The sequence below is a fragment of the Xyrauchen texanus genome, chromosome 11 (genome assembly GCF_025860055.1).
Source record: "Xyrauchen texanus isolate HMW12.3.18 chromosome 11, RBS_HiC_50CHRs, whole genome shotgun sequence".
In the NCBI taxonomy this organism is placed as follows: Eukaryota; Metazoa; Chordata; class Actinopteri; order Cypriniformes; family Catostomidae; genus Xyrauchen; species Xyrauchen texanus.
In genome coordinates this window covers 45,705,595-45,808,094 of record NC_068286.1, presented here as the reverse complement: position 1 = coordinate 45,808,094, position 102,500 = coordinate 45,705,595, and the positions used below count along the sequence as shown (strand labels likewise).

At 41.2% G+C, this 102,500-nt stretch overlaps 4 protein-coding genes across 6 annotated transcripts; 2 read left to right on the top strand and 2 right to left on the bottom strand.

The window, feature by feature from the left end:
* The first annotated feature begins 6,106 nt into the window (after positions 1-6,106).
* Positions 6,107-30,802, top strand: LOC127651365 (uncharacterized). The gene is made up of 8 exons (XM_052137137.1): positions 6,107-6,254; positions 11,148-11,213; positions 11,347-11,426; positions 11,707-11,839; positions 15,082-15,297; positions 18,304-18,376; positions 23,281-27,635; positions 28,822-30,802. Exons 1-8 carry the CDS (start codon positions 6,107-6,109, stop codon positions 28,833-28,835), a joined length of 5,085 nt encoding a protein of 1,694 aa, XP_051993097.1. The 3' UTR covers positions 28,836-30,802.
* Positions 30,803-30,807: 5 nt separating this feature from the next.
* Positions 30,808-48,230, bottom strand: ncapg (non-SMC condensin I complex, subunit G). 2 transcript variants are annotated; one of them, XM_052138125.1, is made up of 22 exons: positions 48,162-48,230; positions 47,181-47,298; positions 46,880-47,095; positions 44,003-44,231; positions 43,730-43,875; positions 42,014-42,098; positions 41,734-41,929; positions 41,082-41,231; positions 37,453-37,593; positions 37,187-37,310; positions 36,312-36,401; positions 36,043-36,228; positions 34,590-34,700; positions 34,279-34,398; positions 33,964-34,194; positions 33,263-33,444; positions 33,007-33,169; positions 32,723-32,893; positions 31,808-31,934; positions 31,641-31,679; positions 31,460-31,526; positions 30,808-31,320 (listed from the first exon to the last, which is right to left on the bottom strand). In XM_052138125.1, the coding sequence occupies exons 2-22, from the start codon at positions 47,286-47,288 to the stop codon at positions 31,194-31,196; spliced, it is 3,009 nt and encodes a 1,002-aa protein (XP_051994085.1). In that variant the 5' UTR covers positions 47,289-47,298; positions 48,162-48,230; the 3' UTR covers positions 30,808-31,193. The 2 variants fall into 2 exon arrangements, with proteins under 2 accessions (XP_051994085.1, XP_051994084.1); XM_052138124.1 differs by having other exon boundaries at positions 30,809-31,320; positions 47,181-47,295; positions 48,162-48,208.
* Positions 48,231-51,374: 3,144 nt separating this feature from the next.
* LOC127652067 (protein FAM184B-like) lies at positions 51,375-78,674 on the top strand. The gene is made up of 19 exons (XM_052138121.1): positions 51,375-51,855; positions 58,717-58,896; positions 59,580-60,230; positions 62,930-63,065; positions 63,293-63,444; positions 66,460-66,732; positions 68,523-68,618; positions 69,692-69,871; positions 70,180-70,286; positions 71,744-71,861; positions 71,964-72,146; positions 72,573-72,789; positions 73,906-74,036; positions 74,227-74,393; positions 74,798-74,950; positions 75,112-75,220; positions 75,309-75,413; positions 76,597-76,853; positions 78,124-78,674. The coding sequence occupies exons 1-19, from the start codon at positions 51,721-51,723 to the stop codon at positions 78,212-78,214; spliced, it is 3,441 nt and encodes a 1,146-aa protein (XP_051994081.1). The 5' UTR covers positions 51,375-51,720; the 3' UTR covers positions 78,215-78,674.
* Positions 78,675-78,823: 149 nt separating this feature from the next.
* On the bottom strand, positions 78,824-96,643 carry haspin (histone H3 associated protein kinase). 2 transcript variants are annotated; one of them, XM_052138132.1, is made up of 18 exons: positions 96,510-96,643; positions 95,762-95,935; positions 95,531-95,635; positions 94,450-94,623; positions 94,269-94,371; positions 92,998-93,553; positions 90,651-91,413; positions 89,370-89,544; positions 87,802-87,962; positions 87,294-87,479; positions 87,087-87,172; positions 86,926-86,988; positions 83,597-83,688; positions 83,441-83,520; positions 83,225-83,313; positions 81,330-81,472; positions 79,130-79,232; positions 78,824-79,030 (listed from the first exon to the last, which is right to left on the bottom strand). In XM_052138132.1, exons 6-18 carry the CDS (start codon positions 93,126-93,128, stop codon positions 78,826-78,828), a joined length of 2,277 nt encoding a protein of 758 aa, XP_051994092.1. In that variant the 5' UTR covers positions 93,129-93,553; positions 94,269-94,371; positions 94,450-94,623; positions 95,531-95,635; positions 95,762-95,935; positions 96,510-96,643; the 3' UTR covers positions 78,824-78,825. The 2 variants fall into 2 exon arrangements, with proteins under 2 accessions (XP_051994092.1, XP_051994091.1); XM_052138131.1 differs by having other exon boundaries at positions 94,450-94,620.
* Positions 96,644-102,500: the final 5,857 nt, after the last annotated feature.

The following is a 102,500-nucleotide window of genomic DNA, read 5'->3' as shown; positions in this document are numbered from 1 at the left end:
TGCCCCTTACGATACTTTGATTCCCCGGCTTTTGACCCTACGCTTCCCTCGACAACTCTTCACTGGATTTGCCCTTTGTACTTTTGCCTGCACTGCTTTCTATTAATAAAGCAGTTTCATCCGACATTGTGACTGTCTCATCTTGTGTGTGTGTGTGTGTGTGTGTGTGTGTGTGTGCGGGTTATACATTTGAAGTTTATCTTTGAGGCTGTAATTCAAAATGTTGTCAGTTGAGGGCGCTACTGTGACACTGTTGAATTTGACAGCCAGTGGAACAAACAATGCTGCTCTATTGCTCAGTTTTGGTCTCAAAATTAACTTTGGAGGGGGGTTTTGGAATAAGGGGGCGTGGCTAATTCAACGGCTCAGTCACGTGGAAGCATTAGAACGTTAAAATAGCTTACAGCACCGTTAAATCTGAAATGTAAATGTTAATTCTAGATCAAAATAAAAAAAATTATCAAAGCGTCCCGTTATCGTCAAAATCAGTTTAGAATGTTGCATAAAATAACAATACATTTATTCATTTGGCAGACACTTTTATCCAAAGCGACTTACAGTGCACTTATTACAGAGACAATCCCCCCAGAGCAACCTGGAGTTAAGTCAAGGACACAATGGTGGTGACTGTGGAGGACTGTGGGATTCGAACCAGTGTCTTTCTGATTACCAGATTACCAGTTATGTGCTTAGACCACTACACCATAGTGCACCACTCCATAGTGTTTCAAGCATATTTGGCAAACAATGGTTTTACTCAAATCAGGGCAACTTGTGACACATGAATATTAATAATTGCACGCAATACAAGGGGTCTTTATTTGGTTTCTCATCACGGTTAGGGAATAATAAACAGGTCAGGTATTACAACACAAAGGGTAGAGGTCAAAATGACCCCTATTGTGTTCAATGTTTGTCTTTTTTTTTTTTTTTATTCATTCTATTTATATCTTTATCCTCCATAATTTAATAATTAGCTCATACACAACTGTTTTAATATTTAATGAATGTTTATTTGTTGACTTTTAATGTACCTACAAAATGTAAAAAATAAAAAGATTAAATTCTGAATTATTTTAATTATTGCAAAGGGGTCATTTTGACCCCTTTTACGAAGACGGAGTTAGTGATAAAAAAAAAAAATGTAAAATTAAAAAATTACATCGCTGAGGCTCACAAACAAAAATTCTGAGGATAATATGGAAAATCAAGGAATAAAAATAAATAAATAAATAAAAAATATATACATATATATATATATATATATATATATATATATATATATATATATATATATATATATATATATATATATATATGTATATTCCAAGCATCATGTCCTATTGGGGGTCAATTTGACCCCCTTTAATCATTTTAAGGTTAACGGTCATTTTGAGTGTTGAGGAAATTGTGTTAAGAGTCGAATCAGAACAGAACAAGAGAGAATCCTCCCACTGAATCCTCAGGTAAGATTGTGTCCCATGACTGTATTAATCAATAACGGTTTTAAATTATTCCTCTAATCTTTGAGTATGAAATCCCCCTTTGTCTCGTCTTTTTTCATACCCCACCTTTTTCTTTTCTTGAACGCAGTAAGGAGTGATTGTAATGCCAACCCCTTTGATGTTTTTCCCCAATAACCTTGAAGTAACACGCACACTTAGGAGACTTTTTAATTGCTGCAGCTGTGGTTACCAAGGTGATAACGTGAGGCACTGGAGATCAAAAGAATTCGTCCAGAGGGAGAATCTATGTTTTTGTCCGTGAAGATATCACACAAATCATGTCTCTATGCTCTATGTCAACACACATATGAGCTATTATGGCTCTCTCTTACTCACACACACTTCTTATCTCCTCTCTTTTTTCTCTGGCTTTCCCTCTTTTGACTATCCCTCCTTTTATAACCTAAAGTGTATGGCTGTGAAATTGCACTATGAAATGTCTTTCCTGTACACTGGCTGTGTCATGACCCACACTTTGTGCCTGAAGTCTGATCTTTACACTTACACAATGAAATATGTGCGATTTCCAATGTAACGCTTAAAGCCTGTAGGGCTGAAACCACATTTATGGACAATGCAATGTGATGTTTAGATAGAAACAACCATTTCACAACAATAAATGTGCCTGCCAGTGGAACAAAGAATTTGTCCGTACCTCCCACCATGCACCCACACAGACCTTTAACCACAGTAGCTGTGGAGGAGGGGCACTGTTGCCACCAAGTTAAGAGCTAGTTTGCATCAGGAACTCGTATGATTCATTTTAAAGATATGTAAGTACAGCGCAGTTCTAGCGGGATGACTCGCTGCTGTACATCATCGCAACATTAGTTGGGTAATTTCCAGCCAATCGCATGTAAGCCATTGCTTTATAAGTCTGCTCACAATCTATCACATTGATGTTTCAGTGTGCTAACACGGCACCCTCCTCCACCCCACCACCACCAGTTGAGTCCCGTCCTGCACAGGGGTAGGCTCCTCGCCCCTGCCTCCTATCTCCAGCAGGATTTGACAGTTCAGAGTACAACTTCGACTGCCAGACGGGGCCTATGCCAAAGAAAGAGACATTACTTTTCGGTTTTATATTCATCAAATAAATGTCATCTTAAATTTCACTCAAGTCTGCGAGTCTTCCTGATAGAAAGTATGTTATTACAAAGAGTGCACAGCTTGTGCTGTAAAAAGACCAAAACCCTGTTTACACCTGATATTAGCAGAATATCTATATGTCAATAGCAGACTAGCTTGATTCAAACGAGCCCTAACGCAACATAATATGATGAGTAGAGCTTGAAATATTTCTCAGAGTGTACATAGAAAGTTGCACAACAGGGCACTCAACACAATGTGTGTGTGTGTGTGTGTGTGTGTCTTTGGGTGTGTGTTTGTGTGTGTGTGTGTGTATTTGTGTGTCTGTGTCTTTGTGTGTGTGTTTGTGTGTCTTTTTGTGTATGTGTATTTGCGTGTGTGTGTGTGTATGTGTGTGTGTCTTTGTGTGTGTTTGTATGTGTGTTTGTGTGTGTGTGTATGTGTGCTTGTGTGTGTGTTTGAATGTGTGTTTGTGTGTGTGTGTGTATGTGTGTGTGTGTATGTGTATTTGTGTGTCTGTCTGTGTTTGTATGTGTGTGTGTGTGTGTGTGTATGTGTGCTTGTGTGTGTGTTTGAATGTGTGTTTGTGTGTGTGTATGTGTGTGTGTGTATGTGTATTTGTGTGTCTGTCTGTGTTTGTATGTGTGTTTGTGTGTGTGTGTGTATGTGTGCTTGTGTGTGTGTTTGAATGTGTGTTTGTGTGTGTGTATGTGTGTGTGTGTGTATGTGTATTTGTGTGTCTGTCTGTGTTTGTATGTGTGTGTGTATGTGTGTATTTGTGTGTGTGTATTTGTGTGTGTGTGTGTCTTTGCGTGTTTGTGTCTTTTTGTGTGTATGTGTATTTGTGTGTGTGTGTATGTGTGTCTTGTGTGTGTGTGTCTTTGTATGTGTGTTTGTGTGTATGTGTCACATGTGTATGTGCGCACACGCATGTCCGAGGACTTTTTGTGTGCAAACACACATCCACAAATGTGAATGTTCTCTTTTAGTACATTTCATTGCAAATTGACCATTTGTGTTACTGTCACTTTAAAGAGTACTTTTCAATTTAAACTATTCATGGACACTTCTTAAATGTATGTGAGTACCGGTAGTCATTTACAACAAGCTGTTATAATCAATGGGCTAAGCTCAAAATCATGAGAGACCTGCGACAATATATTTCTAATACTAAATAATACAAATGTTTAAAAGGAAAAAAACCTCTTCCACTCTATATATATATATATATATATAAGATATTTGCTACATTTAATTTCCTTGTTGATTTTCTCTGAGCTTATTCAAATCTTCAGAGACCTGAGGAGTTACCATGGCAAATATTAACTAAAGCAAAAAAAGACACCAGAGAGAGACAGAGAGAGAGAGAGAAATAGCGAGAGAGAGAGAGTTACCATTAATTTGCATATGCAGATAAGCAAATTAATGAAACCTTAGTACAGTAAAAACCTACTGTATACTTCTATCGGTTGAAACATGAAAAAATATGAGAATGTGACTGTAAGGGGGTTTAGATGGCGAGAACTGGCTTAAGAATATAAATAATATTTAATTAAATAAAAAGACACACACAAACACACACAGGGCAGCTGCCTGTAATTCTCTCTCTCTCTAACAGTCGTCCACGGTCGCCCTTATCGCTCGCGCGCCCCATCAGGGTGATTGGGAACCGGGCGTGTGCTGTGCCAGCTCGGCCCCGCCCCCCTCCGCTCTACAGTGACATATATTAGAGGCAGACTGCTGCCATGAGATGAACAAAATATAAATAACATGACTTGAAAATCATGTTAATCAATGCTTTGATGTATGACCTCACTGTAAATTGTATTCCCAAACCAAACATGCTCTATGCATGTGCATGTGTCCGTGTAAGGCCGTGCCTGGCATGGATGCCCAACTGGGCATTAACTCCATCTGTTCCCTCTTTCTGAACAGTTGGACTTCACTTGTAAGAAAGTGGCACAAGCATACGTGTGTGTGTGTGTGTGTGTGTGTGTGTGTGTGTGTGTGTGTGTGTGTGTGTGTGTGTGTGTGTGTGAGAGTGTGTATATGTGTCACACTTGTGTAGAAGGGGAACGGGCACGCGTTTGTTTGGTGTTAGTGTGCTGAAATGCCAACGGTCGAACACATATAATAAGTATGTCAAACAGTTTTTTACACTTACATAAGAGATGGTTTACGAGCCCATTGTAAATGTCTTATCAACAGTGTGATCATTCAGGTGAGGTTGGCATGACGTTTTTAATTTAAGGCCAGTACACGAGTTCTCTAGAATCTAGATGACAGACCGTTTTGGGTAAGTCACAACTACTAATTAATTACTAACTACTAATTTCATCTTCTACAGAGTAAGTAGATTACTGTACTAATTACTCTGTTTGAAAAGCAATTGCATTTCTTATTACTAATTACTTTTTAAAACCATTATAAACCTTGACCAGATGAAAAATACACGGATACACATGAAATTGTTATTTTGATTCAAATAAATCATGTAAAATCAAATAAACTATTCAAGAACTGGCCAAAGAATTTAAGGAGGCATGCTGAGTGATTTCAGTCAGGTCACCTAAGCAACCAAATTGGCGCGGTTGCTAGGGAGGGTAGAGTCACATGGGGTAACCTCCTTGTGGTCACTATAATGTGGTTCTCGCTCTCGGTGGGGTGAGTGGTGAGTTGTGCGTGGATGCTGTGCAGAATAGCATGAAGCCTCCACATGCGCTACGTCTCCACGGTAACGCACTCAACAAGTCACGTGATAAGATGCCCAGATTGAAGGTCTCAGGCAACTGAGAATCGTCCTCCGGCACCCGGATTGAGGCGAGCCACTATGCCACCACAAGGATTTAGAGAGCATTGGGATTTGGGCATTCTAAATTAAGGAGAAGAAAAAATAGTAAACATTTTATATTATAAATTTTAACATTCACTATTGTTTTATATAGAATTGTTCTGTCTAAACACAGGGTTGGGAGGGTTACTTTTGAAATGTATTCCACTACATGTTACAGAATACATGCTGTAAAATAACATTTGTAACGTATTACATTAGATTACTGTAATTACTGTAAGTAACTGTAATTGAATTACTGAAAAATGTATAGAAATCCCTTACTTTACATTTTTCTTCAATGAAAAAGTTATTGAATTACAGTAATTAATTACTTAGTAATGCATTACACCCAACACTGCAGACAATTTACTCAAGTGTAAATTAAAATTCAATGTCTAAATTTTTTAATATCGAAAAATACCAAGTAGAAAATTTTATAATAATAAACAAATTATAATAAATAAATACATATTTTTTGTTCCTATTCAAACAATACTCACTATTTATCCAACAACTTTACTAATATATATATATATATATATATATATATATATATATATATATATATATATATATATATATATATATATATATATAATGGGGTGGGGGTTGTTTTTATGGCTAAGCTCCGCCCCTAGCCTGTTCTGGCACGTGTCAATCAATCTGAACCGGGACGTTGATGACGCACTGTGACGTCACAGCCAGAGCCGGGGGGAAGGTGGACGGACAGAATGGCGACTCAGTGCCGGATCTCCAAGTGCACGGCAGAAAAAAAGGATTCCGGCGGGAACTCGACTCATGGCGGCACAAACTCATCCACTGTGTCGGTAAGATGAAAGCACCGTTTGTTCGAATAGCTCAGCGCGAGGACGTATTGCACTCGGGTGCACCATTCGCTCCGTCTCGCGCTCGGTTTCTGGTTTTGCCCGGGTCTCGCGGAGTTGCTAAGCGAGCGTGTCACGTTCATTACCGGAGCCGTCGTCCGCGCTAGTCCTAGATAGCTTTTGTAGCTAACAGAACAAAAACGGCTCCATTTTCTTTGTCCCGACTTCTTGATTCCTCGATTACAGAGTTAGCGTTGCACTCATTGACCTAATACTGAGGTACAGATGACCGTGTGATTCTATAATAACAATAATGATAACCGCTTTTGAATATATGACGTAAAATATGCGGGTAGTTGAATATATACCGCTTAACTTAAGCGGTGTTGACACTTTTGTTGGACCGAGTTAAGGTAGTCTTCACATAATTAATGTTTACTCCATAAACGGATCACTAAATTACCGTAACATTACATGACGCTGTTGACATGTAATGTATTGCTTTTAATACGATAAGCTCGTGTACTTTTGTGTTTTCTTTTTATTTGGCCATTATGTAAATGTAGCTGAAGTGAAGGGCGCCAGTCAGTCATACATTTTTATCATGGCATAATGACCACAAGCATCTGCAGTCTGTATTTTTTGTTTTTGTTTGAGCGGATTAGTAATATATATTATAATATATTGCATGTAATAATATACACTGACCAGCCATAACATTAAAACCACTGACAGGTGACGTGAATAACATTTATTATCCAGTTACAGTGGCACCTGTCAAGGGGTGGGATATATTAGGTAGCAAGTGTTCTTGAATTTCATGTGTTGGAAGCAGAAAAAATTGATAAGCGTAAGGATCTGAGTAACTCTGATTGCGATGGCTAAATGACTGGGTCAGAGCATCTCCAAAATGGCAGGTCTTGTGGGGTGTTCCTGGTATGCAGTGGTTAGTACCTACCAAAAGTGGTCTAGGGAAGGACAACCAGTGACTCGGCGACAGGGTCATGGGCTCACAAGGCTCATTGATGCGCGTGGGGAGCGAAGGCTAGCCCGTCTGGTCCGATCCCAAAGAAGAGCTACTGTAGCACAAATAGCTGAAAGACGTAACTCTGGCCATGATAGAAAGGTGTCAGAACACACAGTGCGTCGCAGCTTGCTGCGTATGTGGCTGCACAGCCGCAGACCGGTCGGAGTGCCCATGATGACCCCTGTCCACTGCCGAAAGTGCCTACAATGGGCACGTAAGCACCAGAACTGGACCATGGAGGAATGGAAGAAGGTGGCCTGGTCTGATGTGGATGGCCGGGTGCATGTGCATTGTTAACCTGGGGAAGAGATGGCAGCAGGATGCACTATGGGAAGAAGGCAGGCCGGCGTAGGCAGTGGGATGTTCTGGGCAATGTTATGATGGGAAACCTTGGGTCCTGGCATTCATGTGGATGTTACTTTGACACATACCACCTACCTAGAAATTGTTGCAGACCACGTGCACCCCTTCATGGCAACGGTATTCCCTAATGGCAGTGGCCTCTTTCAGCAGGATAATGTGCCCTGCCACACTGCACACATTGTTCAGGAATGGTTTGAGGAACATGACAAAGAGTCCATGGTGTTGACTTGGCCTCAGAATTCCCCAGATCTCAATCCTATTGAGCATTTATGGGATGTGCTGGGCCAACAAGTCTGATCCATGGAGGCCCCACCTAGCAATGTACAGGACTTAAAGACCTGCTGCTAACGTCTTGGTGCCAGATACCAGAGGACATCTTCAGGGGTCTTGTGGAGTCAATGCCTCAATGGGTCAGAGCTGTTTTGGCGGCACAAGTGGGACCTACACAATATTAGGCAGGTGGTTTTAATGTTGTGGCTGATCGGTGTAAATCATAAGACAGTGTGTGGTTACAAATGATCCATTATACAAATTAAGAGAAACAAAACAGACATAATCTTTTGTAAATTGTCTTTATAGACCTGAAAATACATCATAGGCCTACCAACAAAATCATCAACAACAATGTTTAGCAGCAATAACTGGGGCCAAGCCCAAAATTGGCAGCAAGTGTCACACACTAAGCAAACCCCAAAGAATGCACAAGACGAAAATGACGTATATTCTGTATGATTCACAAGTCGCCCCAAGCAGGGCTCGAACCAGAACCCTTCTGATCTGCAGTGCACAAATGGCCTAAACAGTGACCAAAGATAGATAAGTTAATATTACAAAAGAATTGATGATAAAATGTTGTTACAGCTCAGTGGTGTTGCAATTATGCGGTCAAGTATGGCCTATGTTGTAGTAAGCCCAATGTGAAGACCCAAAGGTGAACAGACGTACAATTTTAAAAGCTATACTTAGATTCGAACACTTAACCTTCCAGGTTTTAGTCCAGATAATTACACCTTGCACCACTCAATTGACAACCCATCAATGGCAAAAAGACATGCCAGTGTTAGAGTCAACAAACGTCTTTGTTAGTTATCTTTTAAACTAAAGGTTGTGTGGTCTCCAAACTGCTCAGGTACCCACACGATATGATGTCAATGATGCATAACCAATTTTATTTAAATTCTGACAAAGTATTCAAAAGACTCATCAATTTATAATTTAAAAATGAAGGACAGGCAATATGGACAATAGGGTTGGGCGATGTCCCCTAAATTGGCAGTTGACGATGTTGACAGTAAAACATCGCGATGGACGATGATATCGTGGGCGGGGGGGCGTGGCGGGATTATATAATTTCATATAATTTTCAAAAATTATATTTAAATTTATTATTTTGTTATTTTACTAACCCAACTAATGACTCGTCGGCGCTTTATCAGTAGGTTGCACGACACGTGAAGCATTTTTTTTTTTAGCTTTCACTTCAGAAGAGTTGTGCACTTTTTATTTTAATATATCTCTTTACATAAATACTATTTTCCACTTAAAAACTATAATTTCGTTATTTTACTCACTGATGAGCAAAAGGTCGAGGCAGAAATGACCATGTACCTGCAGGAAATGGCCATTGATGGGGAAGAGGACCCGCTGACTTGGTGGAAAAGCGAACGACAAAAGGTTTCCGTTCATGGCAAGATTAGCACGGAAATATCTGCATATGTGCTACCAGTATCCATCAGAGCGGTCTTCAGCACAGCTGGTAGTGTAGTTACTCCAATCCGCAGCTTATTAAAACCAGATAAAGTGAATATGTTGGTATTTCTGGCCAGAAACATCGAAATTTAAACATGGTCTATGGTGAAAGATATTAGACTTCTTACGCATTTTTCGCCATCCGCTATGGAGCTATTCGATTTTGCATATAATTTTTTAAACGCTCATTTGTGTAGTTCAGATGACCACTTTACAATATTTCAATAACATAATTTATTTTGTAGCCTGTGCTGAAGTTAATTGTGCTGCTAATTAAAAGTGAAATGTTAATGCCGAGTTTCGGTCTGAGTGTTGTTCCCGTTTTCTTGTTCTTTATTTGTTGTTCTTCTATGTTTTAGCTTCAGCATTTGTGTGTTATTCATATTCACCTTGTTTCTATCATTTGATTTCACATTATGGATTTATGGCCAAGGAAATATTTCTTTAAAAGTATTAACCAGACAAAAGTTATTTGACGTTCGCTGGTCTGGGTTTATCTTAAACTGCCGCTTCAGTGTATACAAGTGCTATGTGACAATGAGCAAGATTTTCTGAGACACTACAACTACTAATAATTTATTAATAAAGGCTATTTTCTTGTAGCCTACAACATAAAATATTTTAATCTAAATGTACAGTGTAAGACATGTAAAAAAAGACAAGAAGCTAACAATGTCAAGATCAATATTTGTGTAGCCTGCCTGACACGGTATTTTCACAGACTAACACGTCACGTCTCTGGCATATACTACAGTATTTAAAATAGCATATATGCATTAGTTATATTCTCAATTTAATTTACAGAGCAATCCCTGCAACGTTTTTTGGTTAACTATAGAAGAGACTAGGATTAGTGAGTCACACTAGCAAGACTCGCAAAAGGGGGCGTGGCATCACGATGGTGGCTCTACATCGTGATGTTGGTCAGCCATCGTCCATCGGCACAACCCTAATGGACAATGACGGAAAAATTGGTATATTCGAAATCCTCACAGGCCCAAGGAATCCATAGACACCAACCTCATTTATACTAAGAAATGGTTTAAAATGTATGGGCAAAAAAAGCAATTTTTGAGATTTCTTGACCAATAGATTGCACTGTCACCAAACTTGGCATGTACCCTCCGAGCATGGTCCTAATGAAGCATGCAGAGTTTTATTTTGAAAGACCAAAGTGTTGCAGGGATACAGGCTTGCTTCCTGTTTCACGCTGACATTTTTAACTTCGAGTGGTCACTTTTCAACAAAGGCGGAAATCAACATTTTTGTCATTTTTGTGCGGCTCGGTCTGAAGTATATCTGAACAATGTTTTTGGGTGAACCAGAGTAAGTTTGAAGAACGTGACAAGAAAAAAAACGATAAACATCATAATCCAAGATGGTGCCCGAGAGTTTTCATTTAAGTGGTCCATTACAATCAACATGAAAGAAACATTTGCATGGGTGTATAATTTTTCTAGGCCAAACGGTTCAAAAGATTTGCACAAAAGAAAAGTGAATATTTGAACTGGTGGTGGCGCTATAGAGTTTGTACCAGAGACCCCACATTTTGTCAGGGGGCTGTTCAGACCAAATCCTGTCAGTGTGCCAAATGTAATTATTTTATAATGAACACTTCATAGGGCTGCCATAGACTGTCAATGGGGAGGTAGAAGAAAACTAACAGATAAGCTCTTCTGTATTTTGCCCCAGTGCTAGTCGTCGAGGGCATGTTTACTCTTTGGGATTTCTTTCTAATATGTTGTGTATTGTTACAGGGTTTGAAAGTATATTGGAGGGAATATATGGACCAAGACTGCTGCAGGATCTCAATATATTTGATGGTGAGGTTTTATGTTGTGTATTTATTGGATCATTTTTTTCTTTGCTTTGTGTAAGAAAATGAGTCCTTTTCAACTTCATGTTAAGCTTCATCTTTGATTGACACTAATCGTGATTCATCTGATTCTCCCCCAGATTGTGAACCAGAGGCTGTAGATGATTGGTCCATGGATGCAAACTGCTCCTTTTGCAACCTGCAGCTGGAGAACCTGAATGTAAGTCATCCTACAAAAGCCACAAAAGATATGTGTTAGCTGGTGAGAAAAAGCTGGCTTTGACAGTTGCATAGGATGAATAATTCTGTGTGTTTAGCAGCTGTTGTTCTGGTTATTTTTTAATTCAAGCTTTCATCTTCATAAGGTTTGGTTAAAAAAATAGTCATAAGCACATGCAGTATAATCATAACTGAATGCACCTCAAGCCTGTGAGGCTATAATCAACCATTTGTGCTGAATGTGGCAGGTGTCCGAACAGTCCTCTCTTTTTGTGACACAGGACCATCCTCCCGCTGTGATCGTGCCTGGGTCGCCACCCCCTGCTGAAACCCCCCCACCTCAGGGCCAGTCCACCTCTGATAAATTCCAGTGCCAAGCAGACAGATTCCTCCATGCTATATTTCACAAAAAGGGTGAGCAATATTACCGTACTCCAGGTTTTCATTCCAAGATTGAAATGAATATTTGTCTGCCTAAATGACACCCAAATTCACTCCTGTACAATAGGCGGTGCTGAACTACAAACACATCATGCAAACAAGCTAGTTTAAAGATTCTGTCTAATGTTAGCAATGAATAGTAATTTACAGCTCAGGAAAAACTAAGAGACCACAGCAAAGGGATACGTTTCTCTGGAACTGGAAGGTAATTGGATTTTTACTTCCAGAACCAGACTGTTGCGCTCTTATTGCGATGATTTACAAGTGATAACCATAGCAACACTTCAATGTCTAGCGCCTGTGGTTAAAAGAACAATATGCATTAATAAAAATGGAAAACAAAAAGATTTAAAAATAACAGTAAAGCCTGGGGACTGGGTATCTCACTACCACTCCTGGAGTCGTGAGTTTGAATTCAGGGCGTGCTGAGTGACTCAAGCCAGGTCTCCTAAGCAACCAAATTGGCCCGGTTGCTAGGGAGGGGAGAGTCACATGGGGTAACCTCCTCGTGGTCACTATAATGTGTGGTTCTCGCTCTCAGGGGGGCGCATTGTGAGTTGTGCGTGGATGCCGCCGAGAATAGCGTGAAGCCTCCATACGTGCTACGTCTCCGTGGTAACGCGCTCAAGCCATGTGATAAGATGCGCGGATTGACTGTCTCGGAGGCAACTGAGATTCGTCCTCCGCAAGACGGATTGACAATTGAGTCACTACTCCACCATTAGGACTTGGAGCACATTGGGAATAGACCGAAGCTACCAATGGGATTAGGGTAACACACATATACAAACTGAGTCGATCACATTTTTATAATATCACGTTAGAATTCAGAAGAACAAGTGGTCAAAGTACTGGAAGTACAGACTCAATTCTGTAAATGTATAATATACAATTATAACTCTCTAACTCATATATATATATATATATATATATATATATACACAGTGAGGAAAATAAGTATTTGAACACCCTGCTATTTTGCAAGTTCTCCCACTTAGAAATCATGGAGGGGTCTGAAATTGTCATCGTAGGTGCATGTCCACTGTGAGAGACATAATCTAAAAAAAAATCCAGAAATCACAATGTATGATTTTTTAACTATTTATTTGTATGATACAGCTGCAAATAAGTATTTGAACACCTGTCTATCAGCTAGAATTCTGACCCTCAAAGACCTGTTAGTCTGCCTTTAAAATGTCCACCTCCACTCCATTTATTATCCTAAATTAGATGCACCTGTTTGAGGTCGTTAGCTGCATAAAGACACCTGTCCACCCCATACAATCAGTAAGAATCCAACTACTAACATGGCCAAGACCAAAGAGCTGTCCAAAGACACTAGAGACAAAATTGTACACCTCCACAAGGCTGGAAAGGGCTACGGGAAATTGCCAAGCAGCTTGGTGAAAAAAGGTCCACTGTTGGAGCAATCATTAGAAAATGGAAGAAGCTAAACATGACTGTCAATCTCCCTCGGACTGGGGCTCCATGCAAGATCTCACCTCATGGGGTCTCAATGATCCTAAGAAAGGTGAGAAATCAGCCCAGAACTACACGGGAGGAGCTGGTCAATGACCTGAAAAGAGCTGGGACCACCGCTTCCAGGGTTACTGTTGGTAATACACTAAGACGCCATGGTTTGAAATCATGCATGGCACGGAAGGTTCCCCTGCTTAAACCAGCACATGTCAAGGCCCGCCTTAAGTTTGCCAATGACCATTTGGATGATCCAGAGGAGCCATGGGAGAAAGTCATGTGGTCAGATGAGACCAAAATAGAACTTTTTGGTCATAATTCCACTGACCGTGTTTGGAGGAAGAAGAATGATGAGTACCATCCCAAGAACACCATCCCTACTGTGAAGCATGGGGGTGGTAGCATCATGCTTTGGGGGTGTTTTTCTGCACATGGGACAGGGCTGACTGCACTGTATTAAGGAGAGGATGACCGGGGCCATGTATGGCGAGATTTTGGGGAACAACATCCTTCCCTCAGTTAGAGCATTGAAGATGGGTCGAGGCTGGGTCTTCCAACATGACAATGACCGAAGCACACAGCCAGGATAACCAAGGAGTGGCTCTGTAAGAAGCATATCAAGGTTCTGGCGTGGCCTAGCCAGTCTCCAGACCTAAACCCAATAGAGAATCTTTGGAAGGAGCTCAAACTCCGTGTTTCTCAGCTGACAGCCCAGAAACCTGACTGATCTAGAGAAGATCTGTGTGGAGGAGTGGGCCAAAATCCCTCCTGCAGTGTGTGCAAACCTGGTGAAAAACTACAGGAAACGTTTGACCTCTGTAATTGCAAACAAAGGCTACTGTACCAAATATTAACATTGATTTTCTCAGGTGTTCAAATACTTATTTGCAGCTGTATCATACAAATAAATAGTTAAAAAATCATACATTGTGATTTCTGGATTTGTTTTTTTAGATTATGTCTCTCACAGTGGACATGCACCTACGATGACAATTTCAGACCCCTCCATGATTTCTAAGTGGGAGAACTTGCAAAATAGCAGGGTGTTCAAATACTTATTTTCCTCACTGTATAAACTCTTAATACCTAAAATTGAACTAATATATACAATTTCAAAGTGTGTTTAAGGCTGTTTTTCTCCAAACCTCCCATTGCTTAACCCAAACTTACTTGGTTACGGGCCAGCTTGCTTGAATTTACATTTCGAACTAGGAGGAATAATGGCGAATTTGCAGATATGTTCGAGCCATTTCACGCCTGAATTGCTGAGGCTTCGCATTTTCTTTCCGCCAATAAAAGTTGATCCTTGTCTTGTTGGTTTGTAAGACTCCAATAAGAACCGAATACAAATAGAGAAGAACTGAAAAAAATATAAAGTATTGCCTTATGATATAACATGGTTTTTGCTTTACCCAGTGCTGCACATTTTTATTGTTTTATTTAACACACTTAAATGAACTCATCTGCTGATTAGTGGACCATTTCATTTACCTGAGCTGGATGTGTAAAATCCAAAATGTGTAGTGCTTGGGAAGGCTTCAGGAATGGTTTGAAAATCCCTGTATTGTCTCATAAAGCTTATTGTCTTTAATTCCATTTGGACGTTGCATGCAATAAATTATTCAGCTGAAAATCTATTCTTGCTACACAGTATTTTCTGTTTAAAGACAAATGTGAGGTGAAATAATGCACCTTTACATAAGGAAAATCTTCAACTAGTGCTGTGTTCAATTTCCCAGAGTTCCCTCAGAGCTGCGATTCAAGTATACCATTGGTGGCGCAGGACTTGATGCGCAAGATGATTCGGCGGTTTGCCTTGGATTATGCATGTAAAAGTCAGTCTCACGAGGGACTGAATGGCCTGAGTGACAACTCTAACCTTCTCCCTCAAGAAACGGATCCTGATGGGCCCCTGGACCTCACTATCAGCCGAGCTTCACAGGCCCTGCAGCAAGGTTAGTACCATAAATATTTTTTATTTAAATGGAATTCACATCTGTTTGCACTTCAGGAGATCAGCACACCGTCATGTACGAATAGATTCTGTGGTAGGGAGTTTGTAATTGCCATATTATGTCATTGATTCTTGAGATACGGGACAAAACAGGCTACAGAACTGAAAAAATAAAATGTATGAAGACATTTTTGATAAATCCGTTCAATGTGCTCAGAGGTATTCATTAAGTTTGAGCACAATGTCCTGACTTAATCACTCAATATGGGTCAACACCACCAGATACCTAAAATGAAAAATTTTACTGAACAGTCAGTTCTTGAATTTCATGTGTTGGAAGCAAGAAAAATGGGCAAGCGTAAGGATCTGAGTGACTCTGATTGTGATGGCTAGACAACAGGGTCAGAGTATCTCCAAAATGGCAGGTCTTGTGGGGGGTCTTCCCGGTATGCTGTGGTTAGTACCTACCGAAAGTGGTCTAAGGAAGGACAACTGGTGAACCTGGGACATGGGTGCACAAGGCTCATTGATGTGCATGGGGAGCGAAGGCTAGCCCTTCTGATCCGATCCTACATAAGAGCTACTGTAGCACAAATAGCTGAAAGACGTAACGCTGGCCATGATAGAAAGGTGTCAGAACACAGTGCATCACAGCTTGCTGCGCAGCCGCAGACCGGTAAGAGTGCCCATGATGACCCCTGTCCACCGCCGAAAGTGCCTACAATGGGGACATGAGCATAAGAACTGGACCATGGAGGAATGGAAGAAGGTGGCCTGGTCTGATGTGGATGGCCGGGTGCATGTGCGTCGTTTACCTGGGGAAGAGATTGTGATGCTCGGCAATGTTCTGCCATATTAAAAATAAAAAGAAATTAAAATTTCTGTAATAAAAAAAATTACATTACAGGTCTAGTGAAAAGTTCTATGAAAGTCATCTTACCTAACCTTGCCTATAACAAAAATATGTTGTATCATTAGTTTTTAAGGAAAGTAAATGGTTTGCACTTATATAGCCCCTTTTTTAACCTTAGCGGTTACCAAAGGGCTTAACACTGTGTCCCAGTCACACACCAATGATGGCAGTGCTGCCATGCAAGGCGCTAGTCTGCCATTGGGAGCAACTTGGGGTTCAGTGTCTTGCCCATGGACAATTCGGCATGTGGAGTCATGTGGGCCAGGAATCGAACCGCCAACCCTGTGATTAGTGGCCGATCCGCTCTACCACCTGAGCCACAGCCGTTACTTTTGAAAAGTGCCATAATCATTTCTGTGAGCTCGCTTTCTAAAACACACAGTGTGTGTGTAAAGTGACAGTAAAGATGGTTAAGTGCTAGGTTTAAATGGTTCTCCTGAATTGTTTTGTTTGTTAATAATTAGGGCTGCACGATAGAAATGACCTTGTGTAATTATTAAGCCGCAAAGATATGCTATTTAATGCAATAAATAAATAGTGATTAAAAGTGGAGTGGTGGCATAGTGGGCTAAAGCACATAACTGATAATCAGAAGGTCACTGGTTTTCGATCCCCACAGTCACCACCATTGTGTCCTTGAGTAAGGCACTTAACTCCAGGTTGCTCCGGGGGGATTGTCCCTGTAATAAGTGCACTAAGTCGCTTTGGTTAAAAGCATCTGCCAAATGCATAAATGTAAATGTAAAAGTTTATTTGTGCTGCTGTGCCTAGTCTGTATTGTGTTAGTGCGTCATTACAGTGTTTTTAGAGCAATTCTGTGCTCCACAGCTCCATCTTGATCTACGAAGCCTTTATTATCATCTGCAGTGGCGGCATCTCTGTCTCCGCTGGGCACGCGTATCATAATAAAACATGGGTGATGTGTTGATGAGGTGTACTTAAAGCATCTTTATTAAAATGACTCCTGAGTAAACTGCATTAACAGTTGCACCTGTTGAGACTGCAAACATTTGCCCTTTCTTCCTCGCCCTTTCCTGCTTTCCTCACTCAGAGCGTGTTCCCCTCATTAAATCTCGAGTGGGAACGAGTGAAAGCAGAACTGAATTACCAACATTCAACAAAATGAAAAGGCAAGGAACCTAGATGTATCAAATAAATCGAGATACAATAATGTAATGCACTGTTAAAAATATAATTTAAAAAAAATCACTGTTGTCAGTCAATAAGAATATTGAATTGTGATTATTTGCATGATATTTCATTGTTAACCTCATATTTCAAAAGTGCTTAAAGTTGGCATGAAACGGAAGTTGCGACCAATTTTATTTCCTTATTGTGACGTATTTCCGAGTGAACCAGCTTATCAAACATGGAAACAGAATGTAGGACATGGACTTTTACCCATCGGTTGTTGATTGGATTGTGAAAAGTAGGCATTGCATAGCGGAATGGAGTCAGATGCGTGTTTGCAGTCGTCACAAATACACACCACTTATTTTTCCAGGTTTTCACATTATCTATCTTGCTGTGCCTTTAATTATGTCTTACTCTGGGTAGCTTAGCGAGTATTGACGCTGACTGCCAACCCTGAAGTCACAAGTTCAAATCCAGGGCGTGCTGAGTGACTCCAGCCAGGTCTCCTAAGCAACCAAATTGGCCCTGTTGCTAGGGAGGGTAGAGTCACATGGGGTAACCTCCTCGTGGTCGCTATAATTTGGTTCTTGCTCTCGGTGGGGCGTGTGGGGAGTTGTGCGTGGATGCCGCAGAGAATAGCATGAAGCCTCCACATGTGCTATGCCTCCGCAGTAACACGCTCATGTCACGTGATAGATGCGTGGATTGACGGTCTCTGAGGCAACTGAGATTCGTCCTCAGCCACCCCAATTGAGGCGAGTCACCACACCACCATGAGGACTTAGAGCTCATTGGAATTGGGAAGAAAAAAATAATAATTTCTGCATAGTGAAATAAGTGTTTATTTATCTAACATATTTAGAAAATGTAATTAAGATGATCTTATGCATTTGCACTTAAACTTGATTTAATCATCTATTTTTTATTATTATTATTATTTTTATGGATTTCTTTTCACAGTAGATGGAGTACTTGACCTCTCTAAGAAAAGCACATCTTCAGAAACGGCATCTACTCAACAAAATATTTCAGGGTGAGTACTTGATCTTTTCTAGTCCTGTTTACCAAGTTGTGTGTTTTACTCAAGAGAATTCTGGTACCAATATGGTAACACTTGTAACATTTTGATGGAGTAAAATTTCCAACATGCCTCTTTTATTTTTATCCTATTTGACCATTGTGTGTGTGAACAAAGCATAATCCTCAAATTTGATGCAATTTCTGATGTAGAATTCAGTGTTTGTTTTATTGCACTGCCAAAGGGGTTGACTCTTTTCTAACTTGTTGGAAGGTAACGTCACATTTGCCAACAGTCAGGGGCTTCACTTGTTACTTTGTGCCGCCTGTATTTATTTATTTTTTTATTTATCTATTCATTTATTGATGCAGTATTTTCACATGAGATATAAATAGGAGAAATACAAAATGCAGCTGCATTGCAAAGATACTGGAAGTACTTCCATAGACGCTTGTCTTTCACCACACGATTGACGAGAGACTGTCCTTCCAAGAAGTATCGTTTGCAACCTAAGGCCAAAAACAAACAGTGATTACACAATTGAGAACGAGTGATGTTACCAAAAGACAAGGCAGTAAAGGAGTGGACCCTGAGTGTGTCCTGTCATTTGGTCCGCTCACCCGTTCGTTTCTCATCCTCCCACCCACCTCCCCTTAGGAGACCAGTCAGAGAGGACTATTTGGATCGCAGCTCTGAGTTTGCAGAAGGTTTGCTATCTAAAGCCTTGAAAGATATTCAGTCTGGATCACTGGACATTCACAAAGCAGCCATTCTATACGGGATACCTCAAAAAACCTTACAGCTCCAGACAGAGGCCTTATCACCAGAGTGGAAGGCAGGAGGTCTACAGATCTTTGGAGAGAACGGTAGGGGCACAAACGCATTGTGGCCAACCAATGACACACGACTGGTCCTGCAGAAGGTAGCGGCCTGGGCTCGCACTCAGTCTGAGCAATCTGAAGTAGGAAAATGTAAATTTCTCTCACCAGAGCACACCGAGCTGAAGTTCCCAGCAGCGGTGGCCGCTTCGTCATACCTTCACCATTTAACCCTGCAGAGGATGGTCTCGCAGCTGCGGGAGCAGAACGACAGACCCCTTTCAAGTTCTGAGCCAGCCACACCTCCTCAGAGTCCTGCCATTGGTCCAGCTGTGCACATCCGAATCCCTCAGGTACGCCTTAGTGCTCAGCCCAAAGCCCAACTGGATCTGGCAGGCTTGGTGGATGCGGTGTTCCAGGCCAACAAAGCCTCCGACGGCTCTACTGCTCTCCACAAGCTGAAGACCATTCTCCCCAAACAGGGTTTGGCCGAAAGCCACTCTGGCCTGGAGTCACGTCTACTTCAGGGTGACCTGCCTCCACTGTGTCTAAACATAAAGAATGGGAGTGTCGGTGGGAGCGTCACTGGAAGTGTTGTTGACTGCAGTGACGATGACCATCGAGACAAGCAGCCACGGAAAAAACGGGGCCGTTATCGGCAATATGACCACGACATCCTGGAGGAGGCCATAGCCATGGTGATTGGTGGGAAGATGAGCGTGTCGAAAGCGCAGGGTGTTTATGGGATTCCACACAGCACCCTGGAGTACAAAGTGAAAGAGCGAACTGGCATGCTCAAAACCCCTCCAAAAAAGAAGCTCCGTCTGGCCGAAGCATCGAGTTCAGGATCTGGAAAGTCAGGGACAACAACCAATGCCTCAACTACAGCCTACAAAAACAGTCTTAACTGAAAACCAAAACCTCAACTATTTCCTAGAGATGGTTTTAACTAACACACATCGCCTAAACGACAGCCAACAAAAGGGTTTTTTTAAACATGCAGTCAGGGCCTAATGCAGACTTGGAAGATGCACTTGAATCATCAACTACAAGTTAAATGGTACATTTCATTAAATCACAAAACATGCCTTTTAAAAAGTCTATTCAGGGGTTTCACTGTGGTTAACTTTATGATTATATATTTAAGATATTGTAAAGCACTGTTGTTTTTTAAGTTAAGTACAGTTTTAAAACTAAGAAATATTCAGGTTTTGTTCATACATAAGCTAATCTCAGCTTAATGATTGTCGTATGCAGCTTTCACACTTAGTCTTTGTAGCAACTGGTCATTTCATTTCAAATCTATTCTCACAGTATTTTATACGGCGTCTATGTGGCAGCTTCGGGACCGTAAGCCTGAAATGCCTCATTTAACAAACTTATATGCAATGGGTAGGTTTGGAAACCAAGTTGGAAATGCAACATAATGCATGTTATAATGGTGCACGGGATAGAAAAAAAAAGCTTGATGCTAGTCTCAGTGAATGTGTTTTACAAGGAATTATAAAAGAATTCTGCTTTTTAATGTTGTTATTCACACTTAAAGGCGTCATTGCATTATCTCTGTGCCAGTTCAGGGTCATTTTGCCAGTCCACTACCCACTTCATGAACAAAAGCGGTTCAGAGTACGGCGCTGCGGAGTGTGGATCAGAATTTGTCCTCGTTCACTCCATGATGAAGTCATCATGGGAAGGAAAGGCAAAGCCTGATCCAGCTGCTACTCTGAATTGCTCTGTTTGTATGGCCAGGTTTTCGTAGTCTCGCTGCTCTTGCTTAATTGCGTTCTTTTCTGTCGTTCATGATTACTATAGCTTTTAATGACCTATTAAGAGTTCGGACCTGTTTTTGAACCGTTTCGGTAGCTCTTGTAGCTCAAGAGTAAGATTCGGTTGCACTTTACAAAAGATGCACACATACTTGTTTATAAGTTATCGTGTTTGATATTAGCTATGAAGAATATGGCCGTTTACTGCCCTCAAATGGCATCTTTTTATCATAGTTCTGATCTCTGATTCACAAGTATACCTGCAGTGCTTTGCAAAGTGTAGCTGAGCCATTATTTTGTGAATTTTGTGATTGAAGCTAAGGAAATATGACTAGTTCCAAATGCAATGTTAATTTTTGTGTTGTGAATGTTCTGTAAATGGTTTACTGCTTGCTCCTCAAAGTGAAATGTTCCCTCAAGAAGAAAAGAAAAATACCGATTTATTATATTTAACTGATTTAAAAGCATTTATCATAACCCTTCCTGAATGTTCTTCACAGCTCATAAATTCAACAAAACAGTGCCTGCTCTTACAGCTACTTCAAGGTTAGTGTACAGGCTAGTAGCAGTTTTACTCGGAAGAAACTATTTATGAAGCATTTATAGAATTTGCGTTGTGGATTTCCATGCCATTACTATGATTACCAATGTAACAAACTTTTCAGTTTTTCTCGGGGATAGATGCGTCACGGGCACGGCCTCACTTTTAACGTAAAGGGCCGTTATACAAGCGTATAGATACTTTAAATTATACAGATGTATTCTCAGTGCTGTGCTTTCAGATTTTCATTATGTGGGATCCCTTTGGGCTCCCTATGGGGAATATTGGTCCCCATCCATATCACATTGTAATCCTAATGTTAGTGTGTAGAAACAATGCCAAGGCAGTCTCCTGTATAATTCACATTTGAGTATTCTCAGGGTAACAACAATCCTATGACAATTGTAGAGCATGTTGGCGTTCGATCTGTTCTTTTATAATCAGATAAGGGCCCTTAGGAGACCGTTGAAGAGCCAAATATGGTTCATCCAAAGCCAGTTTCTAGACAACAGAAATTTGTTTTATCCTGCATTATGAGGACAGCGTGTGTTTTGGAGTGGTTATAGATCAGAAAGGCTAAATGTACAATTATTTAAATGAAATTTCTTTCCTTTGGAGACCATTTGTCTTGATGAGATGGATCACTAAATGGATTAAAATCACCAGTTTAGGCCTTTCAGAGTACATGTAATTTCATATTCATAACAGTTGCAGGATATGATTCATTTTGCAATCGGTTATTTATGCATATATTTGTTGCACTAAGATTGATTTTATACAATTCCCTCTAATTCTAATATCTAATTGTGTTTGTGTTATTTAATTTGATGTAATCAGACTATGAAGTTTAAATGTTGTGTTGGTTTTGTGTTGAAGCACTTGGTTGCTCTTGCACATTGATATGTGTGTTTTACTGCACTTGCATGCATAAGTGAGTTAATTGTCCTGTAATGTTCTTCAATGTGTTTATATTTATTCTTAATGACTTTTTGATCAACTTGAGATGGGGGAATACTAAAGCTGTTTCGTCCTTTAAACATTTATTTGTGTCTAAAATATTTATATTGCTGTGGTCTCTTTTTTAACATTTTAAAATGTTGGGGCTAATCAACATTGGATTAAGCATAAAATGAAATTTATGTACATTTAAGATGGAGTACTGAAGGCAAATTACTCTAGTGCTCTTTGTAACTGTCCTACATTCAGAAATATCTTTTTTCGACCCACCATCTATAACAAATCGATGTCTCTGGGAGTGAGCTATATTTACTTTTCAATAGCCTGTGTAATTTTAACGGTTTATAATTGGGTTTTGTCAAAAGACATGTTGATTGTCAGAAGACCAAATTAATTAGGTTTTATATAAATAAAATGATTAAATTGATATCCTGTATACAAAGTTTTCCTGAGTGTAAGCGTTACTACAATCGCCATCCTTTGCCTTCAAGTTATCAATAAAACGTCTGTGTACAGAAGTGTTTGTACTTTCTTTCCCCCTATTACATGCTTTCTTTAGAGAGGTGGATTTTTGCAATACCTGTTAAACGTTGTGTGTGTGTGTGTGTGTGTGTGTATATATATAAATGCATAACAATGCTGTGTTATTTGATGCCTTTATTAAATGAAAAGTGATCCTTTATATTCAGCTATGCAACGGTTTATAAAAGGAAACGTTTTCAGTAATTGAGTCAAGTTCACTGCGATTACACTAATTCAATATTTAAATTTCTGCTATCCGACACAATCAAGTGTACTACTGAATGAGTAATGATTTATCCCCATTTATCTATATAGTTCCTTAGGACCAAATGAGGAGGACCAGTCCAGACTGGGGAAGGAGGACGGTTCTAAAGCTCCAGAGGTCTGGACAGTCACTGTGTTGGAGAAAGTCATGTCTTCGCTTTGTTCCCGCCATAGAGTGCTGCTCTATCACATTTTAATGGACATGAAGGAAGACTACAACACCTCTGAATCTCTTCGGGATGCCCAGAGACGACAATTTAAGGCTGAACCCCTCTACTGCCATGCTGATAAAAAAATGCATAATGAAATCCAAACAGTTACATTAAGTGACTGCCCTGAAACTGCTGCCGTTTGTTGTAGAACAGCTTGTAGGGTTTCAACATGCGTGTTTGCTCCTATATGTGTGTGTCTGAAGAACATTCATGGGCACTCCTGCCAGAACATAGCCATGGCATGTGTTGGCTGTCCTAACTCTGTTTGTTGTACAAAAATATCCTTGTGCCAGCATCAGAATGATCATGCCTATATTGCTCATCCAAGAGGTGTCCCAGTCAACTCCAAAAACGTTTTTAACTCCCATATTGACGGTAAAAGAAGTCGTAGCCCCTCTCCACCACCACTCTCACCAAAGCCTGTGGACACAGAGTGCAAAATGGCCGCAAAGACAAGCATCTCCCACATTCAGGACTGCAAGGGCCTGAATATGGCACCTCCTCCACTCCTACCTCACAGAACAGAGTTTGAAGACACATCTTTGCACTCTGACATTCTACTTCGTTTGGGATCTACTGATGAACATTGCAAGAAGGTTGTGACATCTCAATCACAAGTAGAGATAGAGAATGACCACCAGTGTGGATCTTTAATAGGAGACCTAATGGATCGAGTCACTGAAAAGCTCAAGAGTATCCAACCATCAGAGAGGGAACAGTCTCTTTATACTCATGCCAATCAAATCTCCAAGACAAGTGATGACACCCATTTGACAGAGATTATAACAACTGTACTACACAATAGTAGTGACACAGATTACAACCTTAACAAGCTTTTACAACAGCACGTAGCCACAGAAAAGAAATCGCCTCAGACACGTTTCCGTAGGAGATTGGAAACTTTAGAGGCCATGAGCAAGTCACCTGACCTGCCATCATCACGAAGACAAAGCTTGCAAATCAAAAGAGATTTGGCCAGACTTAGTCCATCATATTGCAGGAGGAAGATGGGGTTTGAGAGAGATAAGTGTCCAAAAAATTTAAAACCTCACCCCACACACATTCTTGTTGATAAGTTTGAATGCAGTAGGCTGGAGAAAGTATCCAAGACAGTGGACACCAAGCTCCTAAAAGATTCCTGTGACAATCTGACAACTCCAGCACACAGTGATGAGACACAGCATATTCAAGAGAACCAAGAAACCCAACCCCAACATATTGGTCCTAAAGAACTACTGCCTCGTGATAAAAGGGCACGATCAAAAACGACTGGTCACTGGAAGCCAAAAGCAAAAACCCATGAAAAGAAAAGGCTAACTGTTCAAATGGGAAGGTCCAGACGAAATATTGTTCCTCCCCAGCGTTTCTCTTCTTATGTCACCGAACCACGAAAGATGTATTTTGCGGCCTGTTTTTCAGAAAGTATATTTATCAAGCATTCCCCTACGGGCAGCACCTCAACAGCACTGTCAGACGAAACTGTCAGTGAACAACCATTCATAATTGAAGATGAAAAACAAGACCGTGATGTTCCACAGAACAAGGCTTTTCCGAAAGATGACATTTCATCCAAAGAAGATCCACTATGTGAGAATGGCATTGATGGAAGGAATCACCATAAACGGAGTTCAAGAAAAAGGAAAACAAGCCAAAATTCCTCATTACCATCAAAAAGATCTAAACCTAATAGAACAAACAGTCTAGACACTGACTCTCACTGTCCTGCTGTATCTGTGTCTAACTCTACAACCACTGAGATTGTGAAACATGCTAAAAAGAGCCCGTCTGGATTGAAGTACAACAGTCCAATAAAGCTTATGTTTGTTTCCACTGTGAGAGGTGAAGATGGGGTAAAATATACACTCAAAGCAGCCGGCTCAAATTCACATGGAGAGATGTTTGATCCATGTGTAGAATCCTCCTGGGCAGGCAGTGCAGTAGATGAACATGTGCAGGATTCAGTCATTGATCCTGCTCCAGGGAAAACTGTTGAGCGTGGTGGGAACAAATGCACCTCACCAAAAGTGGTGGCTTCACTTGATGTATTATCGCCCAGTTGTTCAAACAGTGAAGGTGTGAACCAAGAAACTGTACCAACTGCACATCAAACAACACCAGTGAAAAGGCGTCCTGGGCGCCCCAAAAAATTAGGGCCACAAATTGAGAAGTCTGTGAAACGTCCCATTGGCAGACCTCCAAAACCAAAAATGATAGATTTAGGTGCTTCAAGAGGTAAAACTGTGTCCAATGTGGTGAATCCTAGAACAACAGAAATGTCTTGCAAGGATGATGGAAACAAAAATCTAAAGATTACCATAGTGTATGGAAGATCAAGAAGGACAAGGAGGGTAGTGTCTGAGGATTTGGGACATTTCCCAGCACACCAACCTGTTTATGAAGTATTTAATAGTGGCATGTGCAGTAAGACATGTTCTGGAATAACAAGCAGTGATGATGAAATGACCAAAGATCAGCTAAAGGATCTCAATTTGTTTATGCCTGCCAAAGATAGGAAATGCAAAGTCCGTTCCAGCAGCAACATCAAATGTCAAAGACCTAGTGACACGGCAGCATCAAGAAAACCAGGAAGACCTCCCAAGGTCAAGATTTCTGGGATATCTGTCACAGTCACCACAGAATCGCCAAGGCAAAGATACATACACATGAAAAGGGACGCAAAAGATTCACATCTGCGCCGAAGGACACATCTTGAACCTTCCAAAGAGCAGAAGATGATCCGTATTCCAACTGACATTCGCAAGGATGAAGTGGATGCACTGAAAGAACATTGTCAGAATCCTAGAAGGACACTTATACCAGTGAGACATTCTGTTAGAGAGCGGAAACCCTCCATTCATTTGCTCCACTCTGTTGCTACTGCCAGGTCCTGTGCACTGGTCCGTAGGTCACAAGCATTACTACTGAATAAGGCTAGATCGGAGGCCAGCCATCCTACCCAGAGCAGACATGAGGAGCCACCAAACAATGCACTTTCCACAAAGACCAAGAATGTCAGCTGCATGCAAGATATAGCACGTTTTTCTGCTGTGTCAGTAGACACAATTTTCTCATCTACTGAAGGTTTTCGGTGGTGGCCTACCTCAGCATCGCCCGAGATCTTGAATGAAGAATTAGCCAGGAGGATCAGGCTGATGTCCAATACTTGGGTATCGAATGTCCGAGAGGCCAACAAGTCACTGGAGATGAAAACCAGTCTTGAACCAAACGGTTCTGAGAGGAAGTCTGCCTCTGCCATCAAAATGCTCTTTGAGAAAAGCTGTAATATGGAGAAGCTCTGTAATTGGTTTATGCAGACCACAGAAACTCAGTCCCTTGCGATCGTAAAGAAGACGAGTGCAAGAAATCCCAAGGAGGTCTTTCACTACAACTCCAGCAGACCTAATTGCAAAGTGAATATTTGCCCAAGTCCACAGGCAGAGCGGCTCAGGAAACATGTCAAAAAATTTGCTAAAGTCGTCCCAAAGAGTCCATCAATGCACAAGCAAGCTCAAGAATTGCTGTCCATGGCAAAGAGGTCACACGTCAAGAGAAAGCTCTTCAACACATCACCATTTAAACTGGGGCATAATGTTGGGCAGCAGATGTCTAAGTCTAAAGGCACATGGGTTGCCTACAAAACAGCTTTGCTCAGAGTAAGGCTAAAGTTTAAAACCAGGCACAGGAAAGCATTAAGAGCCTTTTGTGGCCAGAGGAGAAGAAAGAATATAGAGTTGTTAAACGAAATGCCTAATTTGGTAGATAAAACCCCCACACCAGCCATGAAAGTGCAAAATGCGTTAAAGCTTTTAGTTAAAAGCCCAGGTGTAGTCAAAGCTTCCCAGAAGATTACAGAAGAAAAAAGTATCAGCTCCCAAGCTTGGAGTCCTGAGTCCCTGAAAGAGTGCAGGGTGTTTCTAAAAAAGATCAACTCCCCAAACACACAATCAACGACCGAGGAATGTAACATTTGCACAGTAAAGCTCTATGATGTCTCTCCGGAGCAAGAGGATACTGAGGGCATTATGATGGGGCGGACACTAAAATTTCCAGTACAGTTGCCCGTATCCCCAAAAAGCCAGAGCAAAAGAGGCAAATGGAAAAGTTGCAACACAAGAACATCTCCTCCAAAAATGCTCAGACAATCAAGGAGCAGCAGGGGTGTTCTGGGAGCGAGGTGGTGTGACTTTGTGTTCGGTAAGTTGTCTTAGTATTATTTCACTTGATTCTGTCTCTGTAGAGCATACATACATTGATATTAAAATTGAACAGTGAGTTTTTGTAACACTAGAATATGATTCCATTTGTGAACATTAGTTAATACATTAGGTAACATGAACAAAAAGCATTTATCTTTGTAAATGTTTGTTAATAAAAATACTATAGTTCATTGTTAGTTCCATAGACTGTAAAAAAGTCCCTTCGCTCTTTTCCATTGGTGAGAACTGAAGCCGCCAGTGTCCCGATATGGCGCTGACATCTTGGGACTTGAGTCTGCACAGTTGCGATTTCGGGACCAGACCTGCGCAGTAGTGAGCAGGAAGTAAAGCCGTGAAATCAAGGCCCCGCCCTCACTCTCGCTGAATCAATCGCAAGGACACGCCCCTGCACTTTTGACTTTTGACTTATGACAGTGTGAAATAATTAATTATAGAAATGTAGATATTAAATTTAAAGCTCCAATCTCCTCAGTCCTCCGAAGGTCCCGAAAAAAAGTCTGTTGGTGCTTCAGTGACTACTACTTATCAGAGAACCTGTCAATCACAGCTGTCAATCATGATGTCACAGCAGCGTTTTTATAGCATCAAATAACTAAAAACAAACTTATTTTGAAAACAAACACTTGAAATGACATCAACGTGATAGAAACGACAGTAAATGACAGAAACTATCTTTGGAAAAAAGATATGTGAAGTGTAATTTAATTGTTTAGTTGGTCTCACGTCCCGTTGAATAACATGGGGAGGCGGGGTTTATGACCTATACTAGGACCAGTCACCGGGGCGGCGATCGAGACGTTTTTGCTTCACTTTTGAGGGCTTGTGCGGCACACTTGGTTAGTTCACGTTAGTACCTAGTGCATTACCTCATGGTAACTAATAACATTTTTGATTAAAGAAAAATGTATTACTCAAGATTGTATTACCAAGATTAATAAATGGTAAAAAAATATATATTTTTCATGGTTAGTTCATGTTAACAAAGGGATCCATATTGTAACACGTTACCGGGGGGGTAGTATTGACAGTCTTTTTTTTTTCCCCCCAATGTTGGTTGGTGGTTTTATCAGGTAAAGGTTTAAATAGCACTGCATGTTTTGTTTATATAGTTTGCATTCCCTTCAAGAGCTCAAATGTCAATGTCTCCAATTTGTTGTTTACAGGATCTTTGAAATAATTTGGGACCAGTCTCCAAGACATACTCTTGAACTCAAATACAAGGTGCCTTTTAACAGTGGCCTGTCTGAGTATCACAAGCATTACGACACGGGACCTCAGCAAGCATCATGTAGTAAAGATTTGACACTTGTCATTATTTAGACACTCGTTGCTTTTGCACTATTTCAATCTACTTTGATCTTTTGTTTGTGAAATGATTTTTTTCCCTTTTAAAAGCTCCCTCACGTTATTCTTGGTGCAGATCAAGTGAAGGAAAGATTGTTGTGTGGCGTATCAAAGGTTACACGAGGACTATTCTGTGATATTGGAGTCTCATAGCAGAGCTCAACCGGAGTCATATAAGCCAAACATTTATAAATTCTTAAAGAAATGTTAATTTCAAACATTCATCTATATTTGACAGTATCTTGTAAAATAGCTCTTTAAATGGGTTCTTTGCAAGTACTTTTTCTTTTTGTTGGAAATGTCCCTTGATGAAAAAAATGCTTAAGCTAGTGTAAATGGGTTTGCTGGTCTCTTGGCTGTTTTTTTGGACGCTTTTCAGATGTTCAGGCTGAAAGACCAGCTTGAAACGGCAAACCACCGTATGCTTTTTTTTTCCTTTTTCTTGTGTAGGGTGTACTGGTTCTCTTATGTGCTATTATTAAGTCAGTAAAAACAACTCTATTCTGTTTACGGCCCATTCAGACTGTACTCAAAGCATTAAGAATTGATTTTTATTTGTGTGTGTGCATCTCTGTATCCAGTTAGTGTTCTCCTACCTTCTATGTGTGGAAACCTTGCTTTTCTTAAACTTCTGTGAATTTTGACTGTTTGCCAAATTAATTCATTTAAGCATTAATTTACAACCTGATTTTAGTATTTGCACTACCAAGCCCCAACTGTTACCCATTTTATTTTTACTGACAACCATTATGTATGTCACTGTGGTGCAATGTTTCAATGTCTCTGAAAGCCAGACATTTGTTTTGTATTTTATTAAAAGCTTTTAGGGTGATCTAGAGACAAATATGTTCCACTTATAATTTCTTGAATAGAAGATATTTTGTGCAAACCTTAATGTGTGATCTATTGCAGTATGACACCTACCTCCTGATATCTACTGGTAAGGCATGGTGCTCTCAGCCTAAACTGGTATTGATTACCCTAGTGGTGTAACTGTGTGGTTAGCCAGGTCAATCAACTAGGCCTCTACCAAGAGCATTTAAACTAGTTATACTGCCTGTGCATGTTTAGTTTGCTCCAATTTATTTATTTCAATACTGCATTGCTACCCTTTGTTTCCAACTGCTGTTGGTGTTATTAGTCTATGACCTTGTCCTTTCCCCCTTGTAACAAGACTGGTTTACGTCTGTGCAATAAAAAGCTTAGTTGGTTCTACACTTTTAAACAACCCCCGCGGTTCTCCTTACATGCTCTACTCTGAGAAATCTGGTTAATTTTGACATGTAGCCTGGATTTGTTTTTATATCAAACTGGTTACTACTTGATTTGATAAATTAGTGGATCATGATCAGCTTGAGGCATTTGTTCTTAACCTGCTGAATTATTTACTAGTTTTGCTCGTTTCGTTATGAAGGGTTCTTCTCTGCAGTACATTTACACATGCTTGTGCAGAAACCTTTTTATTGGCACTCACTGTGCCACAGCTGGTTAAACAACCATCTACAGTTTAAGAGCCCCAATTACCAACATTCTGGAGCTGCCCACTGGTTTCAATGTGGCAAGAGAATGTGCAGAAGTTAATTTGTGCATTATGTGTGTATACCTATGCTGGAGCTTGAAATGGACCTTTTGTATATTACCATGTTCGTTTATGCCATTTTGAGGCTTTGGCCACTGTCAAGTTGTTACCTGGTGCTATAGGTTGTATATAAACGTACAAGTTATATACACACACGACTCTTGTTTTTTTTATATATATATATATATATATATTCTTTTCAATGTCTCATCATTAGAACAATAAAAACTATTGCACATACATGATTTCATTTTTCTGTCAATAGTTTTATTCTGTGAAAAATTTTAGAAAAAGCATATTGAATAATAATAAAAGTTGTGACCATGTTAAAATGGTACCTTAAACTGGTTTCTCAGCCAATTTCCAAGTGTCAGCTGTTACGGACATGCACCAATGGTTCCAATATTTATTTGTGGTGCAAACCATTCATAACAGCAAATAATAAGAAACTGATGGGGGCAGGAATGAGTAGTTAGGCCTGATCCCTCATTTCTATATTTTTATTGAAATGCAAATGCATGTATTGCAAGCTACGACAGACAGTCAGTTCATGAATATGTTAAAGTGGTAAAATAACTTGCTGCTCTAAATTAAGAGTGCACAAAATCTGACCTATGAACCACCGGCCTCTTGGTTAATGAGGGCAGTGAGATCCTGCTTAGTTTTATCCAGAGCAGCCAGCTTAGCACGGCGACTTGGTCTCACTGATGTTGGGGCTTCAGGAACATTCTCTTCATCACTATGGAGACAACAGGTGTACAAAAACACATGCTAAAGGTTTGACAATCTACAACAGCACATGCATATTTGAGGTATTTAACACAAACGAAACTGCCATAATGTCACAAATCATTGATCAAGAGGTGGAGCAAGCGCACCTTTCATCAGAGGACTCTGCTTTACTGGCTTTCCTCCCATTCTTGGCAGTGGAAGCTTTTTTCTGGCCTGAAAAGACACATCAGACTGGAAACTTTACTACAAATAAATACAACAATTTTATCAAAACTCTACAGCAAGCAAAAATATTATTACAATTCAGTAAAATGGTATAAACTGTACCTCTTTTGGCACGTTTAGGTTTAGTCTCATCTTTGGTCTCTGAAAGGATGCATGGGAATGTTTATCAAACTACTTTCAGGTACAATCAGAGAGTATAAAATAAGGAAGTCCTTCCCACTCCGAGATGTGACTAGAGTGGTAAAGTACATATTTTTGTAAACTGGTACCTCCAATGTTATCATCCAGGGCGAGCAAGGTGGTGTCTTGGTGACTGGCCGATTTAGTAGAACGATCTCCGTTAAGCTGGTTACGAAGCTTCTCAATAACCCTTGTGCAGTACTTATCTTTCAGTTCCTGCATTACACAAGACAGACACCGTTAAACTTGGTCATTGCAGCGATTCTGGATTGTTACGTTCTTTGAAGAACATCTTGGAGTTGCAGTCTAACAACAGGTCCATAAGTTCAAATATGATCTTTAGCAGGCTTATTTAATCAGGATAAGATCTCCGCTTAAAGGAATATTCTGGGTTCAATGCAAGTAAAGATTAAATCAAGCATTTGTGGCATAAAGTTGATTACCACAAACATGAACTTCGACTCATCACTCGATATCTTTAAGGGGGATTTCACGCTGGTAGTTTAGTCCGAAACGGAGCATGGTTCGCATGAAAAGTTGGTTATGTAAAAGCTGATTTGCGGACCATGTCACTGAACCCCTGACTACCTGTAGATGGTGGTGTGAGCTCGGTTGCAGTGAAACTGTGGTGCAGTTTGTTTGAGTGAGAAAGCAACCTGTGCTCATATCCACACTTGTTCAAGAAAGAAAATGACTTGCACATGCATGTTGCAGATTTATGACATCATCAATAGCACAAAAACAATCACACAATTGCATCGTGAGTGACAGGGAAACTTTGTGGGACACAGAAGAGGCGAGGTGCCTTTTATATGTGGGTGAGTGAGCATACAACCAGCAGAGTACTCAAAAAAAGCTAGTTTGTCATCAGATATCATCACCTTCTCCTGGACATGTACAACTGCTAAATTACGGCATGCGACGCACAGAGGCGAAAGTGTCGTTCACTCAGGCGCGCATGGTTTCATTGTGATTACACAAGCATGACATGACTACAGTAGTACCTGTAAAATGTCTTTTAGTAGGAGCTGCAATTCACTGTTGGCAGGTCCTGGTTCAGTGTTAATCTCCAACCAGCTGAGGGTTTTACAGTAGAGACGCACTTCAGGAGCAGAGACGTCCCTCAAGATCTCATTACAAACACGTGCTGCCAGAGAGTCGTGTACGGACACACCCTGCCAGAGATATGTTTGATCATTTTTATGATCAACAGAGATGAAGGTAATTGTCTAGCAGTGTGTGTGATCAAAACCCCTTACTGTTATTTTTGTAATATGTACCATCATACCTGTATGGCAGGAGGTTGCACAAGTGCATTGGGTCGTGTAAGCTCAACGAAGAGTTCAGCCACGTTGGAGGTGTCCACCTCAGACAAAGGAGAGGTCACAGGAGCGTTGAACAGTGTTCTCATGGTTGGCAGAAAACTTTCCTCCACACACTCTTGATTAGCTCTAGATTATAAGCAAAAACGGCAGGATTACAGAAACAACAGTCTTCTGCGTAGCTTTTAGTTTAAATGAGGTAGGATATCCCTGTACAAATACCTGCTCCCTCGGGCATACATCTGTAAGAATACCCCGATGCAATGGCGTAGTCTTAGGTCATCCTCCGTTACAGGATTGTACCATAGCAGCACCAGGCGGGAGAGCAGCTTTGGACTTACGATCCTCCCACAGAACATCAGCTTGGCCAGACCCTCTGCTGTCTCTGTGCGGAGTTCACAGATCTGAAAGAGAGATTTTTTTTATTTGCATTCGATTAAGCATTTTTCCATTTAGAGGCTATATTACAGCACTGGCAATTTGCTGGCTCATGGAGATGCTAAAAAAGTTCTGACTTAATCCACTGTGTGAACAAAGTAGAAACTTAATGAAACTTAACTCAAAAATGTCTGAGGTTTGGAAGCCATGCATGAATATAGTGCAAACATTGTGCATTCAGCTCCAAACAGTGCTTTGCCCTTATTTTTATTTTTCAAACCAGCACAAGCCAACTATATCCCTGGTACAATGACATCAGTTTTAAATGGGATTTGTGTTGTTCTTGTGTGAATGGTAGCCATTACTCTTCAACCGACATATCGGCAAGGCCGATACATTTTCCCCATATAGGCGGTACTTTTGCAAGCCATGACAGCACAGAGAATCGCATGTTTTGGTGTTACCACAAGATAATACAACAATGTTACAGCAATTTATCAAGTGTCATGAGTGAAAGTGGCTATTGTAACAAGGACATGCAGTACCTCACTATCAAGGAAATCTGACAGCATCTTTAAAATGCTCTGCATGGGACTCTCCTCCTCATCCTTAACTATTTGGTTAGAATCTCCATCAGTGTTGTCTGGCGAGTCAGGTGGTTGGGAGGAAGGAACAGCAGGCTTGGCTTGCAGGATGTTGAGGCCGTTCAGCAGAAGCTGGTCAACAAGAGCTCGGAGAGCACTGATTCTGATTTTAGGCTCATCTAGCTGCGTGATCTACACACAAACAGAGAAGATAAATTCCCCTTCGAAACACCGTGAATTCAGTCTTCTTCTACGCAAGTTTGTGATATAAATTACCTGCAAGAGCAACACGAGGTGAGTGTTGGCGAGGTCTTTGCTGTGGAGAGCAGCAGTTCCCAAACAGATAATAGCCATGTTGCGTACAGCAGGGTTAGGGTTGGACACACTTGGTAATATCTATGGAAGAGAAGTCACCATAATAAAAGCAGCACAAGTCAAGTATTGTGTTGAGGGTCCACTAACCAAAGTTGTGTAAGCACAAGCACACATGCACAAGCTAGCATCTACATTAAGAGCATTTAGTGTATGTGTATGTCATTTGTGCTGTAACGTACTTAGAATTGAGAAAAAGTGTGTGTATATTGTACCAGTGACTCTATTAGAGCAGTCATTGTAGGGCAGATTCCTCTCTTGATGTTAATTTGCTTGAATAACTCAGCACACATCGTTAGACATTTCAAAAGAGTCTCTGGATCACTCTGGGAAAAACACACATACACACAGGATTACTTTTCAGCATAAGCCACATATACAACAGGTGCTATTAAAAAATATATATCACACACACAAGTTTAGAATAATAGTAAAATCACCACAACTATGGAATAATGGGAATTATGTTGTGCCCCAAATAAATTGAAATGGTGTTATATTTTAGTATCTACTACTATCTTCAAGTGGCCACACTTTCCTTAGATTTTGCAGACATGTACTCTTGACATTTTCTCAACCAACTTCTTCAGGTATCACCCTGGGATGCTTTTAAACAGTATTGAAGGAGTTCCCATCTATATGCTGGGAACTTATTGGCTGCTTTTCTTAATTATTTGGTCCAAGTCATCAATTTCAAAAATGTTTTAGTTTAATTAAATAAATTAATATGTTGGCACAATTATATTTTTGTCTACAAATCTAATTTCAAACATTTAAGCATATGCCTTCAGATCAAAAGATTTGTATGATCATGAGAAACATTTCAGGCATGTGACCCCAACGGTAGTGTATAGATCTATCTAGCATGCATGCACTTCAATAGTCTAATAATTGGGTTGTGGGCAGGACACCTGAATCTACACACAAGCGCAGGCATTTTCTTGTACATTTACTGTAGGTCTACACTTGTGCTTCTAATGATCAACAGATGTGTTTTTTTAATGGCCAATGCCGATATCCAGAGAGCAGTGTGGCCGAAACTAGTTAATAACAAAAACATAAAATACAAAAAAATAAATACTCTTATTTAGCACTATATTTAATATATTTGAATATGCCCAATTCTCACCACTTAGAAGGTCCTCGTGGTGGCGCAGTTACTCTCCTCAATCTGGGTGGCGGAGGACGAGTCTCAGTTGCCTCCGGTTCTGAGACCGTCAATCCGCGCATCTTATTACGTGGTTTGTTTTGCATGACACCGCAGAGACTCGCAGCATGTGGAGGCTCATGCTACCCTCCACAATCCACGAACAATTTACCACATGCCCCATAACAACCACGAGGAGGTTACCCCATGTGACTCTACCCTCCCTAGCAACCGGGCCAATTTGGTTGCTAAGGAGACCTGGCTTAAGTCAATCAGCACGCCCTGGATTCGAACGTGTGACTCCAGGTGTGGTAGTCAGTGTCAATACTCGCTGAGCTACCGAGGCCCCACTTTTAATTAGCACATTTAATGAGAAGCATATTATCCACGAATAAAGCACATAACACGAGATAAATGTCATTCATTTTGCTCCCCAAAAGTCCTGCATACATGCATGTGGGTGCACTGCACATACACGCACACGATTGATTTGTGTGATGGAGTGAGACTGAGGGGAATACCTTTTCCACATGCTGCTCCTTAATATTCTCTTTGGGCTGTGAGGCCTCCAGGGCGAGCTGGTTTTTTAACTCCTCCAGCTGAGAGATGGACTCCTTCAGCTCAGCTGCACGACTGAAGTCCTGACAGCTGATGCATTCTTCTAGATTCTGCTTCGCTTCCATTATCTGCACCCGCACCTCAGCCAGCTATAGACAGAGCAAACCCAAATTATTTTTTTTGCAATAAGTTGACACCTGTAAGCTCCTGTGGTTTATGAAATATCACTCACTCTGACTTGTTTCCTGCGTTTCTCATTATCATCCACAGGCTCAGCGATGGGCATAATTGGCTCTCTTACATCAGAGATTATTTCAGCAATCTGATAAGCAAATAGAAAACAATTAAACCAACAAAATGGAAGCAACTTGACTGTGGAAATCAGGGTATACACCATCTCAGGCCTAAAGTGATACAATGGTAATCTCAGGCTTTCATGTTTTTGTGAACAGGAATTTTTCTTGGTCTTTTGGAAAAAAATTATGTAAACATATAGTAATGCAAAGCTCCTTCCCCAGTCTATACAGATAAACTGGTTGTTTAAAAACCTGACATCAGTGAAGTAATGCATGTTTGCAACAACATGAAGGCGAGTAAATGACAGAATGTTTGCGAAATCGAAAAAAGAAAAACTAAATCTATATAAGATGGATTTTGTTAAAAACCTTGCCACGGGTGACAAGGGCAGAATAAAACTCAGTGGACTAGTATAAATGTATTTTCCCCAACATCAGGGAGGACTGATTTAATGCAATATATTTTCTAAACATTGACACCATTCTGACTGCCACTTGCTTTCGACATATGCATCGATTAAATGTTTCAGATCTGTAGAAAATAGAGAGCACATGTTGAATTCTGTAGATAATGCTTCTTTGGCAGCATTATCTGCTTGCTCATTTTCAGAGATTCAGCAGTGGCCAGGTAAGTTCATATTTTCAAGGCTACAGGTAGATTAAAATGTTCAGAATTACTGTTGGGTGATTTATTTAGATTCCTGCACTACAAGACATGATTTTGAGTCAGAAAGAATTTCATTTCTGGGTGAACAATCCCTTTAAGGTTATGGAAATCACCGAGGTGAACGAATTAAAAACATGGACTGACCACTTGAAGTTTCTGTGTCTCATCTCGTAAAATGCCAATCAGTTTCTCCACCAGTGGACCAATCAGAGAAGTGGGCGTGTTGGGCAGCACAAGAATATCTTGCAGCACTGCCACCATGCGCTTCCTGGAACAGACCATCATGAGATTAAAACTTAACAGTTAACAAGATTTTAAAGACCCTGAAGAACCCTCACTAATTGTATTTTGCAACCATGATATTCTTCTTGATTAATCAGCAAGATATCAAATGTATTGAGAACTTATACCTTCCACCTTCTTCGGAAGTGTCCAGACACCCTACTAGCAGAATCAATTGTTGGCCAACAAACTCCTGGGTCATCACCATCTCAAGCTGTGTCATATCAGCTCTCTGCTCCTCAGACAGCTGAGAAATGGTCTTCAGATAACTGAAACACAACACAAACGTTTCCTTGATAGCTAAAACGCCAAGAAACATTTGAGAGTGGCAACTAGAGTGGAAGGTTTACAGTACGCAGCACAAATTAAGCTCTTTCTCTTTACAAATATGTAATGTTTGGTGTTCATACTAATGAAACATGTCAATACTAAACAAGAAAAATGACTCTTAGCGAAATGATAAAAGGCCATGTTTAAAACAATTGAGTACACCCTCCTGCAAGTTATAAAATGTAACAAAATATTTTCTGGTTCTAGTTGAGGGACATTGATCAGCAGGTTATTCTTTTGAACAATCAGACACAAATATACATGATCAGTTAAAGTGTAAAAGTGTTGCTTGACCTATTAAATCACTCTCACTGATACAGCCAGGAAACACTTGTTTATTAATAAACAAGTAAAATGTCTCCTTTCTATATTTTACATTATTTATAATCATTACTTTTGCCGGTTCTTGCGACATCTTTTATGTGCGTTATTGGCAGCGCCACCCTTACATGTTAGCCTACATGAATGCGTGAACTGAACTCGTCACAGCTGGACTGCGTTATGATGTCAAGGTCATTTTTAATGTTCATAATTAGGCTAAAAATAGCCTGTTACCTTTATCTTACGTTAATCAGCACCTGGCCTGTCTAAAACCTTCTAGATTTCTAGCCATTCCACCACTTTTCTAACTGCCAACTAATTTCCCCAACTAATGGAAAGGATGGCCGGTTTGATAAGCTAACGTTAGCCTATGACACTATAAACATTTTTTACTCAAAGTCATCATCCTTTTATTTTTAAAATAATTATGTTTCTGGGGATAGGGAGTATTTGTGTTGTGAGACTGTGTTCGTTACCTGTTGCCCCTTGGTGACTGATGCCGACGTCTGTCTTGCAGATGGTGCAGAACGCATGATGAGGTAGCCTGGACATCTGCAGGCAAGGCCATCTCTCACGATAGCGGTCTAAAAATCTTTGTTTTCCAAACCTTTTTTTGTGGCGGTTCAGCCATGGCATGAAAGCCAATGGTATCTTATACGGCTAGTCTGGTTTGCATGAAGCACTGAATTCAATTGAGCGCGAAGCATGTGGATGGGAGGGGGTAGGTGGGCGGCGGGTTAACATGCAGCACTCTGATTGGCCGAAAGCTTTTCACTCCACTTAAACGCTGTGGCTCAGCGGCAGAATCAGCGTCATAGATTGCGTAGAAACTGAAATCAGCGAAATGCGAGAAGTAACAAAATGCGTACCTAGAGAGCAGCGAATCGTACAAGCGTACTTATGGGTCAAAATGCGTGCCGAGTACGAAAAATGCGTACATGTTGGCAGGTATGCTCTCAGACTCTATGCTGACAACAAATGAACCACATGGGGGAGAATTGACAAATATATCAACAATATAGTCTACCTAATATGGTTTTGTCAGGTGTTTAACGAAAAAATAAATAAATAAATGCATCATTCAGATGTTTTTCATGTAATAATTTATGGGCTGTCGGGCTGGCAAACTTTCGACGCACTCTTAGATTAAATGCAGACGATTAAGGACCCAATACTGTGCGAGTTAGGTCCGGGGTCTATCTGTAAATTATTTTTCATTGTTGCGTAAACATCGTCTTCCTACTTATGTACAAACGATTTCATGAAGACCAAAATTGTTTACATTTATCGATAACCCCCTCTCAAAAAAATTGCATTATAGCCTTAAAGAAAATGTTTGGTGAAGGAACCTAGAGAACTTTTTTTGCACAGAGTAGCAGCGGAGTCTTGCAGAAGAGCCGTAGCCGATGTGAAAGCCCAATCCGACCGCGCAGCACGTGCCCCGCTCACATCTCGCACAGAGGACATGTGTAACTGGTGTAAGACAAACTCAAGTGGAATGCATGGTTGTCTTCCACACAGGAAGTATCTGATGGAATTCAAAATGCATGGCACCACATGGGGAGGAGTACAGTGGGAAGTGCATGGTACCCACAGTGATGTACAATGTTGGTAAAGTTCTTAAATGGGGATTTATGAGTGCTGAAGGTGTGGGGGGAATTGCACTTCATCAATGGCATCATGAATTCACAGATGTTCTGCAAAATCTGAAAAGAGAAGTTGCCTCCTCTCCCCACTCTGGGCGGTTGGGCACTTTTTTACCATGACAATGACCCTAAAGATTATTCCAAAGCCACCCCTACATTTCTATGGGTAAACAAGATAGTAGGTCACCTAGGGGTGGGCAATATACCAGTATACATAAACAGGTAGAAATTTGGCAACCAGTATACATTTTGGATTATCGTCTTACCAACGCGTGGCAAGACATTTGCATCTCAATCTATTCACGTAATCATGTACTGCGCAAATTCAAATGGCATTCTTCTCACCACCTAAATATGCTTATCTCACACATGCAGCAGTGTTTCACGTGACCGTTACACGTGCCGTCTCTGAAGCATGAAATTGTGCGCGAGTCCAGCAGACTTCCAGATTGTGCTCCACAGACAAGCTTTGCTTTCACATATTCAAATATTGTCTACAGAGATTACTTAAATAATTAAGACCCTAATGAAGTGGGGCCTGGGTATCTCAGCGAGTATTGACACTGACTATCACACCTGGAGTCGCGAGTTCGAATCCAGGGCGTGCTGAGTGACTCTAGCCAGGTCTCCTTAGCAACCAAATTGGCCCGGTTGCTAGGGAGGGTAGTCACATGGGGTAACCTCCTTGTGGTCGTGATTAGGGGTTCTCGCTCTCAATGGGGCGTGGGAAGTTGTGCATGGATCGTGGAGAGTAGCACGAGTCTCCACATGCTGCGAGTCTCTGTGGTGTCATGCACAATGAGACGTGTGGATTGACGGTCTCAGAAGCGGAGCCAACTGAGATTCATTCTCCGCCACCGGATTGAGGCGAGTAACCATACCACCATGAGGACCTACTAAGTAGTGGGATTTTTTTTTTTTATTTGAGCACCTTTGGGGTGCAAGTGGAGCATCACTCCCCATTAAACATCAGAGTACTCAAGGAGGTAACACCCTAGAAGTGGAACAGGATAGACGTGTAAATACGTCATGAACTTGTACACTTGATGTCATGAAGGGTCAGAGCAGTATTTAAATATTACGGAGGACAATCTTAGTTTCTTTTTAAATGTATTCAAGGGTGTGCTCATTTTTGGCAAACATTTACTTTAACACAGCTGCCTAATTTAATTTTATTTTACAGATATTGATCATTTCTTTCGATTTTGTTATTAAGTATGTGTTTTATGCATTCCAATTTTGCCATCTTCCAAAGAATTGTAATAGTAATCATTCAGAAATAGAAATATATCTTTGGTTAGAAGGGGTGTACTCATTTATGATGCATATTGTAACTGAATTCGAAATACTGGAAAGCAAAGTTGTAGCACAACAGTGTGATTTAAACATGTTGTATGGGATGCAACTCAAATCGTGAGGGGGGAAAAAAAAAAGTGCAAGTGCAGCAAATACTCATTCACCTGTACAGATACTCCGCAAAGATGGCCGCCTCAGGTAGTAATTTCTCCAGTAATTCCTCTCCCTCATCTCCTTTACTCTTGACGAACTCACACAGTGCTCTCCAGTATAACATATTCTCACATGTTAAGGAGCCCACAGGAATTAGCTTCCTGTATAATGAAACACATTTATGAAATGAAACTGATGCTTATACTTGAGACATATTTCTGTCTGTTAACTGGAATTAGTGATTGGCACATCAAAAGTTCTTTGCATAAATGTTCTGTGCTGATTATGGATTTCAGAATAGATTTAAATGGTCAAAAGGTGTTTAATGTAGAGATAACTACACTCAGGTCGCACAAAGATGTTCAAATTAGGCAAAACATTAGAATTTTAAATAATTTTATCACCACTAAACAGGTCATTGCACATTTTGTCAAATATTTGTTTCCACAAGGTCCACTTACAACTAATTTTTGTACCACCAACACTTACCTGAAAAGTTCCTCCAATCTAAAATTCCTCATATGAGACGCTATTAACAATTATTTCAAAATTATTTGGTCAAGATGCAGTTGTAATAGCTGCAGAGCTTCAACCCAAGTGTATACCTCACAAAGCTTAAGACTAAACTCTGCTTGTTCCTGTACATGGATTCAAATGACTGACCTCTCATCCAGCCTGGCACCATTCTGCAGGACCTCATCAGGGCTTGTTGCCATAGAGAAGATGGCATGTAGGGTGGTCACTGCAGTCTCAGAACAGTTTTCCACATCTAGTCTGTGCAGCAACTGCAACACATCTCCCTGGAGCAAGCGAAGCCAAGCAGGCAGCAAATGGGTCTTAACGACCTCCTTCACAGAGTCTAAGAGAGATGAACAATTAACTTTTATACATGTGGACAACTAAATACCTGGACAGTCTGGTTAACAATGCTGCATTCCCTTACCTGCTGAGTCATTGAGGCCTTCATGCAGTAGACTGACTCTCTGAGCAATGGACAGAGCTCTGATATGCACTTTCTCTGCAAGAACCTAGGTCAAAAATGGGCACTCATGTCAGAGTATATACGGTATAAACACACATTAGATTTAAAGGGATAATTCACCTTAAAACAATCCTTCTCTCCTAATTTATTTATCATTATCTTTTTTCTGCGGAACACAAACAAATATATTTTTAAGGATGTTTGAGATGTCCATACAATGCAAGTCAATGTGATCCAAAACTTTCAAGCGCCATAAAAGTATCTTAAAATGAATTCATGCTACTACAGTTTAATCCATGTTTTCTGAAATTATAAGATTGCTATGGGTGTGACAGAGCAACATTTTAAAGGGATAGTTCACCCAAAAATAAAAATTCTCATGATTTACTAAGAATATTTCAGCTCTGTAGATCCATACAATGGCAAGTGAATGGGTGACAACATTTTTAGGATCCAAAATCCACATAAAGGCATCATAAATGCAATCCAGAAGACTCCAGAGGTTAGATCCGTGTGTTCCGATATACTGTGATAGGTGTGGGTGAGAGACAGATCATTAATAAAGTCTTTTTAATTTAAAGTTTTTTTTTGTTTTTTTTAATAAATTGTCCTTGCCCAATTGGTGGCAATATGCATAAAGAAGTAAATTACCAAAATCACAAGAAGGAGAAAGGAAAAAAAAAGACTTAAATATTGATCTGTTACACACACACACACACACACACACACACACACACACACACACTGAAGTTATGGATTTAACAACCAGATTCATCTAGAGTACTTTTATGTTGCCCTTATGTGGATTTTAGAGCTTCAAAATGTTGGCACCCATTCACTTGCATTATGAGGACCTACAGAGCTGAGACATTCTTCTCAAAATCTTCATTTGTTTTCTGCAGAAGAAAGAAAATCATACACATCTGGGATGGCATGAGGGTGAGTAAATGAGAGAATTTTCATTATTGGGTGAACTACCCCTTTAAGTCATTATTCACTATAAATCTAGACATCAGCGGTCTCCTTGGTTTTTATGAAAGTATCTCTCACTTGATAAACACTGGAAAATTAAAATGCAACACATTCTCGATGAATGATGATAATGGGTTTGATGACCTGGAAACTGCTTGCAGCGTCAATGCATCAAAGTTTTGAAGCATGCACAGTGTTCAAACTGTGCTGAATGTCAAGATTTATAGCAAATAAGGACTTGAATTTGGGTCTGTCTCTCAAAGTGATCGCATTTCTTCAGAAGATCCAGGATAAACCACTCGAGTGGTCTGGAGCACTTTTACGCTGCCTTTATGTCCTTTTTGGAGCCCACTGTCTGGCTACAGACAAAAACACACACACGATTTAGGCCCCATTACAGTACAGAGACTGCACTTATCAGAGTTACAAATGACTTGCTCTTATCATCTTATCGAGGGTGCATTTCACTTCTAGTGCTTTTAGATCTTATTGCATCCTTTTAGATTATCTTTGTTTTACACAGAAGAAAGAGGTCAAATTGTTTGAGACAGCATAAGGGTGCATAAATGATGAGAAAGTTGAAAGTACAAAAAAAACAACAAAAAAAACAAAGCCCATACGATTAAATATGAAGCCCACTTCCAATTTCTACACATTCACTGCAGGGTAAACATGTATAAACATGTTGTTGCTAGACAATTTTACCTGATAGGCAAGTTTCCGGACTTTCTCTTTGACATCCTTGGTGCGCTTGTAGATTTTAGAGAGTGTAGTGGCCGAGGGAGCGATACAGGACAGCACAGCACGACGAACCTCAGGATTGGAGTCATTTTCCAGAAGCAGAACATACGCTACATGCACACAAATCCATTTGAATTATTATTCAATGGGTCAATCTCTAATGTGTTTACAGTAAATGCGAGTTGGGACTTTGGTACCAATGGAGAGCATTTGTGCAATTATGAGCATTTTAAGTACCTTTGATAGTCGGACAGTCAGGGTTACTGGGGTCCTGCAGTCGGGCCATGGCCAAAGCTGCCTGTATCCTGACATTAGGGTATTTGTCTGTGACTCTGACAAGCATGGCCTCATGGATCCGGTCGCACAGATCATCATCTATCTGAGCGTTCTCACTCAGACTGCCAAGAAGCTTATTCACCAGCTGACATACACGAAACCGCACTGCATGGCTGTTTGCACTGTGAGACTGAGGGGGAGAACAAGATGGTGAAGATGGATTAGAAATATAATGTAAAGGAAATATCCAGAGGACAATGAAACTTAAACGGCACGATTCCAAAATCAGTTTAATGATAATTTCAGTCATTTCAAACACTTTATTTGCATGCACATTTTGATATTTCAAATAAAAGGAATCTTCAATACAAGTTAACCTCAATCGACAGCATTTGTGGCATAATATTGATTACCAGACACATTGACTCCTGACAAAAATCTTGGGTCCAGTTAGTCACTTACAATGGAAGTCAATGTGGCCAATCTGCAAATGTTAAAATACTCACTTTTTCAAAAGTATAGTCACAAGACAAAGGATAGGCATGTAAAGATGATTTTAGTGTGATAGAATTACTAACCAACCTTTTCTGTGGAAAGTTATAACTTCATTACCATGATGATGTAATGTCAACAGACCATAAAACTACTGTAAAAATGACTTTTCAGCTCAAATAAAACACACATTTTGTCTTCAGAATGAATGCAATTGCTTGTATAAAATCATAAGCGTCACATTTCGGTGTTTAAACTAGAGCAATGATCAGGAAAATTGAGGCAGACTGGTCTGCGATTTCTTTTATCACCAAGATCGGCCGTTACCGATTTGTTTTGCCACACTTTTGCAAGTTATACTGGGTTATATTTTTATGCCCCACACAGTTAAATTATGGTAACACTTTGCTAGTTGCAACATATACTATTACATTTTTAAATTCATTGGTTATGAACCACCAAGGAACAATTGTAATTTTATTAACTAACATTATAATTAATAAAGGCTGTAAAAATATATTGTTCATTGTTTGTTCATGATACCCAATGCATTAACTAATGGACCGTTTTTATAAAATTACCAAAGTGACATAAAAATTGCTTTAATTGTGAATCGCTAATATTTATTTGTTTTGAAAGCGTAATTAATAGTTCTGTTGTCAATGTCAAAAGGTCATTGTGAAACATTGGCAACCAGTAAAACCATGAGAGCATCAAACATACAGCAGAGATATTTTCGAAAATAAGAAGAAAAAAAAATATATCCATTACAAGCTCTACATTTACATTTATGCATTTGGCAGACGCTTTTATCCAAAGGGACTTACAGAGCACTTATTACAGGGACAATCCCCCTGGAGCAACCTGGAGTTAAGTGCCTTACTCAAGGACACAATGGTGGTGGCTGTGGGGTTCGAACCAGCAACCTTCTGATTACCATTTATGTGCTTAGACCACTACACCACCACTCCAGGCGTTATGCTTCAAATGTAATAGATGGGATTAGTGGTAATGTGACCAAAATGTATCCGAATTAAATTGGGATCCTCACAGAACAGCGCTGAGATGAGTGACTGATCAGATATCGAGAGTGCGCATGTTTGATTGACACTACGGGTGAGCACATTGAAGTGCTCATGATTGCTCAAACGGTCTCTTTCGCTCAACACAATGGCTGATTGTCAGGACAGAAAATATAAATACAGTCTTCTCTAACACTCTTCATAGTGTCATCCCCCTTTGATTAAAGAAAATTCAAGAAAAAAAAGACATGCTCTCCAGCACAATAGCAATGACTACATGAATGTATTTACTGATAAAATGGAAATAATCAAAAATAAAATGTGAATTATACAATCATGGTTAAGGAATGTCAATCTGAATGCTTCAGTGGAAACCAATTGTACTCAACATCTGCAACGGTGGATTTGATGCGCGCTGGAGCTTACGTGAGCAGCCGTAATCAAATTTGCAATTGTCATGACAATCACAGCAAGAGTTAAGAAATGTCCTTCTGGCAACATTGTCAAAAATGCAGCATTCGGGTAAGTGATACTTTGACTCTCGCAATTGACACATGTAAGCTGTAAACGCACATTTTCGTGGTATATTATAGGACAGGCATAAGCCAGGAGAAGTCTTCTCGTGGCCACGGCATGATTATACAGTTGAATGCAACGTGGAATGATCGCTGACTTTTGTACATCCGAACTGCTTAGTTTTAAAGTTGCCCGTAACTACTACTCTAGGATCAGTTTCCATCCGAACTGCTCCGTGTTAAAGAATTTAACGTTCAACATTCGGTTGAGTGAAACGCAATTGATTCATGTGTTAATACACTGCATTAAAAAATAAAAAATAAAGGGCAGAGGGATTAGAAGACTAGCCTTCCACTGGCCACAATGATGGCCTGTAATGTCTCTACATTTCTCTTGTATTTATATTGAATGCACAGCAGAAGAGTGGCGGTGAGAAAAAAGTAACGCAAAAGTTTTACCTTTTAATTAGTTACTTAGAGTACTGCAATATTTTAACAAGTTACATTTAAAAGTAATGTTACCCAACACTGCTTATAAAAGCCGTTTTATTCTACATGGCTGCAATGTTATAATAATATGACCAGCCGAATACAATCTTAATCTCAGTAATAGTCCTCTTATTGGACACTTGCATTCATTGTTAAAATAATCATGGCTGACTGTGAATATTAAATCTGAAACTGAAAACAACAGATTTAAAACGATGCTGCAAGATGTCAGTATAAGTCCAAGATGACACAAAGACAACAGTTACTGAGTGCACCTTTAAATCTGAAAACTTGGATGGAAACATAGCTAATGGCACTACCTCCAACAGAAAGCTGAACAGGAAGTTCAAGAACTCGTTGTCATCGTCTTCCTCCTCTTCCTCCTCTTCTGCCTCATTTACAGGCATTTCAAAACTAGCAGCAAACTTTGTGACAAAATCAATGACGTTTTCCACTGCTGGCTCTCGGGTGTAAATGATCATGGCATACTTCAGGCAGCGGATGAACTCCTCATGGAATTCAGTCTTGTCCTCCAACTACACACAGGTTTAAAATGTTCTGAATGTGCTGAAAAATGTACAAACTATATAAAAATAGCTCTAATTGATACTTCTGATGTACCTTATTATAGCCGTTCCTCAAACTGGCCACAAGTTTGGCCTTGTTGTTATGAGCTTTCTGTGCACGACGGAAAGCTTCTTCAATCTCCAGATCAGTGTCTCCAGTCATGTTGATGCTGCTGACACACACACACACACACACACACACACACACACACACACACACACACACACAGAGACACACACACACAGAGACAGAGACACACACACACACACACAGAGACACACACACACACACACACACACACACACACACAGAGACACACACACACAGAGACACACACACACACACACACACACACACAGAGACACACACACACACAGAGACACACACACACACACACACACACACACACACACACACACAGAGACAGACACACAGACACACACACACACAGAGACAGACACACAGAGAGACAGACACACAGAGAGACAGACACACAGAGACAGACACACACACACACACACACACACACACACACACACGAGAGAGAGAGAGAGAGAGAGACACAGAGAGACAGACACACACACACACACACACACACACACACACACACACACACACACGAGAGAGAGAGAGAGAGAGAGAGAGACACAGACACACATTTAGTATTCTGGATTGAAACTGCAGATTAGCATCAATGAGTAACGTTAGAGTTTGGCTTTAAATAGCACACGGTCGGTGTTAAAATATTAGACAGACACACACACAGACGTGTTTTCCAAATGTATAATGTTAAATCAACATGACTAAATCGTTACCTAATGTTTCCTCGCACATTTAGTGATCTAAATAAAAGAGTTATTCAATGAACGATCCCGACAGAAGCAACAACCTCAAAAATACACGATGAAATAACTCCTGATATTATAACTTTAAATAGTTTACATTTACCAAAACGGTATCTAATCTAGTGTTTTCACGTAATATTAAAATATCTGACTAAGACGTTTTGATAAAAGCATGAAATTTGTGTCGTACCTGCAGGAAGTCGGATTTTGAACTGTGAACAACGGCGAAAGCGCCAATTTTTGAATAGCGCTCTCGCGAGAGATACCAGAGACTAATTATTATCAAAGACGGGCCACTTCTATTCAAATGAATGGGGGAAACTGAGCCCAACCTAGAACGGAAGTCCCGCCTTATCAGTAAAAGAGCCAATCACCTTTTAGAAACAGACTTCGCCTGTCAATCAACTCGAGAACGCGCATGCGTATACTATATACAAGCAGGGTAAATCGCGTTTTCTAGCATAATCTGAGGTAAAAGAGCAGAATTTATGATTCCAGTGTTGAAATATTTTATTGCTGATTTGAAATACGTTCTTTGATCGTAATCTTGACCAATCGTTTTTGAGATTTCGGTCTCTCCCCATTCAAGTAAATAGGAGCTGCACTGCCATGACTGGAAATAGCCTCCCGTTCCAAAGATGGCCGACAGTGAACTAACTGACTTTGGAGATGCGGCACTTCTACAAGGTAACCCCCGCTTGCCGAAAGTCTCGCGAGAGCCGCGTTCGACGTTCACGCACTCACATAGTGTTTATTTGGATTCCCACAGAAACCATACACCTACATATACCCCATACACATAACCCTAACCTTAACCCTAAATCTAACTTTAGTAACAGCGAATGAGACTCTCGCGAGATTTGGTCTGCCAGGGCGTTACCTTCAACACACAGCGGCACCTCGTCACTGGTTGTGTTATCGCCCTAATGTTTTTGGAGCTGAAAGGGGTTAAGAAAGAAAGCTGCAGTTAAATCACAGGACCTTGTTGCCTCTCTTATGTATCTGCTTGCACAACAGTTAGTTTAGCTTTATTAATTTCAAAGATCTGGACCTGACATATAAGCAAATGCCTCCATAAAATGATTTAATAGCCTTATCCTCTAATCACAAACAGCTGTGACTGGTTCGTGTCCAGTGCTAACAAATGGAACAGATATGGCTTATTTTGTTCTGTGGATGCAGCATTACTGATCTACCATACTGTTCGGCTGACTTATTGATCAGTTACTCTCAGGCCCATACCCTACTGAAGCCTTGAAAGGAAGGTGAAAAAAAAAAACTTCACTTGGTCAATTTTTTGATTAATGTAGAATGTGTGTAAGGGCAGCCGGAGGAGTTTCTGGTGCCCCCCTAGGGTAAGATGGTGCCCCCTAGGGAGTCGGTGCCCTACGCAGACTGCATAATATGTGTATAGGGAGCGGCAGTACTGGTGGTTTTCCTAGAAGGAGGTGGGGTTACCCCAAAAGGGGGCGACACCACATATGGTTAGGGTTAGGTAAGGGGCTCCCTATTATTGCTGGCGATTTGGAGCTCCTGCCACTTTTTGGAGCAATGCCTGCTGCTATTCCCATCTCTAGTTTTCAGTTATCAATGCCAGTGTAGAAATTAATTATTCACAGTCAGTCATCATTAATTCAATTAATGTATGTAAGTGTCCAATAACAGAGCAGTCACTGAGATTTATGCCACATTCTAAGTCGGAGGTGGGAATACCAGAGTTGAAACTTCCTGTTTCCGACCTTAAATGCATAGTTCACCCAAAAATGAAAATTCTCTCATCATATACTCACCCTCATGCCATCCCAGATGTGTGTGACTTTCTTTCTTTTGCATAACACAAATGAAGATTTTTAGAAGAACATTTCAGCTCTGTGGGTCCATACAATGCAAGTACCAACATTTTCAAACACCAAAATCCATATAAAGGGTGCATTAAAGTAATCCATTTGACTCCAATGTTTATATCCATGTCTTCAGACACAATATGAAATATGTGGGTTATAAATCAATGTTGGTCACATGTGCACACCACAATATGGCGCCATAACCCAACAAAAACATTTCGGGTTTTGGAATATGGGAGTAAACTAATGAAATATATAAGACAGAAAACGCATCATCGCAGTCTGTGAAAAAGGTCTATATTAGCAAAAACATACAAGTCATGAACAGAAAATGCTCACGTTCTTGTATGTTCATACATTTCGTGCAGTGAAAATAGTAAAGAATTTGTTTTTATGTTTCGCAAAACCCAGCTCCCCGTTATGTTTGTTGGTCGCTGCCATCTCGGAAATAACATCAAGTGATCCTTATCGCTGAGGTCAGTTGATCGAACCTGACTACGTGGATAGTTCCAGTCATTATTTTCTTTTATCCCCTTGTCTCCCAATTTGTAATGCCAATTCCCACTACTTAGTAGGTCCTCGTGGTGGCATGCTCAATCCAGGTGGCGGAGAATGAATCTCAGTTGCCTCCACTTCTGAGACCATCAATCCGTGCATCTTATCACGTGACTCACTGTGCATGACACCGTGGAGACTCACAGCATGTGGAGGCTCATGCTACTCTCTGCGATCCATGCACAACTCACCACACGCCCCATTGAGAGTAAGAACCACTAATCGTGACCACAAGGATGTTACTCCATGTTTCTCTACCCTCCCTAGCAACCGGGCCAATTTGGTTGCTTAGGGACCCTGGCTGGAGTCACTCAGCACGCCCTGGATTCGAACTTGCGACTCTAGGGTTGGTAATCAGCATCAGCTGTAGCGGTTCTAGCTTGTTTGGCGCCCTGGGCGAAACCCGCTTCAACACGCCCCCAAAGTAGTTGGGGGCTGCTCGTGCCACCCACCCGCAAGATGTCACCCATGCCTAAGTCCGCTACTGAGCATCAGTACTCGCTAAACTACCCAGGCCCCCCTCAGTCATTATTTTCAAGATTCATAGTTCAGTGTTGTCTGGAACGCACCAGAAGTGAGTAAAATTTGGGTGGTCATGTGATCCTAACATGGCAGCCCCCATGAGAGGACCTGCTCCATGTAGAATAAAACAGCTTTTATAAGGTTACAGGTCTGACTGAACTCTTCATCTCATGTGACTGGTCATGATTTTACTTATGTTTCAAAATAACTTTATTTTTTTATGAGTAAAAAATGACTGAGGGCACCTTTAAATGACTTTGCCGAATAGGCTAATAGGAATATATGTTTTCCACCTTTGCTTACCTGGCACTGGGGGGGCAATTACATTTTCCAGAGCCTGCAGATTTGGTATTTGCTTTGAGAATGGTTCATAACGTAAAATAATTTAGGTCACAAATTAAATGTGCTTAACTGGGCTCTGACTCTGCTTTGGAAACGACTGCATGTGTGTGTTGGTTCATGGGAGTATTGGGAGGTGTAATGATTACACTGCAGTACCCGTGACTCGTAATGTAAGACTGTAGTCACGCCCCGGGTGAGAGACAGGTGTCCGGGCTGGGGGCACATGCCGTTACTGAGTCCTTTCCCTCGGGGCGCCGGAGCGCTGTCCTGTCCGTGTCCCTGATGGCATTTGAGTGTGAGCAGCGCGCGCACCGGGAGCAGCTATACGGCGGAGCGCGAGAGTGTTCGCCGGTCATTCCAGCGTGCAGAATGATTTCAGCTGTCGTAAAGGACTTTCCCATCAGGCTCACGTAGAGGCGACCAGGGTGTTGCGCAGCCCGATTTGTGATCGAACAACGTGGTCTAACGGGACACTCCGGGGTTATTATGGCTTCCAGCGCTGGGAAGATGAACCAGCCCCGGGACGGGACCGCTATTGCGGACATTTGCAATGTGGAGCAGGAACTGTATGATTATCAGATGCACACAAAAATGTGCAAGAAAATAGCGCAGCTGACTAAGGTAAGCACTGCATTTCGCTGCTCAACTAACAGGACTCATATAGTACGTTACCGGTAACCCAGTCCGTTATTAAGCTCCCGGTATTACGGTCTGTCTACCGCGTGCCGCAATGGTGCATATTACCGTGGTACGTATGCTATAGGAATATGTGTACTTACTAAATAATCAAATAAGAACGACCTACTCCTGTCTACTGCGCACATTTTAAGCTACATTCTTCCTATGTAGGCTACTTAAAAGCACTACAACGAGGACAGTCTGTAAATATTAAATACATAATCGTGTTTATGCTTCCTGACCCACTGGCATCTCTTAATTAGGGAAGGAATGCAACAGGGTTTAACTCATCGTCGCATGTCTTTCCAATAACGGTGATGCAGAGGCAGCCAGAAGGCAATCCAAGTCACGAATACAATAGATTACTTTAGTTGTATACAAGCAAACGTTTACAGGCATTTAGAGTAAATGTAGTACTTTAAACTCGAAATTTAAAATGAAGTTCAACCTTTAATTGTTTAAAAAATCTTATTAAAAAAGGAACACTATGCATGAACAACAACATCTAGATTTAACATCTTTTTTGTGGATTTTCTCCCCAATGTGGAATGGCCAATTCCCAATGCGCTCTAAGTCCTCGTGGTGGCGTAGTGACTCGCCTCAATCCGGGTGGCAGAGGACGAATCTCAGTTGCCTCCGCTTCTGAGACCGTCAATCCGCGCATCTTATTACGCGGCGTGTTGAGCACGTTACTGCCCGCGGCATCCACAAACAACTCACCACGCGCCCCACCGAGAGCGAACCACATTATAGCGACCACGAGGAGGTTACCCCATGTGACTCTACTGTCCCTAGCAACCGAGCCAATTTGGTTGCTTAGGAGACCCAGCTGGAGTCACTCAGCACACCCTGGGATTCAAACTCATGACTCCAGGGGTGGTAGTCAGCATCAATACTTGCTCCCCTAGCTCGTCTATTCACGCATGTCTTTGTTCAATAATTACAAACCCCAAACCTATGGATAGGCGAAGACCAGTTAAACTGATATACCGCTAGAAATGTGTCAACGAATTTTATCACGGTTATGCCGAATTCTGCATCATGGTAGGAAAAGTGCATTCCAATCAGAGGTTGTGCTACAAATAATCATATTATAACCATTATATTATTTTTATCTGTCAGTTGTTTCTTTTGCGTCATATTTTTTATTTTTTTTATTTTATTTTCTCCCCAATTTGGAACACCCAATTCCTAATGCGCTCTAAGTCCTCGTGGTGGCATAGTGACTCGCCTCAATCCAGGAAGTGGAGGACGAAACTCAGTTGCCTCCGTGTCTTAGACCGTCAATCTGCGCATCTTATCACGTGGCTTGTTGAGCGTGTTACCACGGAGACGTAGCGTGTGTGGAGGCTTCACGCTATTCTCCGCGGCATCCATGCACAACTCACCACGTGACCCATTGAGAGCGATAACCACGTTATAGCGACCACGAGGAGGTTATACTACCCCATGTGACTCTACCCTCCGTAGCAACCGGGCCAATTTGGAGTCACTTAGCACGCCCTGGATTCGAACTCGTGACTCCAGGTGTGGTAGTCAGTGTCAATACTCGCTGAGTTACCCAGACCCCCCTTTTGTATCTTTTTCTCACTTGGACGAGATCTCTGGAGGGCGCACACACACATATAAAGTGCATGAGTGAGAGAGAAAGTAAAGAAATGTAAAGATGGTTTAAAAATTAAAAATTATACAAATGTTCTTATTTTTTTATCTGTCAAAATGACAGACAGCATTTTACAAGTTTCTGTCAATGTTGTAAAGATTCTGTAAATAACAAAACATTTCCTGTATAAACATTAATGTAAAGACTTATAGAGTGATGTATTGCTTTACCAACCAATTGTATTTACTGTGTGTGTGTGTGTGTGTGTGTGTGTGTGTGTGTGTGTATATATATATATATTTATCTTTTGCATAGATCGCCCACCTATAATGAACCTGACCAGAACCTTGTCTGAAATCCAAAACATTTTCGGGTCCCATTGGGCTTGGGTCGGGTAGCAGACCTCTAATCTGAGATGGAAACACATGTTGCTAGTTTGAATCTTTGTATCGTAAATAAGGGAACTGGACAGTTGTCAGGATACCCCTCCTAACCATACACAATATGCTCTTGAAACAAGGCACTTGACCCAAGGTTATTGCAATTTGAATACTCAAATGCATATAAGCACAAAATTTGTGTTCATTAACAAAACAGAACTTTTTCATAGAAGTAAACACATTTATACTGACACCCCCCCCCCATAATGTAAGACTCTATTATCCTCTAGGGCTAGGCTAACAATCAAGTTTAACCATGAAACTGTAGAGGTTAAATGTTGCCATTTAAACACCACTGTCATTTGTGTCTATAAAGGAGGGTGAAGGAAAGGGAGAGCATGCATATCAAGTTTTATTAATATGGAAGTTAGTCAGGTTTAATTTGATGCGAATGAAAGCGAAGCTCTGAGAGATAGATAGCTTGTAATGTATAGGTCTTAAGTCGATGGTAATTTACTTGAAACTTTTTCAAAGGTGTTTTTTTCAGTGGTTTGTGAGCTGAACTAAAACCTTCCCTCATTTCTATACCTCACAGTCTTGTTTTCATTCTCATCAAAATAAATACGGCTTCTTCACTGACTAAGGTCCATTGGAGTTGAGGAAGAACATAAGGCAGCACTGTCATTGAACAAAGTATGTCAGGGCTTGAAATTCAAACCCATCACATCGTGTGAGCTGGAGGATCAACAGCTGTGTGGAATCCCTCTCTCTATCTACATGTAAACAAACTCTTATTAGTTATCTTCAGTTATGTGTGTTTGTGTGTGTCTTGTTAAAGCACAGTGTAAAGGGATTAATGGAAATGAGGAGGCGAGAACTGGCTTTACAATATAAATTATATTTAATTACGAACTTAAACCAAAAGACACAAACACACACATATAAAGGACAGCTGCCAGTAAACGCTCTCTCTCTGACACACCACCATCCGCAGTCGGCCTTTATCCCTCTCGGAGGCTTGATTAGCCTGATTAGGGGCTGGGTGTGTAGAATCCCGACCCCGCCCTCCGCCTTGTGACATTCTCCCTCATTCTCTCAGGCCGGGGAGCTCCCGGCATGACGTACACACCCTTCCCCTTTCCCTGGGGAAGGCATGCCTTACGCCCTGTCTTCCGGCAGGTCATATCCACCTTCTTGAATCTGAGAGGGGACAGGGGGATGGAAACAATAATGATTAGAATAGGGAGTACTCCCTGTAACAGTGCAGTACCCCCAAGAAAAAATACAAACATTTAAAAGAGAGGGAAAAGGCCAACGTGGAGCGGCAGTGGGAGAGAGAGAGAGGAGAGAGAGAGAAAAAAACCCCACTTACTCGCCGGTTCTCCGATATGCCGCAGCTTGGTCCTCTGCCACTCCTCCACCCTCTAATGGACGACAGCCGCGCCTTGCCCGGGCGGATCAGAGGCAGTCCTCCAGCCCTTGGCGGACGGAACGCCCCGCCACCCTCTCTGGGAACAGAAGGGGCCTTCCCCGCCCCTGGCAGCGGTTCTCCCGCTCCAGGCAGTCGGCCGGGAGCTCCCTCCACTTGCGGTTGCCGGTCCTCTCTTAACCCCGCTGCGTTTCAGAGGCTGGTAGGGGTCTCCCCCCGCCCATGGCAGCGTCCCCAACCGCTCCAGGTGGTCGGCTAGGAGCCCCTTCTCCCCTCGAGGTCGGCGGCCATTCCTCCGCTTCCAGACGGCCGGGCTCCTCTGTCCCCCAGCAGATGACCACAGCTGCTCCGTTGGGGTGAATGGTAGCGGCGAGAACTCCACTATGGCGTATCCCTCATCCTTTCCGGGTTTTCGGCACCAGTGTAAAGGGATTAATGGAAAGGAGGAGGCGAGAACTGACTTTACAATATAAAGTGGGGCGGCTGTGGCTCAGATGGTAGAGCGGGTCGGCTACCAATCGCAGGGTTGGTGGTTCGAATCCCGGCCCACATGGCAAGACACTGAACCCTGAGTTGCTCCCAATGGCAGGCTAGCGCCTTGCATGGCAGCTCTGCCGCCATTGGTGTGTGAATGTGAGTGTGGATGGGTGATTGGGACACAGTGTAAAGCGCTTTGGTAACCTCTAAAGTTAATAAAAAAACAGCTTTATATAAGTGCAGACCATTTACCGATAAAAATTATATTTAATTACGAACTTAAACCAAAAGACACAAACACACACATATAAAGGACAGCTGCATGTAAACGCTCTGTCTCTGACACACCACCGTCCACAGTCGGCCTTTATCCCTCTCATAGGCGTGATTAGCCTGATAAGGGGCCGGGTGTGTAGAATCACGACCCCGCCCTCCGCCCTGTCTCACACAGGTATGTGAATCTTAGGGCCTTTTTGGCACTTGAGGGACTCATACACAACTATTACAAAGAAGGAAACACTATATGAAGAACCAAGGTGATGTAAACTTTTAAATAGCATCTTTAGGGATATATGTAAAATCTGATATGTAGCTTCTGAAGGGCAGTATTAAAAGAAAAATATGATTTTTGATCTCTTCTGGAAATTCTGGAAGGAGTGTGCAAACTTATGAGAAAATATGGGTATGCAAACTAATGACCTCAACTGTCTGTTTCAAACTTACAATTAATTTATAAATTAAACCACAGGAAAAACTTTGAGTGCAAATGAGGACGAATGGAAAGAGAGACACGGGTACTTAAAATAATCATTTGAACAAAAGCCATTTTCTCTCCTCTTTTTATCTGCATTTTTCTTCAACCTAACATTCCCCTTCTACCAGTTCGTTCCAGTCTGTTCGACACTATGTGCACTGTAAGTTATGTGTGCTGTGGTTCTATATAAAGAAGGCAGACATTTCTGTCTCATAGATATGTGACATTACTTTCCCTTATATTCTGTGCACCGTAAAACATGAGAGTTCATGTCCAAGGACAGAGAGAGAGAGAGAGAAAATAGACAGAGGGTGAAAGTTAAAGAAGTAGACAGGCCTAAGAGAGAGGCAGATTGCTTCCAGAAACACTGTGGGGTATGAAAGAGAGAAGAAAGTTCCTGGCAGTTTATCATACGGAAAGCCCAGCTCTGCTGGGGTGGCGATTAATGACAGACAGACAGGCGTCATGGTACCACACGAGCCGCTTGAGGGATGAGTGAGACGTCGTAATCTGATGACACCCCAGGCATGGGATCTTATGGGTAGGACACATTGATGGCGAGCTAAAGTGACATGTAATATTAGTACTCTCTCATATGCCTACACACACAGGCTCAAATACACTTACACTTACTGTATGACCACAAACTAAACAGCATTTTGAAAAATACACTATATGGCCCAAAGTAAGTGGAAACAACCTCTCAATGAACAGGTCTGGCTATTCCAGCTACAGCCATTACTAACAGGTGTAAAAGCAAATAAAATCATACAGCCATGCAATCTCCTTAAACAAACATTTTCAGTAAAAATGGCCGCTGGCATAGGATACCAGTGGGGTGTGGAAGCCCAGACCTTTTCCCCCAATGAAAACCTTTAGGATGAACTGAAACATAGACTGCGATCCAAGCCCTATCGCCCAGCGTCCATGCTTGACCCTACTGATGCTCTTTCTTATGAATGGGAGCAAACCCCCACAGCCAAGTTTCAACATGTAGTGCAACGTCTTTTACAGAAGAGTGGAAGTTGTTATAGCAGCAAAGGGAGGATCAACTCACTATTTATGCCCATGGTTTTAAAATTAAACAAGCACATATTGGTGTGGCGTTCGGGTGTCCTCATACTTTTAGCTATGTTGTGTACATTCAGCAGCACTCAACCAATCACAAGCTCTCGTAGAAGATTAAAACTTACAAGAATTCAAATGCAAAAACTGGCTTTAGCAAACCAAGTGTAAAGACACACACACAGACTAAAGGGTGTTTGCACACTCTAACAGGTAAAGATTGGGCAGGGAGGAGGTGGGAACCAGCTGAACTGTCAACATAAAGACATTTTAATATCAAACTCAACTTAAAAACAAAACAACATAAACAAAAATGCAGCGTGGCCGCGTGTGTCTCGCTCTCGAACCCGCGTCTCCAGCCGCCCCATATGTCGCTCTTCCGCTGATCAACTTATTCAGCGCCGGCCGTGCTCCATGACGGCCCGGCCACGCCCTCCTCCTCGTCACACACACCAAACGTGAAATTTCGCCACTATAACCATTTTAAATAGAAACAGTAGATTCCTGTGAAGCCATTTACTCCTGGAGCGAATATTCTATATATTTTTTTCTTCACGCAGCAAAGAAATAAGCCCTGACCAATAAAATATGAGCTTTGAATCACATGCCGCTACAGTTACTAAAACCAGCGCAACTGGTGGCACTAAAGCACAGAAAGCTGTTTTGACCACCGACATTAAAACGCTGAAGGAACTCAAGGAAGAAATCCTGTACAAGCAGCGAGGATGTGCATTTTATTTGCATCAAATGCCTTAGAAAACTGGTACATATGTTCTCATATGGGTTCTCTTAATATGTAAATTATATTGCTGCATCACTGCCTTGTATACCCTTTAATCTTATGTGGATTGTCTTTGTAATGCACTTTTGGCTTTGTGTCACTTTTTTAAAATAAACAACCTTAAGAGGATCTTAAGAGCATATGATTGATCCTGATCAGAGAGGTGGAAGGTTTTTATCAGTTTGCTCTTTGGTCAGGGCCAGAGACAACTTTAGAGGATACACACATGTGCTTCCTGGTGAATTATTTGTTTGTGTTGTCCCTCCACTGTAAAGCTCTTTTTACAACATTTGTGGATGTACATTTTATGTATAGGTCATATATTCTTTAAACACTAAGAATGAGGAGCAAGAGGCGACTCTGCAATCACTACGGCGCATTGCCACGGAGACGCAGGGCAGCCTCCAGCCAACCACAAGCCTGGATGATGAAGAGGACGGGTCAGCATCTATTCTGAGGACACGCCTCCTAGAGCTGCAGGCCACAGTAGAGGAGGTAAAAGCATCTGGAAATCAGCACGTCATCCAACGTTATATTAATATCTGGGTCACAATGTTATATTTCATTTTTTTCTTTAATGAATAGATGAGTGGTTCCCGAAACTGTTTGACGGCAAACCTCCCATTGTCCAAGACAATATTCGATAATAAAGTGTTACCCTTATTTTAACTAATTTTAAGCAAACTTGAGGCCTCTTGAAAGTGTTTTGAGTAGGAATTTGTGATCTTGTGCCACCAGAGGGTCCCGCAAATCAAGGAGTTTATATATATATATACACACTTAAAGCTGTTAGTAAGACTCAGGCATCTATTAAGGCTCAATTAGACAATTATAGGGGGCCCCCTTGTGGACCGAGAGGGAATGGAAAATGTAATGATCCGACCGGGGTTGATTGCGAGGGGCCTCCAAGTAGGATTTCAGAAACATCCCTGAGGTGATGTAATAATTGCAGCAGGCCTCATTTGTGTTAACCGATTTAATATAAGTCTTCTATTTTAATCTTAACAAAGTTTACTTGCATTGTCTGAGGCAGACCATTTGTAATGTTAAAATAATCAAGGGTCTTCCGTTGAACTCATATTAGCCATATCTCGGGTTTCTATATAGAAAATGTCCATAAAAGCATAGGATAGAATCACATCATTCGCTCAGCATGTGTGACTGTGTGTCCATTTCAGGTGGAGGAGCGCGGACAGAAAACTGAAATGGAGTACACGGAGCGCATAGCTGTGTTAACCCAAGAGACAGCAGATCTGCGAAGAGACTACCATAATCTGCAAACAGAGAGAGACAACCAACACATATTACTGCAACAAACACAGGACGAAAACAAACGACTAGAGAACGAGTGCCAAGAGCTACGCAGAGCCAGAGATGAAGAGAGCAAGAGAGAGGAGGAGAAGATGCATAGGGTGGAAGAGGAGAGAAAAAGAGAAGAGGAGGACAGGAATAGGGAAGCAGAAGAAAGAAAAAGATTAAAGGAGGAATGTGTAGAAAGGATGCAAGCATTGAGACAGGAGGTACAAGCTCTTAGAGAGGAGAAAGAGAGAGCAGAGAAGGAATCGAAGAGGGATCTGGATGAGTGGAAGAAGAGAATGAAGGAGATGGAAGAGAAAAGGAGGGAGGAGCAGGAATCAGCCAAGATGACGCTGCAACAGAGCCTCAATGAACACATCAATCAGTGGCACCAGAGAGAGCAAGAAAACCGCAAATCCCAGAATGCAACACTTCAGCAGAGGCTGAGAAAAGCAGAGGCAGATGTGGAGGCCCAAGGACAGAGGCTGACTGAGAGCAGCAGACATTGCAGCAAACTTCAGGAGAGAGTCGAGGTAAACGTGTGCACATGCAAAAATCAATTTTGACTTGTCCCTCCTTTTCTTTACACATAGCAAAACTTTACATTTACAATGGGGCACTTACAGTGGACATGAATGGGGCCAATTGTTGAAAGGTTTAAAGGCAGAAATGTGAATTATTTGTAGGGGTATGTACAGTTATTTAATTATATGTGAATTTACATAAGTATATGAGATATGTATTTACATTATCGCACTATGGGGGAGTCCTGAAGGCAGTTTAATTGTTCATTAGGAGTAAAAACTGTTCTTGTGCCTGGATGTCCTGGAGCTGAGTGCTCTGTAGTGCCGGCCAGAGGGCAACAGTTCAAAGAGGGAGTGGGCGGGGTGTGTGTGGGGTCCAGAGGGGATCTACCCGCACATTTCCTCTCTCTGGATACGTACAGGTCTGGGAGGGTGGGCAGGGTGCACCAGTAAACTCTCAGCAGTCCTGACTGTTCGTTGTGGTTTCCTTCTGTCTGATTTGGTGGCTGAACCAAACCAGACTGTTATAGATGTACACAAGACAGACTCAATGACGGCCGAGTAGAACTGTGTCAGCAGCTCCTGTGGCAGGTTGAACTTCCTCAGCTGGCAAAGGAAGTACAACCTCTGCTGAGCCTTCTTCACAATGAAGTCTGTGGGGAGCCCAGGAACCTGAATGACCCCACTGCTGCCACAGTGCTGTTCAGGATGGTGATGGGGGGGCAGACTACATCCCTGAGGAGCACCAGTGCTAATAGTGAGGGTCCCGGATGTGAGTTTCTCCAGTCTCACTAGCTGCTGCCTATCTGTTAGAAAGCTGGTGACCCATCGACAGATTGGGGTGGGCATGGAGTTCTGGTTCAGTTTGGTTGAGAGAAGATCAGGCATGATGGTATTGAAGGCTGAATTGAAGTCCACAAATAGGATCCTTGCATAAGTCCCAGGTCTGTTGAGGTGTTGCAGGATATAATGCAGTCCCATATTGACCTCATCCTCCACAGACTTTCTTGCTCAGTAAGCAAACTGAAGGGGGTCCAGCAGGGGTCCAGTGATGTCCATCAGGTAAGCCAAAACCAGTCTTTCAAATGACTCCATGATCACAGACGTGAGAGCGACAGGTCTCTAGTCATTAAGTCCTGTGATTTAGTTTTTTGGGGGAACCGGAATGATGGTGGAGCATTTGAAGCAGCAGGGAACTTCACACTGCTTCAGTGATCTGCTGAAGAAAAAGTTGGCCCCCATTCACTTCCATTGTAAGTGTTAGCTCTGGAATTGTATCTAAAATATTTCACTTGCTTCAAGTTGCTCTTCCTGGGTGCAGTTTATACAGTTATTTTTATTCAGCAATCACAAATGCTTGGAAAAGTTGGGAATGAATTTGTTTAAAAGTTGTGGGAAGCTTGTATAGAGTAGCTAGCTTCCAAATGGGACAAACATGCATATGAAAAGTCAGTGTCAAATAAACAGTCAGATTTTTTCCCCTTGCAAAAAGCACTTATGATACTCTCATAGACCCCAAACTGACAATAAATGTCCTATAAATAGTCTTTATGTCTTTGCTACATTAAAATCAGAGTCTATGTCATAGAGTGGTGGTGGTGTAGTGGTCTAAAGCACATATCTGGTAAACTGGTAATCAGAAGGTCGCTAGTTCGAGCCCCACAGCCACCACCATTGTGTCCTTGCGCAAGGCACTTAAATCCAGGTTGCTCCGGGGGGATTGTCCCTGTAATATGGGCTCTGTAAGTCGCTTTGGATTAAAGCGTCTGCCAAATGTAATTTAAATTAACATTTTTAAATGTATGTACCATGTACACTTCTCATGAGAGAAAAGACTTAAACATATGCGCACACACACGCACACATCCAGTTAAGTGGCCATATGCAACTGACCTTTCAGTGGGGTGTGCATTTCCGTGTAAGGGGGCAGTAATTACCGCTGTGACTGACACTTCCAGATCTAATTTAGACGGAGATTAGAGGGATCTGACAAACACTCACACACACACACACACACACACAGCTGTACAGAAACAGATGGCAGAACCGACTCAAACAGACCGTGACAATACCCCACATAGACGTCTACAAATCTGCCAGATCTAATACAGACGTTTGCACACAACCTGCAAAAATTTAAAATAATTATTTGATTACATGGGATTGGGGGTAAAAGCAAGTAGCAGAAGTGGGTCGGAAAAGCAAGTTATTAGACTTAGCAGTATAACAGTATTTCTAACCCCAGCAACAGTAGCTAGGCGTGCAATATTGACTGTGAGGATATCGATGCAACAAGAGCTCTGCTGTCTCGGATGCAGCTCTTACGTACACCACAGCTAATGCACATTAGACCTGCCTTGAAATGTAATACACTGAGTGCAGATGAGTAACACTCTCTCCGCTTTGGTTCAACATCCTTCACAAAAATGTATCGGAGCTAGCCACCTCAGATCCGCAAAATCATATATATATACGTATATGTGTGTTTTGGGATGGAGTAGCACTAGCGGTGTGCTAGTACGCCATAGTACTCCATCCCAAACGCAGCCTGAAGTGATTGATTAATGTCATCATGGGCCACGTTCAGCACTGCTGTCCAACATAAAGGTTCTCCTGGTTAATGGACAAGGATTAAAAATGAGGAAGTCTTTAGTTGTGGTGCAATGCTGCATCATTAGGCATTCAGATATCCATCTGCTTTCTTGAAGGACCTGGAGGAGCAGTTGGAAGAAGGGCGTCGCCGTGTGTCCGAGGCAGATGTTGTTGCAAAGAAAGCAGAAGAGGAGTTATCTGTTGCCAAAGAACGATTATTACTGCAAGAAAATGAGCTTCAGAGCAAGTCAGGTACACACACACACACACACACAGTATATTCATAACTGACATGTCATAACATTCTGAATTTATCTCCAATATCATAGAGGCGTTAGTGTCTACCACAGTAAGCAATCTCTGACTCAACAAGCCATTGTTGATCTTCACATCTGTACTGAAATAATTAACACCAGCTTTCTGATCGAACCTTCTTTTGTCATGTGTTTCTCTTGCTTGTTTGCTTCTCTGTATTGCAGAGGAGTTAATGAGTCAGAGTTCATCTCAGGTGAGAGTCTCTGCAGAAGTGGAGGAGCTGAGGTCTCAACTCAGTCGTCTCAACATTAGAAACAAAGAGATGGAGCTTCAGAACAGTGGCCGCTCCAATGACCACGCCCGAATGCTCAAACAGGCAAGCAACACTCGAACGTTTGAACACCCCTTAAAGACCCCATGAAATGAAAACTGGAGTTCAGTGGGCTTAAGTGCATGTCTGTAAGCTTTGAGGTCTGCTAGTGTTCTCCTAAAAGTTGAAAAAATACACTTTTGGCAGATCTGCTTGGAAAACGAATCTAAAATACTGATGACTCATCATTAGGGCTGTCATTCGATAACTAATTGCATGACATACTGATGAATTAATTCAATTAAACATACACTCACCTAAAGGACTATTAGGAACACCATACTAATACTGTGTTTGACCCCCTTTTGCCTTCAGAACTGCCTTAATTCTACGTGGCATTGATTCAACAAGGTGCTGAAAGCATTCTTTAGAAATGTTGGCCCACATTGATAGGATAGCATCTTGCAGTTGATGGAGATTTGTGGGATGCACATCCAGGGCACGAAGCTCCCGTTCCACCACATCCCAAAGATGCTCTATTGGGTTGAGATCTGGTGACTGTGGGGGCCATTTTAGTACAGTGAACTCATTGTCATGTTCAAGAAACCAATTTGAAATGATTTGAGCTTTGTGACATGGTGCATTATCCTGCTGGAAGTAGCCATCAGAGGATGGGTACATGGTGGCCATAAAGGGATGGACATGGTCAGAAACAATGCTCAGGTAGGCCGTGGCATTTAAACGATGCCCAATTGGCACTAAGGGGCCTAAAGTGTGCCAAGAAAACATCCCCCACACCATTACACCACCACCACCAGCCTGCACAGTGGTAACAAGGCATGATGGATCCATGTTCTCATTCTGTTTACGCCAAATTCTGACTCGACCATCTGAATGTCTCAACAGAAATCGAGATTCATCAGACCAGGCAACATTTTTCCAGTCTTCAACTGTCCAATTTTGGTGAGCTCTTGCAAATTGTAGCCTCTTTTTCCTATTTGTAGTGGAGATGAGTGGTACCCGGTGGGGTCTTCTGCTGTTGTAGCCCATCCGCCTCAAGGTTGTGCGTGTTGTGGCTTCACAAATGCTTTGCTGCATACCTCGGTTGTAACGAGTGGTTATTTCAGGCAAAGTTGCTCTTCTATCAGCTTGAATCAGTCGGCCCATTCTCCTCTGACCTCTAGCATCAACAAGGCATTTTCGCTCACAGGACTGACGCATACTGGATGTTTTTACCTTTTCACACCATTCTTTGTAAACCCTAGAAATGGTTGTGCGTGAAAATCCCAGTAACTGAGCAGATTGTGAAATACTCAGACCGGCCTGTCTGGCACCAACAACCATGCCACGCTCAAAATTGCTTAAATCACCTTTCTTTCCCATTCTGACATTCAGTTTGGAGTTCAGGAGATTGTCTTGACCAGGACCACACCCCTAAATGCATTGAAGCAACTGCCATGTGATTGGTTGATTAGATAATTGCATTAATGAGAAACTGAACAGGTGTTCCTAATAATCCTTTAGGTGAGTGTATGTATCAGTATTTGCTATTGAAGTAAGAATTCAATATACAATAATCAAAATAACTATAACCATCTGCTTGATTGTCGTTGGTCTATGAACACATGCATCAGAGAGATGCTTTTGGAGCGTCTCGCTACGGTTGAGTCGCGTTTCACTTGTTTTCAGGATCACTAGCCATAAACGCTGCATTTTCAGAAAGCTGTGTTAAGTTCAACTTTAAAAAACATGTCTCGAGACCCCTGCACTCTGCTCCATCTTTGAACAGTTGTTGGTTTGTTGTTTGTGCAGCTGTAGTTGTGCTGACTGCCCCATGCTGACTGCGAGTTGCAAGAACATTAAGGTGGTACTTAAAGGAATGTTCCGGGTTCAATACAAGTTGAGCTCAATCAACAGCCTTTGTGGCATAATGCTGATTACCACAAAAACAATTTTTGACTCGTAAAATTTAGACATTTGCAATGGAAGAGAGGCCAATTTTTTCAAGCGTGTAATTTTATAAAAGCACTTAATTAAATTTTCTGTTAAAACGCATGTATATTTTGAGCAGTAAAGTTGTTTAAATTGACATTTTTACGGGGGCCTGGGTATCTCAGCGAGTATTGACGCTAACTATCACCCCTGGAGTCACGAGTTCGAATCCAGGGTGTGCTGAGTGACTCCAGCCAGATTTCCGTAGCAACCAAATTGGCCCAGTTGTATAATGTGGATCGCTCTCAGTGGGGTGCGTGGTGAGTTGTGCGCAGGGCTGGACTGGGAAGAGATATCGGCCCGCGATTTTACATAGCAACTGGCCCAAAAGTTGAGCGCGGGGGGGGGTGTTCGCTCTCCTTTTCTGCATATTGCGGCACCGTTTTGTGGTCCGTTCTGCATAACGCGTCAGCTCATTTTAGCTTATCGTGGCCATTCGGTTCTCCCGATGGCCAGTCCGCCCCTGATTGGCCCCAAAGTGCTTCTTACCACTGGGAAAATGCCCGGTATGCCAGATTAACAGTCCAGCTCTAGTTGTGCATGGATGCCGCGGTGAATAGCGTGAAGCCTCCGTGGTAACGCGCTCAACAAGCCATGTGATAAGATTCGTCCTCCGTCACCCGGATTGAGGCGAGTCACATGGCGAGTATATTGTTTATGTCTTGTGGCTATACTTTTGGAACAGTATTTTAACATCCAAAAATTGGCTCCATGCAAGTGCCTCAATGTAACCTCGATTTGTGCAGCCGGAGATGTCGGTTCGGATCGAGAGAGAGACGCACGCGGTCGTGTTGCATGCATGTCTGTTTATGTTTAAGTTAATTTATGCATTCAAAGTTTATGTTGATTGTTCAGCCGGTTCCCGCCTCCTCCTTGCCCATTCTTTTTACCTGTTACACCGAAACATTCCTTCAAAGCTTGAATTGCTCCAGCTTTCATGTAATTACCAACTCTCTGGTTTAATTGTAAATATGTCAAGACAGGAAAGGAAACTGTGCTCGTTAAGCCATTTCATGGGGTCTTTAAACACATACAGTACTTCTAGCATTACAGGTTTTATATCATTAAACCTTGTGTGTGTGTGTTCAGCATGCAGATGCTCTGTCCTCTATGCGTCTGGAGCTGCAGCGTGCTCACACGGAGGAGATCAGACGCCTTCAGCAAGAGGTGGAGAGCGAACGAAAGAATGACAGACAGGAGCTGGAAGAAGAGAAGAAACAGGTGCAGCAAAAGATGGAAGAAGAGAAAACGAGGCTGAAGGAACAGCTTCGGAAAGCGCTGGAAGAGGTGATCCGCAAACATGCCAGTGAGCTGCGGCATGCGTATGCTACTCTGGATGCAGAAAAGAAGACGACGTTGCAGGTACAATCGCAGGTTGCAGCTGCTGTTGTCATGGAAACATGCAAAGTCTTCATGACAAAAATATTGATGCACTTACTCAGTGACACTCAAATTACGCAGCTTGGGGGCCACTTTTGTAAAATGCGAGGTGACTGGTGAATAAAATGAACCTCATTTTTAAGATCAAATTTCAATATTCAACATAAGTCAAGAACGGTGTTCTCAGTTAGGGTACACATAATGAGACTTTGAGTATCACTGCATTAACCTCAATTGTTTTGGCCTAGTTTTACTATTAAATGGCACATGGATGTGACACAAATGTGTCATTCAGAAATCAGAACCAAGTGTACAGTAACATACAGTATGACCACCCATGGTAACATATCAATGCCTTGTAAACCATTTATATTACACACTCATAAAAGGACATTTACATTTAGATGCCTAACCCTTGTGTTGTGTTAGTTTTGTGCTAGCACATTTTGTGTTCCCGGTCAAAAATGTCCGGCCCACTAAGATTGTTTATAAATCTCTCATATTGCATATATTATCACAAGATATTGCATTAGAACTTCTTTTTGAGCTATTATGGTTTTGTACTCCTTTTTTGAATGCATTTAAAAAAAAAAATTATATATATATATATATATTATTATTTTTTTCATTGATAAAGGATTTATTGAACTGAGCTTATACTGGGCCACTAGGGGGCACTCCCTTTGGAATACAGAAATAATAAGAATTATAATTACATAATAAATTAATAAACACTTGCTTGATATGATCGAAGTAGGTGTCATTTTAAAGCGGAGAATCTGCAATTTACAATGCATATAGCTGATCCTACCAGTTCTTAATTAATGCTTTTTAATTTGCTGACAAATTTGCAAATTTGTTATCACAACAATTATATTCAGAGTTGGTAAAACCATACAAAAGATGAGATAACCATGTGTTATATATCATTGGAAAGGTCCCAGTTTGTAGAATGCAATGAGCAAATTTGTTTCACTTGGAGGTGAAACTGCAGTGATTATAAGTGTATGAAATTCCCACTGACACACATAAATATAGTAAACAGTTTGTTACATTTTTCCTTAATACTTCCTGAAACATGCATATAACATAGACAATGATGTATCTTAAATTACAGCAGACTATCCCAAATCAAACGAGCCCAAACACAACATAGTATGATAAGAAAATCTTGATATATTCCTCAAAGAGTGTATATAGAAAGACGATGCACAAAAGGGCGTTCAACACTTGATATGTGTGTGTGTGTGTGTGTGTGCGTGCACATGTATGAGGACTTTGTGTGTCCAAACACGTATCCACATATGCACTCATGTAAAGGATTGGGATGCTCATGAACACTTCATATTTCTGTATTTTGTAGTCTAATCTATTAATTTCCAATGGCCGGTCATTCTTGACCGGGAACACAACACGTGAAACAAAGTGAAATAAAACCAAGAAAATGGTAAAAAAAAAAAAATACCATGTGAACAAAGAAATTTTATTTTATTTATTTATAAAAAATAAAAAAAAAATATTAATAGTTGTCCGGGTCAAAAATGACCGAAACACAACATAAGGGTTAAAGGGACAGGAACCTGTTTAATACTGTTTTTGGGTACCAAAATGCTACAGAAGTGCATCATATGGCCCCTATTTAAAAGAAGTGACTTTATAACTAGTTCAAACAGTGGCATAAATAGTGGCATTTAAGACTGATGTATTAAATAGATATAATGAGAACATCTTTCACCAACCATATTGGTATTATGATGTTGGCTTGACTACAGGTTGAGATGCAGATGAAGGCCAGTGAAGAGGAGAAACAGGGTTTACAGACTGAGAGGGAAGAGCTATGCAACCAACTACAGCTGTCCAAAACTGAGGTAAGATATGACACTCAAAAACACAGAGAAAAAGCAGATGACAAATAAAAATGATATATTCATGAAAAAGTTTTGGATATGTTTACATAACATCATTGAATGGAAACACCTGGAATGACTTGTACTATATGCATATCAAGCTCTTTTAAATTAGAGGTTCAGGTGAAGGGAACAGGCTCAGTTCCTGTACTTAAATACACAGAGACAGATTGAGCGGCCCAGAGCTCTCCACATGACCATGATAAATGAGATAGCAAGAATAACATTTGTACTGCCCAAGGCACAGCATGTCAGATAATGAGGTTGCCAGGGTCAGGGTAGCAAACTATTACTTAATTTAAGGATAAGGGAAAATACTGTTTGGTTTATATGCTGTGTCTCAATGAAGCAAGCATCATTGTGGGCCTGATATACATATATAGTATATATATATATATATATATATATATATATATATATATATATCAGATGACAGGAAGCGGTTCTGTAAGCCACTTGCATGTCATATCAAATACCTGGATTTAAAAGCAGATTTACACAGTTCATCCTGAAGGTTAAAAACCTGGACTATACGCCAAACCCGCAAGGGCCGATCTCTAAACAATCCCCATTTTACCCAAAAGCGAGAATCTCAGGTGGCAGGGGAGTGTCCTTATTAAATAAGATGTTTTTCCAACGTTGTGCCATCTACAGGAAATAGGGATGTGTTAGTGTGACGACAAACTCCAGCAAACACAAGTTGTGGAAAATTAGATGTGATTTTATGCGGCTTTATGAATGCCATTAAAAAGACTGTATGTCCATTACGCAGCCTCGTTTTCGTTCCTGTCAAAATCAAAAATTAAAGATGGCGCTACTGAGGAAAGGGACTGTTACTGTCAGACTTGACATCACCTGCAGTGGGCAGTCTACCAGTTATTATGCATAATTTATATATATATATATCTTATGGTAGAGTGTTACCGATTTGTTTTGTCTTTGCATGGGACCAGGGAATTATTAAATCAAACCTGAGTGGTTTTCACATGCTCTCATGGTTCCTATGGGTCTGTGCTGAATTTGTTGACTTGCAGATAGCAAAATTGGAGGGGGTGATTCAGACACTGGAGAGAGAAAGAGAAGAGGAGAGGGAAAGGGCAAAAGAGAGAGAGAAGGAGAGTGCAGAGGTGGAGCGGCAGTCGGCATGTGGCCCGGAGTGTGTAAGAGTGAGAGAAGAACTGGAAAACACACACACCAGCATGCAGCAAATACAGGTACTAGCTTTTGCTTGCCCAACGTACATTTTCATCTGACTCTGACATGTGGACAGAGTGTCATCGATGTCCCTTTGCATTACTGCAGAGGTCTGTCACACATATACTCATACACACACACACATACACAAGGCCTGAATGTCCCTCAAGGTAGCTCAAGGATCTGCTGATCTCAGCAGATATGTGCCACCCAGATGAGATGGGAAGAAATAGAGGACATTCAACAAAGACATCAACATTCACCTTGCAACCTAATCCTATCAATCTATCCTTCCATCTGTCCATCCCTCAATTTATGTCTCCCACAGGAGGAGTCTTCTGCTCTGAAAGAAGGGTTGCAGGCAGAGATCTCTGCTCTAGAGCAAGAGAGAGACATCCTACAACAGTCCAATCACAGTATAGAGGAGAGGACCAGGTGTGTAGGAAAGAGAGAGTGGCTTTTACTTTTACTGTGGTGTTTCTAGTAGGTCTGCCTAACAAAATGTCTCAAATTATTTCCTGTAATAATTAGCTTCGGTATCTTGTGATGATTAATCTTGAGGTGTAAGACATTTGGATACTGTACTGTATATATTTTGTGTTAAAGTGATGGGAATCAGCTCTATTTGTTGTACAAAACAAACCCAGATGGGACTTGTAACAGAAGTCAAGTACTTTATAGCCTTTATATGGTGCAATTTAATAACCACACAAGCATGTCAAGTCTTAACCGTCACCAAAACGGCAAAACACACGATGCATGGCACTGATGAGGGACCGTTGCGGCCAGCTAGCTTGTTTGAGTCTGTTGACGCTCCTCTCAAAGTTAAAATAATACTGTATATAGAGTGCATACAGAAATTATCTTAACTCTGTACTTAGTTGAAGAACGGTTGGAAGCGTTTACAGCCTCAAGTCTTTTTCAGGTATGATGTGACAAGCTTTGCACACCTGGATTTGGGGATTTTCCTCCATTCTTCTCTGCAGATCCTCTCAAGCTCTGTCAGGTTGGATGGTTGGACTGTCGGTGGACAGCAATTTTCAGGTCTCTCCAGAGATGTTCGATCGGGTTCAAGTCCGGGCTCTGGCTGGAGTACTTAAGGACATTCATAGTGTTGTCCCAAAGCCACTCTTGCGTTGTCTTGTCTGTGTGATTTGGGTCATTGTCCTGTTGGAAGGTGAACCTTCAGCCCAGTCTGAGGTCCTGAGTGCTCTGGACCAGGTTTTCATTAAGGATATCTCTGTATTTTGCTGCGTTCCTCCTTCAACCCTGACCAGTCCCCAAGTCCCTGCTGCTGAAAAACACCCCTACAGCATGATGCAACCACCACCATGCTTCACCGTTGGGATGGTATTGCGCAGGTGATTAGCGGTGCCTGGTTTCCTCAGTTTGGCCGGGCGGTTATCTCTAGGAAGAGTCCATTTAACAATAATGGAGGCCAGGGGCCTGGGTAGCTTTGCGAGTATTGACGCTGACTACCACCCCTGGAGTCGCGAGTTCGAATCCAGGGTGTGCCGAGTGACTCCAGACAGGTCTCCTAAGCAACTAAATTGGCCCGGTTGCTAGGGAGGGTAGAGTCACATGGGGTAACGTCCTTGTGGTCGCGATTAGTGGTTCTCGCTCTCAGTGAGTTGTGCGTGAATTGCGGAGAGTAGCATGATTCTCCACATGCTGTGCGTCTCCGCGGTGTCATGCACGCCGATTCACGTGATAAGATGCACAAATTGATGGTCTCAGATGCGGAGGCAACTGAGACTTGTCCTCCGCCACCCTGATTAAATATTTAATAGATTAACTATTCAATAAACGTGTTTACTTTGACAGCTCTATTTCTAATATTGTGTAAAAAGGGGAAAGGGTGCCATTTTATTCATTTAAATGTATGTGTGTAGGCTACAGTTTGAGAAGCAGTTCTCTGATCAGGTAGCGGAGCTGAAGAGAGAGAGAGAGGAAGAGGTCCGAAAGATCAACCAACAATGGCAACGCAGAGTAGAAGAACTGGAGACACAGGTAACACACGCTCTCCATCATTGTCAATTGTAGTCTTCAGATCAATTCCACAGAAATACACACCTGATCTGAATTATTGTATTATTCTTTTTGCCTGTGAAGTTGGAGGAGAGGAGAGTACTCTCAGAGAAGATGGAGGAAGAGTGGGAGAGGCGTTATAGTAATGGAGAGATGGAACGGATGAAGCAGGAGATCCAAAAGACGAGAGATATGAACAGCTCGCTCAGAGCTCAGCTTCACTCCACCATTCAGGAGAAGGAGAGGCTTATGAGGCGACAGTTACAGGTGCGTTGCCAACAGAGATTCAAATGATGTTGTTTCTCCTGACAAAGTTGATGCTTAAATAAAATGTGAACCATTAACTGAGAACTCCTGAAAGAGCTGGGTGCCGTAATTCCAGCCGATGTGAGAAAGGTGCCCTGAGTTGTTCCTGCTCAGCCTGTCAGGAGCAGTTCAAGGCACCTTTGTACAAAGGGAATATTTTCACGACACGTTCAGATATGAACCCTTGTTTATAAGCACACTATGCAAGGAGGAGAATGATTAATTTTAGTAAACCGGTTTGTTCGGATGATTGATTTCTCACTTTTGTGTGAACAATCCTTTTCACTTTAGCCTACTTACTATAACGCTTAAATGTCCTGGAAAAGAGAAAGTTGGCAACACTAGATGTCGGTGATTTTGCATTCTCAATGTCTCCGAGTCTTGTAGGTGGTACAAGAGGAAGATGAGGACGAGGAGGATGGAACGGCTGCAGGAAAGAGGGATGAGGAGAGGGAGAAGCGGGGGTGGCGTGAGAGAGAGGAGGAGTTGTTACGTGCGGAGAGGCTTAATCACCAGCGTGCTCTTCAGGCCCTGGAAACCCGAGCCAATGAAGAACTTCAGTCAGAGAGACAACGCTTGCTCACTCAGCACAAACTACAGCTCGGTAAACACGCACACACACAGATACATGCTCTGGAGGCAGCATTTTGAGGCTGAATTCAGTTCAATGGCAGTATATAATGACTCACTTAAGCACTCAATGAAGAACCCAAAAGTGTCATTAAAGTCTTCTGTAGGCATATGATCACTTGTATGTTGAACAGACCATCATCAAAACCCTACACATATACAACGAATCATCATTTCACAATCAAACCCCACAAATATCCCTCCCTATTCACCAACCCCACCCTGACCCCTAACGAACACCCCTGTGGTCCCACATAATAACACACACACACACACACACACACACACACACAACAACAACAAAAATTATAAGCATACGTAATTAAACTCAACTACACTCTCCACATCCTCTCCCCAAGAGTCCCCCCAAAAAACGTAATAAATGCCCATTTCTTTAATTAATAAGTCCCAAAACCCCCGCCGCCTTCTTACCACTTCCTCAAAAGCTGCCATACACCCCATTTCCACACACCACTCCAAAAAAAAGAGGGCGCCCCATCCAACTTCCATCCCCTAAGAATGATTTGCCTGTTATTATTAAACTGGTCAGAACCCAATTATTAATCTGATTATCCCCCAAATGTATGACCGCCCCATCACCCAAAAATACAGAGTCTGGGACAAAGTAAAATCTGAGTGCTCAAAACGTCACACATAAAACTCTGAACTTTCAACCAGAAGTTTTGAATATTAGCACACCACCAAAAAACATGGGTCGAGTCTCCATCTTCTGATTGGCATCGCCAGCAGGTGGGCGTGTCTTTAAGACCAAGCCTATACAATCTAGAGGGGGTCCAATATAATCTATGTAAATTCTTAAAATGGCAGAAGGTGCACCCTTGCATCTCTATCATATTTTTTAAATGGTAAATGGTCTGCACTTATATAGTACGTTTTTTAACCTTAGCAGTTAGCAAAGGGCTTTACACTGTGTCCCATTCACACACACTCACACTCATGCACCAGTGACGGCAGAGCTGCCATGTAAGATGCTAACCTGCCATTGGGAGCAACGGGGGTTCTCACAAATTTTTGTAAGCATGTGCTCTCATCTAATGTATGTTATGACTGTGTGGATGTGTATTTACAGACAAGCAGAAGGCAGAGCTGACCCAGCAGCACACCGAGTGGGTGAGACAGGTCACCCAGAGACACATGCAGCAGATTGAGGACCTTCAGAACGAAATACACACACACACGCAAATGATGACCCTGCAGCAGGTACACACATGCACAAACAGAGCTGCAGAGACCACTATGGGCGCACACACACACACACACACACACACACACACACACACACACACACACACACACACACACACACACACACACACACACACACACACACACACGCGTGTCAACACTGCCTTAATGGGTGCATCACCACACAACTCTCTCTCCTTCTCAGGATCTGAAGCAGCAAAACCGCTTACAGTCATTAGAGAGACAGCTGGACGAGAAGAGCAGTGAGGTTCAGGAGCTAAAGAGAGAGAACGGAGATCTGAAAGAACGAATGAACACAATGAGCGCACAAAAAGAAGAGCGGGAGAACCGCAAACACACTCACTCACAGGGGTAAGTGACCAGGGGTTAGTGACCGAGATGACCAAACGTACTTGGGCCATCTCACTGTAAAGTGACCAACCACATTGGGAATTTTTAAGTGACATTTAGGAACGAATCAATTGGAAATAGCCCTGAGCGCATGGGAGCAGGACTTGTTTCACAGCAGGACCTGTGCATCCAATCAGATTGTAGCTTTCCATTTTGAGAAAGTTGCCACTTTTGTGTGCAATATATTGCACATCAGGTGCCCAATGAACAGTCTGTTTGGAAGTGGTTTGTGGCTGAAACTAGCGACACCATCAGTAGTTTAGCATCAAACGGCCCCGTGTTACTGGCCACGCACATATTAGTCACGTTCAGGTTTTCTGGAAGCTCATATTTTTCATGCTGATGTTTGTGTATCTGATGTGCAGTTTCTCCGAGGAGAGAGACAAGGGTGGAGAATCGGATGAACGTGACACGGAGAGTGTGAAGAGAGAGCACAGAATGGAGATCCAGACCATAATATCAGACTTCAGCTCCGCCCAAACACGACTACAGGCCCGCATAGTTGCCTTGGAAACAGAGTACCTATACCGCCCACGTCAATAATGCAAAACACACGCATTCATACAGAATTAATCCTAGCAAAACCCTTCTAGGCTATAACGATGGCTTAGAACCTGGCTAATATCATTTCATATTATACCAGTTTGTTTATTTAATGTGTTTGTGTGCTTGCGTGTAGGTTGAGAGAAAGGGAAGAAAGGGGAAAGAGGAGAGTAGAAGACCTTCACACGATCACTAAACTACAGGACAAGCTAAGCGAGAGAGACCAACTCATCAAAAGTCTGGTGGTTAGACACGCACATACACAGACACAGCGGGAAGCAGGATGCACCTACTCTTCTCTTTCTTCATCTCAGTCTTTTTTTTCTACTTCAGGAGGACCTCCACCAGCTATCCCAGCGTCCTCCTCTCGACAGTGATGTAACAATAAAGCCCTATGATTTTAGGACACAAGCAGCGACTCTCACACCCAATAAGAAGGTAGTACACCTCCACATCTCTCCCTTAGTAAACATATGGTCTATGTAAATAATGTAATGTCATGCTTTTTATTACTATGTATTGTTTTATAGTGGTGTAAATAAATGAAGATGATTCAATGTTAGTTTTCCTTGTCTTCATTTAGTGTAAAACTGTGGAAAATTAGCCTTGAGAACTAGATATTTTCTTCTTGCATTAGACATATTGAATCTTGTTTGATTTAAAGGTACAGTGCACCCAAAAATCGAAATTCTCTCATCATTCACTCGCCCTCATGCCATGCCAGTGTATGACTTTCTTTCATCTGCTGAACACAAATGAAGATTTGTAGAAGAATATTTCAGCTCTGTAGGTCCATATAATGCAAGTGAATGGGTGCCAACTTTTTGAAGCTCCAAAATCCAAAAAAGGGAGCATATTAGTAATCCATGTGACTCCAGTGGTTTAATCCATGCCTTTAGAAGTAATATAGGTAGGTGTGAGTGTGAAACAAATCAATATTCAAGTAATTTTTTACTATAAATTTCCACCTTTTACTAGCTCTGTCCAGTAGGTGGCGATATGCACAAGGAATGTGAAAGTGAAAGTGGAGATTTATAGTAAAGGGACTTAAATATTGAGCTGTTTCTCACCCACACCGATCATATTAACATGGATTAAACCACTGGTGTCTTATGGATTACTTTTATGCTGCCTTTATGTGCTTCTTGGAGCAAAGTTCTGGTCACCATTCACTTGCATTGTAAGGACCTACAGAGCTTCTAAATATGTTCAGTTGTGTTCTGATGAAGAAAGAAAGTCATACACGTCTGTGATGGCATGAGGGTGAGTAAATGATGAGAATGAAAAAATATGGGGGGAAATATTCCTTAAAATGATGATTAAAAATAAAATAAAAAAAATACATTTTTAAACCATTTCAGAGCAAATAGTTTAAAAAATATTGCCCAGCCCAACACAGAAACATTTGCTCAATTTATGGTGCGAGTTTGGGATTGGACTATCAAAATACTGGTTTTGTAACTCAACATAACTTGCCCTTGACCAAAAATCTGCTTTATTTTTTATAAAACAGTACATGCAGTCTTATACAGTAACTTAGAGAAGAACATGCTCATTATTAAGCCTTTGTAATATTCAGAGTTTTATGTAATAGCACAATTCTGCCTTGTCATGCGTATAGAAAAAGGGAGTTGAGGAAACTAGCATGTCGGACCACTGCTCATATGATGGGGGGTCACCCAAGGCCAAACGCTCTCCAGTTATGGAGTGTGGGTTACCCAGTTTGGAACAGATTGGTCGTGGAACACACCTATCAAGAACACACACTCCCACCTCCCCTCATGCTGAATGCAGAGCTTCTGTCAGGCACAGCCGCCCACCCTCACAAGAGGTGCGACATCAGCCCCAGCTTAAAATCAACTACAACCAGCATATCAGGTAATCACCAGCAGTTCTGGATCTAACCCGCTTATTCTGAACACAATCTCTTTTCTTTTCTTTTTGAGGTGGATACAGACAAATCTGGACGTATGATGTTTAATTGAGATTTCTATAGTACCATATACTGTATGTTACATTACTTTTTTAAAAAGGAAAACAAAATTATGTTCCAGGTTTAATACAATTTAAAGGGACAGTTCATCCAAAAAATTCTCATCATTTAATCACCCTCATGCCATCCCAGATGTGTATGACTTTCTTTCATCTGCAGAACACAAATTAAGATTTTTAGAAGAATTTTTCAGCTCTGTAGGTCCTTATAATGCAAGTCAATGGTGACCAGAACTTTGTTGCTTTATAAATCACATAAAGTCAGTGGTTTAATCCATGTCTTCAGAAGCGACATGATAGGTGTGAGAAAAAGAACAATATTTAAGTCCTTTTTACTCTAAATGGCACCACATGTGACTTTCAGATGTAAAAGTGAAAGTGGAGATTTAGATTAAAAAAAAGGACTTAAATATTGTTTTTTCTCACCAACACCTACAATATCACTTCTGAAGACATGGATTAAACCACTGGAGTCGTATGGATTATTCTATGCTCCCTTTATGTGTTTTTTTGGAGCTTCAAAGTTCTGGCCACCCGTTCACTTGCATTATGAGGACCTACAGAGCGGAGATATTCTTCTAAAAATCTTCATTTGTGTTCTGCAGAAGAAAGAAAGTCATACACATCTGGGATGCCATGAGGGTGAGTAAATGATGAGGGAATTTTTATTTTTGGGTGAACTGTCCCTTTAAGAACAGCGTGCATTTACAGCATTATTGTAACACATAGTATTTAGAGATTTAGCATGTACAGGATCATGATGCATCATCCAACGTACTGTATTATTAGGGGAAATAAATGGAAACATTTGTTAATTTCATTTTTAAAGCCTAAAATATAAAATAATAAAAATGGACCATCTTGCCCCACTACTGGGGTCCAAACTTTAACCCCAAAAATGTTTCCGATGGAATACGTCTCACAAATGTTGATGTTCAGATTGAAAGTCCAGATTAATGAGCGTAACCGTTCAATAAATGTGTTGAGATTAAATTTAGTGGCCAAGAGGAAAACTAAAGGTGCAAACGTCTTGCCCCATCTTCCCCAACTGTCCCAAATATCACGGTCCACCCCATTAATATATACCAATGGCAGCTTTTGACAATTCAACAGTCACTGTAATGAGGAATTAATCGAGCATGTGTTTGGTTTATAGGACTCCTGCTGAGCAGAGGGTTATTGAAACAGGACCTGATGGACAAGACCTTCAAAAACAGGAGTGGTTCACCAAATACTTCTCTTTCTGAACTCCCACGGAGCTCTCCGCGGCCTCCATTCAATTAAGAACAGGCTCACCAAAGGCTCCTTTTGGTGCATAGACCCACTCAACTGCAAGCTAACACCAAATAAGCTTTTCTACAAGATGCAAGTTTATGCTGTTCAACAAACAGTCACACGCCGGCCCAATGTCTTAAAGTGTTACAAAAAGAAATGATGCATGGACCATACAGAACTAATTGAACCCACGATGAACACCAGAGAATGAGGTTTCCTCCACTGGTACTTCAGTGTGGTCTCTCCCCGCACAAGATCAAACAAAGCGGACCGATTCTGCTCCGACTCATTTATCTAGTGAACCCCCAATTTTGGAGTGGGGGAAATGTGGTGTGGACTGCGGACACAAAACAATGCAAAAAGAGCTGACTTTGCCATACTATGCCAAAACTGTGTAACTGTCTCAAGATAATTAACGTATATCAATAAATTATTTTTGTTTTCTAAAAAGCATGATTGAACATTTCCTTTATTTTTTAACATCTTTTGACAAAGCACAAGATCATTTTACTTTTCCTTGACCGGCAATCCTAAAAACAAAATCTACCTATGGTGTTTATTAAAACACGCTCGCAATACACGTTCATTGAAAGAATCTGCAGTGCATAAGAGCTTCTGTGGCTGACTCATAATCCAGTATCTCCGACTGGAAGGATTTGAGGGCGCTCTTTAGCGCCTTCTGATGGCTGGATTGGACTTTGTGCCTATAGTTCATGCTCAACAGTTTATCTGCCAGATAGTGCAGCCACAACACGTTGGAATGAGGATTATACGTCGACCAGCAGTTACTGAGACAGAGAGAATGAGAGAAAGAACAATGAGAATCATCAACACTTGATATGGAATTAAATGTAAAAATCTCTTGCTTTTTAAGGTCATGTACATACTTGTTTTCCTTCTTCATTAAACGGTATATTTCAAACTGATAATCTCCCTGGCCCATAAACAACTCGTCATCGGCAGAGATGTCACATGACACCGTCAGTCCATCTGTGAGAAAGAAAGTGTTTTCACTGTGAAACCTGATTTACCCTCATGTCACTCCAAACCCATTTTCAGTATTGTATATGTGTAACACAAAAGTGGAAATATTTGATGAATCATTGCAAAGCTCTTGCCATTCAATGACACAATGTAGCGACCACTTCAAACTCCAGAAAGGACTAAAAACCATAAAAGCACCATAACAGCGGTCCAAACGACTTGTGCGCTATATCCCATCTTCTGAAGCCATTCGACAGCTTTGTGTGAAATTTAACCATTATTCACTGATAATCTTCACCTTCACCATAGCTTGCGTCAAGCCCAGTTTTGGTCAGCTAAAAACCCTACGATGTAATTTACTGAAAGTAACCCCCCCCCCGCCCCCCTATATTTTTCTCTTCTAATATGAATTACACATTTTGAAAAAGTGGAGACGGTATGAAAAATGCTATTAAAAACAAAAAAGCAGCGATTTGTACATTTTATTCACCCTATGCAATATTTAAAGCCCTACAACAACACCACATTATCAGATGTGAATTTAATTGTTTTTCTTTAAAAATGTAAATACATAAATAAATACACATTTCAAATCAGATGATTGCAACACGCTCCAAACATTTGGGACAGTCGAGTGTTCACAACTGTGAAACATCAAACATCACATTCTTCTTATAACACGTGATTAAGCATTTGGCCACTGAAGACACACGTTTGTTAAGTTTAGTAAGAGGAATTTCCCTCCATTCATCCATCCTACAGGTCTTCAGCAGTGCAGTTGTACGGGGACTTCATTGCCATATTGTGGATATCATAATGTGCAACACATTCTCAATTGGAGACAGGCCAGTCTAGCACCCGCACCTCTTGAGAATGTGGTTTGGTGTTGTCCTGCTGGAAAACCACTTCTGAAAGTACGTGATCTGATCCCTCAGACGTCACTGTCTTAAAAACAGTCATTTCTCTGTAATGGATATCATGATATGGGTTTAGGGAATACTTCGGTAAGCCTTTGTTAGTCAACACTGTTCGCCGCTGCATCCGCAGAAGCAAGTTCAGGCTTTATTCTATGCAAAGGAGAAGCCGTACATCATCACTGTCCAGAAGCGCCGCTGACTTCTCTGAGCTCGGTCTCGTCTGAGATGGAAAGTAGAACGGTGGAATCATGTTTAGTGTTCTGACGAGACCAAATTTAAATTTTGGGGGAATAACAGCCATCATATTGTCCGGGCCAAAGAGGAAAAGGACCCTTCAAGCTGATATCAGCGTCAGGTCCAAAAGTCAGTGCCGGTCATGGTACGTGTAACTTCCACATCAGTGAGGGCACCACAAAAATCTCATCTTTGATTACCTGACCCGAGTGGACACTAGATTCAAGCTTCAGTGGCGGGCGAGATCATCAGTGAATCATTTCATTCTGTTGAATGACGTAATTCTGTGGAATATTTCTCTGTGCTCGTGCACTAGACGTAATCCGCGTGCGTAGAAAACTGCAATAATTGTGTCATCCGTAATTCATAAAAGTTCTACACATTGGCCATTCCTTGCATGTTTGTTTAGATAGTATTTTGGTTAATGTCATGTTGCTTTCAGCTGTCAATCCGTGTGTAGTACTCCCAGCTCCATTTAACCCATGTGGAGCGGAGGGGGCGGGGCCGGGTCGGAATATGGCGCGCCTGGTCCCGAATCGGCCTGATGAGGCATGCGAGGGATAAAGGCGGCCGGTGACGATGGTTCGAGAGAGAGAGAATTACGGGCATGTCCGTCGTGTTTATGCTTTTGGTTTGAGTTTTCATTAAAATTATGATTTATGTTGACAAGCCGGTTCTCGCCTCCTCCTTGCCCATCCTTTAACAGTGTTACAACCCATTTTATTACATGTTCAGCAGAACTCTGCAGATTTTCCCTACTTGGACTACTTAAGGTGGGTTTATTTTACCTGGTCACTATGAACATTTGTGCGTCAAGAGCAGCGCAACGATTCTTAAAATTCTACTTTTGTGTTTCACAGAATAAACATCATACAGGTTTGCAACAAAATGCGGATCTTTCATTTTTAGGTGGAGTATTCCTTTAAGAAGAGATAAACCGTGTAAGACTTACCGATCTCTAGGCGTGAGAGCGAGTAGTCGATTATGTTGACGTGAACTCCTCGAGTCTCTACGGAACGCACGGCTCCATTCAGAATGAACTCATTCTGCTTCTGCTTAGTGTTATTCACCAGGATGTTCCCCCAATGAAGATCCCTGAAATGAAAACACACCACTTACAACAGCTAACAATTGGTGGGTTTCCATACAAAATGTTTCGCATTTTTTAAGCGCATTAAACCAAATCTGACTTGATACGAATTGTTGCATGTTTCCATCCACTAGGTTATGCACATTATCACGAGGGAGCCACCTCATTATGATGGAGCAGCTGAATGTCCTCTCCCTGCTTTGGGGACAGTTCTATATGCAAGATTGGAGCAAGTATCTCATTTTATTAAATGCATTCACGAGACGCTGCAGAATAAGTGTAATATCTGATATACGGTAATGTGGGCTGAAATAGCTGCGATGCCCACACTCTGCCCGTCTCCGCATACCTGGGAGCGCCCGCTCTCAAAAGTGTTCTGGCGGATTGTGAGGACCCACTTTATGGACCAGCTGTGGGTTAAAGACTTCAGAATGACAAGTGCTATGTTCAAAGGAGTGTGTGCCAAGGTCGGATCTTTCGGTGGCTAGTCACATTGATCGTTTACAAATCTTAAAAGTACAGTAGGGAAAACAGCCAGGGATTCATTTCCCAAAAAGCATCGCAAGCTTAATTTGATTGTAGATGAAACTGCGGCAATAGTTTCTACAATCTACTTATGGCACTTTTCCTCTGCATGTTACGGTTCGACTCAACTCGCTTTACTTTTCTAAGCTTGCTTTTCCACTGCTGTTTAGTGCCGCCTCAACGTGGGCAGGATTATAGACTGATCGTCATAGTTGCGCCGCCTCTACTGCCGTGACATCATCTTAAACGCGACACAAAACAATAAACAATAACACAAGCGCTAGCTGTTAGCGACTAGCTCATTGTGCTGCATAAAGCAGTTGTTGCATGGTGATTTTACACAAGTGTAACCGTTAAATTGGCATGATTGTTTTAGAAGCAATTACACACACTATTGGTACTGATTAAACATAATCTGATATTTGAAGTAAGCAGTGAAAAGAGTGCGGCCAACAGCTGAGACACTTCCTGAGAGACTTTTTCGTTTCGCTCATCGCTAACGAGAGGACCGTCTGCACCTCGTTTATTGACCATGGCGTGGTTTTGCGCACAGCCATTTCTTTTGACAATTCGAAAGTCACATGAACAAATGATACTGCTATCGCTGTTGCTAACTTTAAAACTAGCGGGTTGGTGTCCAGTGTCGCAAATCCAGTGACGCTGGTGGTGACGATCAGCTTGGCTCCAGGGACGGATTATGACTTGCAAAGGCCCTGGGGCCAATTATCTCCAAGGGCCCCCCCCTCCACCCAAAAGTTGCTGTTCATACCCAAAAGGGTTTTCAAACAGGGGGAAAATCACCAAACTAGATTGCGCAGCCTTAAAGCCCAGGGCACCCCCTGGCAGTCAAGGGCCCCTGGGCACTGGCCCCATTGGCCCGGTCCTTGCTCGACTCTCTTGGAACCTCGATCGAGGTGGTACTAAAAAAAGTACCAGGTACTATCCACAGTGGAAAACCCCCAAAAAGCGAGCGGAGTCGAGTTGTACCGTGCAGAGGAAAAGCCCCATTAGGTTACGATGGTTTTCAGTTTAATTCAAACAGTCATAGAGAGAGAAAATGCTAATGTGGAACTAAATTACCACAGTTTTTGGACTGTTTTCAAGAAACCTTGACTAGCATAAAGTGGACTTCAGAGAACAAATGAAATGCAACAAAGGTGTAACAAAGTGACACAAAAGTTCAAACCTAAATAATTACAAACTAGTCCTAAATTTAGGCAGAAGTGTTTTACCTGTGTTCAAAGCACAACGCCTGCTCAGCTACAGCCAAAGCTGCGGTGACTTGATGTAAAACACTCTTGGCCTGAGCCATTGAAGACAGCTGAGATGGCACACACAAACACAAACACAAACTTATGAGTTGCTAGTATATTGATCACCCATAAGTTCAACAACAATACAAGTATAAAAGCAAATCAGTCTCCAAAGGGAAAGTCTTGCAAGAGTACCTTTCCATTCATGTTTTCCAGATCACTCCCTCCAAACTCAAACTCCAGGATTAAAAACAGCTGCTCGTCATCGAAGAAATCTGTGCCAAAGCATTGCATTAAAGAAATAAATGGAGAGTCCAGGCTCTCAAAGTGTGAGGAGGCGTCTAAACTTACCAGGCCTGTCGTTCTCAGATCCCTTCTGCCGGTCAAACTTGTCCCAGGCTTTGAGCAAAGCTTCAGGGTACTGTCCACGAACACAGTGAAGACTAAAAATGAAAGGAATAGTTCACCAAAAAGAGAAAATTCTGCCATTATTTACTAACCCTCAAGTCGGTCCAAACACATGTGCGGTTCATCTGAAGAATCTTTACACAGCTCTGTTCCACACAATGTCAGTTCATAGTGACCACTAGGGCTGGGGGGCGATAAACATGGTCTATGGGTGCTTCAGAATAAACACGTGACGCACTGATCTGTGTGCACGCGCAGCGCTAACCGTGAGCACGCGCTTTCACCGCTCTCAGAGCGGAACAAGTGCATCGTGAATTCAAAGTACTGCAGATTCAAGCATTCGTGCAATTCCAAACATTAGTAACCGCTACAAGATTTTATACATATTATATCTACAAACGCAGTATAACAGAAAAGATGATGACAGCGTTTCACCAGATGCAGAACATTGTAAACTGCAAACTGCAATTTCAGTGTCAAAATAAAAGCTCCAGGTGAAGTACATCAGAGAGAAAAGTAGTACTTTTTTATAAAACATAAAATCCACGAAATAGTAAATGACAATTCTGTAATATATTATAATAATAAACTTGACTGGGTCCCACAGTAATAATTTAGTATTATGCAATATTTAACTACTAAAATTCTAAATAAAGTGGTTTTTGCACATCTTGTTCATTCGCAAATTATTATATATTTTTTTTAAACATCAAAAGGTGAATTATGTTTTTTATTAAGTTACTATGTATCATGGTAACTGTAATATAAATATAAAAGTGCATATCAATGAAAATATATATTTTTTATTATTTAATTGTATTATTTTGTATTACTTTATTTCTTATACTATTTAAATTCTCCATTAAGACCAGACAATATGGGATGATTGAACTACCCAACTCTTCTGTATTGGACATGTCCAATATTTAACTCAGTTCTTGTAATCCAGCAAAATAAATAATAGCTCTGGTAAAATAGCAGAATTAAACTACAAAATGTCAGGCTGTGTACTGTGATATATCAAAATGTATATTTTATTTATTTTATTTTATTTTATGGTTTAAGGCCATTGCACACGGAGTCCGAAATTCGTATCCGAAATTTTCGCACGTTAAAAAAAAAAAATCGACCTCACGTTATTTCAATCACGCTTGCACACTGCCTCCGAAACTTTCGTCCGTAATAAAAAAATTCGGATCGGGTTCGATTTTCAGCGTTTTTCGCATCCACAGCCAGCATTTTGAGAGGTTTTTTGACAAATCGGAGCCACCGTACAAGAGACCGGCAAAATCCAGAATGGCGTCTGACAAGTTGATACACTTCGTGAATGAGTCCCCAGTGCTCAGATACCTGAAATTATACATATATTATTATAGAGCACAACTTAATGTTGTTTCAATAATGTGTGTGTGCGTGCGTGTGTGTGGGGGACAGCTCGTTCCGCACATCATTGCACATGCGCAGTCCTTTCAGTTTCGGTGTTCAACTCGATCAAGTGTATGTTCTCTCGATCGGAATAGAAAAGGAATAAACCTCCCTTTCAATCAGATCGAAATTTCGGATCGATTTAGGTGTGATTGAGCAGCCAATTCGATTACTATTGTATTATTAGGGTACAAAATATAACCTGTATACAGCTGTTCTGTCTGCCCAGCGCTTCCGCCGGCTGTGTGTGTGTGTGTGTGTGTGTGTGTGTGTGTGTGTGTGTGATAGCTACCTTAGACATACTGCCAGTCTCTGTTCAGGATCGATTGGCTCACGGAAATTTGTAGTCTTCTTTTTAATGTGTGGCTCCAGTATCGCTAGCAAAGCATCAAACTTTTCCACAGACATTCTGAGGTAAATCTTGAATCGCTCGGGATAATTTCACAACTCCTTGATAAGGAGCTGAAACTCTCCTTCCTCTCGGCGCAATCTCAGGATTGGATGGACACAATATTTCCTCTTTCTTAAGAAGAGAGAGGGCAACAAAATCATCCTCACTGCTTGACGAATCCATTTAGTAATTTTTGCGTTTTTTTCCGCAAAGGTTTAATAAATACGCATCGGACTCAGTGTGCAAGGTTTCTGTGCGTGACGAATTTTTAGGCTGATGAACACGGAAAAACGCATACGAAAATTTCGGACTCAGTGTGCAATGGCCTTTAGTGTTGTTCTGGATGTCCTGTAATGTGTTGCTCATTATCTTCATTTTTATTTGTTTATTACTCATTTTTTTGTTTATTTTGTTGTTTTTTATGTTCAAACAAAAGCCAATAAACATTTTTTGAAAAAAATAAATAATTCTCCATTAAGTAGATTTTTATTTATTGCCTTAATAAATATTGAATCTAATTGGCTACAATGGATGTTTGGATGAAGTGATGGTTCTTCTCATATTTAAAAAAAATCACTTTTGAGCCATTTCAAAACAAATACATAATTATCATAGGTTGAAAATATAGAGATTAAATTTTTGTAGCCATATCGCCCAGCCATAGTGACCAAAGACCGTCAAGCTTCAAAATGTCCTATTATGCTCCTTTTGACAATAACAACAGCAGCATATGAATTTGGAACGACATGAGGGTAACTAATGGACATTAACATTCTTATATCAAATTCCTATACTTGCATACTTTCAAGGGACAGTGCACCCAAAACTAAAAATTCTCTCATGATTTACTCACCCTCATGCCACCCCAGATGTGTGACTTACTTTCTTCAGTAGAACACAAATGAAGATTTTCAGAAGAATATCTCAGCTCTGTAGGTCCTCATAATGCAAGTGAATGGTGACCTGATCTCTGAACCTCCAAATAGCACATAAAGTCAGCATAAAAGTAATCCATAATTCTTCAGTGTTTTATTCCATATTTTCTGAAGCGATATGATAGGTGTGGGTGAGAAATGTTTTGCTTGGAATTCTTCTCCCTGCCCAGTAGGGGGCAGTATACATGAAGAATGTGAATCACCAAAAACACAAGATTAGTTTGACAACTATCATATCACTTCTGAAGACATGGATTAAACCACTGGAGTCTTATGGATTACTTTTATGCTACATTTGTGTGCTTTTTGGAGCTTCTAAGTTCTGGTCACCATTCACTTGCATTGTATGGACCTACAGAGCTGAGATATTCTTCTGAAAATCTTCATTTGTGTTCTGCAGATGAAAGAAAGTCATACACATATGGGTTGGCATGAGGGTGAGTAAATAATGAGAGAATTTACATTTTTGGGTGCACTGTACCTTTAAATCTCGCAAGTTCAATTTTGCTAGGAAAGCATACTTGTTGAGGCCGATGAAACCGTCGGTCTTGTTGATTTCCTTTGAATTCAGGCAGCTCAGCTCTCTGTAGAAACATTGAAAATCAGTGTTTCCTAAAGTTTGCACAGCTTTACACTCAAATGCATAACAGATTTGCTGAGCTACGCCAGAATGAAGTCCTACTTGGAAATGATGATTTCATGAAGAATTTCCCCAAATGTTTTCTGATGTTCACCATTGACCTTCCGATTGCCCTCCACTGGAATGATCTACAGTAATCACACATTTTGTTTTGTTCAATTGTATGCTCATCGTATACGGTGACCTGTCAGGCAGCTTTTACTACACTCCTGTGACGAAATCATATACGATTGACTTGTGTGTACATACTTTGAGAGCAACGGTCTGGTTGGAGTCATTTATGGTTGAGAAGACCTCTCCGAACGTTCCCTCGCCGATCTTGTTGCAGCGCTTCATGCGAGATGGAGGGATACAGTCGCTGAAGGAAAGTGGGCCGCTCTGCTGACATTCCTGATACACTTTCTCTGCATCACTGATGTCCTCGTCATATGGAGTCTGGACCACAGACAAGGAGAGAAGAGAGAGAGAGAGAGAGAGAGAGTAAAACCAAGAGAAGACCAGCTCTGTAGGTCCTCACAATGCAAGTGAATGGTGACCAGAGCTTTGAAGCTCCAAAAAGCACATAAAAGCAGCATAAAAGTAATCCATATGACTCCAGTGAGAAAGAAAGAAAGTCATACACATCTGGGATGGCATGGGGGTGAATAAATAAGAGAATTTTCATTTTTGGGTGTACTATCCCTTTAAGAGAGACCTTCATATAACAGGTCATCATTAGCTTTAAGGAGGGAACGCATAAAGCTCTCTTTCTCCTTACCCTGGGGGTGTTTATGGTGGACCGGAGCAGGCGTGAAGGTGTAAATCTGGATGAAGCTGTGCAGACCGGAGAGGAAAACAGGTCCAGACTGGTGTCAACTGGAAACCCAGAGCCTGGGGACTTCAGATGAGACTGAACCAAGCGTCGAGGGGTGGGGAATGCTGTAATGAATAAAATTGTACGTGAGTGCACACACAAACACACACAGATTTTAAGGGGAATTTATAAAGAGCAAGAGATATTAGAACAAGGGACACCGGCATACAAGCTCCCAAATGTGCAGAATTTGAAGGCAGTGGCGGGTAAACCAGGGCAAGTTCAGACTAATGATTTTGGTGTCTGCAAAGTTGAAATCTAATGATCTCTAATGAAATCTACTGGTACAGGTATCTGCATTAGACTCCCACTGAAGCACAGCTTCAATTCTACTCTATGGGCCGTCCGTCCACTAGTTTCTGTAGACATACTCATACAGAAAAATGTGCAATGTGTTACTTTTACAAATAGCTGATAGTGATGCGTGATATTTTAGACTTGCATTAGATAAAATACTGACATCCAAAAATAATATGCAATTACATAGATATGTTGCACATTTATTAAACTCGTCATTTCTGCACTTCTCCTGAAATTTAAGAGGAAGATGTGCTTAACTATAAATCTCCACTTTCACATTGTTCTTTTGTTTTTGCAGATGCATCGTGTATATCGCCACCTACGGGTCAGGGCTAGTCAAAGGTGGAGATTTATAGTAAAAAAGGACTTAAAGAGTCTTATGGATTACTTTGATGCTGCCTTTATGTGCTTTTTGAGCTTCAAAGTTCTGGCAACCAATTGCTTGCAATTAGTGTTGGGTAAGCTACTCTAAAAAAAAGTAATTAGTTGCTAACTACTAATTACATCTTATACAGTGTAATTAGATTACTGTACTAATTACTCTCTGAAAGGTAATTGCATTACTTATTACTAATTACTTTCTAAAACCCTGATCAACCTCGACCAGATGAAAAATACAATGATAGACATGAAACTGTTCTTTTAATTCTCCCAAATAAATCATATAAAATCAAATTAATTATTCATGAACTGGCCAGAGAATTTAAAGGGGCAGCGTTAAATTAGAAAACATATATTTGAACATTAGACGTTAAATTTCGATTTTAAATTCACTATTGTTTGATATATAAAGTTTATACAGTATTTAATGCAATTACATCAGAAGTAACTGTGATTAAGAGTAATCCCTTACTTTACTTTTTCCCAATGAAAAAGTAATTTAATTACAGCAATTACTTAGTAATATATTACGTCCAACACTGCTTGCAATGTGAGGACCTAAATTCTTCTAAATATCTTCATTTGTGTTCTGGTGAAGAAAGAAAGTCACACATCTGGGATGACATGAGGGTGAGTAAATAATGAGAATTTTTAGTTTTGTGTGAACTATCCCTTTACTACAGCTTGCATGCAATATCGCTCTAATATAAATATCTAGCTGATGAATTATTTTAGAACGGAACATTACTAGAAAAATGTATAGTTGTATATCTGGCCTGTTGTAAGCATACCAGTTTTCTTCTTGTGCAGGGACAGCGCGGCCTTGAGTCGGCCCCAGGTGTGTGTGTTGAGTGTGTCGGGAGTGAAGTTGGCCAGGATGGAGGAGAGATTCATCTGCTCCATTCTAAGAGGGGTCAAAGCCAGACTAATCCCACTGGTGCCATGCAGCCAGCCACACGCCGATTCCTGCATGTACGCACAGAAACACAGGCAGATTAGCCAAAATCGCGTGGTTGTCCGTTTTACAGTATAGCAATGGCACTTTCATTCTCTGAAAAATAACACCCTGCTCAAACACAAAATGACCATTTTCTCATAGAGGGACCTTAGTGATAATGCAAACACAACATTTATTTTTAAATGAGATTTATTCCCAAGTTGACTAAAAAGAGCTTTTCAGCTTGTGGTCCTAAACCCCAGAAGAGAATTAGCAATTTCGAGCCATGCACTCGGAAATTTCAAATTTGTGGCTTCCGATATCGATCGATTTTTTATCGACTTTCCTGTTTTGTTCTACAACATCAATTACACACAGTCAAACCTCAAACATGAATTTTGAATAATTCATGCATTAATGAAAATACTCTCATGATTTACTCACCCACATGTGACTTTTTTCTTCTGCAGAACACAAATTAAGATGTTTAGAAGAATATCTCAGCTCTGTAGGTCCTTACAATCTGAGTGAATGGTAACCAGAAATTTGAAGCTCAAAAAAAGCACATAAAGGCAGCATAAAAGCAATCAATAAGACTCCACTGGTTTAATCCATGTCTTCTGAAAAGATAGGATCGACTCTGGATGAGAACAGACCGAAATATAACTCCTTTTTCACTGTACATCTTGACATTGCATTCTCTAGGAATGATCATGATTTCAAACTCGATTACACTTCCTAGCATCTGACGCATGTGCAAAGCGCTAGAGGCGCTAGGAAGTGTTGTCCAGGAGACTGCTGATGTCAAGATTGATGATTGATTGATTTCGGTCCATTCTCATCCAGACCAAAGAAATTGATTAAACCACTGGAGTTGTTTGGATTACTTTTATGCTGCCTTTATGTGCTTTTTGGAGCTTCATAGTTCTGGTCACCATTCACTTGCATCGTATGGACCTACAGAGCAGAAATATTCTTCTGAAAATCTTCATTTGTGTTCTGCAGATGAAAGAAAGTCACACACATCTGGGATGGCATGAATGAGAGAATTTCATCTTTGGGTGAAAAATTTAGTATAAATATTTAACCAAAATAATAAGTGCATGAATGCAGCCTTGACAGAGTGATAACTGACCCCTGCATTAGCGTCTGCTCCAGCAAACATGCTGCTCCAGGAACTGTTGTCTCCAGACACACCCTTTGTTCGTCCTTCCTTTCTTCTCCACTTTTCATTGTGTTCTCTGGTACCCCTCTTTGACCATCGGCTGACATTCATTCCGCTCACACAAACTTTACGACCGGTGCCAGTCCCGGCACCTGTGTGTTCTTTAGGCACAACAGGTGGCCGTGCTTTGCTACGAGCGCCAGAGGCAGATGGAGTGACTGAAGGCAGTTGGAACGATGCCGACAGACGTCTAACAACTCTTTCTGTACTACTGGGAGTCCTATGATGTATTGGACTCTTTGAGCTAGCAATGCAGCTCTCGGTCTCTTTTAGAGGTGAAGAGGTGGCACTGTCTCTATATGGGGAGTCAATGCAGGGTGCTTTTGCTGCCCCTTCATGGGCATCTGGATACCCATCCAAGTCAAGACGTGGAATGCCGACGGTGAGGCAAGATAACAGACATTCAGCCTTAAGACGGTCAATGAGAGGCTGGCTTGGGCAAATGGTCTCAGGTAAAGGGGGACTGGGAAGAGATATAGAGGAGGAAGAGATATAAAGGGGTGTGAGAGATGGTTTGGGGAGTGAAAAGCAGCTGGATGATACAGTAGCGTGGGTTCGGTTGCTTGGACTGATCGTTGTCAACTCCGAACAGTTCATGCTGCATCTTTGCACGGACAGATGGTCTGAGATGTCTATTCTTTGGAGCATTACGGCTACATCCACGGTGCGACACCTACATATCCAAATAAACAGGCCAAACTTAAATGAAACGTTTCAGACCATTCATTTAATTGAAAGCATTACAGACATTTTGCACTTTGTTTTTGACACTTTGCCAGTCAAATGTATGGAAAAACCTGCTCGTTCTTTATCATTAGTAATTTCCACACTTTAGAATAATCGTCACCAAAACCATGGCTATTTCCAAGCATTTAAAGGAACAGTTCACCCAAAAATGAAAATCATAATGTTTTTCCCAGTTGTGTATGACTTTCTTTATTCTGCAGAACACAAATTAAGATTTTTAAAAGAATATCTCAGCTCAGTAGGTCCATACAATGCAAGTGAATGGTGACCAGAACTTTGAAGCTATAAAAAGCACATAAAGGCAGCATAAACATAATCCATCAAGCTCCAGTGGTTTAATCCATGTGTTCTGAAGTGATCCAGTCGGTTTTGGGTGGATCACTTCTGAAGACATGGATTAAACCACTGGTGTCTTATGGATTTCCTTTATGCTGACTTTATGTGCTTTTTATAGCTTCAAAGTTCTGGTCACCATTCACTTGAGTTCATGTCAATACATCAGAGTTTATGTTGGTTTCACAAGTTTTTGAAAAATGTAAAAAAACGTGCATTTTTGGGGAGCCTGTGTATCTCAGCGAGTATTGATGATGACTCACACCCCTGGAATCATGAGTTCGAATCCAGGGCGGGCTGAGTGACTCCAGCCAGGTCTCCTAAGCAACCAAATTGGCCTGGTTGCTAGGGAGGGTACAGTCACGTGGGGTAACCTCCTCGTGGTCACGATTAGTGGTTCTCGCTCTCAATGGCGCGTGTGGTGAGTTGTGTGTGGGTCGCAGAGAGTAGCATGAGCCTCCACATGCTGGGAGTCTCCGCGAGTCACATGATAAGATGCGCGGATTGACGGTGTCAGACGTGGAGGCAACTGAGATTCATTCTCCGCCACCCGGATTGAGGCGAGTCACTACGCCACCATTGAGAGCGAGAACCACTAAATCACGACCACGAGGAGGTTACCCCATGTGACTCTACCCTCCCTAGCAACCAGGCCAATTTGGTTGCTTAGGAGACCTGGCTGGAGTCACTCAGCACGCCCTGGATTCGAACTGGCGACTCCAGGTGTGGTAGTCAGCGTCAATACTCACTGAGCTACACAGGCCCCCACAGGTCCAATGAAGTTTGATGTTATTAATGTAACCACAATTTTTTATTTCAATCCTTTATTAATGATTTGACTGAGTGAATAATGACTTAAATTTTCTTCTGCTCGTCACACAAAGTGATGCAAAGTCTTCAGAGGACTTGGAATATTGTGCATTAGATGTATTGATTGCTTTTACTGTGGTTGGTTTTATGGAGCTTTTTCATTACACCTATTATAATGCCAAACAAAATAAGAGAAATTCAAATGTATCCTCCTGTGTTTCATGGGATAAATAAATTCAAACAAGTTTGTGTGAACCATTCCTTTAAGCGCGTCTGAACTTTCGACTTGTAGTGTGAATGTTGTGTCAAAGTTGTGCGATACAACATTACTGGCCTTTCTCTTTGTAAATGAACAGGTGTTACTCACCTCTCCTTTAGCCCCTCTGCTAAAGACTCCAGGTTTGATGGAGGTGCCACATATCCTAAACATCCCCTTGCCTGTGCAGATGTGTTCCCTGCACATCCCTCTTTTCTCTGGTCCCTCTCTCCATCCTCCATCACTCTTTCTCCTGTGTGTTTTATGAGCTGTTGGATTCTCTCCTCCTGTGCAGTTTGATCAGACACTTGGGCCTTATTCAAACCGCTTACGTTGGTTTTTTAGGCTGGTATTGTTCATCAAAGCTGAGGGAAGAGATCTCACTAATGGAGGGCTCTGGTATGTGCAGGATCTGTCTGCAGTGCAGGGAAGGGGTGCTGGACAGCAGGGGACGTTTACCTGGAAGGTGCTGATCATCGCTATCATTAAAGGACACCTCACCCAGAGCTCCACGTCTCTGGGAGCATTTGCGGTTGTTGTGTATTTCAGGATTGTTTAAGCCACGGTTTATCAGGCAGAATGGCTTCCTACTTGCAAGGCCTTTGTTTCGAGAACATGAAGGGAGGAAATCATCGGAGGAATTTAGTGTGCGGTGAAGAGCAACAGACTAGGAAAGGGGAGAAACATGAACAAAACAATGACAAACGGTGAACTTTTCTCTCTCTCTCTCTCTCTCTCTCTCTCTCACACACACACAACACACTCACAAACAACACTCACACAATACACACAACATACTCACAAACAACACTCACACACAACTCACTCACAAACCACAACACTCTCTCTCACACACACACACACACACTCACACAATACACACAACATACTCACAAACAACACTCACACACAACACACTCACAAACCACAACACTTTCTCACACACACACACACACACACACACACACACACACACACACACACACACACACACACACACACACACACACAACACTCACACAATACACACAACATACTCACAAACACAACACTCTCTCACACACAACACTCTCACACACACACACACACAACACTCTCTCACACACACACACACAACACTCTCTCTCACACACACACACACACACAACACTCACAAACAACACTCACACAATACACACAACATACTCACAAACACACACACTCTCACACACAACACTCTCTCACACACACACACGCACACAACACTCTCTCTCACACACCATGCACACAACACTCTCACACACACACACGCACACAACACTCTCTCACACACACACGCACACAACACTCTCTCTCTCACACACACACACGCACACAACACTCTCACACACACAGTCACTTACGATCCGCTTGTTGGTGTGTTTCTGATCTCGGATGAATGGTTGTGGTCTTTTGCGATGTGTGACAAACCTTCCCAAAAGGGAAATGTCTGACACTTTCTCTGCACTAACAGGACACAAAATATCAATCAAACTGTGGAGATGATTTTCTGATTTCATACAGAATTTACATGACAGGACTTACTCTGCACATTCTTCATCAGATGTTCTTGGATTGCTTTTCTTCATTATTAAGGAGTCATCCTCATTATCACTGCTGCTGAGAATTGACTGTATATTTCTTTTTGCCTTTTTTGTTGTTCGAGCCTTTCTCGCAGCTGTAGTTCTCACTGATGGTTTAGCACTTTTCTTCTTTCTACTGAAACAAATCCATGAGGAACCAAGAAGGAAAGACAACACAGTAAGGTTAAAAAAGAAGCAATTAAATGAAAAATTGGACATGCCACTTTAAGCTTGAATTGCTCTTGAACATAGGTACAAAAAACACAGATTATTTTAACCTCAACGGATAGCAATAATGAAAATACTCTCATCATTTACTCACCCTCATGACATCCCAGATGTGTGTGACTTTCTTTCTTCAGCAGAACACAAGTGAAGATTTTTAGAAGAATGTTTCAGCTCTGTAGGTCCTTACAATGCAAGTCAATGGTGGCCAGAACTTCAAAGCTCCAAAAAGCACATAAAGCAGCATAAAAGTAACCCATGTGTCTCCAGTGGTTTAATCCATTACATCAGAAAAGATATGATAGGTGTGGGTAAGAAACAGATCAATATTTAAGTCCTTTTTTACTATAAATCTACACTTTCACTTTCTTCCTCTTTTGTTTTTTTGGCAATTTGTATTCTTCATCCACACTGCCACCTACTGGTCAGGACTGGTAAATGTTCAAGATTTATAGTAAAGAATTACTTACATATTGGTCTATTTCTCACACACACCTATCATATCACTTCTGAAGACATGGATTTAACCACTGGAGTCGTATGGATTACTTTTATGCTGCCTTTATGTGTTTTTTGGAGCTTCAAAGTTCTGACCATCATTCACTTGCTTTGTATGGACCTTCAGAGCTGAAATATTAATATACAAATCTTCATTTGTGCTCTGCAGAAGAGAGAAATTCATACACATCTGGGATGGAATGAGGGTGAGTAAAAGATGAGAGAATTAGCATTTTTGGGTGAACTATCCCTTTCATCTGTTCCCCCCTTAATGCTGGCAAAATGTTTGTTCTGGAGTGGCTTTTTGCCACACTCCCGACCTGAATGGCAAGGACGGTGCATAGTTTTCCTCATCACTCTCCTTCTCTTTTATGCCAGTCATTATTTTGCTCTTAGCGGTCCGTGAGGCTGTTTCTCTCATTCTCCTTGAAACAGAGAGGAACGGATCATAATTTAGCTAAAAGAACGGCATGACCATTTAAATGTCAGACCTTCATCTTGTTACATAAAATGGAAATGTTAATACGCAAGTAGGTGAGTGTGTGTTTTACCGTTTCTTGGGTTGTGTGATCTCTGGTATGGACTGATCAGATGAAGGAGTGCTAGAAAAAGAAAAGGCTGCCTTCTTCAGGTCAGGCGAGAACCAAGGCTCCACCTTCCGCATTCGTTTACTGTATGTCCTCATAAAGACTGGCCCGTTTCTTCCTCCGACGTTCATTTTGGGTCTGTCCAACAGAGTGGAATGAAACATAAAAACATGGTAAAACAACCTGCGGTGCATCTCTGTGTTAATAGATGCATTCCTGCATTGCTTATGAGAAAATCATGCATGTACAAATACATTTTTGCAAACTTCCAGTACTACATTATCATGTTACAGGACAATAATATTGGCACATGGAGATCCACAAAGATCACAGTTTAACCATATCAAGGAACACATTTTTATTAGAACAGCTTGAACCCTTTATTATTTTCTAAATATTGACAAATATTTTAGACACCCATGTTTACATGCCCAATTTTATATAAAATTGTTTTCATGCTGCCTTTATGTGCTTTTTGGAGCTTCAAAGTTCTGGCCACCATTCATTTGCATTGTATGGACCTACAGAGCTGAAACATTCTTCTAAAATGCAGTTAAACACAAATCACAACAAATAGTTTTCGGATATACGTTAAAGTAACTGATGAAATCCGACGAACAAGTGACGTGCAAACGGCTAAACAGGAAACAACTGCACTGTCTTGCACATATTTTAAAAACGAATACACTATTATGTAGACCATTAAATTTACCTTGAGATCGTGACATGCAGATCCACTCAATGGTATCAGATCATGAGATTAATTAAATTCTGTTTTATGTAAAATCTTTTATGAGTAAAGCAAACAATCGCCAGTACGATATCCCGCTACATGTTCAAACTGAGAGGATCCGCTGATTGGTCATTGATAGATTACGTCACTAAAGAGGGTGTGACCAAATTAAAAGTAGGAACTACATATTAATTTTCCTATTTTAAATCGCTGTGTATTCCCAAATTAATGATTATTAATTTTACCCAGTGAAAAATTCAGTCGTAAATTATAATCCAGACCGGTTATAAAGCAGAATTAGGAACGCGTTCAGTTGTCACTTGGTACGTGTTACTTTTCTCAGCGCTGTTCGAGCTGTACCAATCCCAGGGGTTTGTGATCAGAATCAGAATTAGCTTTTTGCTAAATATGCTTACGGATACAATGATACACAATTTGTCTTGGTGACAGAAGCTTCCAGTGCACAAACAATACAACAACAAGACAGAGATGATAATTTAAAAAATTAAGTAAATAGAAAATATTCACTGGCGGCCAATAGGTTTGGAATAATGTACAGATTTAGCTGTTTCAGTAGGAAATTGGTACTTTAACTCACCATAGTGGCATTCAACTGATCAAAAAGTATAGGACATTACTGATGTAAAAAAACAGCTTTGATCATTTTTGATCAAATCTAGACAGGCCCCATTTCCAGCAGCCATCACTCGAACACCTTATCCTTGAGTAATCATGCTAATTTGGTACTAGAAAATCACTGTATATCAAACACTGCTGAAAGCTATTTGGTTCGTTAAATGAAGCTTAACATTGTCTTTGTGTTTGTTTTTGAGTTGCCACAGTATGCAATAGACTTGTCTTATGTCTTAAGGTCAATATTAGGTCAAAAAATGGCAAAAAAAGAAACTTGTAAATAATTGTTTTGAGGAATGAAGGCTATACAATGCTTGAAATTGCCAAAACACTGAAGATTTCATACAAAGGTGTACACTACAGTCTTCAAGAACAAAGGACAACTGGCTCAAACAAGGACAGAAAGAGATGTGGAAGGCCAGATGTACAACTAAACAAGAAGTGGAAGTGTATAGTTCTTGAAGGGAGGACAGGGGGCAACCAATAATCCGCTCAGCAGTCCGAACTGTCCTTTGTAGTCTTCTGATATCTGATTTCGTAGCTTAACCAAACTAGACAGATATTGAAGTGCAGAGGACAGACTCAATGACAGCAGAGTAGAACTGTAATTTGACAAGCTACAAGCCACTCATCATTTTAAGTAGTTAAGCTACAGTTAAGCTACTCTTTTAAAAAAGTGGCTAGCTACATTGAAGCTACTTAATGAGGCAATATATATATTTTTTAATGTTACTATCAAAACAATGGTAGCTCAGTGAGTATTGGCGCTGACTATCACCCCGAAGTCGTGAGTTTGAATCCAGGGCATGCTAATGACTCCAGCCAGGTCTCCTAAGCAACCAAATTGGCCTGGTTGCTAGGGAGGGTAGGGTCATATGGGGTAACCTCCTCTTGATTGCAATTAGTGGTTCTAATTCAAAAGAAAACTTCAATAAACTTGAGCTAGATGCACTCAAGGTACCATAAACTTTTCATGGACATTTTTCGAATACTTGCCTAAAGCTAAATATTGGGTGGTGATATGCAGGAAGAATGTGAATCGCTAAAAGAAGAATGCGAAAGTGGTCGAGATTAATAGTAAACAAGAACTGAAATATTGATCTCTTTCTCACCCACACCTATCATATCACTTCTGACAACATATATGTAACCTCTGGAGTTGTATGGATTGCTTTCATGCTACCTTTATGTGCTTTTTGGAACTTGTATGGACCTACAGAGCTGAAATTTTCCTTTAAAAATCTTCATTTTTATTCTGCTGAAGAAACAAACTCATACTCACCTAGGATGGCATTAGGGCGAGTATATGATGAAAGAATTTTCATTTTTGGGTGAACTGTCCCTTTAACCACAAGGGGGAGCAACTGTAATATGTGATAATAGGTGTCTCGAGCTGAGTCGACCTTGAGCAAGAAAAGCAGTTTCATAACCAAGCTGTGATCAGAGATTGAAGCATCAAATTCTTCAAGATTAGGACGACTCTTTTGAAGAGGTTTAGATGGACAGCAAAGATGAATGTTTTGATCCCCCAGGATTAACACAATTTCACTGAAGCTCAGATCATTCTTTGAAAAAAAATAAATCCTTCCTTGTTAAAATTCAGGGGCCTTAAACCAGAGCACACAGTATGAAGATGAAGGATATGAAGATTTTTAGAAGAATATTTCACCTCTCTAGGTCCATGAATGTGACCAGAGCTTTGAAGCTCCAAAAAGCACATAAAGGCAGCATGAAAGTAATCCATAAGACTCCAGTGGTTTAATAAATGTCTTCAAAAGCAATCCAATAAGTTTGGGGTGAGAACAGATCACTATAAATCTTGATATCAGCAGTCTCATTGGCAATCATGACTTCATGCTCGATTACACTTCCTAGCGCCATCTAGCATTCTGCAAATCTGTCAAGCACTAGGAAGTGTAATCAAGCGTAAAATCACGATTGTGCCTAGAGACGGCAATGGCCAGATGTACAGTGAAAAGGAGTTACATTTTGGTCTGTTCTCACCCAAAATTGATTGGATCACTTCCAGTATAGCCACTCCCAATAAGCAGACAATGCAGTCTGTGTAGGGCACCAACTCCCTAGGGGGGCACCATCTTACCCTAGGAGGGCACAAGAAAGTCCACCGGCTGCCCTTACTCACACGTTATACGTTATTCAAGGACCCAAAAGCAGTTGCGGAACACAGATGATCGCTTTACGCTCATATCACGTGAACACCCCTCATCCATGACACAGGACACCTAAAGTTAACAGGCAGCACCAGACAACATCAGTCCTAATTGGTCACCTATATATGCATCAAATAAACCTAAAATATACAAGTGTAATGGCAAGTCCAGAAGTCTCCAAGTTAAGGAATTGTGATAATTTTGGGCATATTTTCAGCTATGTACGGGCAGCTGTGGCTCAGGTGGTAGAGCGGGTTGGCCACTAATCACAGGGTTGGTAGTTCGATTCCTGGCCCACATGACTCCACATGCCTAAGACACTGAACCCAAGTTGCTCCCAATGGCAGGCTAGCACCTTGCATGGCAGCTCCGCCGTCATTGTTGTGTGACTGTGTGTGTGAATGGGTGAATGAGACACAGTGTAAAGTGCTTTGAATACTGCTAAGGTTAAAAAAGGTGCTATATAAGTGCAGACCATATGTACTGTGCTAGAGCACCACTAGTATTAAAGTAAATCTCTTCATATATCTGCTTTTGAGTTGCTCTTTTAAGGTGCGTACACACTGCCAGCGACATCGCGCGCGACAGCGACTCCATCCCATTCATTTTCAATGAGAGCACAGACTTCGCCGACTTCCGGCGATACGAGCTGTCGCGACCGTTGGCGCTAGATGTGGGCGTGTCCAGCGACGCGACAAAGTTGAGACAAGTTCAACTTTATTCAAATGAAGAGCGACTAACGGAAGCGACAGCCAATAGGAGAGAAGACGGGAGAGCTCAAGTGATCCTTCTCTCCTTCTCTCTCTCTCTCTCTCTCTCTCTCTCTCTCTCTCTCTCTCTCTCTCTCTCAGCTCCTGCAGTAACGGAAAGATGGATGAAAGACTAATTCTTGCTGTTAGAAATTTTCCAGTGCTCTATGATATGTCTCTTCCCACGCACAAGGACATTTTTAAGAAAAATACTGCGTGGAAAGGTGTATCTGAGATCGCGGGGATTTTGTGGATCCAGACAGACCGGCATTTTCGCCGCAGATAAACAGCCGCTATGGCAAACAGCACGCCTTGTTTCTCATTCATCTTTGATATAAAGCATTTTATGTACTGATTCCATTTATATTTAGTCTTTTCCCTCCAAAATGTTTGTTTTTAGTGGCAAGAAAAGAGATTCGCTGTCAACAGCAATGGAATGACATCCGTGAATGTCATTTATAAACGTTGCTAGGCAACCAGTAGTGGGAACGCCCACTAGCGACTTCACCGCCAGCCACTGGCGACTTGCAGCGACAAAGTCACTGGCAGTGTGTACGCACCTTTATTGTAAGTCTTGGTTTAAGTATTATTTAGGTGCAAGGATCCATATAGAGATGGCAGTGTTATCAAGTTTTAACTTCTTTTTGACCAGGAGGTCCTTCTGAAGATCATTGAAAGTCATTTATTTGTTTATTTGTTTAGCACCATTAATAAAGAAAACTGGAACAGCACAGCAGAAAATTCTCTCATCATTTTCTCACCCCTCATGCCATCCCAGAAATGGATGGCATTCTTTCTTATGCTAATCACAAAGAAAGATTTTCAGAAGAATATTTCAGCTCAGTAGGTCCATACAATGCAAGTGAATGGCAGCATAAAAGTAATCCATACAACTCCAGTGGTTAAATCCATGTCTTCAGAAGTGATATGATAGGTGTGGGTGAGAAACAGATCACAACCACACCTAAAGTTGCAAGTTCGAATCTAGGGCGTGCTGAGTGACTCCAGCCAGGTCACCTAAGCAACTAAATTGGCCCTGTTGCTAGGGAGGGTAGAGTCACATGCGGTAACCTCCTCGTGGTCGCTATAATGTGGTTCTCGCTCTCGGTGGGGCGTGTGGTGAGTTGTGCGTGGATGCCACGGAGAATAGTGTGAAGCCTCCACATGCGCTATGTCTCCACGGTAACGTGCTCAACAAGCCACATGATAAGATGCAGGGATTGACGGTCTCAGACGCGGAGGCAGCTGAGATTCGTCCTCCGACACCCGGATTGAGGCGAGTCACTACGCCACTGCAAGGATTTAGAGCGCATTGGGAATTGGACGTTCCAAATTGGGGAGAAAACCCAATTTTTGACCAGCCCCAACCAGTAGGTGGCTGATTTTGAAAGACACTTTCACAGCAAAATGTGGAAGTAAAAGTGAAAGTGTAGATTTACTGCAAAAAAAGGTACTTAAATATTGATCTGTTTCTCATCTATCATATCACTTCTGTAGACTTGGATTAAACCACTGAGTCTTATGGATACTTTTATGCTGCATTTACGTGCTTTTTGAACTTCTGAGTAAACTGAGTAGAGAATTTAAATTTTTGGGTGAACCCTTTAAGTGGTATAAATAAAAAAACCTGCTTTTCCCTGTGTTTTTTACAAACCTGCCAAAAAAATACAAAACATTTTCAGGCTGTATCACAGATTCCTTTTGTCCTTCATGGACAGAATAACAAAAAAAAAATTGTTTTGCATCTTTCAATTAGTTTATATGTGTGTTCTAGTCTAATATGCAATATTAGTGTGTGTGTGTGTATGTGTGTGTGTGTGTGTGTGTGTGTGTGTTTGTATATCACAGGACTGGTCTATTATGCAATATTAGTGTGTGTGTGTGTGTGTGTGTGTGTGTGTGTGTGTGTGTGTATCACAGGACTGGTCTAATATGCAATATTAGTGTGTGTGTGTGTGTGTGTGTGTGTGTGTGTGTGAGTGTGTATATATATCACAGGACTGGTCTATTATGCAATATTAGTGTGTGTGTGTGTGTGAGTGTGTGTGTGTGTGTGTGTGTGTGTGTGTGTGTGAGTGTGTATATATATATCACAGGACTGGTCTATTATGCAATATTAGTGTGTGTGTGTGTGTGTGTGTGTGTGTGTGTGTGTGTGTGTGTGTGTGTGTGTGTGAGTGTGTATATATATCACAGGACTGGTCTATTATGCAATATTAGTGTGTGTGTGTGTGTGTGTATATCACAGGACTGGTCTATTATGCAATATTAGTGTGTGTGTGTGTGTGTGTGTGTGTGTGTGTGTGTGTGTATATCACAGGACTGGTCTATTATGCAATATTAGTGTGTGTGTGTGTGTGAGTGTGTGTGTGTGTGTGTGTGTGTGTGTGTGTGAGTGTATATATATCACAGGACTG

What these genes read in the sequence shown, in the direction of transcription:
- haspin (XM_052138132.1), bottom strand. Translation starts at nt 93,128, where the DNA reads ATGGAGGATGGAGAGAGGGACCAGAGAAAAGAGGGATGTGCAGGGAAC. An exon ending in CATGAAATCATCATTTCCAA is followed by an intron (nt 86,989 to 87,086) that starts GTAGGACTTCAT and finishes ATGTTTCTACAG; the next exon opens with AGAGCTGAGCTGCCTGAATT. An exon ending in TTAATGAAGAAGGAAAACAA is followed by an intron (nt 79,031 to 79,129) that starts GTATGTACATGA and finishes TCTCTGTCTCAG; the next exon opens with TAACTGCTGGTCGACGTATA.
- LOC127651365 (XM_052137137.1), top strand. Translation starts at nt 6,107, where the DNA reads ATGACGCACTGTGACGTCACAGCCAGAGCCGGGGGGAAGGTGGACGGA. An exon ending in TGCAGCTGGAGAACCTGAAT is followed by an intron (nt 11,427 to 11,706) that starts GTAAGTCATCCT and finishes TTTGTGACACAG; the next exon opens with GACCATCCTCCCGCTGTGAT. An exon ending in ACTCAACAAAATATTTCAGG is followed by an intron (nt 18,377 to 23,280) that starts GTGAGTACTTGA and finishes TTATCTATATAG; the next exon opens with TTCCTTAGGACCAAATGAGG.
- LOC127652067 (XM_052138121.1), top strand. Translation starts at nt 51,721, where the DNA reads ATGGCTTCCAGCGCTGGGAAGATGAACCAGCCCCGGGACGGGACCGCT. An exon ending in AAACACACTCACTCACAGGG is followed by an intron (nt 74,394 to 74,797) that starts GTAAGTGACCAG and finishes TCTGATGTGCAG; the next exon opens with TTTCTCCGAGGAGAGAGACA. An exon ending in AACTACAACCAGCATATCAG is followed by an intron (nt 76,854 to 78,123) that starts GTAATCACCAGC and finishes TTTGGTTTATAG; the next exon opens with GACTCCTGCTGAGCAGAGGG.
- ncapg (XM_052138125.1), bottom strand. Translation starts at nt 47,288, where the DNA reads ATGACTGGAGACACTGATCTGGAGATTGAAGAAGCTTTCCGTCGTGCA. An exon ending in TGACTGTCCGACTATCAAAG is followed by an intron (nt 43,876 to 44,002) that starts GTACTTAAAATG and finishes GTGTGCATGTAG; the next exon opens with CGTATGTTCTGCTTCTGGAA. An exon ending in AGACACAGAAACTTCAAGTG is followed by an intron (nt 36,402 to 37,186) that starts GTCAGTCCATGT and finishes TTTGCTTATCAG; the next exon opens with ATTGCTGAAATAATCTCTGA.